The 143,563-nt window shown below is 37.7% G+C and overlaps 10 protein-coding genes and 3 long non-coding RNA genes across 20 annotated transcripts in view; 7 read left to right on the top strand and 6 right to left on the bottom strand.

Annotated features, from left to right (window-relative positions):
• Positions 1-1,173: 1,173 nt before the first annotated feature.
• Positions 1,174-19,756, top strand: drd4b (dopamine receptor D4b). The gene is made up of 4 exons (XM_049465722.1): positions 1,174-1,902; positions 4,632-4,744; positions 6,675-7,261; positions 19,532-19,756. Exons 1-4 carry the CDS (start codon positions 1,675-1,677, stop codon positions 19,732-19,734), a joined length of 1,131 nt encoding a protein of 376 aa, XP_049321679.1. The 5' UTR covers positions 1,174-1,674; the 3' UTR covers positions 19,735-19,756.
• An 8,368-nt stretch (positions 19,757-28,124) lies between these two features.
• sirt3 (sirtuin 3) lies at positions 28,125-38,035 on the bottom strand. 3 transcript variants are annotated; one of them, XM_007231817.3, is made up of 8 exons: positions 37,791-38,035; positions 37,602-37,659; positions 37,325-37,498; positions 34,195-34,427; positions 33,458-33,558; positions 33,149-33,310; positions 31,770-31,982; positions 28,125-30,389 (listed from the first exon to the last, which is right to left on the bottom strand). In XM_007231817.3, exons 1-8 carry the CDS (start codon positions 37,885-37,887, stop codon positions 30,366-30,368), a joined length of 1,062 nt encoding a protein of 353 aa, XP_007231879.2. In that variant the 5' UTR covers positions 37,888-38,035; the 3' UTR covers positions 28,125-30,365. The 3 variants fall into 3 exon arrangements, with proteins under 3 accessions (XP_007231879.2, XP_007231880.2, XP_049321680.1); XM_007231818.4 differs by having other exon boundaries at positions 37,325-37,495; XM_049465723.1 differs by lacking the exon at positions 37,791-38,035 and having other exon boundaries at positions 37,598-37,659.
• A 598-nt stretch (positions 38,036-38,633) lies between these two features.
• LOC103045150 (26S proteasome non-ATPase regulatory subunit 13) lies at positions 38,634-48,539 on the top strand. Its single transcript, XM_007231819.4, has 13 exons — positions 38,634-38,838; positions 40,181-40,259; positions 40,354-40,388; positions 40,757-40,812; positions 41,306-41,349; positions 41,429-41,515; positions 42,564-42,735; positions 43,884-43,963; positions 44,083-44,208; positions 45,123-45,185; positions 45,289-45,369; positions 45,553-45,669; positions 46,656-48,539. The coding sequence occupies exons 1-13, from the start codon at positions 38,738-38,740 to the stop codon at positions 46,749-46,751; spliced, it is 1,137 nt and encodes a 378-aa protein (XP_007231881.3). The 5' UTR covers positions 38,634-38,737; the 3' UTR covers positions 46,752-48,539.
• A 3,038-nt stretch (positions 48,540-51,577) lies between these two features.
• Positions 51,578-55,965, bottom strand: LOC125782239 (uncharacterized). Its single transcript, XR_007424850.1, has 2 exons — positions 55,896-55,965; positions 51,578-51,950 (listed from the first exon to the last, which is right to left on the bottom strand). It is a non-coding gene; the product is annotated as an uncharacterized LOC125782239 (long non-coding RNA).
• jph3a (junctophilin 3a) lies at positions 51,944-63,940 on the top strand. Its single transcript, XM_007231820.4, has 5 exons — positions 51,944-52,965; positions 58,955-59,717; positions 60,041-60,165; positions 60,780-62,113; positions 62,229-63,940. Exons 1-5 carry the CDS (start codon positions 52,584-52,586, stop codon positions 62,307-62,309), a joined length of 2,685 nt encoding a protein of 894 aa, XP_007231882.2. The 5' UTR covers positions 51,944-52,583; the 3' UTR covers positions 62,310-63,940.
• Positions 63,941-65,459: 1,519 nt separating this feature from the next.
• LOC103045764 (zinc finger protein 319) lies at positions 65,460-71,183 on the top strand. Its single transcript, XM_007231821.4, has 2 exons — positions 65,460-65,844; positions 66,789-71,183. Exon 2 carries the CDS (start codon positions 66,981-66,983, stop codon positions 68,751-68,753), a length of 1,773 nt encoding a protein of 590 aa, XP_007231883.1. The 5' UTR covers positions 65,460-65,844; positions 66,789-66,980; the 3' UTR covers positions 68,754-71,183.
• A 2,436-nt stretch (positions 71,184-73,619) lies between these two features.
• Positions 73,620-78,634, top strand: csnk2a2a (casein kinase 2, alpha prime polypeptide a). 2 transcript variants are annotated; one of them, XM_022669987.2, is made up of 13 exons: positions 73,620-73,778; positions 74,495-74,841; positions 75,322-75,433; positions 75,695-75,796; positions 75,937-75,987; positions 76,243-76,302; positions 76,397-76,480; positions 76,579-76,689; positions 76,823-76,924; positions 77,047-77,147; positions 77,243-77,391; positions 77,598-77,685; positions 78,108-78,634. In XM_022669987.2, the coding sequence occupies exons 1-12, from the start codon at positions 73,638-73,640 to the stop codon at positions 77,669-77,671; spliced, it is 1,434 nt and encodes a 477-aa protein (XP_022525708.1). In that variant the 5' UTR covers positions 73,620-73,637; the 3' UTR covers positions 77,672-77,685; positions 78,108-78,634. The 2 variants fall into 2 exon arrangements, with proteins under 2 accessions (XP_022525708.1, XP_022525709.1); XM_022669988.2 differs by having other exon boundaries at positions 73,665-73,991.
• A 1,473-nt stretch (positions 78,635-80,107) lies between these two features.
• kiaa0895l lies at positions 80,108-98,039 on the bottom strand. Its single transcript, XM_007231824.4, has 7 exons — positions 97,812-98,039; positions 91,679-92,504; positions 89,606-89,749; positions 89,341-89,473; positions 85,692-85,997; positions 83,740-83,837; positions 80,108-83,652 (listed from the first exon to the last, which is right to left on the bottom strand). Exons 2-7 carry the CDS (start codon positions 92,426-92,428, stop codon positions 83,491-83,493), a joined length of 1,593 nt encoding a protein of 530 aa, XP_007231886.3. The 5' UTR covers positions 92,429-92,504; positions 97,812-98,039; the 3' UTR covers positions 80,108-83,490.
• Positions 98,040-101,788: 3,749 nt separating this feature from the next.
• LOC103046897 (NAD(P)H dehydrogenase [quinone] 1) lies at positions 101,789-107,222 on the bottom strand. The gene is made up of 6 exons (XM_007231825.4): positions 106,901-107,222; positions 105,368-105,535; positions 104,738-104,868; positions 103,718-103,831; positions 103,322-103,423; positions 101,789-102,337 (listed from the first exon to the last, which is right to left on the bottom strand). Exons 1-6 carry the CDS (start codon positions 106,902-106,904, stop codon positions 101,987-101,989), a joined length of 870 nt encoding a protein of 289 aa, XP_007231887.1. The 5' UTR covers positions 106,905-107,222; the 3' UTR covers positions 101,789-101,986.
• Positions 107,223-113,744: 6,522 nt separating this feature from the next.
• On the bottom strand, positions 113,745-133,680 carry LOC103047199 (NAD(P)H dehydrogenase [quinone] 1). 5 transcript variants are annotated; one of them, XM_049465725.1, is made up of 7 exons: positions 133,663-133,680; positions 122,849-122,899; positions 118,620-118,787; positions 117,523-117,653; positions 116,512-116,625; positions 114,473-114,574; positions 113,745-114,381 (listed from the first exon to the last, which is right to left on the bottom strand). In XM_049465725.1, the coding sequence occupies exons 2-7, from the start codon at positions 122,850-122,852 to the stop codon at positions 114,070-114,072; spliced, it is 831 nt and encodes a 276-aa protein (XP_049321682.1). In that variant the 5' UTR covers positions 122,853-122,899; positions 133,663-133,680; the 3' UTR covers positions 113,745-114,069. The 5 variants fall into 5 exon arrangements, with proteins under 5 accessions (XP_049321682.1, XP_022517970.1, XP_022517973.1 ...); XM_022662249.2 differs by lacking the exon at positions 133,663-133,680 and adding an exon at positions 123,184-123,251; XM_022662252.2 differs by lacking the exon at positions 133,663-133,680 and adding an exon at positions 122,987-123,005.
• LOC111188484 (NAD(P)H dehydrogenase [quinone] 1-like) lies at positions 128,840-133,603 on the bottom strand. Its single transcript, XM_022662253.2, has 6 exons — positions 133,518-133,603; positions 132,217-132,384; positions 130,797-130,927; positions 129,786-129,899; positions 129,474-129,575; positions 128,840-129,382 (listed from the first exon to the last, which is right to left on the bottom strand). Exons 1-6 carry the CDS (start codon positions 133,519-133,521, stop codon positions 129,071-129,073), a joined length of 831 nt encoding a protein of 276 aa, XP_022517974.2. The 5' UTR covers positions 133,522-133,603; the 3' UTR covers positions 128,840-129,070.
• Positions 133,681-136,998: 3,318 nt separating the features above from the next.
• On the top strand, positions 136,999-137,820 carry LOC111190436 (uncharacterized). The gene is made up of 2 exons (XR_007424849.1): positions 136,999-137,145; positions 137,730-137,820. It is a non-coding gene; the product is annotated as an uncharacterized LOC111190436 (long non-coding RNA).
• Positions 137,821-138,766: 946 nt separating this feature from the next.
• The window catches only part of LOC111188485 (uncharacterized), a 14,365-nt gene continuing 9,568 nt past the window's right edge, over positions 138,767-143,563 (top strand). The window contains exons 1-2 of the long non-coding RNA XR_002648517.2: positions 138,767-138,889; positions 139,136-139,193. This is a non-coding gene — a long non-coding RNA (uncharacterized LOC111188485). The remainder of the gene's footprint in view (positions 138,890-139,135; positions 139,194-143,563) is intronic.

Genomic DNA, 143,563 nt, shown 5'->3' with positions numbered 1-143,563 from the left:
TTAGATTCTTTTTAATACCACATTTACTTCTGGCAATGTAAATAAATAAATTGGTAACACTTTACTTGGATAGTCTGTTTGATGGCCTCATTGATGCTAAACTGACATTCAACTGACATTCAAAGTTGAAAGTCTAATAAATGCAATTAAACTGAAAAGTGAAAGTAAATGATTCTCTATTGAATGTAACTGTACATCTAACTCTGACCCAAACTCAAATCTTAACATTTTAGATTTAAAGTTTAGGTGAAGGGATAGGGTTAGATTTTAGGGTTGATTAATGATTAAGGTTAGGGTTAGGTTCTATTTTGAATAATTTACATTCAACATAGGGTTAAAGGAGAACTCTGGTGTAAAATGGACTTTTGGTGTAGTAAAACATAATAAAAAGTACTTACCTTTAAAGAATAGCACACCTCTGTTCTTCCACAGTGTTCCGAGATCCAATATTTTTTATATGGGGCATAACTCGCTTTTTCCACTGTTATCCAGACTCAAAGTAGCTTCACACCTCCTTGCTAGAATCCGAAGAGCCCTGACACTTAAAACAAGGCATTAATAACTGCAAAAAAAGTGCACAAGACGCTTATTAAAAAATATATATATATATATATATATATATATATATATGTCTACCGGATTCTAGCAAGGAGGTGTGGAGCTACTTTGAGCATGGATAAAAGTGGAAAAAACGATTTATCAGCGCAAATTATGCCCTGTGTCACCCAGTCTGAAGGATATCTGGACAAACTTCTAAAATTTCTGGATCTCGGAACGCTGTGGGAGAATTCATCAAAGTGTGCTATTCATCAAAGGTAAGTACTTTTTATCATGTTTTACTACACCAGTCCATTTTACACCAGAGTTCTCCTTTAAGTTGCATTTAATAGACATTCAGTTGAATGTTAGTTGAATATTAGTTGAGCATCAATGAGGCCATAAAATAGACCACCCCAGTACAGTGTTCCCAATAAATTAAATAAAGAAATAAATAATGACATTGAAAGAGAAGGTGTGTGCAACCATTTGACAGGTACTGTAGTTATATTCACTCCTCCACTGCCAAAGTCCTTATCATCAACGTCACTCTCTCTAGGTTCATTAAATTATTAAAATATTATTACATAAAAAAAAAAACACCATGTCCAGAGACGGTCCACCTTCAGCCACCTGAGAGCAGTGTGGGGTGAGTGTAAGGGCAGGGCTCCCCCCTCAGAGAGAGGCAGGAGCTGGAGAGAGAGGAGCTAAAGCCTCAGAGTAAAGCCTTCAGCCTGCAGATCAGCTGACAGACTGGCACTGAGAATACTGTAACGTTAAGCTCCGTATCTGGAGTTTTATATCAGATATATCAGCTTTTATATCTATCTAGAGCTGGGTCTACAGGATCACCAGAGTATACCGTTACTTTAAACTTGGTGAAATTAGAAGGAGATGGGCTGCAGGTCCGAGGTGGCAGGTCTTTCTCCGTGCTGACAGAGATGGAGAGAGTTTTAATGCTGTTTTATAAGAAACACAGCCCTCGGCTGGGAGTTAAACATACCTCGCTGCTGCGGATCTAGCAGGGGACCATGCTGAAGTTTGGATGAAGAATCGGCGCGGAGAGGAGCAGGAGAGAGACAGAGAGAGAGAGAGAGAGAGGAGGCTGCCGGCTGAGAGAGAACTTCCCCCACAGCCATGTCCTCCAACAGCAGCGACTCCAGCCCCAGCCCTGAGCACAACTTCCCCGCTCTCATCTTCGGCATCCTGCTGATCACAGCCATCATATGCGGGAACCTGCTGGTCTGTCTCAGCGTGTATCAGGAGAAAGCCCTGAAGACCACCACCAACTACTTCATCGTCAGCCTGGCTGTGGCGGACCTGCTGCTCGCGGTGCTGGTCCTGCCGCTGTTCGTCTACGCGGAGGTACAACGACGAGAGTTAAGAACATGGAGTTAACTAGCTACAGTGAGTCCAAGAAGTATTTGATCCCTTGCTGATTTTCTTTGTTTGCCCACTAATACAGACACTATCCTTCTGCACTTTTAATGGTAGATATATTCTAACATGGAGAGACAGAATATCAAGACAAAAATCCAGAATATAATTTTAAAGAATATATTTTAATTAATTTGTATTTCAATGAGGAAAATAAGTATTTGATCCCGCTTGCCAAACACACTCAATACTTAGTGGCAAAGCCTTTGTTTGCAAGCACAGCGGTGAGACGTTTGTTGTAGTTAACCACAAGTTTAGCACACACACCAGGGGGAATTTTGGCCCACTCTTCTTTGCAGATCCTCTCTAAATCATGAAGGTTGGTGGGCTGTCGCTTGGCAACTCTGACCTTCAGCTCCCTCCATAGATTTTCGATCGGATTGAGGTCTGGCGACTGGCTGGGCCACTCCATGACCTTAATGTGATTTTTCTTGAGCCAATCCTTTGCTGTATGTTTAGGGTCGTTATCATGTTGGAAGACCCAACCACGGCCCATTTTCAGATCCCTGGCAGAGGGGAGGAGGTTGTCCCTCAGGATTGTGCGGTACATGGCTCCATCCATCTTCCCAGTGATGCGGTGAAGTAGCCCTGTACCCTTGGCAGAGAAACACCCCCAAAACATTATGCTTCCACCTCCATGCTTGACGGTGGGCACAGTGTTCTTGGGGTCATAGGCAGCATTTTTCTTCCTCCACACATGGCGGGTGGAGTTGAGGCCAAAAAGTTCAATTTTGATCTCGTCTAACCACAAAACCTTCTCCCAATAACTTGGTTCATCTTTCAAATGATCATTGGCATACTTGAGGCGCGCCTCCACATGTGCTCTCTTCAGCAGGGGTACCTTTCGGGCACTGCAGGATGTGAATCCATTGTTGCGCAAATTGTTGCCAATTGTTTCCTTGCAAACTGTGGTCCCAGCTGCCTTCAGGTCATTTGCTAACTCCTGCCGAGTGGTTGCAGGACGATTTCTGACCGTTCTCAGCATCATTGCCACCCCACGAGGCGAAATCTTCTTTGGAGCACCGGGCCGAGGTCTGTTGATTGTCATGTTATACTCTTTAAACTTTCTGATAATTGCACCAATAGTTGTTACTTTCACATCCAACACCTTACTAATCTTTTTGTAGCCCATTCCAGCTTTGTGAAGGTCAACAATTCTGACTCTGAGGTCCTGTGACAGCTCTTTGGTTTTACCCATGTTGGAGACTTGAAATCTGTGTGATCTGTCTGATTCTGTGGACAGGTGTTTTTCACACAAGTGATTAGTGAGAACAGGTGGCTTCAGGTCAGGTAACAAGTTGATTGGGAGTGTCTAACTGGTCTGTAAAAGCCAGAACTGCTAATGAATACTAAGGGATCAAATACTTATTTCACTCCATGAAATACAAATCAATTAATATATATTCCTTAGATTTATTTTCTGGATTTTCTTTTTAATATTCTGTCTCTCCATGTAAGAATACATCTACCATTAAAAGTATAGAATGATCATGTCTTTATTAGTGGGCCAACGAAGAAAATCAAGAAGGGATCAAATACTTCTTGGACTCACTGTATGTGTGAAAGGTCCCATCATTAAATAACTTAAATCAAGTTACTGTGAGATACTAAATTGTTATTTTAAGGTAATAGGTGATTGTACAGAAGCTATTTATGTTTTGGGCTTAGTTACCTGGGTAAATTCCAAAAACAAACAAACAAACAAACAAAAAAACATATTTAGATAATGAGATAGTATCTCAAAATAATGTGAGCATCTCATAATAATGACTTAGCTAGTATCTCAAAATAATTACTTAGCATCCTAAAATAATCACTTAGTATCTCAATATAATGATATAAAGTTAGTATTTCAAAATAGAGATGACATCTCGTTTTTCCAGCATAATTTAGGTATGCTTTTGGACTAAACATGGCACTAGAGCGACTAGCTACTTCAGGATAATGTGTTATGAATTTTGTGTGAAATAAGGACACACATGGACAATTCGACTATTGTTTTGGATGTTATTTAGCTTGCTAGATAGCTAATTAACCACATGACTATGTCTTAATGCCCAATACAGTCATAGGTAGCTACTTCAGGCTACTAATACGTTTGTATAATTTTGTATATTAAGTTATAACAGCTTTTAATTAAAGAAGAAATATAGCTGTATGCATGACATTTGAAAGTAAAAAACAGCCAAAAAATGTCTGGAAAGTCAGCAAACGTTTGGATCCTCCTGTCTGTAATCAGTCCTCCTGAATTAGGCCACTTATCCGATCCTGTTAGCCTCAAGTTACCACCACGGGTTTAATCTGTCCAGCTTGTTGGCCATCAGCACTGTCTAATGGTGCTTGAAAGGGGCTGAAGGTCTCAGGGTCTGAATGTCAACTTCAGGTTGGAGGTTTAGGATGCAGAGATGGCTAAAGGTTCCCTTCAGACCGCTGCTTTTACATGTTCTGCTGGTTAGGACTTTGCAAGGAGTTTGCAGGGAACACTGTAGGAAGTCTCAGAAATAGGGCATGGATAAGCCGATTGACCTTCAGCCCGTTTGTGGTGTGCTGTGCTGTGCTTCATTCCTCTGAAAGGCTGGGTGGTGCTGGCAGTAAATGAAGGCGTGAATAAGTTTGTGGGACATGAAAATATTTATGTCACATTGTGCTCTGTCTAGTTTCAGGGTGGTGTCTGGTCCTTGAATATGGTTGTCTGTGATTGGCTGATGGCTATGGATGTGATGCTTTGTACAGCGTCCATATTCAATCTGTGTGCAATCAGCATTGACAGGTTTGTATGTGGAATTTAATTTGTCTGTTAGAAGTTACCATTGTTTTTTTTTCTTTGAAAAATATTATAGTATTATTGCATGATTAATATGGTAATATTGTTAATTAGGCCTGTCACAATATTTACTTTATAGACTTATTGTACAATAGATGGATGTAACTCAATACATTTTGCTGACCACAATTTTATTACCCATTGCCATGCCTGTATTGCATAATAATGGTGCTCTTCAAGTATAACCCCAACACATACACACTTGGCTTACAAAGTGCTAGCAAGACAAAAACACCAGCCACCAGCAGCATTGTTAAAATTAAAGACATAAAAGACTGCAAAAAGTAATTATATTTGACATTAGTGCACTTATTATATTTCAATAGTTACTGCAGTTAACACAAATATACACTATGCACAATAAAGTCCAAATGAAAGCTAACTGCTGTAGATATTACACTAAACACAGACACAGTGGGTTTAAATCACAGCTGTACTGTTTTAAGGAATCTAGGATATATTGTGTGGCTTAGGACACAAAATTACAATAAGATTGTGTCCAATCACTTCAATAATTAAGAGCAAACCAAAGTAAATGTTTCTTTACAAATACATATGTTAAATCATATTTACAAATTCTATAAATAGACCTTTCACTTAAAAAAATACAAAAATACCTGGAGGATCATTACATACAAATATAGTAATTTGTAAAGAATTACATATAATCTAATAATCTAATAATGTTTTTGTCTACCTATTAGTATTGCTACTGTAATGCTACAATTTCTGTCTGTGTGCGGTAAAATGAATTAAATTCATGAACTAAATATCAGAGCCCAGTTTTCACTTTCCAGAAAATGATATTAAAAAAATAAAATGCATTGTGTTCAAATCTAAACATCTGTCTTATGTAACTGTCTGTCAGTGTTATTATCAGACTGCAGAACTGAGATGTTAATTCATTAGAACGTTTATTAGGCACTCAGGGTTGCACAAAACTGAATATGTTTTTGGTCACATGACTCTTTTAATATGCCTGCACAGTAAAATTAAAAAAGTTGAGAAAACTCAAAATTTCAAGGCAATTTATTGCACTAAATTCTTCCGGGTTTTGAGGCTAACTCAAACTTTTAAGTTTTGAAGAAAACCACATGGTTTGCCAACTAGAAATCTTTAGCCGAGATAATTATTTTTTATATGTATTGAAATTTCAAATATTAACTCTCACCAACTTAAACATTTAATTTGTGTTTTTAGTCGGCCTGATTTAAGTTTTACAAAATGTGCATTGTATAAGTTTTGCTGACTATCCTTTAGGGTCAACTAAAAAAATTAAGTTGTGCCAATGAAAAGGTGTACATTAATTTAATCATCTAGTGGGTGCAACACTATATTTTGGTTAGTTTAACAAAGCAACTGGTGACGTACTATTTCATACCTCCCTTATGGTCAATCATATAAGATTGCAAATAATGCAAATGTTACCAGCTGGACTCAGCCAGCTAATAGCCTTCAACACTGAGGCCAGGCTGTTAAACGTATATAATATATATGCAAATTCCATGAGAAGGCAGTCTGTGAAAACCCCTGCTGAATTGCTCCGTAGATCCCGTTCAACTAAAAGGTCAATCTGAGCATGTGCAGTAGAGCAGAGTTGTTGGCCTGGCCTCAACTAGAGTTCAACTACAATTTGTAAATTTTGCAAACACAAATAATTTAGTTCGGCCAATTTTTAACAAGAAATTTAATAATGTTAGTTGAGGCAACTAATTTGATATAAATTAAGACTACAATTTATTATTTTATTTATTTTTTGTTCAGCTGACTTAAAAATCACCTGAAGAAGAACAATTTTAAGTTTTGTTTTTTTACAATGTCCCCACATAGCCCTTGTTTGGTACTGTGCTTTTTTTCTGCCTCCCCTTTTCGACAGGTTCATAGCTGTGTCCATACCGCTCAACTACAACCGAAAACATGTTGATCAACGGCAGATCATCCTGCTCTCTGCCACCTGGCTCCTGGCCCTAGCCGTGGCCTCCCCTGTTATCTTCGGAATAAACAACGTCCCGCACAGGGACCCGACGGAGTGCAAGCTGGAGGACGACAACTACATTGTGTACTCGTCCGTCTGCTCCTTCTTCATCCCCTGTCCCATCATGCTCCTGCTGTACTGTGGAATGTTCCATGGCCTCCGCAGGTGGGAGGAGGCCCGAAAGGCCAAACTGAGGAACAGCATCCAGGCCTGCCGTAAGCTGCAGCACGCCGCCGCAGCCGCTGCCCTGCCGCCTCTGGCCCTGCCGGCCGCGCTGCCCCGAGTCATTCAGCAGGACCTGGCCCAGTCCAGCGTGGACGACCTGGACGACGACATGCAGCCGAGCTGCCCTTTACCGCCGGAATACAATAACAGCCCCATTCAGACTGTGGCCTACACAGAGTTTCAGAACACAGGGCAGAGGAAGAAGAGAGCCAAGATCAATGGCAGAGAGAGGAAAGCTATGAGGGTCCTACCTGTTGTTGTGGGTGAGTGTTTACATCTATACTACATTATAAGCAAACAATTGATATGAAATGCAACCTACCACAAGGTAGCAGTACAGTCTTATGCATTCATTATCAAAGAAATAGTTTAAAAAATGTTTGCATTCAGAAAGAAGTGTTGGATTACAGTGCTTTTGGAAGAAAAATAAAGTTTACCAGACACAGTTAACTTTAGTAGGTTCAAACTTTAGATATGGGCAGTATTTATTAACAAGTCTCAGCATGGAGTTTAAAGAGCACTTACTCTCCTTACACCTCTAACAACCTAATTTCCTCCTCTATCCCACTATTTCCCCTTGGCCTCCTTTAGGCCCTGTCAATTTTTTCTTTAGAGAACTTTATGTCCTCTATTGCTTATGCACATCATTATTTGTAAGTCACTTTGGATAAAAGTGTCCACTAAATGGAATGCAATGTAATGTAAGGAGTTGTAGAGATTTGTAATGGTGTCTTGCGATACTTCACCCCATGCAACATTGTGAGTGTTGATAACTTGAGTGTTAATATCGCTCGTCCAATAGCATACCACACTTTTTTAAATAGGGGACAGGTCTGGCAATACAGCTGGCCATGGCATAGTATCTGCTTTTTTGAGGCAAGCTCTTGAGGGGTAGCAGTATGTGGACCAGCATTGAATGTGCATTCAAAAAGGTAGGGCCACTGTTCGCAAAAACATATTAACATAACAATGGGGATGTCAAAGAGCCTGTAATAAAGACCAAGGGCCCTATATTAGCTAGCTCTATCTAGGGCGAACTTTCAAAAATGCACCACACAGCTTGATTTAGGATGTGCAAGTGTGTGTGTTTTATTATCGTGCAAAAGGCATTGTACTAATTATCTTAATTAATCATCATGGGTGTGTTTTGGGTGAAACGTGAAATAAACCAATCAGCATGTCACTTGCCGTTCCCTTTAAGAAACAGGTGAGCTCTTACTTTGGCAGCTTGGTACTATAATGGCGCAGCACTTCTGCGCTTCTCAGAGGACACTATCCTGCGTGTTCATGCTATGAAGGTGTGCGTGCAGGATATTTACAGAAACAGCATTGTTTTTGTATTTATTTTTTTTATTGTTGAAAGTTGGATTTGCGCACTGCGGCAAGTCTGTATATTTGTATATATATGAGCTGGGGTGTACATGCGCTCAGCGCACAATGCTCCTGCATAGCTAAAATAGAAATGGAAGTCTGACGGTTGAATGTTCTCAGGGTTTTAATCAGTCAGTGGCGCGCTTTCGTTTTCTGCCACCAAGATAGCAATACAGCAACACATTAACCTAAACTCACCTCACCACGCACATTAGCATACATATATTTATAAGCTTGGTATTTTAAGATGCAGGTGCAAGCCATGAAAATAGACTGTTCCTTGGGTGTAAGATAGCAACGACCATTATGACGCACCTTGTGCAGGGTGTAAGAGAGGGCCCTAAGTGTGATCCAGCATCATTCAAATGGCCGTCTGGATGAAGCAGAACTTGATACTGTATATGATCCGCTGCCATTCTGAATTACTCCATGACTGTGTGGCACAACTGCAAACCAAGTTTCATTCCTGACGGTTGATGTCTTTCGTGATGTATACACGACCAGTCATGTGAAAAATTGAGTACACCTCATGTAAAACTTTTTAGCTATTTAAACATTTGTACATTTAGACACTTGCTCCTTATTTGGACAGTGTTAAAATATAGAGGTAATATACCTATTTGCATAAAACTGAAGAAAAGTCTTTTACAAATAGTAAATTGTACTTGAACCGACAATGTCAAAAGTCATGATGTAGCAGTAATTAAATTGTACAGTCATGGCCAAAAGTATTGGTACCCCTGAAAAATGTCCAGAAAATTAAGAATTTCTGGCAGAAGATTTTTCCAATTTTACAGTTTGTTATGCACATATTTATTCCCTTTGTGGGAATTGGAAGAACATAAAATAGTAGAGAAAATGCTAATTTAACATAATTACAGGCAAATCTCTAAAATAGACTAGACAAAATTATTGCCACCTTTTCAAAATTGTGGATAAAATCACATCTAAAACCTGTCTTGTGCACAGATGAGACCAAGATGGAGCTTTTTAATAAAGCACATTATTCTGGAGCCAATCAAGCCTAACCAGTAACACCTGTGCACTGGTGTATTTGTCAGTATTTGCTTTGTCTTGTGTGTTAATGAGTGTATGTGGGAACAGCCAGTGGCTGTTATCTGTTCTTTTCTTGAGTTTCTTGAGCTTTTTTCTCTCTCTCTCAATTTAGCAATAAAAAAACAACCTAAAAAAAGAAACACATTTTTTCCCGCCAAAACTCCAAATAAGGTGTGCTCTTTAATTTCACACCTGCTTTCAAGACCCACAGTTTTAGAGTTGGTAGAGCACTTGTAGTTACTTACCATTTGTTATTAGTATAAATCAATCTGCTCTCATTCTTTTCTACTCTGTTACCTCTCTGTGTGAGCCCTTACACTGGGTGCCTTGACTGTGTGCAAGGCATCATGAAATGGGTCTTCCATCAGGACAATGACCACAAACATACTTTAAAAAGCTCTCAAAGATGGATAAAAACAATGGAATGGAGAGTTCTGAAGTGGTCAGCAGTAAGTCTGTATCTAAATCCCATTAAACACCTGTAAAGAGAGATCGTAAAATTGCTGTTGGGGAAGGCACCCTTCACCCTTTTTCTACGTTTTTTGTGTTGATTCAATACACACAAAGAAAATAAACACATATATAACAAAATGTGTAATTACAATAGTTTTCTTGGAGAAATACTTCATTTTCTGGAACAATTTCAGGGGTTCCAACACTTTTATCCATGACTCTATGTAAAAAGTATTACCCAGGGTACAGCTTGTAAACACCTACACCTGTATAAGTTTTGAGGTGTTATCTTGTAAGTGAGGTCTAACACTGGCAACCTGAATTATTGCAGTTCGAGTAAAGCCTTAGAGTGGGTGCCAGACAGATGGGATGTACCGTTTCCAAAACTGGGCGGGCAGGTTACATTTCTCTATCCACAGTGTCACATGTGTTCTGAGAACATATCAAAGAAAACATTACAATGCACATTTGACTGGCATATCCCACAGGTTAGTGCAGTGTTGTCAGCTTCCACAGGATATGACAAAGATCATGGGGCACGAAACTAGTCCCTGTCCCATGACATGTGGCATGTCAGTGTATTAGAAATGCTGAAATTCTTGTGAGGAACAAATTTGGAAACCCCCACATTTATTACTATTTTAAATGTGTAGTCATCTGCGCTTGATCAGCTGCAAATGATTAAAACGTGGATAAACAGAACATTGGAGGAGGCTGTCTTATTTAAACCTCAGGCATTACTTTGGTTGCTCTGATCTTAGGAGTGAGTGGATCACCATGGCTGGATCCAATGAGCTCTTTGAGGCCTCCAGAAACCAGGCTGTAGATGTAGATGAGTCTTTAAAAAGATCTTAAACCAAATCAGGAAAATAATTTACAAATGGTGAACATTAAATATCATATTTTTTTACTACAGGTAGCTCCTGCCACAGTTGATGTACACATATATCATCTAAAAATACTGAAATACTCTTCAGTGTCTGAGTTTAATGGTTGGGCGATGCACAGAGCCCAGATAGTGGCTTCACTCACCCGGCGTTGCCTCCCAAAACATGCCAGCTCCTGCCTTAGATAAACACAACACACAACTTTATTGTCACAGAAAATCATGTCATAAAACATTATTTTAGTATTGCTAACAATATTTTGTTCTCTTTTTCTCAATGTTGTACTACTAACTAAGGATGATCATATCAAAGTGAACAACAGTGTTGCCATGTGTTCCTGAAGTAATCAATGTACGGATGCCCACACAGGACAAATGTGAGGTCATTGTACACCACTGGGAGCCGCTGGATCCTATAGGCACAGTGCAGAAACTCCAATAGGCGACGCCATGTACCACAAAACCAGAATTCATTCATAAGGTGCACCAGATTATAAGGTGCACTATCAATTTTTGAGCCTAGACAGTGGCGTAACTCACCTGGCGAGTTAAAAGGAACACTTTAACTTTATTTTCACAAAAAATCACATCCTAAAACATTATTGTAGTATCGCTAACAATGCATCTTATTTTCGTAGCGCGGTGGCTATTTCTATTCATTTTGATGTTGTACACTACTAAAGATGCCTACATTGAAGTGAACAAGGGTGTTGCCATGTTTTCCTAAAGTAATCAGTGTATGGATGCCCACACAGGACAAATGTGAGGTCATTGTACACCACTGGGAGCCGCTGGATCCCATAGGCACAGTGCAGAAACTCCAATAGGCGACGCCATGTACCACAAAACCAGAATTCATTCATAAGGTGCACCGGATTATAAGGAGCATTGTCAATTTTTAAGAGAATTAAAGGATTTTAAGTGCCTTATAGTTCAAAAAATATGGTATATTTAAACAGACAACTGTTTTCCGGGGGTGTCCAAATTTACAGCAGCAACAATTAGAAATGGAGACTCAGTGTGTTCAAAAAAGTTGAGGAGAACATTAAAGTGTTAAATATTGTGAATAGTTTGCTATATTGTTAAGCAGCTACTTAACTACTTAGTTAATTTGGAAATCGCCAAAAAAATACAGTAAAAAAATGTTTCCTTATTTAGTTTATTTTCTACATTGTACAACAATTAAGGAACACATACTGAATTTTGCAGTAAACAGTAAAAAAAAAATTGTCCCCCATAAACCCCTGACCTAAGCCCAACTGAGATGAGTGATTATATTAATTCAGCATGTGTTCCTATATAGCTTTAATTTCTTCAATATTTAATATTGAAACATTTTTCATTAAATTTTACAAATTTAAAATCATAAAATGAAAATGTTCTGGCAAGTGTGCAAATTTCCTCTTGCTGTGAAATGTACAACACCTCTGCCTGATAAGAACCTGCACGAAGAGTGTCTTTTACAAAGAGCATTTAATAGCAGTTTATACTGGGCGGCATGTATTTCCCACCAGTATTTAATTTAGCTCAATTATAATCCAAAAAGTTATAAAACAAGAAAGAATTAGTCATTAGACGAGAACTGCTGCCAATGTTCGGATTAACCCAGAAACCTAAAAGCAGATTGGTACAAGTTTGACCAGACCCTACATTTTCGAAAATATTCTTCACTGCCCCATTACTTACTACAATGTTCCAAAATATAATATGAAAATATAATTAAATCACTGATTATTACCCAGGTTTATTAAAAGACAGCCTGTTGTAAATATGTGCACCATTCAGAAAGATGTTCTATATCATTAGTACATGAAATTCAGAACAGGTGTGCTGCTACTGACGATAATAAACATATGCAGATGTCATAATGGCGTCTGCTGAGCGATAAAGCTGCCACATGACTATCTGCACTATTCCTCATGTGCGCACTGTTAATGACTAACTGAGCTAAATCCTTAAATCCAATTGCTATGTAATGTTTTCATGGTGTCTTAAGCTGATTTCAGCCCTTATTAACACACAGACATTCAGAGGCGGGTTAACGTGCTGTGGCGTCAGTGCTGCAATACATGTTCACTGAAAAGCAAAATGACTGTTGTGAATGAGAAGGACATGCTGTATTTTCAGGTAAATTAAATTCATGAAAGCCTGGAGCTGTTGAGATGTCTTATGGTGCACTTAAAAAGAGAAGCAGTTCATTCTTAGTGCATTTTTTTTTTTAAATTTAGATGTAATATGTAAGTCTGTCATGATAATTACATTATCAACCTATTGTACAATAAATGGACATGACTTCAATAATATTTGAAAATGGGGATATGGTCTATTGTGTTTATTTGTATGTTTGTTCACATATATAACAGTGAACAGTATTTTAGCCAGTCAGGCAAAACCAGACCAATACTTCAATAACTGTCTCTCTATTCACACAGTGATAACTGCAGGAGGTGAAGAAAAAGGCATATATTTTCCAATCAATGATTAATTAAAATAGGTTTTATTTAAAAAGATATGAATGTTTTTATGATACTCTATTATTATTATGTTATGCATTATGCATTTATCAGTTTTAAAATGAAAATTATTTATCACTTTCATTTCTGGGATAATATATCCTCCACAATTCTTTTTCGTGACAGGCCTAGTAATATGTGTATAAAGTAATAAAAAACAGTTTTTCTAAGATTTTAAGTGAAAATAAATAAAATAAATTAACATATGCTCTAGAGCACAATTTGTATTTATTTGCAGAATCGTACAAGTAAACCCAATATATTAAACTTTCTAACCTTGACGAATCTGTATAAAAATCTTTGCCATTTTTTTAGTTAACATAAAATGTCCAATGTGCTCTCCAATGTGAATTTATTAGTCATCCAGCTAGCTAAAATTAATGTAGTAAAGTGTGCTGAACTCTAGTTTGTACTCAGTTTAAAACATTTTCTTTATTTAATCGTCACCACTGCATGCTGACTCTCTTGTAGAAGCTCTGGAGTTAAACTGTACTTCAGAATCTTTGGGTCATCTGAGCTCCAGTTCTGTAATTTTATGGAAACTTACACTGTCAAAACTGTTACTGGACAGATTGGTTATACAGGGGTAAAATCATCTTAGCTTCTTTCCCTTTAGGCTTGGCAGTAAACGTAATAATACCGCCAACAATCTATGTTCACTCCATGTGACTACATTGTTTAAATAGCAACAGTGTTTACCAATGTATGTACGCTGATGGGCAGAAGTGAGGTGTGTTTAAGTCGATTTCTGGTGTATTGCTATCTTGGCAACGGAAAACACAGGTAATGCCACTGACTGAAAAAAGCCTAGACAACAGTCAGATGTTCATTGCTACAAGGACATGCAGCAGACCCAACTTTTACATCAACAATGAACAGAATACTAAATAAAATAACATTGCTGTTCATATAAATAACCTGCTCACGCAAACCTTCACAGTGTGAATGCACAGGTAAGGTTCCTGCTGAGGAGTGCAGAAGTGCTGCACAGTTAAAACATCAATCTGCCAAAGTAAGAGTGCACCTGGTTTTGAAAAGGAATGAAAGGCTACACTCTGATTGGTTTTATTTTTAGAATTAGTACATGCATTTTGCATATTTTGCAAAATATTGTTACAATAGCAATAAATATCAGTGTGCGATTGAGAAATAGATCGCTAAAACAAGGAACAATAAGAAAGAAGGTGGGTCTTCCAAATAAACAGGCGAGCCTGCCTCCACCTCTACTTGACAGTGTGACAGACCGTTATGGCTTTATTTCTGGAGAATGGATTGAAACCTTGTTGTCCATGCTTATATACAATCGTTGGCCTGACCCATCAATGTATGAACTCTATAAGAACTCTGAATGTGTCCTGTGGTATCTTTAAGCCCTGTAAAGTTGTGAGTTTTTTATGTGCTTTGGGCACCCATGACCCTGTTGGTAGTTCACTGGTAGCATTTTTCCATCTGTAACGTTTGTTTGCGGTGGGAATCAAAGAATACTAAGTTCTTCAGCACGAACCATGTCCGTTTCTGTTCACTACCGCTGTGCAACACCCTCTGTTGATGACAAATGATGTGACGCTTTGATGATTTCACAAAAAACTGATGGAAACACGGATTGGTTTGCTGAAAAGCACCACAGTTTGTTTAAGCCCGAACTGGTTCAAGAACCAGAGTTCTTTTGCATGAAGCACATTCATCACTGCAGCATTACATTTACTGTGTGGGGAACAGCCCACAGACCTGCCTAATGTTTTGGCAATGTTCTTATTGAGTCATCTAGCCATCACTATTTTGCCCTGGTCAAAGTGTCTTAGATTATTATTGTAACTGCTTCCATCACATCAACTTTAAAAACTGACTTTTCACTTGCTGCCTAATATATATTTCACAGCCCTGGACATGTGTCATTGTAACTAAGTAATCATAGAGTTATTCTTTTTATTTCACCTCATCTTTTAATTTTATGGTTAAATTGTGTATATTCACCTACAAATCCGCAAAGCATGTCATGTAATTTGACCAGACCAGGAATCTAGAAGGTTTCTACGTCTTCATACAACAGATTTACGCGTTTCCTAATGCCATACAAGTTACAGCCAGCCATGCAAGGGTTAAAATTCAGAACGCTGAAACCGTTCAAGCCAGCCATGCGAGGGTTAATATTCAGAACGCTGACACCATTCAAAAGGCACAACTTCATGTCATAACCTTGAGTAATATTCAGAAAACTTTAAAGCCCGTTACGCTTTCTCCCCCAGAGTGCACTCCAGAGGATATTTATAGAAATCTCATCTTCATTTTCTGAATTATTCAGGACGCCATAGATAAAACACATTCATAAAATGTCTGCATTCAGACAGTTAATGCAGTCGGCTAATGGTTTTCATTACGTTATTTGTGTTGGCAGTCTAACGTCAATTTCACAATAGACTTATATGCGCGGGGTTACATAATACAGAATTAATGAGTGTGACGCCAGTGGCATTACTGAATTATCCAAGGCTTTCTGTGCAAACTGGCCACCTTGCTGTAATTCTGGCTAATTCATCAGCCACCTCGTCTTTTATAAGAAGGGGAGGGAGGGCACTCTTCGACCAGAGCACTCTGCCCTGAGTAATACAGTAAGTCATTCTTGTCCTCATATAAAACTATAGCAATTTCCAATTTTATTAATATTATCATATTTCTGATGCTTTACACAAAAGGTCTGTCTGTTAGATTTTTTTTCAACTGAAACTTAATAAAACTCCTCAATATAAGGACATTTTTGCTCTGGTTCAAGTTAGATAACAAGTTTGTAAATTTGTAACTTTTTCCCCTTAGTTTACTTGGTCTTTAGACCTGCCCAAATTAACAGTGAAAACAAACCAAAAGCCCTATCCGGGATTAGTTTCTCAGGGGGACGTCTGTGAAAAATATTTCACACTTCTACTCAGTGATAAAACTCTTGCATCCGGACTGCGATTGAAAAAACAGGAAAACACATGCCCAAAGTGTAATTACAGTGTGGTGCAGTGGACAAATAGCTATTTTATTAAACACAAGGTGACGAAATTCACAGAGATGTGCATCCAGATGGGACTAAAATGATCAGCAAAAAACAGTAGGTAATTCAGCCTGTAATTTACTCAGAGGACGTCTGAGAAAAACACATACATGGTCGTTCCGGACGGGATTAAAATCACAGAGGACCCCCCATAAAAAAGAAAATTACCCTAGGACCCCCTGAGAAACTAATCCTGTTTAGATAGGGCTAAAGTCTAATTTAACTACAGTAAAAATGCAGGTGGGAAAACAACCTTAAATATTCTAGTCATGGGTGGATGGCTAGTCATGGATACAGTAAAATTATATCATGATATTTAAATAAATTTTAATTCTACAAATGTTTCTTGTGATCTTTACTTCACAGGCAAAATGCACCATTAGCGGTGGATTTTATTTGTCGCTGTCCAAATACTGTTCTGTACTAAGTACAAATAATAATACTACTTACGTATTTGTAATGAAAGGGCAGGTGGTCACTGTTCTTTAAACAGTGCCAGTTATTTCTGTATTCTCAGAAAATACATACAATACATAGAGAATGAAGATATGAAACAACATTTTCATATTACCTACCTCCAATTTTATTAAGTTTCTATGCACTCTCTTCTGTACAGTCATATTAACCCGTGTGTGGTGTTCATATTTTTGTTACTCGTTTACTTTGTTACTCGTGTTTAATTCAGCAATATTAAGCAATTTTACATTAAAATGCTTTACACAAGCTTGCTTCACCTAAATTGCAAGCAATATAAACAGCTTACATGGTTAATATTTGCCCTTTACCTTTCTTATGTTACATTTCTTTCAAAAAGTGCTACTCTTTTTTTATTAGTTTTTTTAATAAAATGTAAAAGAAAATGAATTAAACTCAAGATATGAGTAGAAAATTTGTTTAGTTTCAAATTTACAAATGAAGCAATGTTTATTAGCCCTTGGCCAAACATACTGTATGTAATATAAATGTGTGTGGGGGGTGGGGGGGTTGTGGTTTGATATATGTTTTCCACAAAAAATGAGCCAATGCCAATGAGTTTGAGTTAGAAAAAATATTTTTTTAGTATCATTTGATGAAAAATGAAAACGGGTCCCACAGATCCGAACACCACACAAGGGTTAATAGGGAGTTTTATTCTGTACTCTTCTGGAAAGATTTTTTTAGGTATTGGAACATTGCTGTGAGGATTTAAGTGCTTTTAACTATAAAAGCATTAGTGTTGTCAGTATATGATATGATTGGTGATTAGTTCTGGATCACAAGCAGAACTTATCCCAAAGATTTCGGATAGAGCATAGCCTAGTACCTGGGAGGCTTTTGTACATAAGCCTGAAAAATAAGATTTTTTTTTTTTTATATACAGTACCTGTCAAAAGTTTGGACACACCTCTTCTCTTCTCTGTTTTCTTTCTTTTTATGATTTTTTTACATTGTAAATGTATTATTGAAGACTATATTAAAGCTATACAGGAGTTATTCTGTAAACAAAAAGCATTCAACAAACCAGAATATGTTTTATTCTTTAAATTAAGTAAATTAAGTAGCACATGCATCTTTGAGGACAGATCTGCACACTCTTGGTATTTTAATCTCAGTATCTTCATCCCAGACCACCTCAAATCACCATCTCAGTTCATCCGGTTTAGATCAGGGGATTTTGGAGGAAGACTCTTCACTGGCAATTTACTTAGTATTCAAATAATATAAATTATTTTACATTTTACAAACTTTAACATGTTCACCTCCTGTTCAAATTCACCCTTGTAAAAAGGAAGCATACTTAAGAGCATTAAAAGTATGTTGAAATTGCATTTTTAATTTAATATACTTTATTAAAATACACATTAAACATACTTTCTCTGTGTTCCCATAAAATGTATTTTTAGGTAATATGCTTAAAAATAGAAAAATATGTATAGTGGCAGTAAATACTGCTTAAAGTGCACTTTAGTGTATTTTTTCCAGTATGTGCATCAGTACGCAAAGTAGTACATTTACAATATACTTCATGTGTTTTAAAAAACACACACAAATCTACTTTGCAGAAGTTTGCAGAAGAAAACACTCAAAAGCACAATGTAAATGTAGCTTAATATAAATGTTAACTGAAATATACTTAAGTTGCAATAAGTTGTTCCAAAATCCATATTTTTGTTCCATATTTAAATGTTTAAAAGTATGTACTTTTTTAATGTTAAGTATACTTTTAAAAATATAATGCATTTTTCTTATACAAGGGATGCAACAAGAAAATAATTTTGTTAGGTACCGTACTGGATGCGGTGTACTGAGAGCACCTCTACAGGACATGCTGCTCTAGAGATGTTTTGACCTAGTCAGTTTCCTGGTGCCACAGCTGTCAAAGGTTTTGCTCTATGATTGAAAGTTTTAATCCTAGTAATGTCATGACTCAAAGTCCATAACACTGCAACACTTCCTTCTGGACATAGTGACCTTCATGTGCAGCTGTGCCACAGCTTCTCATTCTTTTAGCAATGTTTTTCTGTATACAGACAGAGAATACATGTACTGAACAGATACAGTATTTTAGTACTTAAGTACAGTAGTGTAGTAAAAGTAATACTCCAATAGATACATATACAGTATTTTAGTACTTAAATACAGTAGTGTAGTAAAAATAATACTCCAGTAGATACAGATACAGCGTTTTAGTATTTTAAGTACAGTAGTGAAGTAAAAATAATACTCCTGTAGATACAGATACAGTATTTTAGTACTTAAATACAGTAGTGTAGTAAAAGTAATACTCCTGTAGATACAGATACAGTATTTTAGTACTTAAATACAGTAGTGTAGTAAAAGTAATACTCCAGTAGATACAGATACAGTATTTTAGTACTCAAGTACAGTACTGAAGTAAAAATAATACTCCAGTAGATACAGATACAGTATTTTAGTATTTTAAGTACAGTAGATAAGTAAAAATAATACTCCAGTAGATACAGATACAGTATTTTAGTACTTAAGTACAGTAGATAAGTAAAAATAATACTCCAGTAGATACAGATACAGTATTTTAGTACTTAAGTACAGTAGATAAGTAAAAATAATCTCTGACCACCACCCAAATAATATCTCCTCTGTGGTGGTCCTGTGTGGTCTTGATTATTGAAGAACAAGGTGAAAGGAGGGCAATAAAGTATCCAACACAGCTGAAAACTAGGCTGAAATCCTTTTCTGAAACTCTTTTCTGTGATTGCAGGTACTTTCCTCTTCTGCTGGACTCCATTCTTTGTGGTTCACACAACACGGGCCCTGTGTGAGTCATGTGACATTTCCCCCCACTTAATGAGCACGGTGACTTGGCTGGGTTATGTGAACAGTGCGCTGAACCCTATCATCTACACTGTCTTCAACACAGAGTTCCGCAAGTTCTTCCGCAAGTTTCTGCACAGCTGCTGCTGACACCTACCCCCACCCCCCCCCCCCCCCCTGCCCACCCAGCCGGACGAACACACAATGCCATAAGTGATTGTGAAGATCGAGCACATAGTGATATGTTCATTTACAGTATGTTGTCGCTGTCACACAAAACCTTGTATCCCTATTAGGGCTGCACGATATATCGTTTAAGCAGGATGTACGATGTCACTTAAGGCCATTTAATTTAAACACGTCAGGTTGCATTGTTTTGATTTTTGACACAAAAAGTAGATACACAGCGCTGTCTCTGTGTCTGTTTGAGTGACAGGCTGCTGCTGCCTGAGAAGCGTGTGGGGGAGGGGGAGCGTGAGTGAGGGGCAGGAGTAATCACGAGGCACACATGGCCTCCATCCACATGGTTGGGCATGTCCTCGTAAACACATGTGTCAAATGCTGTGCACCTCAGTCCAGCACATTTTTGCCATATTTCCAGTTCACGCTTTTAATCCCAGACCAATGCTCTTATTTACCTTTTAAAAAGCCATTTAAATGCCTGATTAAAGCGCCGATTACTGTTGTTTTACTGTTTTCCTAGGGTTTTGAGTGCTCGGTGCTGACTCAACTCTTGATCGGTCCGGACGTAACGGGTACGGGTGGGGACAGGGCTGGTGACATCATGCATTGTTTAATATTGCGATATATATTGGCGAAAAAAGAACATTTGCAATGTACATTTTTTTCAATATCGTGCAGCCCTAATCTCTGTTATTGCTGTTTTTCACATATTGTAGTCTTGGGGTGGCTCTTTACAGATTTCATGATGAATGGACCAATACAAATGGTGGAATCAATCCTTTGCGCGTTAGCTAGGTTTCCATTTGCAAAACATTTTGCAAAAGTTATGTTCAATTATATAATTTTCCTGTATTTACCTTAACTACAGCAGGCTTCTTTAGTTCTGGTCCTGGTACCCCGCTTGGTATGGAATTTTCTTCTCCCAACACATTTGATTCAATCAATACGCTCATTTACAAGCCCTTTCAGAGCTGCTGTTGTGTTTGATGTGTCTCCATCTCCAACTCAAGGACTGAAGAACACGGCACAATGCTAAAAGTTAGGCAAAGAAAATTTAGATGATCAAGGCTCCACAAAAACAAACAAACAAGCAGAACAGAGAATCATAATTTATCTTCAGAATCATCTTTCCAGCCATTTGTAGTATGTTTATACCTATTCTGTTACTTGTAGTTCAGAGATCCAAGAAAGGATGAGCAGTGGTCCACCCAATGAAGTCTGAAACCTCTGTGCCACCTTAACAACGTCTACTAAACAAGTGGGAGCGCAAACACACCAGACACTTCTGAGAGAATAGTGCAAAGCCATTTTTCAGATGAGTAAAGCAAACTTTGGAAAGCTGTGTGTCTGTAGGGCCTGTCGTTTCAACTCACCAGTCACCTGTCCTGAATGATTATAGGATTACCATTGCTTTATGCAGGCTGAGCTCTTTTTGTGGGGTATTGGGTAGGATAGGATAGTGTAGCGTGATGTAGGGGAGTATAGAGAATACAGAGTAGTACAGGGTAGTGTAGAGTACTGTGTATATAGAGTATAGAGTAGTGTGTAGGATAGTGATGTTACAGTACTGTAACAGCAATAGGGGTACTTTTTATTCTCATCTGAAAATTTTGCAGACCTCAGTGCAAAGCCTTCTACAGAAAGCTAAGGAGATTTTTTTCCTTCTTTTGTAATTTTACCATTTTGGGGATACAAAGGTTTTTGCATGACAGCGACGATATGAAACATTTGTATGTGCAACCTTGTAACTATTGTTTTTTTTTTTTGTTTTGTTTTACACTTGTTTTGACGATTGCCAATACTTTATATGCCTGCGACAGCAAAATGTATGTTTGGCAATTGATTGTGCCTAGCGTTTACTATGTCCACGTTTTATGTGGAGAACGTTTTAAGTAAAGGTCATTGATTGGTGATACTCAATGATGCTTACGATGCACTTGTTAACGGTTCCATTTAAAGCACTCTATATTTGCTAAAGTATATTTAATTGGATGTATCTGTATGTTTCTTCCACCCGTACTGGAGTAATACATCAACTGCTGTAGTGAGCCATATCCTGATTAGAACATTTCTCCTGCTCCTGCCTTGTTCGCAGAGTTCATGTGGTATCTAGGGCATGCTTTGCTGAGTGGGCAGACTATACTCTCTTATAACAGAACAGTTTTGCAATTATTAGACAATAACCTCGGCTTACGTTTGTGATTGTGCCGCAAGGCGAAATTGATTCCTTTACATTCTGCTCATATTATTCCATTATTAACCTTAAGACTTAGAGTCCTGGGAGTTTAAGGTTAAATTACAGTATAAATACACAGATTTCACAGGTTTTATGAAACACGAAAATGCCTGAAACCAAATCGAATGCTTTAACTTCATCTTTAACTTTTTTTAAACATTCAGGATCTCAAGACTGGGACATGTGCAAGCTCTAAGCTTGAAAAAAAGGGAATATTCTTACTGCACCTGAATAGCAGGGTTTTCTTTAATCAGCACGGCAATAAAGTTACTGTAAAAGGCTCTGTAACTTAATGAAGGTTTGAAATTGGGGCTCTTATAGCACGGGAGAAGGCAAAACATACATTATGGAGGCACCATAACATCAGACTCTGTCTAATTAACTACCTTCAAAGCCCCTGAGGGTTTTTGTCCACCAGATTTTTAAGTCTTGACAGAATCCCTGCGGAATACATTAGATGGCACACCATATTCTCATCTGAGCGCTGTACGAGTGTCAGTAAAGGAATGGGCACCTGTGCAGAAGCCCCACTTTTTCTTTTCTTGTTGAATAATAGATAAAATGTCTGCATGATCAAGTGAACCCCTGCCAGTCTGCTGAACCGAGGCATTTCTCAGGGAATCGTGGAGAAATTTTGACCTTGAGTCTTGTTTCACAGCTCCCTGTGAAGTGAGGGGCTGGCGTTCATATTATCAGACCCTAAACAAAACAAAAGATGATACATTTCCTGTCTTTTCGAGAGCAGAAGCACATTTCAAACTGACTTGTTAAGGTTATAATGTTATGAGTTATAATTATGTGTCTGTTGCCTTATTCCTGGAAATGATGCAACACTTATTTACACTTGCGCTTAGTTATAACCAGTAAACTATCACAATGCTGCTAAATGTTGAGCAAAGCCATAGCTAATACATTTATAATTGGGTTTCCAAATACTTAAGCCTTGTAGTAGACTCTATTTCCTTTCAAAGGAGAATCTTCCTGTGTCTTAATCAAAGGGCCATGTATTAGTGCACCTCAAAACATTTGAATGTGATTGAAAAGTTACTTTATTTCCGTAATTCAGTTCAAAATGTGAAATTTATGTATTAGATAGATGTATTACACACAAAGTGATTTATTTTAAGAGTTTTTTTCTTTTATTGTTGATGAAAATGATGTTGTTGAAAATTATATAAGACCAATTGGTACTTCTGGCAGTGTGGGCATTGTGCCAAGTCCTGCTGGAAAATGAAATCCACATCTCCATAGAAGTTAGAAGTCAGAAGAGGGAAGTATGAAGTGCTGTAAGATTTTTTGAACTTGATATAGCACAGTGGACCAACACCAGCAGATGACATGGCTCTCCAAACCATCACTGATTGTGTGGAAATTTACTGATGATCAGTGGTGGTTTGGAGAGCCATGTCATCTGCTGGTGTTGGTCCACTGTGTTTTATTATCAAGTCTAAAGTCGGTGCAGTTTTGTTTTCCCACAAAATCTTACAGCACTTCATGCTTACCTCTGCTACTGACAACTTTTATAGAGATGCAGATTTTATTTTCCAGCAGGACTTATCACACTGACCACACTGCCGAAAGTACCAATTGGTCTTAATAGAAAAAAAGTTCTAGCAAGGCACTGCCAATCATGATCATTACCACCCACTGCACTGTACACTCTGGATGGTAATGTCTTCTGTGATGGATTTTCACTACATCATACATGTCTCTTTGGGTTGAGGAATGTTAAATGACCACACAACTTTCTAAATAGAATCTCCCATTCATCAGTCCTCGCTTGGACTGAATAATTCATGTTGCTTGCCATGAGCATGCTGGCCAGTGTTCAGCCTCGCTCACAATATAAAACCTCACAACTTAATACCAATACCAGTGTGGGAAATCCCAAGGCATCCCCTGATGAAACACTTCATGATCAGTTTACGTGCTGCTGTCCCAGGTTTGCTTTGTGTATGCTCCTTCCCATTCCTTCCATTCATTAATCATGAAAAGCATCTCAGAGCGTCTGAGCTTCAAAAAGACTCTCAGCTCTCAAAGTGAGAAGAAAGCAAGTCATGCTGTTGTTGCTTATTAAAACCAGACGTTTTTTTTTAGATCATGTTATTTAACAGTAGTGAGCACACTGTTCTCACTCCTCAACTCTCCTGCTGTTGTTACCTATAACACCCAAAATAAAACTACATAAGAATTACGATAATAAACAGCTCACAAAGCATCTGGGCCATGAAGTCCTTAAAATAAAGAAGAGATAAATTAATGAGACAAAATGATTAAACATGGTCATTTATTAATTGAAAAAAAAAATCTGATAATACATACATTTGTGAGTGGTTAAAGAATGTGAACCTTTGCTTTCAGTATCTGGAGACCACCTTTTTTTAGCAGCAATAACTACAACTACATGTTTCTATTAACTGTTAATTAGTCTTGAACACCGGCTGTAGCCCATTCCTCTATATGAAGAAAAAAAAAACAGTTTCAGCTCTGTTATGTGGTGGGTTTCCTCACATCAACTGCTCACTTCACTCATTCCATTACATTTCTACTACATTAAGCTCAAAACTTTGACTTGGCCATTCCAAAATATTCACTTATTTTTCCTTAACCGTTCTTTGGTAAGTCTGGAAAGATTCTATGTGTGTTTAGGGTCATTGTCATGCTGCATGATCCACCTTCTCTTGAGATTCAAATCACAAACAGATGTTCTAATATTTTGCTTCAGAATTTTATAGTACAATTAAGATTAATTGTTCCATCAATGTTGGTAAGTCACCCTGCCCCAGATGCAGCAAGAAGACTTTGTGATACTACCACCACCATGTTTTACAGGTTGTTATGCTGGAATGCAGCGTTTCCCTTTCTCCAAATACAAAACTCTTGGGAGAACATTGTCTTTCTGCTTGCATCCTGGCCGTGCACACAGCTGTTGTTCAGTGTTCTCCTGATGGTGGACTCATGCCTCTGAGGATAATTACATTTTTTATTTTTTTTTAGGATTAGTTGAGTAGTTCGTTCCATAATATGGAGTAGAACATTTCTCAAATAGGGCTATGCACTGTATCTCAAACACATTAAGAGGACAAGAAATTCAGGTGCATCTCAAAAAATAAGAATATAATTGACAAGTTATTTAATTTCAGTAATTCAGTTCAAAATATAATTACTGATTTCACACAGAGTGATCTATTTTAAGTGTTTATTTCTGTTATTGTTGATGATTATGGCTTACAGCCAATGAAAACCCAAAAACCACTGTCTCAGACAATAAGAATATTATATAAGACCATTTTTGGCAGTGTGCCAAGTCCTGTTGGAAAATGAAAGAAGAGGGAAGCATGAAGTGCTGTAAGATTTTCCGGGAAAACACTGCACTGACCAACACCAGCAGATAACATGTCTCTCAAAACCATCACTGCCAAAAGTACCAACTGGTCTTATTTATTATTCAAATTTTCTGAGATAATGACTTTTGGGTTTTCATTGGCTGTAAGCCATAATCATCAACAATAAAATAAACAAACACTTAAAATAGATCACTCTGTGTGTAAAACATCTATATATTATATAAGTTTCACATTTTAAACTAAAATTTTAATGATATTACATTTTTTTGAGAGATACAACTGTAATTGACTCTTGACGAGTTCAGCACAGCTGACTGGAAAAATACAAAAATGTGTTACTTTAAAGAATCTAAAATATAAAACATATTGTGTTTTTTTAACACTTTTTTTGCTAAATAATTTCATGTTTTTCGTCCTAGTTTAGTTTAGTTTATTACTTTAGTAATAATCTATAATGCCACTGAAAAAAACACTGAATTTAAGGTGTGTCCAAACTTTTAACTGGCACTGTCCTTCATAAAACAGTTAAATGAATGCTGCTAACACTGACTCGTGGAGTACAGGAGTGAGTTGCTGGCTGTTGTGGAGATGTTATGACAGCAGACAGTAAATTGTCAGCGAGCAGGAAGACGCTCCTCGTGCTCTGTAGAGATCGTCTCTCTGGAATAATGAGCTGCTGGATGACTTTGCAGAGCAATTTGACCAGCGAGAAGCACTTTTCTCTAAAGGCTGACAGACGCAGCGCTCCTCACGTCTTACACTGCTTTCTCCTGACTCTTATCCTGCTCATGTCTAGACAGCAGCAGCAACAGTAGTACTCCTCCAGACAAGTGTTCTTATACAGGGGCTCTCAACTGGTCTCAGCCCGGGACCCACATTTTCTCATGGTCATTAAGTCGTGACCCACTTTTATAGAACACAAACCAAACAAACACATTATAGAAAAATAGCTTCAAAAACCCACTTACATATACATATGCATGCAAATTACTACTCAACTGTATAAAATTACTACAATATAATTAAATATTAAAATTGCACAAAATAAAAAAGGCCACAAAATGAGATATTTCACTTCTCTGCATATCTTTGCATTCAGAGAACATTAGTAAGAAACTCTGTTTCTTTTTTTCAAATATAAAAGATGAGTGCAAAACCAGATGAGAATAAATATTTTATTTTTTAAAGGTATTTAAAGTATCTTTTTTTTTTTTTTTTTACACACTTTCCATGACCCACAATTGCGTTCCAACCCACCAGTTGAGAATCACTCTTATAGATATTTTCTCCAGAAGAGAGTAAAGGGATGATGGATGAATAAAACTCATTTTCCCCTTCTAGAAGAAATCAATGATTTTTTTTTTTTTTGTTATTTCAACAATTTCTTCACATTAAGAAAGTAAAATGTGTTTTATTTAGAGGTAAATGTTATGCAATTTACAGATGGAATTTTTACATAATTTTTTGTACGCAAATTGGCTACAAATTTCACCAGGTTTGGAACCAGCCTGGTGACATATTATTTTATTTAGCCATATAAAAACAGCATCACTGTTACTGTTGTGCTGAAATATCGATTAAATCTCATAACTAACACTTACCACCCCAAAACACACACACACACACACACACAAAACAAACAGTTGTTTGTCCAAGTGGTTAAAGGTGGAATACAGAGCTGATGCTAAAGCTCTCTGTTAAACTTCTACTCAGCAGATTAAATTATTCTTAACTTTAAAAGCATCTTAACTACATCTAAAATATCTCTAGTTAACTACCTACACAATAATTTCTGTCTCACTCCAAAAATTACAGGGGAATACTAGCATTTATAATTATATTCAGAATATATAATAATAGTAATACTATTACCACTAGTATAAATATAATTCTATTTTGCCAATCTTAAATTAATTTTATTTACTTTGAAATATCCACTATTAAGTTATTGAGTCTTATAGAGAGAAAAACGTGTGATTAAGCACAGAATATTGTTATTAATTAATCTTCAGTCATTTTCTTTGCATGATGCTACCAGAGTTTAAACAGCTCTGGTCATGTTTTTTTTTTTTTTTGGTCAACATTTGGTGAAAATGCACTGAATCCTCATTCAGTAACATTTTGAAGTCTTTAACTGAAAAAGTTTTTTATGATCAGTATTGTGACCGACTGGAATTAAATGGGTTAAAAAAAAATACAATTAATGTATGTATATCTTACTTTTTTAATTTAATTTACATTAAAATATACACTATTAAAATCTTATTAAAAAGACTTAAGAAGGAAAAAAGGTACGATTATTCTTGATTATTTACAGAATATTGTTATTAATTATTGACTTTAATCAATTTGCACCACTAATTAATATTTGTTAATTTAAAACAATTATGCTTCTTTTTGCAATAAATAAATAAATTACAATAGTATAAAAAATGTATTTCTACCAAAGCTTATTTTGTGGGGCACAAATATAAAAAAAGAGTCCTGTTGAGATTCTTTATACCCTAATAAAAGTGTGCGACCAAAACACAGCAGTGTAAATTGGGAGAAAAAAAAAAACAGCATGTGATTAATGCCTCCCCGTTGCACCCCATTTGCCCCACGTCACTTTATTACATTGCTCAGCTCCATCTACTGACAGAAGTAGCTCGTGTTGGTTTATTTTGGTTTTTAGGCCAGGACTGGAAGTTTTGCTGTTGTCCAGCTTCTTTTATTAGTCCAACCTAAATATGGGCACAGAACATGACATGAAAACAAAAGTACAAGAAGCGAAATGATGACGACAAAGTTCCATTCCTTTATTATTGAGCTTCAATTTTGCAGAACATCTTGTTTAAATAGTTGTTTTTGGCTCAGTTGTGTATTGCTATTATGTGAAAGAACTACAGGAAGAGGGGTGTATAAGAAACTTCACCAAGATAGCAGCAATTTTGTCCAATATTAAAAGACTATTATAATATATTATAAATATGGGGTCAGTTTCCAAGACAAGGATTTATCCTAGTCATTTTCCTTTCAATGGTAAATCCCTCATCATAACACTGTGTAAGTCCAATACTAGTCTTAAACCATGTCTTAAAATGTCTATTTTTGCATGGTCTGGTTGATAGACACCCATCAGCCATAACATTAACACAACTAGCCATTTAAATTTACTATTACAATTACAGACTGTAGACTGTAGTGTATCCGTTTCACTGCATTCTTTATTATCCTCCTTTTACCCTGTTCCTCAAGGGTAAGGACCCCACAGGATAGACCACCACAGAGCAGCTATTATTTGGGTGCAGCAGTGCTGTTGGAGTGTTTAAACACCTCAGTGTCTCTGTTAGACTGAGAATAGTCCACCAACCTGAAATATATCCATCCAACAGCGTCCTGTGTGTAGTGTCTTGTTTCAAGAATACACTAATGCAACAAAATGAAAAAAAAAATATAAGAATTTGATCAGCTATGTAACAGAAGTCAATGTCATGATACTAATAATGCTAATAATGCACTCTAAATATCTCCATGTATCCAGGATTGAAGTAAAATAAGTGATACTGGACAGATATAATCTGTCTCTAGTAGATATACAAAAGGAAATGAGAACAGTGTGATTTTTTCTTTTGCTAAAAACAGCAAAACAGTCGTACCCTGATGTGATAATTAGAGGTGAGTGATATGGCACAATGTTTCAGGGTATAATATTGTTCACGATATTCAAAAATGTTGGCGATATTATTGCATACAATACGATATGGCACACTTCTCTTCTAGGTAGGAGTCCATAATAGAGAACATTAGTTTAAAAACTCCAGCAGCACTGCTGTGTATGATTCACCTGTACTAGTGCAACACACACTACTAAAACACACCACCACCATGCCAGTACAATCACTGCAGTGCTACAAAAAAATTACCCTAACCCACCCAAATAATATCTGCTCTGTGGTGGTTCTCCTGCAAAAATATATATATATATACAGCTCTGGGAAAAAAAAGAGACCAATTAGAAATGATGAGTTTCTTTGATTTCACCAAATTGAAAACCTCTGGAATATAATCAAGAGGAAGATGGATGATCACAAGCCATCAAACTAAGCTGCACTGCTTACATTTTTACACCAGGAGTAAAGGCATACATTTATCCAAAAGCAGTGTGTAAGACTGGTGGAGGAGAACATGCCAAGATGCATTAAAAAACTGTGATTAAAAAAACAGGGTATTTTCACACGGTATTATTGATTTCTGAACTCTTAAACTTTATGAATATGAACTTGTTTTCTTTGCATTATTTGAGGTCTAAAAGCTCTGCTTCTTTTTATTATTTCAGACATTTCTCATTTTCTGCAAATAAATGCTCTAAATGACAATGTTTTTATTTGGAATTTGGGAGAAATGTTGTTCGTAGTTCTAGAATAAAACAACAATGTTCATTTTACTCAAACATAAACCTATAAATAGCAAAATCATTGAAACTGATTCAGAAACTGAATTTTCCAGAGCTGTATATAGAACAAAGTACTCCTATGTGCTCAGTGCACCTGACCTGAGTTTACTGCTAGAAAACAAAATATTTTTTTGCATGAACCAGACCATAGAAAAATGTTAATTTATATAATTTATAATTTAAAGTAAAACTACATTTTAAATCTTTAACACATGACTGTGAAATTCTTGGTAAAATGTCCTATAATTCAAGAAAACCCACCGTTAAAGGCTCTACAGCCAAAACAACACAAGTGTAACTTGCTAATTACACCTGCTAATTATGCATTAACCAAGAATTCCTTAACTACATCAAGACTGGAACACAGCCACAACAGCAGCAAAACGAGTGTAACGCAGGGAGCACCATAGAATCAGAGTCCCCAGAGTACAGTGCAGTCTAGCAGCTACATACTGCCCATTACACAGCCTTGAGTGCTGTAGCCGAGCTCTGCTGTGATTGAGCCCCAACATCACAAGGTCTCTGACCAAATGACTCGGGGGGATGCAGGAAACGAAGCCCGTCTCTCATGTGCGACCAGTCATTCCTCTCTCATCTCTGAAGCCTGCGGAAGGAACAGAAAACACTGCATTCTCTCTGATGTGACCCTCTGATTTCCCTCCTTTTTTGACTGTAAGAACAAAGATGTTCTTGCGAGGATTCATCCTGAGCCTCACAACTTTGAGGGCTGGACTATAACACACTCACTCTACATTATAAATGAATACTGAATGCATATAGACAATGAAGGAACACATAAAGAATCAGGTAGTAACTTAAAAGCATTTAGGTGCTCTTATCTGGGGAGCTGTTAACATGTGGCTTCTGAGGCTGGTAACTCTGATTATTTATCCTGTACAACAGAGGAAACTCTTGATCTTCCTTTCCTCAGGCGACCCTGATGAGAGCCAGTTTCATCATAAGCTATGTTCACATTACAAGCAACATTGCTCAAATCCGTTTTTTTTGCACAGATTGGATTTGGCTATCTTGATGGTTCACATTCACAAATGTAAGTGGGCTGTATCTGTGTGTAATGTGAATAAATCTGTCCCTGAAACACATGTCCCTCACATGTGCACACTGATATATGTGTGTAAACGTCGCCTTCTTCACAAACTACAAAAAAGTGCCATATTTGAGAGATGACTTGTAGCTTTATAAAGGGAAATGGATAGATTAGCAGCTTATATGTGAAGTGCTTTTGCTGGAGTAGAGCGTAAACAGCTGGTCTGAAGTTTATACTCAGGTCGAGGAGCAGAAAAAAAAGGCCAGGTGGTTTGCTTTTGCTGTTTTTCCTTGCAGCTATAGCTGCACAGCTGCACCAAGAGGTGTGTGGGTACAAGAGAGAAGCCTGTAGCACATTTGTAAAAGCAAAAAGACGCATGAATTCAGATTCAACTGTTGCATGTCCATGGATCGGATACGTATCTGGTTTAGAACCACATATGAAAGTGACTCAAATCTGATATGAAAATATGGATATGGCATGTTACTACAGCCATGAAACAATCAGATCTGAGCCACATTGAGCAAAAAAACAGATTTGCGTCACTTCAGCCTGGTAATGTGAACATAGCCATAGCGTTTTTGGAACGCCAAGAGTTACCTCTGTTGCACAGGATAGATACCAGCCTTAGAATCTGCAAGTTAAAATCGCCCTGAATCCAAGAGACACCTAAATGCTTCACATAGTATTCTGGTTTGTTTAACATTTTTAAGTTACTACATGATTCCTTATGTGTTCCTTCATAGACTTCTGTATTAAAACATGTATTATGAGGTGTGTTCAAACTTTTGAATGATACTGTATATGGCATCAATGAATGCATTTAATTAATACCCAGAATAAAAAACTGTTTCTTATATTATGTAAATACAAACTGCTGAATCATATATAGACATATTATTTGTATATATATTTCTAATATGGCTCATCACTAACCTTCTTAGCATCAGCAGACATAAGAGCCTCTAGTTCAGGCATCCAGCCCAAAGCCTCTGCCAGCCTCCTCACCCCGCTCACCACATCACCCAGCTCTGCCACGTCATTGTGTCGTGGAGACCCCCAGGCGAAGGGTCCCACCAGATCACGGTTTATAAGGAGCCGGGACACAGAACCTCGCACAGCTCCAGCCAAGCTGGCAAAGGGCTCCACCTACAGACGAGCACACAGAAAAAAATATCAGCATTAGGAACTGACTCAAGGGTGGCATCTGTTGGTAAAACTGAAATTTACACTTAAACACTCGTGTCTGCAGATTCCTGAGATTTCTGACATTTAGTCAGATCTTTAGGTCTAAACCAATCAGAAGACATGCTGTGTTGGTATAACTCCATTATAAAGATAATTGTGTCTAAAATAATCATAAACTCTATTACAACCCCAAATCAGAAAAAGTTAAGACAATATGTTAAATGCAAAATAATATATATATATATATATATATATATATATATATATATATATATATATATATATATAATTTTTTTATTTTACTTTAATTTTAATGTAGACAGTATGAAGCAATGTATATGTATATACATCCATGCAACAAATTCCATAAAACGTTAGGAAGAAGATCTCCAGTTTGTAACAAATGCATGAGATAAAAAGAATTAAAAATGGTTTATGTTCCTCAAAGAAAAATTTGAATTGATTTGCATATTTGCATAGATATACTACTTCCACTTTTACTTCACTACATATTTTCCATGAGTTCAATGCATTTACTTTGATCATTTTTTATGTGCTGCATCTTTACTCATTACAATTACTACAATCGCTGCTCCTTTTCTGCCTTTCACTCTGCAAACTTTCAACTGCTTTCTGTAAAAACTACACTAATAACACAGGACTTTACTTTTACTTTCAGTACTTCACTACTACATTTTACTGTAAACTACTCTAGCAATACCTAAGTACAAAATTTGTTGCATACTATAGTACTTCCACTAAAGTGTGGAGTTTAAAGAACACTTTTTTTGAAAGAGCACTTAAAGTACCTTTACTCTTTTGTGGGTCTCTAATATTTTATACATGTCTGGTTACAGGCCTAAAATGCAGTAATGCATGTACATAACCAAATTAAACTGTTTGTCTTTCATTTATCACGGTTCTATGTAGAATTACCACTGAGAATTTCTATTTCTAAAAACGCTTGTGCAAAACTAAATAACTGAAAGGTGTGTAATACGTTTTTTTTATGATGATACATCAAATTAACAAAGACAATAAGAGAAGGTATCTTACATTAAATCACAGTTAATTGATGTAAAGAATGTGTAGCATGCTTCATGTGACTGCATATGCTTGTCTCTCACCTCTAAAGATGTTCCCATTACAATTACCAGGTCTGCGATTGGGAAGTCTGTGAGGTATAGGAAGAAGTGCTGAGGCAGCTCTTCGCCAAAGAACACAATGTCAGGCTTAATTACTCCTTTACAGTGAGGGCAATTAGGCACCGTTCCTGCCATTATATCATTCTAGGAAAGAGGGGAAAAATAATAAGTAATAAGTCTTCGATCGTTTCACACAGCTTGACTCAGCATGAAATAAGCATCTTCAGCTCAAGCTAATTTACTTTTTTCATATAATCACACTTTCTGAAAAGCGTGGCTACAGAGACTCACACGCAGCTCTTCACCCTTATAGTCCCTGCGGCACACGGTGCAGGTGGCCGTGGCAAACGTTCCATGTGCCTCCACCAACATCTTAGGTGGGATTCCTGCCACTGGAATAACAAATAATAACAAAACACCAATTAGAAAAAAGGCAGAAACAACTAGTAAAAATGAACCCTAAAATCAGATAAGAAGAACCAAATCTAACAAATAAATAATTAAACACAGTCATTCATTTATGTCGATTCAAAAACGATTCAAAATATGTGAACTTTTAGGATTAGCAGATTTAAACATTTGAAAGTAAAATTAGTTAATATTTCAATCAGTGGCATAATAATTAGATGCAAGTGTTTTATTTATATCTGTGAAACATGCTGGGGGTAGTATCAAGGTTTAAGCCTGTTTTGCTCCATCTGGGCCAGGATGGTTTGGCACCATTGATGGATCAATTAATTCTGAATTACACCAGTAAATGTACAGATATCTGTCTGTGAACTAAACCTTAAGCAAATGTGGGTCATGTAGCAAGACAATGAATCTAAGCACACTAGTCGTTCTACCAAAAGAATATAAAATAAAAATAAATAAAAATATTGTGGGAGGAGCTAAAGCAGCAGAATGGTCTAAAATTCATTCAAATTACCACAGTTAAGTTAAAGTTACATCAGATCCTCAATAAATAAAACCCAATCTGAATATATTTTAGTGTTTAAAACATCGATTTACATTAAACAGAGACTCACTTCTCTCCAGTCCATCAATATTCTGAGTGTACATCCGGAGCAGCTGACCCTTGTCGTGAAGCAGCCGGATGAAGTAGTGTGTCAGATTGGGCTGATAATTACCAGGATACAGCTCTTTTGCTAATGCGAAGAAAGGCTTTGGGTTGTGATGAAAATAGTTGATTTCAAAAATGGCCTCTGCATAGGGCAGGTTGTACTGCTGGAGGTTGTCATAAAGCCCACTGCCAGGTGATCTGTAACAGAACAGAGAATAAAGGCAGGTGAGATTCAGAGGCAAACTGACTGTTAGAGATACACTATACAATAGACCTGGGTGATATTGTAAAAATATTATATCATGATATTTAAAGATTTGCATTAGTAGAGGCAAATTCTGTTTTTAAGCATTTATGAAATTCACAATACACTTAGAAATGCATTATTTGTCACAATAACAAATTTATCACAATACAATAAAATAGTCATATTGCCCAGCTCTACTATATAGTGTATGGATTCAGAAGGTTCAGTTCGTCCATATCTGTACTTAGCATTGAGCATAAATGTAGAAACATGAATAGAATTCAGTTTATCTACCTGATATATGATCAGTTTCAAAATGATCAGTTTTTTCTGATTTTAGGAATATGTTTGAGTACAGTGAACATTGTTGTTTTAATCAATTACTGAACTCTTAAATCATTAGTATTGTTGTTTCTAAATTAATTTAGAACTTGTTTTCTTTGAATTATTTGAGGTCTAAAAGCACTGTATCTTTTTTTTCTCTAAATAAATGCTCTAAATTATAATTAACTGTTAACATCTACAGCTCTGGAAAAAATAAGAGACCACTTAAAACATTACGAGGTTCATTGATTGTACCAAATTAAAAACCTCTGGAATATAATGAAGAGAAAGCTGGATGATCACAAGCCATCAAACCAAAGTTATCCAAAATCAGTGTGTAAGACTGGTATAGATAGATAGATAGATAGATAGATAGATAGATAGATAGATAGATAGATAGATAGATAGATAGATAGATAGATAGATAGATAGATAGATAGATAGATAGATAGATAGATAGATAGATAGATAGATAGATAGATAGATAGATAGATAGATAGATAGATAGATAGATAGATAGATAGATAGATAGATAGATAGATAGATAGATAGATAGATAGATAGATAGATAGATAGATAGATAGATAGATAGATAGATAGATAGATAGATAGATAGATAGATAGATAGATAGATAGATAGATAGATAGATAGATAGATAGATAGATAGATAGATAGATAGATAGATAGATAGATAGATAGATAGATAGATAGATAGATAGATAGATAGATAGATAGATAGATAGATAGATAGATAGATAGATAGATAGATAGATAGATAGATAGATAGATAGATAGATAGATAGATAGATAGATAGATAGATAGATAGATAGATACTTTATTGATCCCCGAGGGGAAATTCTTGACATCCAGCAGCAGGTGTGTATAGTACACAAAGTTACAAAAACATAAAAAAAATATAAATGATACATATAAATACAACAAAATAAAAAATAAAATGAAATTATAAAAGTACAGTCTTTAGTGTGTGTGTGTGTGATGTAAAATGGAGGTAGTGCAGTTGAACACAATAGACAGCGAACACCAGTTGATGTGCATAAAGTAAGTATAAGGATAACTGATGTCCGCCATACAGAAAGTGCAAATACAGTTATATAATAATTTAAATTTAGCAGTGCAAATGATACGTAAACAGTAGATGAATGAACTAGTGAATGAACTACTAGTGCAAAATAGGGTAGAACTATAAAAATAGTGTTATGGGCATCAGCAAGATAGTGTGACCATAGATGGGGGTATGTCCATGGTGTGGCCAGAATTGCTGGAAAGAAAAGGTGTCACAGAGTCTTCAGTTTGCTGTGCTGAGAGGAGTTGAACAGTCTTATGGCCTGAGGGACAAAAGACTTTCGAAGTCTGTCTGTGGAGCAGGACTGGGACAGCAGTCTGCCGCTGAATGAGCTCCTCTGCCTGGTGATGGTGCTGTGCAGAGGGTGGTGAACATTGTCCATGATGTTCAGCAGCTTGCTGAGGGCTCTCCTCTCTGCCAGTGGTGTTAAGGACTCCAGCTCTAATCCCAGCACAGAACCAGCTTTCCTCACCAGCCTGTCCAGTCGTCCAGCATCCCTCTTGCTGATGCTGCCTCCCCAACACACAACAGTGTAAAAGAGGACGCTGGCTACCACAGACTGGTAGAACATCAGCAGGAGTTTCTGGCAGATGTTAAAGGACCCAAGCCTTCTGAGGAAGTACAGTCTGCTCTGGGCCTTCCTGTAGAGGGAGTCAGTGTTCACTGACCAGTCCAGCCTATCGTCCAGGTGCACACCAAGGTATCTGTAGGACTTGACCACTTCCACATTGACCCCCTCGATGGAGATTGGCTGCTGAGCAGAGGGCCTGGACCTTCTGAAGTCTATGCACATCTCCTTGGTTTTGGAGATGTTCAGCTGTAGATGGTTCGTTTTGCACCACACCACAAAATCCTCAACCAGGGTTCTGTACTCCCTCTCATCACCATTACGCACACACCCCACGATTGCAGTGTCGTCAGAGAACTTCTGCATGTGGCATGACTCCGAGTGGTATTTGAAGTCTGATGTGTACAGTGTGAACAGGACTGGAGAGAGAACAGTCCCCTGTGGTGCTCCTGTGCTGCTGATCACTGTGTCAGAGGAGCAGTCCCTGATCCTGACATGTTGTGGTCTCCCAGTAAGGTAGTCAGTGATCCAGGTGACCAGGTGCATGTCCACCTCCATCTTCATCAGCTTGTCTCTCAGCAGTAGGGGCTGTATGGTGTTGAAGGCACTGGAGAAGTCGAAGAACATGACCCTCACAGCACCTCCCCCCTTGTCCAGATGAGAGTGAGCTCTGTGCAGAAGATAGAGGATGGCATCTTCCACTCCCACCTTTTCACGGTGGTGTAGGAGGTTTAAAAGCTCTGCATCTTTTTTGGTAATTTTAGTCTCATTCTCTGCCTATAAATTGCTATTTATTACCTATAAATAGCAAAATCAGAGAAACTGATTCATAAACTGAAGTATAGGATCCTTCTAAAGGCTTTTACTTACCTGAAATCTGGAATTCCGCTGGGTGTACTGATCCCTGCTCCAGCCATCACCACTATTCTTTTATACTCTCTGTCTCTGATTCCTTTTGCAATATCCTCTAAAGTCTGCTGCTGGGAACTGCCACCGCCTCCACCGAACAGTCCTCTATCTGCACAACAACTGTGAAAAAATCTGCTGTAATACAAACAGCAGCAGTTTAGAAAATATTCATGACTTTGTACCAAATATCAGAGAGAAAACTGATATTCATGGAAAGCAGATAAGTAATGTTACCCACAGCTTCTGAGGACGTGCACAGACCTTCTGGTGATTGATATTAAATGTCCTTGAAAAACCTGCAAAGAGTTTAGTTATGTTTAGAGTATGACCCAACGGAAACATATTAAAAATCTCTTATTATTAATACAGATTAAGAGTATTAATAGTTTTTCAAACTTACAATAAACAGATAACAAATCACACTTACCTTCTTCCTGCAGTAACGTTAAAGTTACACCACTAATAGCTTTATTTTTCACATTTACAGTAAAGTAACGTCTCGATAAAACCCGCAGAGAGGCCATGTTATCTATCTATAGAGATAAACCGCCTGGTCTGCTCTGAAAAGCATTAAATAGTGTTAAAACTCTGATTTAGTAATACATTAGCTCTCCCGGCTTCAGGAGGCAGTGTAAATATAAACAATGCGCTCCCACGTTATTAAGGTTACAGTTCACTCAGTGACGCGCCGTGCAACAGCTACCGTAATACACTTAATATAAAAGTCAATAAAATTTATATACACTTTATATGAAATAAAAAAAACAACTTTTTGTAGTTTAATATAATATTCTTAATAAAATTTTATCTGACACGGTTTCTAGAACAATGTGGTAAAAATTACAGTTACGAAATTATATTAATTATGTTACAGAATTAAGGTTAAAATCTTAATCTCAATATAAGAATAATAAAAAAAAATAAAACAAGAATTACATTTTTTTTATTAAGTTGTCCGATTTAATTTGGGTGGATTTTGTAACAATAATCAGAACTGGGTCTGGGCTCTTAAGGGTTAATCATTTATCTGACTAAAAGGTTTAAAATATTATTTTTATTTTAAATATTTTTATACTCATAATACGTGTTTTACTGTATTTTTTAATAGTTTGTGAAAGTGGGTACATTTATTTTTTAGGCAAAGTTGGGATTGTAGTACACTAAATATAAGTTATTACTATATTTTATTATGTTAATTTTGACCTTAGTAACTCTTTATTTGAAGTGGAAATAAATTTATTTGAGGGACTTTTATTCTGTAATTTTCTGTCGGTACATTACAGGAACCGAAGCTATAGTAGTGCGGGTGCGCTGTTGAGCGGTAGAAGTGGCCGGTTCTGTCCCGCTGCGGAGATCCACTCAGCCCGGTTCAGGATGAAGGACGTGGCCGGTTATCTGTCCCTCCAGCAGAGCCAGAGCTCCAGCCCCGAGCTGGCGGCGGAGTGGCACGGTCTGGAGGAGCTTTACAACAAGAAGTGAGTGAGGAGAGAACCATGCTGCTGCTGCTGGCCTGCTAATAACAGCCAATCACATCATCTAACCATCAGAACTCCCAGATAAGTTTAGATTTACACCAGAAATCTGACTTAGTAAAATATAAACTGCTGTTTAAATCATACCAGCAACAGAGGACACAGTAACTACTGTAAATCTCTCTCATACAGGAGCTGTTGAAACTAACACTGCTGAAACATGACAAAGCAAAAGTGTTGGGAGACTCTGATAGATACTTCAATAAATATAAATAAAATACTATTTATATGTTAAAAATATCCCCACAGTTTACAAAATAATTCCTTTGATAAAACAAATTCCTTAAGTTTAACAAAGTGTTACCTTAGCTTTAATTAATCATTCACTCTTTCTTAATTTAATAAATCATTCACTCTTCCTTTAATTGAAAAAAATCATTCTTTAATTTTGATATAGCAGTGCCTTAGTTTAATAAAACGTTTCATCAGTGGTGACAATTTAGTAAATGTATTAACGTAGGGGTATGACTTATTAAACTGATAGTACAGTTCATTAAACAAAAGGGACTAATATATCAAAATTAGAGAATGATTTAGAACTTATTATTGAGGAAACACTTTATTAAAAGTTTAATGATTTATTCATCTAATTGTAACAAAATTCTATTCTCATTTAAATGTATAATTCTCAGTTTAATAAATAATTTACTTTGTTAATTAATTTACATTGCCCCCTCATAAATCATTCCCTTTGTTTAATAAATTGTTTCTTCAGTTTTATATACAATTTAATATTTTACTTTCTCAAAATGTAATAAATTGTTTACTAATTTCAACAAATTGAACAAAATAAAGCTTTTTGTTTTTAAATTGAGGGAGTGAATTCTTAATCCAAAAGAGCCCATGATGATGTATGAGTATTACAGACCATTTAAAATCTGTGTAAAATTCCTTACAGCTCTCTGTCTGTCACTTAAACTCACTTACTTAAGTCACTACAGGACAATGTTTGAATGTGTTTGTTCATCTGACCTTATTTACACTAGCACCTTTTAAACGTGTATTATTACTACATTTTAGTAATAGTTATGGAATTGTTGTTGTGGCATTCATGTTGTATTAGGAATTTAACCTTAAAATATTTACAGTCAACAAATATTGTCTTATCGTTTTACAAACATGAGCTGCTCACTGAATTGATCTAATTACATTTTAAACCATTTAGAATTGTGTCTGGGTTAATTAAGGCTATAATGAATTCAAATGAGGGAACTTTGTTTTTCTTTATTGTTACTTGAATTATTTTTTTATTATTCTGATTGTATATTTTTTGTTTAATTCTCAGGTTGTGGCACCAGTTGACTCTGAAGCTGTCAGAGTTTGTCAAGGATCCTTATTTTAAAACTGGAGATAGTCTCATACAGGTAAGTTTAAACCACAGATTACCACAGAGCACATGCTGTAAATGATGTGGGAGTTCTAACTCAAACCTCATCTGTTTTTAATTTTCTTCTCCAGCTCTATGAAAACTTCATCAGTGATTTTGAGCACAGGTAGGCCCAACGTTTCTTAAATTAAATGTTCTGACAAACTTGGAAGTAATAGTCTATGATCATTTTTCCTCTTTCCTAAAACAGCTACTAAGATCAGGCATATTTATTGTTGAAAGTTGCCTCTTTTATTCAATTAAAAAAATAATAGACATTTATGTAAAGTAAAATAATTTGGTTTAAATAGACTTGCATTGTTTGCTATGTTATCCTTGTAGCTCTAGTGTAAAAACCAAAGAAGCAAACCATGAACAATAAACATTTAACTAATCATTTGTTTAACTCTTTAGAAAAAGTTAAACCTTAAAAATACTGTTTATATTTATTTGGTTTATATCATTACATTGATGATCATTTTACAATGTTTCCAGAATCAACCCTCTTTCCCTAGTGGAAATTGTTCTCTATGTTATCAGACAAATCACAGGTAAAAGAGAATTTTTTATAATTTATTATTTGTTATTATTATTTTTTAACCCAGAATGATTAGCCAGCCACAACATGGTTAATGTTCTTTAAAAGTGTAAAAATGCAAGATAAATTGTCAGATTGCTTTAATGTAGTAAATTGTGTCAAACTAAATGGAGGTAGCACTTATACTGACATGCCAAATGTCCTGGGACATTGGACATGTATTGGACTAGTATTGTGTCCCATGACTTTTGCCAAGTCCCCTGTAAGCTAAAGAATGATATTGAACGATATGGCAATGCTTTGGAATAAACATATATACTATTGTTATAATGTTACTGGTTGCAATAACAGCAATGATAATAATTGTTGATTTGATTAATTCTTTTTGTATATTGTGTATATATATATATTGGGGATATAAACGTCACCCACTTCCTTTAAATTTATAACAGTAACAGCATTAATAATAATCGAGTCCTCACTCAGTACCCTTCATCCTCTGGCAGATCCCAATGATTCCATCACTTTCCTTGAGAAGACTAAAGAAAAGGTGAGTGACTCACTGATCAATTACAAAACTGAAGACGTCCAAAAGCATTTATAATTCATAAATGAATATGTGTAAACAGGTGAAGAGCAATGATGAGGCCGTCATTTTGTGCAAAACGGTCATCGGGAGTCTGAAGCTGGAGATCAGTGACCTCACTGCTACAAAGGTAAATCATAATAAAAGTGTACCAATTGTTCACAATGGGACAACACAAAAATGGACAGCAGGCATTTTGTACCCTCTGGGTTCTGTTTTGTGTTCAAAGCAAGGACATACTGCTTCATTATCATTCTATCCTGGGGGCTTTTGAGTTTTTTGTTTTAGCCACAAGCACTTGATACTTTTTATTAAAGAAGGAAAAGGAAAAGGTGGTATTAATGCTTATGATATAAATGTATTAATGCCACTATGGGTGTAACTGCACACTAAAGTCACAGTTTGGGTAGAACTTTGGTTTGGATCTCACCGTTTGATACCAGTACAACACATTTGTATAATTTGTATAAAACAGAACCCTCAAGGTCGTAATGCATACAAACATGAAGTGGGTTAATTAAGAAGTATTAAAGTGAAAACCTTAGCATGTTTAGTGTGTTTTCACAGATAGACAAACACAGCTTATTGTCCAGTCCACCATGATTTCATGAGAATATCATGTTACAGCTAAGATTCAATACTTTGATTATTTTTTTAGTCGGGAGCGGCAGAGGCAGAAATGACCACAATAAAAGCGTTTTTATTAAGGGTTAGGATATTTTTAAAAAATATATTAAATAAACAGGACTGTTGTGGTTTTATTACTTCAAAGTAACACATTTCAGCTCCTTATGTAAAAAAAAATATGGTTTAGGGTTTAGTGGCTCTTTAATGTGGAAGCAGGTAACTGCTGTTGCCATGGTTACAGACAGACGTCTTTCGCACCTGGCATTATGGTTAAAGGTATGCTAGGTATGCACTGTGATAATTCTGTAGAAAAACACCTTCCATACCTAAGATATGTGATTAGAGAATTTTCGTTGTACTGTACAAATACATAAGTGTAATGACAATAAAGATACTTTTACTTCTTTAAAAATATTAGTTTGGATATTAGTACATTTACAAGAGGGCCCACTGAATTACATGTGTAAACACAGCCTCTCAAATAACTGCTGATTACTTCTTCCAGTTAGAGACAAATTCAGAGTGTTGATATATCTGCTTTTTTTTTTTAGAAATTAATAGAGGAGAGTGAGGAGATGCTGAATAATCTGCCGGGTGTGACTTTAGTCCACGGGCGCTTCTATGATCTATCTAGCAAGTATTACCGCTTTGTGGGGAACCATGCCATGTACTACAAGGATGCCCTCCGCTTTCTCGGCTGTGTAGATGTGAAAGATTTGTCAGGTATGTAAAAAAAAAATAATAATAATATATATATATATATATATATATATATATATATATATATATATATATATATATATATATATATATATATATATATATATATATATATATATATATATATATATATTTCTTCTATGCTTTTACAGATTATGTACAGATTAGTGTTTGATTTGTTTTAGTTTTTATCACTTGGGGCTGAACAGGTATTAAAGATAGATATATATTGGAATACCTTTGTTTCAATAATGGTCACCTGATATTCAAACAAATTTTAGATTTTTTCAGTATCGATTAGAAGCAGTTTGAGGCTCACATTAAACAATTACATACAAGTGATCAGAGTTTCAAAAATTAATACTAGAGTAATATACAGATACATAATTACATAATTATCATAGCAAACAGTAAAAAACAAACTCTAATCTAGTGCAAGTGGAAAAACATCATCGTAGCTAACCTGTTTATTGTTGCAGAAGTTGGCTCTTAGCATTGCGGCTAACCCAATCTAGTACTGCAGAGGCTGTCTGCTATATCTGTTAGCATTACACCTTTCTGAGTCTGGTTGTTAGCATTGTGGCTAACAAGGTTTTGTCAGTATTCTAGGTTTTATACAAAAATTTAAGTCTTCTGGCAGGATAGTATTATTGAATAGATAAATAACAAATATTAAAGGACACCCAGGAGTTTGGCACTATTTTTGTGTTTTATTTTGACTTTACTACGTAAACCTTACATTAAAAATATATTTTATTAGGATCTCCTTAAAATAACATCTGGCATGTGTGACAGTGCGACACTGCTTGTAACTTCTGGGCACATATATATATATATCTCAAACTATAAAAACGTTGCTATTAGTTTACTGCATTCATGCCGAGGAGAAATGGAAGAGCATAGTAGGGTTTTGCAGCCTGGAAATATCAGTGTATGATAATGTACACCATAGGCAGTGGTTTTATTTTGATCATATTGATTGAATTGTATCATATTGACTGAAATTAAAAAAAATATATCACAATATAATATACTTATCTTATCGTCCAGCCCTACGATTGCTAATTTCTCAATATAAAATCCAGTAATCTAACTTTACTGTGCTCTGGTTCAGCCAGGTAGTTTATAGTATTTTGTTTTCTCATTGCTAGAAACTGAGAAACAGGAGAGAGCATTCACACTGGGTCTTGCGGGACTTCTGGGAGAGGGAGTTTACAATTTTGGAGAACTGGTAAGTCTCTTGGGGCTTATCACTATCCCTCTATTCCACAGAGGATGATCATTATCACTGCTTTTTGTTATATGAGTGTGTAATGAAGGCCTGATTCTTTGCATCTGTTTCTTTATTAGCTGATGCACCCTGTTTTGGAGTCTTTGAGAAATACAGACAAGCAGTGGCTTATAGATACCCTGTACGCTTTCAACAGCGGCAATGTCGTCAAATTCCAGGCTTTGAAATCAGCTTGGGGTCAGCAGGTAAAGCTCTGTGCCTTTGATAGATCTACAGTAGATATTAATAGCAGATGTATAGACAAACACCAAACAATACGGGTGCACAATAGAGAAAAAACTATGTATTGTTCTTATACAGGGGGTGAACAATGACACTGAAACACCTGGTTTTAGACCACAATAATTTATTGTCTCGACGGACAGTTCTGGTGGAAACAGGAGAGTTGAGGTGCACATTGGTTTTATGTTTTTTGGATACAATCCGGGTTAGCACCCTAACATCCCTTTCAGACAGCTTCCTCTTACAGCGTCCACAGTTAATCCTGTTGGATGTGATTCGTTTTTTTTGGTGGTATGCTGACATTACCCTGGATACCCTGGAGCTTGTCTAGTACAGGGTACAGACATATTGCCAATAGATTAGAACTCTTTCAGGCAGATAAACATGAATCTGTTAACACCACACCTAATGGCATGTGTGTGCTAGAGGGGTATAAAGCCCCCCAGCATGGATCTGTAGAACAGTGGAACTGTGTTCTCTGCAGTGATGGCAATGTGTCCGTTAAGGACACATCTTAAATAGTGGTGTCAATCATTTAAAAAAAAAATTTAATTGATCACAATAAAATTCTGATAATACCTATATTTTGACCACAAAAGATTTGTTTGCACACTTACTGTGCAAATACTTTTGCACTTAACTAAAACCCGTTTTAAATAGTAATGTTAATCGATTCATGTTAAATCATGTTAATCACAATAGAATTCTGATAATGGGTATTTAAATGTGAATAAAATAATTAACACTGAGATTTTGGGCACAAAGGATTTGTTTGCATGCTTACTGTACAAATACTATATCACTTACCTGAAACCGTCCCATGTCATCAATGTATTTTCCAGGATAATTAATATGGTGTTTTTTCTGCTCATTATAGCCAGATCTTGCAGCCCATGAACCAAAACTGATGCAGAAGATACAGCTTCTGTGTGTGATGGAGGTGAGTTTAAGTGATTTTATCTGTTTGTTTTTATTATTTTATGTTTTAATATACTCTGTGTGCACATTAACAACTTGCCTAATTTGATTTCTATTTCTTCTAGATGACTTTTACTCGACCCACCAATAACAGGCAGATGACATTTCAAGAAATAGCGCAGAGTGCCCAAATCCAAGAGAATGAGGTGATTAGCGCGAACGTCACTAATGGCTTTAACAGCACTGGAAATATTAGATCTGTAAAACATTATTCTCACTGTATAAACCTTTGTATAACAACATCTGCTTTGGGGTGTTTGATTGTAAGTGGTTAGCCTGTCTCTGGTGCTCTAACATACAGTGTTTGTATTGTGTTCGTTCTTGCTCAGGTGGAGCTGCTCGTGATGAAGGCCCTCTCTGTTGGGTTGATAAAAGGCAGCATTGATGAAGTGGATCAGACAGTTCAGATGACATGGGTTCAACCGAGAGTCCTGGATTTACACCAGGTATAAATGAACATTTTTACGTTTAGACTGTTGTGATGTACAGTATTTATGATTTTAAGGCTAAGTTCATAAAACAGGTAAAGTGACCCAAAATCAATTTATTTGTGCTGGTTTTCTTTTAAATGTGATTTATGTCTGACACTCGTCTTAACAGTTTATACGCCTAAACTGACGCTAATGCACAAAAGTGCAAAACTACACATTAAATTAATTTTTATTTTGTCAGCATTACAGGATCTATCAAGGAGTTCTAGTGTCTGACAACTGAAAGTACCACAGAGAATTTATTTTTAAGCTTCCTCTAAAAATGTTAAAACATGTTTTTTGTCAATGACCTTCTTCAGTTTGCAGCTTTGAGTTCTTAAAACCTCACTTTTTTTATTTATTTTTTTATTTTCTTTTCATGCTACAGCAATTCCCTTCTATGGCCATGTTCAACCATTTCTTAAGATTTTTTGCTTTTATTTAGTATGAATGCGGACGTCACCATCAATATATGTGAGGTCTGCAAACCTCACTCACTGCTGTCATCCATTTTTACTTCTCTCCAGAGAATGTTGAGATAGATTGAAGAAAATGAATTCTGATCTGGCTGTTCAGGTTGAGGGGCAGTGCATTGCCACATAAGAAATTAACCCAAATCTGAAATTAAGATCTTAGAATTAGTGTTTATTTTGCCATTTGCACTGCACACAGATAACTCACTATGATCGGATTTGAACCATTTTTCCATGCTGTGTGAACCTAACCTAAGGTGCAATTCAGTTATAATGATTAGGGTCACAATGCATTGCACCATTAAACCAGTTTTTTATTATTATTATTTTAATGAATTTTGTTTTTAAACCACAATATTTGAATTGGTGTATTGTTACATACATGCTTTTATTAAACTCTTATTAATCTGTGATTTGTTTAAAAAAGAGAAATATACCTGCTGAAATGTTGGTATGAAGTCACTGAGCTGATTTTTCTGTTTTGTTCAGATTAAGGGGATGAACGATCGACTGGAGCTGTGGTGTAAAGATGTGAAGGAAATGGCAGTGTTAGTGGAGCAGCAGGCCCAGGACATCCTCACTTAATGCAGCTTCAGAGCACCTCTGCACTCGACACCATTCCATTATTCCGTCTCTGTTTAGCTATTGAAACTGATATTTCATTTGCCGTTTCCTGTTTACATTTGCTTGGTGGAATTATCTGTTGATTCGGAGTTGTGCCAGGTATATGTGATTACCTGTGCTCTTTGTTCTTTTGTGTTTTTTTGTGGATTTTCTTTAAAAGTGTAAATTATAAATCTATTGAGTTGCTTGAATATAATATAAAAGGTGTCCTTTTATTTTGGTTACATATTTATTGGATTGGGCAAGAAGGTACAGTAGTATATTTATATTTTTTAGAGAAAATGACCAGTGCAGTAGAATAAAAATAACTTATATGCGTCAGAATATAACACACTATATATCCTCACTATAAGGACAAAAACAAATCTGCCACTTAGAATTCTCAGCAGTGAACTTGGTTTATTCATGCATAGGCATTCCCAAGTATATAGTTCACTCTATAGTAAACATTATATAGTGAATATTGTAATTGATAAATATTTCAAAATGGCTCATATGTCTGCCATATCTCTGAATTATTTTACCTTTACTGAGTAAAAACTATGTAAAAGGTTGTATTTCAACTCAGATTTTGAATAGTTTGTACTGGCCCATTCCCAAGTGGCGCAACAGCCTAAGCGTTTGCCCCGTCATCATGAGATTTGCCAGTTTAGTTCCTAGTTATGCAATAGCCAACCATGGCCATTAGTCCCAGCGAGCACAATTACCCATAATCCCAAATGGTGCACTAAGCTCTGTGGTCCTCTGTGAGGCCGCACTCAGGTGACGTGAGCAATATATACACCTGAAGTGTGAGTTCTCGAGAGTACCAGGTTTTAAAAGCATTCAAGTGGGATAGAATAATGTATTTTTTGTTTAAGTAGTTATTAATACTATTATTATTTGTATTTTATGATAGGTATCTATAAATAATTGTTTAGGAAGTGCTTAAAAATGTCATTAAAAGGGAACAAATTGTGGGTAACAGGGTCCTAATAAATCCACTCTGTAGCAGTCTTCACTGAAGGGCTTCATTAAATAAAAATGCATGGAGGGCGCTGGTGAACATGCTTTAGGTCAGGAAAGCAAGTGTGCCATTTAGGACTGGGTTTTACTGGGTTTCACACTTTCTCTGGGTGGATAAGTTGGTGTTTTGCTTTCTCCAGTCCCTCAGCACAGTGCTAGTCTCTGCTTCTGTCTGTTAGCTGATGCACAGTAACTATATGGGCAGTTAATGTTCTCCTGCAAGCGTGTTGAGCCAACAATGTTGCATCAGGGCAGTGTGGAAATATGTGCTGGCTTGCTACACATTCCTCACAAGTAGCTCATGCTGGCTCTCATCCTCCGAGCACTGGTAGCACTGTTGGGAAATGGAGTTGACTAGAAATTAGAGAAAAAGGAAGTGCTTAAATAAGTTAAATGTTCTAATCAACCAAAAACAATACATGTCCTAAGGCTGGCTAAGGGAAGCATATCGATACAGTTTAATCCTATATCAAGAGTTATTGCATCTCTCTTGCTCTTTGAAACCTGTGATAAATGAAGGATTTATTTGTCTCAATCACTGAGTGAAGGGTCCAAAGTCGATATGTTGATACCAATACATTAATTATACCAATACACTGCTAGCTTTATGTACACCTATGAGTAAATATGCTGCATTAAGGACATAAACAAACAATGAATTGATGAGTGTGGCTTTAATTGTTGATTAATTCACTGTAAATGGTCTATACAAGAATTATATTAATAAAAGCTATTGGCACCATGCATTATCTGTTTATGAAGAACCTTAATTACTGTATGTTTTCTGCTATGATTCTGTACTGAATTTGCATTGTGTGAATATATTTGAGATAAGAGCCCTACATGACTGTTTAAACGGAATATATTATGCAAAACTCACTATTTTCGTGCTTTGGTATTTCTACTGGGGTCAAAAAAAGCTATAAAAAAAAATCCATCCATCCATCTGTTTTCTGTAAATCAGCTGAAAGACTTTGGTGTCAGGAGCCATTTGAATGCTTCCTTATTGTGATGTTACAATAAGGAATTGAATAGAAACCTGCAGAGAAACACTCTGGCTCCACCCGTCAACCCCCACCTGAGCCCCACCCACTAGATCAGTTAGAGAAACAGCATTTTCTGTCTGTTGGCTGAGAACCCAGACAGTACACAGCAGGATTACCCACAGGTTGATCTCCTCATTAATAGATAGATAAAGAGCTTAGTAATCTCACATGTTTCCTTTAGAGGTTTGGTATAGTTCTTAATGAAGTCTCTTAGTTTGTTCAGATTTGACACAATAAAAAAACAATTATTTGATAAAGACAGGAGTTTCAGCATAAACTTACCCATTTCTCATGCGAAGACTAAGAGCCTATCTAGTTTTGATGCTGCATACATACAGTGCCAGGAAAACGTATGTGAAACCCTTTGGAATTTCATGGTTTTCTGCATAGATTTGTCACAAATGTGATCTGATCTTCATCATCATCTGTACGGCTCTTCTGCCACTCCAAAAGGCTGATTTTGGGTCATTGTCCTGTGGCATAACCCAAATTCTAAAGAGTTTCAGCTGACGTACAGACAAGCTCACATCAGTCTACTGTGGTTATTTGTGATACTCTTGGGAAATCATCTTCCCCTTTAATGATTGTAAGCTGGCTGGGCCCTAATGCAACAAAGCAGGTCCAAATCATGATGTTGCCTCCACAATACTTTTGGGTAATGATAGAAAATAAAGGATTATGTTTTCACAGTGATGTGCAGTGCCTTTTTAGACCAAATGTAGTGTAGAAGTAGTCCGCAAAAGTTCAATCTTAAGTGTTATCTGTCCACAAACATTTTGCCAGTACCATTATGAAGTGTCACTGTGCTTTTTCACAAACTTCAGGAATGCAGCAATGCTCTTTTAGTAAGCAGAGGCTTCCTTTGGGGTGTCCTTCCATGGACACCCTGCTTATTGAAGATTTTACGGACAGCAGACTCATCAGCACAGTTGTTAGACATTGCCAATGATGCCTTTAAATCTTTGGAAGTCACTCTGGGTTGTTTCTTTATCACATTGATAAATCTCCATTGTGCTCTAGGGTTCACTTTGACTGGGCCCCCACTTCCCCACTTGGCAGAGTAGCCAAGATCCCCAATTTGTAGAGTGTTTGTCTTTCTGTGGAATGTTGAATTTATACCCTCTTTGAAATCACTTTGTAAAACTTTCAAGTTTCATATATATAAAAAGAAATGTATCGTTGATCCTCAGAAAGCTCTTTTTGGCCTGATATGGCTCACATATGCAAATCCTTCTTGTGCAGAGCAAACTCAAAAAGTGTGAATGTTTTTTATCAGCCAGATTAGCTCTAGTCCACACCTTCAAACTAGCAAGACTCCAGATGACAAAAGGCAAAACTGATTGGACAGTTGTTTTTGTTACAATAATTGAATGTGTTCGAATGTCTTAGATTTACAAAGCTTTAGTTCTTAACTGAATGATATTGCTAGTTTTTGGGCAGTGGTGGCTCAGGGCGTAGAGCACTGGGTCATTGATGAAAAGGTTGGTGGGCTGCCAATAGACCTTCCCAGGTCTCATATGTGTCTAAAAACTGATGCTTTCATGCCTTTAAAGTACCTTATGTCTTATTTTTGTCTAATGCTATTTTTGTGAACAATTTTAGAAGAAACATCTGTAACTAAAGCCCTATCTAGACGAGATTATTGTCTTAGAGGGATGTCTGTGAAAAATATCTCACGCTTGAGTTTTTTGGCTTTTTCGCTCACACGACATTGCATTCAGTAGCTCCTCCATTTCCACTCGCTGTTGTGTTTACGGGGATCTCTGTGGAAATGCACGCCCGAAGTGTAGGTACAGTGTGTGGCCATGGACAAATAGCTATTTTAATGAATGGAGGTGATGAAACTCAAGGTATGTGACTCTGAACAGGACTAAAATTATCGGATGACCACGGAGTTCGGCGCAAAACAGTAGGTAATACAGCCTGTAATTTTCTCAGAGGGTGTTTGAGAAAATCATATACATGGTCATTCCAAACGGAAATAAAATCACAGAGGACCCCCCCATAAAAGAGAAAAATACCCCAGGACCCCCTGAGAAACTAATCCTGTCCGGATAGGGCTTAAGTGTAAACCATAATAACACTCCTAAGAAATCAAAGATCCACATTTGAGCAATAACATTTTCTCTGTGGAGGAAACTTTACATTGCTAAGGAAAACTGACACAATGTGAGGGTTGTAGGTTGTAGTTCTCCATAGTCACACATCTCTATTATAAACATTGTTCCTAAATGTAGCAGAACAACTGAAGCATCTTTATTTTTAAGAGTGTATGTGTAATATAAAAAATCAATGGTGGTCTTTGACTAATAATTCAATTTTATACCCATTACTCACAAGTAGCTATTTTAATACATACTAAGAATAACTGTCAAACAGTATCAGTATAATAGAGACACAACACTAGTAAGCAGACAAGCAATTTTGTTTTATTTTTATTAATTCAAATTACATTTTTGTTGTACAATGGTCCATACGTTCCCAGTTACGCCACTGGTAAAGATGCTGGCTGTTTTCTCAGCCTCTATCCCTTTAAGAACAAGGACAAGAGGAGCATGAGGTGGGGGAGGGGTACTGGCTGGGGTGGAACAGTCCAGTAATGAGCACATTCTGAGCATCATATGGCTTAAGACCCTATAAGATCAATTTTCCTTGGACGCTGAATTTGAAGCCTAAAGAAGAGGTGGGTGGGGAGGGAGCGGGATTGTTTGGATTATTCCTCGTTATTTTTTTACATCTCTTTTTTTTACCAGTCTTCCAGGGAAGGAGCTTCACCTCTACATCACAGCAGGCGCACGGAAAGGGAACAGGGAGAGAGAGGGAGAGAGATAGAGAGAGAGGAAGAGAGAGAGAGAGGCAGGAGCAGGAGCAATGGTAGAATCGCTGTGCCAAATAGGTCTGATTAGGTGCATGACTGGAGAAATGCTGCATTTTTGTATTTAGGGCAGGATTTAGAAGGGAGGCCTGGATCTCTTCCATATTTTTTTCTGTTCTATGCCGATGATCTACTATTCCTCTCCATCCATTTCTGTGTGCCGGTGCGGCGCATTTGTAGGGGGGAGACAGCGATGTAATGTCTGATTGAGCGTATCAATGCTGCTGTGTGGATCTGTGGGAGAGAAAAAACAGGCCTTGTTTGTATCCTGATCTTCACGTAGAGGAAAACAGAGCGCCGATGTGAGCGTATGACCAGCAGGGCCGTGCGGGGAGCGAAGGCGAAGCACACCATCTGCATGCCCATGGGAAGAAGCACGCATAATAAAGGCGTCCATTACTCCAGGCCCAGCGCAGATACCGAGGAGCTATAGCACTGGGACGGGAACTTGACAAGTTTGGCCTTATTGCCTGTTCAGTTTGTGCTCTTTCTGCCTTTTTTGGTGATGCATTGATGAGATACTTTCAGTCGGGAAGGTTATGTTGCTTGAGAATTTTCTAACGGGTCTTTTTTCCACCTGTATTTTCTCACCGACAAGCTAAACCTACAGTCTGGGAGGTAACAGTTCTGTCTTCCTGTAACGGGCCTTTTTGCTCTCTTTCTTAATACGCTGCCGACAAGCTACAGTTGAAAGCTAGGAGGTGGTGAAACTGCTTTAACGCTCTTCTCCCTTTACACCAACAAGCTTAACCTGAAGTCCAGGAGATAGGAGTCATAAAGAATACCTTTAACATTTGCCTATATCATTAATCTCAGTCTTCCTTTCCTTCCTTGACATTCTTGGATTTGCCAAAACCTGTTTCATGCATGTCCACTGGAGGCAGGTTTGACTTTGATGATGGGGGGTCGTACTGTGGAGGGTGGGAGCAGGGCAAGGCCCACGGCCAAGGGGTCTGCACGGGCCCCCAGGGCCAGGGGGAATACGCAGGGGCCTGGAGCCACGGATTCGAGGTTCTGGGAGCGTACACCTGGCCCAGCGGAAACAGTTACCAGGGGACGTGGGCACAGGGCAAGAGGCATGGCATCGGTGTGGAGACCAAAGGCAGGTGGGAGTACAAGGGGGAGTGGACACAAGGGTTCAAGGGCCGCTACGGGCGGCTGGAGAGCACTGGCAGTGGGGCGCGGTACGAGGGCACCTGGAGCAATGGCCTGCAGGATGGATATGGGTCTGAGACCTACTCTGATGGAGGTAAGGGTGTCGTTAGAGTGCCTCCAAAAAGTCAATTTGTTTAGATAGTGCTATGTAGGCTATTTATATTTAAATAAAGGGAGTTGAATCAGTGTGTAGGATTTGGGAACTTATCTAAACATGAAATGAGCAACTGTAGTTCTTTGTATCATTATTAATTGTGCTATTATTATTTTGTTGTGATATGCTAGCCAAACAAACCCGCCAAACTCCTTTTTTAAGGGTCTAACAACTAGAAATGCACTGAAACAAATTTCAGTTTGGCCAAAGACTAACAAACAAATAACGTCTGTGTATTTTCTGTCCGTTTTTTGCCACTTTCTGCATTGTTAATTTTCAAATGTTCAATATGATTTTTTTTCAGAGTCATTTATTCTACGTTCTTATGTATTTGGACAAACACCAAAAGCTTGTTTGGCATTTTCGATCCAAAAAAAATCAGTTGCCGAATATTTTGTGCATCCCTAGTAAGAAACCTTAGAGATTTAATTGGGACAAGGCCAACAGTTAACCAGTCAGTCATTGGATTATTTAACACAGTATGTAGGGCTAGAACACATGTGTGTATGTGTTGGTGGAGTAAGGTAGTAAAAAGAGCTCAAGGCAATTATGTAACACTGCAGTCTGAACTCGTATCCTACACTATCCTACACACTCCCTGCATTTGCTTTACCAGTGTGAGATGTACTGTCTCTTGTTTTTTATTTGTATCCTGAGAAAAATGCCAGCATCACCACCATCACTATCATCAATCCACCATCTCAGCCTACTTCCCATCCATCTACCCCACACACGCCTCTCTCCGTACAGTGAATGGCCATGATTAAAAAAACAAAGATAGCTGGTCGTTGTGGCACCACGAGACCCTATTTTGTTCTCACACCTGATTGGATGGCACTAATTGTTATTTATTTTTGTGATTGGCTACAACGTCTATCTGTCAATAAAGGCATCGGAAAATAAGCAGAATACTACAGCCTGGGTTACAGCCTGGGTTACACACCAGTGAGCCATAAAACCATAAAAATGCCCAAACTGAAGCAATCTGTCTGTACTCCCACCCGTTCAGAGAAATCAATCGGCTGGAATCGCACGTATCGCACGTGTGGACAGTATCGTTTAAGCGCGTCGCTGTATATGGAGTATATGGTGCTGATGTTGAGGCTCTTCAGCACCCTGGACAGCAGTGATCCTCCGCCGCGCGGATTTTAACACGGGACCGCCTTTGTTTTATAAAGAGCGTCGTTTCTCTGGGAGGCTCTCTGTGCCGATATATCGACTCGAGACAGATGGAGAACCAAAGGCAGGGGTCGAAAAAATCAATATGCTGAAAAGAAGACGATTGATTCATAAAGCTCATCATTTTCCCTCAAATCAGCTTCACAGCTTTTGATTCCAGACGCGTTTACACACACCAGTTACCAGTTGAACCAGTTAGCGCTTGATTATTAAACTGAGAAGATTGTAGTGGGGCTGCGCCGAATATTCGGCATATTAAAAGAATATTCGGCCGGAAAAAAAGCAATTTCGGCCAAATTACCAGCATTTAATGAACACTAAAAAAAAAAAACACTGTTCGAATTACAATTTATTTTCACGCTACACACTCAAAAACAGAGGTACGTTGTACACTTTTTATAATTGTATAACATAATTGTATAATATTGGTCTTTACAGTGTCAGGTCTGTTACTTCTTAGTACAAACTACAGATTAGTACAATTCAACCAGCCAAAAGGTACATTTAGTATTCTGTATCACTGTACTAATAAGCAATATATATATTAATTATAATAATAATTTTCATTTGAAAGCCAGACAATTTTAGATAATCAAGTTCTTGACACATATTCAATTGATAATATTTGTTTATAATCATTATAATTTTTACTGGTACAAAAAACATGGGTATCAAAAAAAACAACTTTCACTGAAAGATACTATTTTAAGTACAAATCTGTATTTATGTTTGTTAGTGTGTATCAGTGTTTATTTAATCTGTAAAAGTGCTTTTTAGTGAAAAGACCGAATATTTAATATGGAACAACTATTTATGTATTAAAAGTTATATTGTGGTTTGTTGGAATCTAACGTCTACTTGGATGTTAAATATTGTTGCTGTCCAACGAAAAACAAGTATCTCCATTTTTGTTCATTTTTAGTGTACTACATAATTTGAACACAGAGACCGTCACTTACCTGAAAATATTTATTTTCACATTAAAAAAGATTTAAATTTGAATTTAGCCAGGTCATTTTACGCAATTCTACACAGCCAGTTTGCTAGTGTTACACTGTTATTGTTCCATTAACCCTAATAATGTGATACATAATATGGCTTCTTTTTTCACCAGTTTCTTAGAGTAATTCGCTATTTTACGTTAAATGTTACTATCGCTCCATTTAAGGTGGAACCACTTAAGGTGGAACAAAATGTTAAACGCTATTTTAACATAAATGATCCACTTTCATTCACTATAGGTTACTAGGTATCTAACACTTGTTGGAAAGTAGCCCATATAGCAAAAACAAACTAAATTTACGTTTATTAAACATTCTATTTCCCATTCTGTTCCGTTTAAAGTGGAACCATTTAAGGTGGAACAGAAAGTCATTCAGAAAATCAGTCATAAAATCACCCATTTTCACTCACAGTAGATTTATAGCTAGCTAACACTTGTTGGTAAGTAAACCAATTATCAAATAAACTCTGAAATAATGCTGATTCAGCTCTCATTGCTATCTGAGTAGGTCTCTGACAGAAATGCTAGCTAGCTAATTAGCTTGTGGCCTCCAACATTTAGCAGCGAAATGAACATAGTTAATCACTGCAAAAACACCCAACAAACACACATACCCTAAAAAACACCAATGTGGGTCATAGTAAATGTTTGTAAGACGCATAGACACATATATGGTAAGTAAACATACCTGGCTTTAGACAAAAACAGTATTTATGTGTTTTGAGAAGGTGTCCAGGTGTGTGCAGGCGATTTCCTAATGGGAAGAATAAAAGTCCTCCAACTTAAAGTGACAGAATTACATTTTGTTCTTTATTATACAATTAAATATTTCAAGCTGGGGTTAATAATGATAGTCTGTTGAAACAACAATATTAAGTTGTGTTCTAAGAGCTACAAATATTAATTTTAAATAAAACCAATATCACATAACTGTTTTTTTTATTCTATAGCTGTGCATATGTTTAGGTTTTGTCTAAAGACAATTTGAATTACTTACTGTGTTTAACATTTTACTCATAGCTAAACACATATATATATATATACATATATGTAGTAAATATAAAGAGTTTATTGTGCTACTCTTAAAACATAACTTTATCTTTTTTTGCAAATTAACTGTTCATACGCATCTTAGTAATACATGAGGTTCCATAAGCATGTTAAATATATAATAAAAATATATGCCCCATATTTGAATAAGCCCATCATCCACAGACATGTGACATATATTTCATTATGTGACAAATAAGTGTTGGATATAAGGAATATAGTGCTGTATATTACTTTGTATATAGCTTTCGTGTGGGGAAGTTAATTTAAAGTTAATTAAAAACTTCAAGATCAGGAATAGATCAAGATACAGTCAATAGTGTCTGTTCATTCTGGTCTGGTTCTGGAACTGATTTAGCAGGTCACAAACCAGAGTACCAGTTTTCAAGATGCTGGTCTATGATGGTTCTTTTAGAAAATAATTGCATTATATATTCTAAAAACCTAACATACTATAATCATATTATTGAATTAGAAAGTATATACAATTTTTAAGCAGCAGTCTGAAATGCCTGAATTGAGTTAACTTGTATGCTCATTTTTAAAGCTAGTCTTATTTATGTGTATTTATATTTGTGTGTTCAGTGACATATGTGGATGTATGTAGAACTGTCAAAAATGACCCACCACCATGTTTAACAGCAAGTAAAACACTGCTGGGCCCTTTCTACACACTAAGAAAAATAAGTACAGATTTGTACCTAAAAGAGTATAAAGCCTATATAAAACCTTATACTGAGGTACAAAAAAGTAAGTGAATCTATGAACCCAAAAGTCTGTGTAAAGTTCCTTACAGCACTTTCTCATAAGTTTCTCACTTTAACTCATGAAGTCTCTCAGTACATCCTGAGAGCATCTCTACAGGACAGTGTGTGAATGTGTGTTTATGAGCTCATTTATAGACTGTAGCTCCAGTAGATAAAACTAGATCATTTAAAATCTGTTTTTGCATCTACAGCTCTGTTTAAACTATAATTTAACTATTCAGATGTTTTATGACCTGATTTCTAGAGCAAAATTTTAAATGAGAAATATGTATAGTCACACACCTACAATAATAATAATATACATTAAATCATATATAAATATATTTCACTTTCAAACATTAACAATATTACTCAAGTGGTTATTAAACGTTTCATTTCATATAAGTGTATAGTTAATAATTCAAGGGAACTGATGAAAAAGCATTTACATTTACACCCTTTACATTTTAGTCGACTAAATTTACTGTAATTTTAGTCGACTATATTCTTATGACATTAAGTCGCCTAAACATTTCAGATGACTAAATTGTGACTTAAACTAAATGCTATTTTCGTCACAAGACTATGACTAAGACTAAATCAAAAATTGTTGTCAAAATTAACACTGGTGGCAAACCTGCAAATAGATAGCTTACAGTTGTTGTTACATTGTTTGGTTTTAAATGGTTTTATCATCAATTTATAGATGTGTTTCATAAAATTGTTTGATAATGTTTTCTTAAGTATTTTTATGAAGTGATTGAAGAGGCTTTTTTAATTGTTTATCTATTTGTTGACTGGAAAGAAAAATAAAAGAATAATATGCAATATGTGGTTGCTACATTCATTCAGGCTTAAAATAATGACAATATTTTAAGTAATCCAAAGTAATCAGATTACGTTACTCACTTGAAGTAATGTAACTGATTACGTTGCAAATTACATTTTGAGTGATGTAATCAGTAATCTGTAAGGGATTACATTTTAAAAGTAACCTTCCCAATACTGCTAGCAGTTGGTTAAAAGCTTCTGCATCCTCATTTGAATAGTCTACCAGCCATCATATGGAAAAGCCATGTTTTTCTAAAGGCACTGTCCAATAAACATTGAGTTGTTTTTTTTTCTGTACAAAATGCACCCACCTATGCTATTAAAGCCCTTCATTTAGGCGGGACTCAAAATAATGTTTTAAAAGTACATGGTTCCAGTAAACTGTTTGCAGGCCTTCTTGGTCATCATCTTTAGAAGAGGCTGCTTTCTAGGATGACAGCCATGCTGAACAAGTTAATACTATGTGCACCATATGGTCTGAGCATTGACTAGCTGTGCCCTCACCCAAAACACACACACACACACACACACACACACACACAGACATATTTAACCTCTGCAGCAATGCTGGCAGCACTCGTACATGTATTTTCAAAAGCCATCCTCTGGATATGACTGGATATGGGTTTAATCTGCCACCTGTTCTGTTAGACCACTGTATTGTTCTGGCCACCATGCTGCAGCTCAGTTTCAGGGTGTTATCAATCTTTTTATAGCCTAGGCCATCTTTATGTACTCATAGAGTTCTTTGCCATGAGGTGCCATATTGAACTTTCAATGACCAGTATGAGAGAGTGTGAGAACATCAAATTTAACACCAGATTTACCACAACTGCTCCCGATTCACACCTGAGACCTTGTAACACTAATGACTCATATGGCACCAGGGAGGGAAATGGCTAATTGGGCATAATTTGGCCATTTCCACTTAGGGGTTTACTCACTTTTGTTGCCAGAGGTTTAGACATGCTGTACATTGACTGCTTTATATTGTACTAAAGTGTCAAATCTTCAGTGATGTCCCACAAAAAGGTATAATACAATATTTACAAAATTGTGGTACTCACTTTTGTAAGATACTGTGGCACTGTTGATTAACTCAATTCTGCCTTCCTTTAAGGTACATTCCAGGGACAGTGGCTGAGCGGCATGCGTCATGGCTATGGGGTGCGGCAGAGTGTGCCTTATGGCATGGCCGCCGTCATCTTTTCCCCTCTGCGCACTTCCATAAACTCCCTGCGCTCTGAACACAGCGAAGGAGCCCCAAAACCTGATGATGGTTCCGCTGTGAGTGGGGTGGCTGGGAGCCCGGTTGGCCGTGGAGGTTTTGTGCTTTGCGCTCAGAGTGATGCAGAGAGGCAGAGAAAAAGAAAAGGACGCTTCCGGCAGTCCATCCTAAGTGGCCTGAAGTTGCGGCGGTCCGAGTCCAAGAGCTCTCTGGCCAGCCAGCTAAGCAAGCAGAGCTCCTTCTGCAGCGAGGCCGGCATGAGCACAGTCAGCTCAGCTGCATCGGACATCAACTCCAACGTCAGCCTGGGCGATGTCGAGATGGGAGGAAGCGTGGATGCCACTGTCACTGAGACATATGTGGGGGAATGGAGGAACGACATGCGAACAGGTTGGGGTATCAGCCATCGCTCAGATGGCCTGCGCTACGAGGGTGAGTGGTTCGGGAACAAGCGACACGGTTATGGCTGCACCACCTTTCCTGATGGGACCAAGGAGGAAGGCAAGTACAAGCAGAATGTTCTGGTGAGTGGCAAGCGAAAGAACCTGATACCACTGCGCACCAGCAAAATCCGGGAGAAGGTGGACCGTGCAGTAGAGGCCGCTGAGAAGGCTGCAGAAATTGCCAAGCAGAAGTCGGAGATTGCACTGTCAAGGTAGGGTGTATAGGGTCCAGATTATCTTGTTTCACTCTTCTCCCACAACCCTTGTCCCACTCTTTACCCTGTCTATCATACATAAGGCATCATCAGGGTGCCTTAGAGATTCCTTGGGTAAATGCCACAGAAGAATCAATGTTGGTTCTTTGATGAACATTTAAAACCTTTTGGTTAATGAGATGTGTGCATTCATACATACACAGGAGCTAGTATTTTTAATAGCAAGCTAATTGTATGTTTAATGCCTGTGTTTTTTAATTTATGTTCAGTTAAAATTAACACTGCATGGAAAATGTTCTTCTTATTGCCATCTGCTGCAGAACGAGTCATGCCCGAGGAAAAGCCGAGGCTGCTGAGGGAGTTGCACAGAGGGCCCTGGAGGAGTGTCGTCTGGCCCGGATTATTGCCAAAGAACTCTCCCCTTCCTTCCATCATTATGGAAATGGTCAGTCACAAAAAGAGTCTTCCTTGAAAGCATGTTTTTATCTTTGTCTAGGACAGTATGTAGCATTTGTAAAGTGCACACAAATGTACTCAGGAAATGTCTAGAGAATCAGGACCCATTCGCAGCTGTAGAGTCAGCAGAACATTTATGTGTCAGACCCATTTACAGTGCAGAAAATGTTTCACATGGTTTAGGCAAGAGGCGGTGCCTGTGTAGCACATGCAGGAGGCATGGCATAACGTAACATTTACAGTGCACTCCAACTGCTTCTACATCAACAACAAACCTGCTGTGAGTTATCCAGGAAGGTAACTGCTCTGTTCACATATGGGCTTACTTTAACATTACCCAGACTTTGTACTAGGGGGCTGGCAGAATACCGTTTGCATGTCTAAAAGGGGCATAAGTAATTTAATGCAAGGAAAAAGTCTCACTTGACGTTTGAACTTAAAACAGAGATTTTGAATTCTGCTTCTGGTAGAGGTTTCTCATCTACAAAACAAGCTTGACTACTTGTGTTATTAAATGAAAGATACCGAATTGTGTAGATCAGGGGTTCTTCTCGGTCATATTTTTATCAAAAGGACTAAAATATATTTCTTACCCTCCCCCAGGACTGGAGTGCCAGAGACCAAAGCGTCAAGACAGAAAAGAGAAAGACATGGAAGTGATTTCCACAGGGACCGACAGCCCAGAGCTCTGCACGCCAGACACAACTCCCCCAGTCCAGACCCCAGACATCAGCCCAGTCCTGAGCAGCCCCTCCTCACCTCCCTGTACCCCACCATCTCACCGTGCCAGGAGCGCCTGCTTCATGCGCCAGAGTGCCGTGGACGAACAGGGAGGGGCAGAGATTCAGGTTCTGGTGGAAGGAAGAGGCATGGACAAAGGACGGGGTGGAGCCAACAGTTGGACTGCCGACATGTACCCCAACCGACGGGGCAGCAAAGGAGACAGTAGCCGCTCCACTACCCCATCCCTACTGGAGGAGGAGATCGGTCATATCAATGGACATGAGCAAAACTCTCAACACTCGACTCATCACACCTGGGAGAACGGCTCTTCCAATCACAAGACCATTGAGCATGTCTCCTCAGAGAAAGTGTGGGATCACGTGTCCTCCAACCAAAAGCCCTGGAAGCATGCATCCTCCAACCACAAGTCCAGGGAATATGCAATCTCCAATCATAGAGAATGGGAGCATATTCCGCCCAGTCACAACTCTGTGGACCACAAATCTTCCAAGCTCAAACCACAGGTGCACACGTATTCCAATCACAAGGCCTTGGGTCATAACTTGTCCAATCACAAAACCCACGAGCATTCGTCCTCCAATCACAAACCAAAGGAGCATATCTCCACACATGCAAAACCCCAAGACCGCATATCCTCCCATTACAACCCCCGAGAGCATGTATCTTCCTATCGCAAACCACATGAGCATGTCCACTCCAATCACAAACCAAGCCAGTCCTTCAACAACCACACAGTTGGTGAGTCTAGCTTGAATGACTACCAGCCACCAGAGCGTGGAGCCAGCAGCTCCTCTCTGGGATGGACTGTTGAGAACTCTTCCCAGTGGATCCCCTGCCACTCACAGCTGCCAGAGAAAGAGGAAGAAAAGCTGGACGACTATCGGGTGGAAATGAGGTTCCAGCCTATAGACTCCATTTCCCAGCAGCACTTCGGCTCAGGCACGGAATGTCAGAGTCTCCAAGGGCACAATTCGCAGAGACTGCGTCAGCGCAACCAGGACGGTAAAGAGTGGAGCGACATGGCCAGGGAAGGGTCTGTGGACTCTGTGCAGATGCTGGACAGCCTGAATGTTGGGGTAGAACTGGAGGAATGGCCATTGCACAGAGATGTCACCCTGTCTCCCCCTTTAACATCCTCTCCAATCACACTGGAACATGACGGAGAGCATCTGAACCTGGTCAAAACCAACTCAGTAAGTACAAGTACATGACCAATTGGGACTGAATTGCAATTGATATTTGTTAATTTAGTATTAGCATATTTTCTCCTGTGGCTAATTCAAATTTCCCCCCTTCTTCTTTCTGCAGGGCTCCAGCTCTGTCCTGGTGATCATGGTGATTTTACTCAACATCGGTGTAGCCATTTTGTTCATTCATTTCTTTATTTAAACATAATGGCCTAGAGAATGTTAATAACAGCACTTACTATTATCAAAAAGTAAGATATGCACATGATGCACATTTAGCACCACTTCGTTATGTAAGGAACCCAGAATTTACATTAGTCAAGTCCATGTATGTTGGACAGGTCCATTGTAAATTGTAAGTTTATTTTGTGGTTCCATTAATGATATATTTCCATTATTATCCATTATTAGGTATATTTGCTTATGTTTTCCTTATCCATAATATACGTAAAGGCCCATCCACAGTATTCTTTAGGACTGAAAATATTGCACACGTTTAGGTTTTCAAAGATACAGTATTGCCTGATATAATTTATCATATCATACCTTTAATCTCTTTTTACAGAGTGGTTTCTTTCTTTTTAATGGCACATCAGGCCCGTTTTTTCCTGAGCAGTAAGACTGTATAGTTTAGTGAGACGGTCTTTTTGTGGTTTTGTGTACAAAAAAATGTTGTAGCGCATGTGAGGTGGTTAAGTGCTTAAAAGAAGGCACTGATATGTAACTAGCCAGTCAAAGACCACACACACTCCACTCCACACTCACTGATATCCCAGGGTACAGCCCTATAGGACCGCTGCAACCACTCATGCATACGTTCATGCATCTCCATACCCAGATATTGCGATCTCTGTCTGAGGTAAGAGCTATCTTAAAGGGCTTCATCATGATCTGTTTTATTTTTTCTTCATTTATATCCAAACACACACACAAACACGCAAACACACCCATACACTCATACATATATAGCGAACGGGGTAAGCCCGCAGCGTTCTTCCTTCTTCCACTGATACGAGCCCATTTAGCATCGTCACTGAATGTCAGCACAATTCAGTCAGTCAGTCAGTCAGTCGCTTTGTTGTTTGTTTTACTTCACATTAAACACACATTCACTGGCTATACACGACTATGCTGAACTCGCTACTAAAGAAAATAAGTTGTTTCTTTGTAAAACACATCATTACTTGCTATATGACATGAACCACAACAGAGGTGCATCAGTGGTTGAGTATTCTGGCTCATGCTCTGTAAAGTTTGAGACTGTTACCTTTTGACCACTGCTTTCAATATATATTCTATATTACTGAACAGTTAGTCTCTTTTAACAGTTTGCAAGATATCATTGATAATGCTGAGTGCCTTTTTAATTGAGAAAAAAAATCATCCCAGCAAGCAGGCTTTGTATAGGTGATGACACATAACGAGGCATGGAACGGTCTATCTGTGTCTATCCCGACCCACGTCCGAACTGAATAAGTTGGCTTTAGAACACTCGAGCCTGTGGAGATTTTTACAGCATGTTTGTTGGCCTGTTTTCTTCTGCTGTTATTCTGTGTGAATTTCTGCCTGTCTCTCTGTCCAGCAACTTTAGGTGACAATAGGGACTTGAAAGCAGTGTAAAAAAAAAATGCCAGCTTATGTTTCTCAGTGGGACCTGACTGAAAAATCATCTAAATTAATGAATGATAACTGCTACTGTATATTTTATACTACTCATCCAGTGACATCATCATGTTGTGAAATCATTGCATGCCCAAGCATGCCCTTTCTTACGCAATGATTTATGAGATTGTTTCCAAGTTATGTGGAAAATTAATAAAATGTTTGAGGTTATGATGCTGTCTGCAGTCTTTACTGGATCAATGGGAAAATGCATGCACAACGAAAAAAGGATTTGGGCCAGTGTTAAATCTATCCAGCCAATCCAGCCATTTTTTTACCTGGAGGAAACCCACACACTAGAAGAAACAACAATTAAACTCAGTTCAATTAAAATGTATTGATATTGCGCTGTATACAACACATGTTGCCCAAAGCAACTTTACACAGATATGGATCTAAGCTTTTTATGAGTAAGCACCAGAATGAAAGTGGCAATATGAAAAACTCACTAATACTAAGAAGAAGAAACTTTGGGAGGAACCAGCTATTATTTACATATGGAGAAAACATAGAACATTTGAAAACCTTCCCAGGAGTGACACGCCTACTGAAACTACTAAAAAAAGGGCATGGACAACTTATGGGTCAGAAAGAAACCCAGAAAATAAAAACAAATAATTTTTTTTTAAGTGGCCTAGTCAAAGTCTGATTGTGATGTGTGAAATGCATGCCTTTAAGAAGGTTTTACATGCTCAAAAACCCTGACTACAAAAATTGTAAAGAAAAAAAGACCAAAAGTTATTGCAAATGTTTGATTGTAGTTGTTGCCGCCAAGGGGAGCACAACCAAAAGTATTAGGTAGTTTAGAGGACAAATACTTTGTCACATAGGGCCAGGTTGGTTTTAATAGATTTTTGTTCCATTAATAAATTATATTTACTCAGGTCATCTTTCTTGATATTAAAGTTTCACAAAAGAAAGAGACAAAAGAAATCTGTAAAGATATAAAGAAAATATATAAAGAACATGTGGATAATATATAGTACCACAATGAAACATTTGATCAAATACAAATGCATATATGAGCAGCAGGAGCAGATACATATATATATATATATATATGTGTGGAAAAATATGTATTTTTTTTATTTTACCAAATTGAAAACTTCTGGAATATGATCAAGAGGAAGATGGATGATCACAAGCCATAAAACCAAGCTGAACTGCTTGAATTTTTGGCATAAAGTTATCCAAAAGCAGTGTGTAAGACTGGTGGAGGAGAACATGCCAAAATGCATGCATACAACTATGATTAAAAACCAGGGTTCTTCCACCAAATATTGATTTCTAAACACTTGAAACTTTATGAATACAATGAATGTTTTCTTCTATTTCAGCCATTTCTCATGTTATGCAGATAAATGCTCTAAATGACAATATTTTTATTTGGAATTTGCGAGAAATTAAGTTTATAGAATAAAACAACAATACTCATTTTACTTAAACATATACATATAGCAAAATCAAAGAAACTGATTCAGAAACTGGTCTCATATATATATATATATATACACACACACACACACACACACACATATATATATATATATATATATATATATATATATATATATATATATATATATATATATATATATATATATATATAAAACCAATCTTGTGTATATGTTTCTTCAGCCGATAATGTGAATTTTATCCGTAATTTAATCTGAATGTTGTGTCTACCGAGTGCGGACTGCAGTTCTCTGGTTATAGCCATGTCATTAAACCGGCTCAGTTCTCCGTTTCCCCGGGTGTCTTATTTTGACAGGTTTAATGTAATATTTCAGACTTGATAAAGCTTTATTCGGCTTCGGGAAGCTTTCTAAAGCGGGTTTTGGGGAAATGGGGGAATCGGGAGAAGGCTCCGTGCTATTTTTTGGGAAATCGGATCCCTTCGCTTTGAATCCGCCCATATGATTTGGGTGGCAGCCTTGCTCAGGGGGGGCTGCACACCGAGGTCCGATGCGTCACATTTATTTGGGCCTTCTGTACCGGCAGCGGCTCATCGCCTGATTTCCTTTTCCTTCTGAATCAACGCCGTCCTGAATTCGCTGGATCACCGAAAAAATAAGGTAGTGAATCGAGGATTCGGGGAGAAAAACAGCGAGATAGCGACATGTCGGGGAGCGCAGCGGCGGCGGCTAGGCTGCTGTAGCGTTAGCTAGCCGCGGTGTAGGCTCACAGCGGAGGGACGGAGCCGTGGCTGTGGCCGGTGGTGTTGTGTGAACGAACGCCTTTGTGTGCAGAGGCTTTGTGATCCTTACAGTTAGATTACTGGTTTTCTGCTCCTCTCCTTGCTCGTTTTTTGCAGTTTGCCGAGGTTAGCGGAGCTCCAGACGGCGAGAGGAAGGGCATTAGCCGAGCTAGCGGCTCCTGCTGATCGAAGCTAGCAGGCTAGCTAAAGTTGGCGTCTGAAAACTGCGAAAAAATAACGAAATATTGGCGTTAATCTGTAGTTTCGCGACTAATGCACGCATGTCCTGCACTGTTAGCTGCATAGACATTGCTTTTATTATTTTGTGTAACATCTGAGGGCTATATTTTGCATAGAAAACCCAAAAAATTGATTTTACCTTTTTTTTCTAGTCGGCTAAAGATGCTAAAAAGCTAGCTAGCAGGCAATTTAACACCGTGTTTAACCCTATATTTCCAATACTATTTCTCCACTATTTTTACTTTTTCTTGCATTATGTGTGATGTTTTTGATGTATTTAGTTAGTTATGTTTTGCAGAAGAACATTTAGTTAGCTAGAAGCTTGCTAGGTTAGTTAACTAGTTATTTAGCTAGCTGGCTCTTATTACCTTGAACCATTTGCCATTGATTGTGTGTGTGTATTTGTGTGTGTATGATGTTAGCTTTTTAGCTAGGTTAGGTATCTTAGATTAATATACTGTAAATAGCTAGGTTTACTTTCTGCAACAGATAATAAAGACAAAGGCACAGTACTGTAAAAAAAAAAAACAACAATAACATAACATTAAAAATAATTTTGTGCTGTTTTTTTTCTCTTGGCAGGTGCACCACAGCATTACACATGGTGTGTGTATATTATACCCACTCTGGGACAATTTTACATTTCAAATAATGTAACTGGAGTGATTCTCCATCCAAAAACAACAACGCCACGCCCACAATATATCTCTGGTGAACTTTCCACAGCGCCTGTCCACATCAGTCCCGTTGTGTTCCCCTTGAGTGAGTCCATACATGTACAGCGGAAGGATGACCGAGGCATGGCAGCAGCAGCATGCAGTGGCCCCCCCTCCTGTTGCGCATCCCCTTCTTCAAGGGGCTGAGAACCCCCTGGGCAGCGCTGTGTACGGCATCGTCCTGCCGGCCGATCCAGCTTTGCAGCAGTCCCAACACAGCCAGCATACTCAACAGCACCCGGTGCCAGCCCAGCAGCCCTCTCTGCAAGTCGGGAGCGAGGGTGGGCACAAGTGCGGGGCCTGCGGCCATGATATATCCCACCTTGCAAACCCTCATGAGCATCAGTGCATGGTGAGCCAAGACCGCTCGTTTCAGTGCACCCAGTGCATGAAGATCTTCAATCAGGCCACTGACCTGCTGGAGCATCAGTGCGTCCAGGTGGAGCAAAAACCCTTTGTGTGCGGCGTGTGCAAGATGGGATTTTCGCTTCTCACCTCTTTAGCTCAACATCACAATGAGCATCAGAACGGCAACAACCCCATGAAATGCTCCATATGTGAGAAGACCTACAGGCCGGGTTCTGCCTCCTCAAACCCCCAGCAGGCTTCCACGGGAGAGTCCTCCAGTAGTGGAGCAGCTATGGGCTCCTCTTCTTCTACTGCCTTCCAGGGTTCTGACAGGCCCTACAAGTGCTCTGTGTGCTCCAAGGCTTTCCGTCACCTGTCCGAACTGTCTCGTCACGAGCGTGTGCACACTGGTGAAAAACCCTATAAGTGCAACACCTGTGATAAGAGCTTTAGCCAGGCATCCCACCTGGCTCATCACCAGCGCACTCACAGCGCCGACCGCCCTTACAAGTGTGCCGTCTGCGAGAAGACGTTCAAGCATCGTCAGCACCTTGTGCGGCACATGTATGCCCACTCTGGTGAGCACCTGTTCAAGTGCAACCTGTGTGAGCTCCACTTCAAGGAGTCGTCCGAACTGCTGCACCACCAGTGCCAGCCGGCAGGTGAGCGGCCTTTCCGCTGTGCCACGTGCGGCAAGAGCTTCAAGCGTCCGTCAGACCTCCGGCAGCACGAGCGCACCCACTCCGAGGACAGGCCCTTCCAATGTGAGGAGTGCCAGATGAGTTTCAAGCAGCAGTATGCGCTTGTACGCCACCGTCGCACACACAAGAATCCTGCAGACCGGCCCTTTAAGTGTAACCAGTGTGACAAGGGATTCCTCCAGCCTTCTCATCTTCTGTACCACCAACACGTCCATGGCATTGAGAGCCTGTTCAAATGTGCTGCTTGCCAGAAAGGTTTCCGACAGTCTGGGGAGCTGCTTAGGCACAAATGTGGGGAAGCTAGCTCCAGTTCCAATGCCGTCGAGAAGCCGTACAAGTGCGACGTGTGCGGAAAGGGCTACAAGAAGTCATCAACGCTCCAGAGGCACCAGAACTCGCACTGCACAGAGAAGCCCCTAAAATGCTCCTTATGTGGCCGCCGCTTCCAGTCCTCATCTGATTTCGTGCAGCATCGCTGTGATCCGGCACGTGAGAAACCCATGAAGTGCTCAGACTGCGAGAGACGCTTCAAGTATTCGTCCGAGCTCCAGAGACATCGTCGCGTCCACACAGGGGAGAAACCGTTTAAGTGCCCTACCTGTGACAAGGGGTTTAAGCAGCGGGAGCATCTGGCCAAACACGGCATTGTTCATTCACGTGAAGCTCAATTTAAGTGTGTCTGGTGCGGCGAGTGCTTCGGGGAGCTTGGTGCTCTGCAGGAACACACTGTTCAACACACCGCAGAAGGAGGGGGCTATCCAGTAGCTCCATGCATACAGTAGTACCTCAAAACCCTGTGTACAACTAGCTTCTCGCCCTGTCAAGGAAGCCACGAATACATAGTGCTTACTTTAGAAACATGACACTCTTGCTAGTATGCTAGTTTTGCTATGATGTATCGAGTTTCATTTGACATAAGTGCAAAACACGAGAACTGTGATGACTTTGTTTTTTCAGCTCACCTGTTTCACAGTACAACCAGTATTCCCTCTTCCAGCCAGGCCTTAAAGCTTAAACTGGATAGGAAAAGAACTACAAAAGCTGCAGCACATGAATGTTCAAGTCATCATTATGGTTTGAACAAAGGTGTTTTTCTACGTTTGTTGATGTGTATCCTTACATGCTAAGGAAGTTCACCTCTCCTCGCGTCATGATCATTGCACACTTAGGTGTAATACAGAAAAAGAAAAAAAAAGTGTTCATTAGATGATGATTCTAGGTCATGCATTCAAAAAAGGTCAGAAAGAAAGACTGATTCCCCTTCAGTGTCTGAAATTTAAATATGTTTTGAAATTCAAGAGGAGGACATTTGTGCTGTTGTTACAAGTTCAGTTCTCACTGTTTCAAGATTGCTGATCTTAATTCCCTCAATCTGTCAGGCTTTAAAATGTTGAGGCCAGACTTGGCCCACCTCCAAGGCCGACATAAATAAAAAATCATAAAGTACACAATTTTTCAAATTGGATTTCACTGGCTGGAATAAATGACTGGGGGCCTGTTATGGACAAACTGGTTGCCTTTTGACCCTGTGCAGCGTATGTACAACCTCATGCTTCTTACCAGCCATAGTTCTTGTAAATACGGCCGATCTGCTCAGTATAGTGACTATGTATTTGTAACGTATAACTCCCAACGCCTAACCCATAATGTAACAGGGTGTGTGCATGCATGAATAACCTACTATTTGTATGTTAATACTTTATGTTGTAAACTGTCACTGGTGCATATTTGTATGTTCTCTTATAGGCGATGTACGGTCGGATGCAAGAGTATGGACAACCATGGTCAAATTATGTTTTTTGTTTTAGTGGAAAACAAGTGCACAAATCCTTTTTCAGGAAACTTAAATCTGGCATTTTTACTAATTTTAGAGTTTAAATTAACATGTTAGGAAAAACAATGTTAAATAGGCCATAAAATGTTTTAGTTTTTTTTCCCCTGCTAATCACCATTAATTTAAATGCCAGAAGCACGTTCTCTGTAGAGGATGTGCACTTATATCATTTGACCTCGGGTGCCCAAGCTCTGGCATATGACTGCTACAAGCAGTTAGCTCCTCTGGAAGTGTTGGAATTGTATGTGATCAGCATAAGTGGTGATATCATCCCTGTAGTTATCATGGGAGTTTAAACAATTACCAGTAAGTAACACTAATGCACTGGTATGCATACAGTTTACAGTAATACAGTGACTTACATTTGCTTTGAAGCTGCCCAGTAACGGCATGTCGGTCACAACCATTAAGTAGTCTCCTTCAAAGAAAAGAAAACAAGGTGTTGTTACTGCTCATCAACGCTCTAATACCTGCAATACTCTTCAGAAATGGATGTTTTGTAATGCTATGACTTGAGTACAGTGGTAGAATTTAGTGTCCGTGTATCTGCACCATACTGTAAACTGTGTGTTAGTGGTCATTCCTGTCAGAGGGCAGGTATTACTCCGTTACAGTGACTCTAGTATAATTATTTCCTTTTTATAAGAAATGCTGTTCATTTTCTTTGCCATGTATATCTTCTTATTTGTTTTGCGTCCTAATTTCAAATGAGTCCGTGATTCACCAGGCCTTTGAAAAGTGGTTGGTGGGAAACATTCCATAACTGTTTAATTTGCATCTCTTTATAAAAACGGTCAACAAATATTCAAATGCACTTTGGTTGTGTTAATTAGGTAATACAACAGAGTCATTTGTTTTAGGAGAAAAAATGCCTCAATTTCTACAAATTTGCACCTTAACACGGTCAGCATAGATGATGTACTGACCGTGCTCATTTGGACTGTGTACGCCAAAAGGAGACGACCAATCTGTAGAGAATACTAAGAATAATAATATAAATCTTTGAACATAATTTTATATGAATTGTGACATGTGTTGACTCCCACAAAACAAGATATTATATTTTCACTATTCATTGGAAAACCCTTATCATTAAATCTCTTAACATAGTCCATTGCTAGTTTAAGTAATTTGAATGTAATGGATAACCAAAGGGGACACCGACCTTACCCTCACTAAAACAGTTTTACCCTCCTCCTTTCCCCTGCTCACCTGCTCCCTTAAGACGTAAGTGTGTAGAAGATGGTGAAGAAACTGAAGTATGTATATATATCCCTGTATGTCAATAATTTGTCATATCCATGCACAAAAAAGCTTCACTCATTTGTATCATGACCTTAGGCTACATGGCATTAACCAATAAATGTTTCAAAAGACAGATGGTGATTGTAATTTTCTGGCTGACTGATTGTAAATCACAAATATTAATAATGTGGTTTAATATATTATGGTTTAATATATTATGTGGTTGGACTGTTTTAGGGCTGTTTAACTTTACTTTTGACAACTGAAATTGTGCTTAAACATCATAAATTAACATAAATTTTTCAAGATTGTTTTCCCAAGTGTTAGAGTAATGTTGTAAAATAATTTTTGTAGTTAAAAAAAAAAAAAAAAAAATATATATATATATATATATATATATATATATATACACACACGTGTAAAGCCGGTATGCAAGGTGAAAGAGAATTTCCGCGATTTAGTGAATTGCTTTGTTGACTAAAAATATATTTAACAATTTAATAAATATATCTTTAAAAAATGATTGGAAAAAAACTAATAATTCTTACTGTCCTGAATTAGGAATATATTATGATATGAAGTATCAAGGAAATAAAAGAATATTTAAAGACTTAAAGTTTTGCCTTAATTTTATAACTTGATGTAAAAATGAATGGTTTATGGTTTATTAGATTAAAAAGACAATGCTTCATTAGATCCAGGGAACATTTTGTGTCTTTAGATGTTATTTTTTATTTTTCAATGAATTCTTCCTGTTCTGAATGAAAAATATGTTTTGGTAAAAAGCCTATTTTAATTAATTTATATTGAATTATTAGGAAGTTGGTTAGTTTTAAGTATTTGATTATTAAAAATATAAAAGTATTTCAGGATTAAAAGTCAAAACGCCCTATCTTAAATTTAGCCACGCTTTTCCTTTGGAAATCTGCCCAATACAGGATCAAAGTAAAATAAAATCAAAATAAAATATTTCAAGATTTAAACATCACCATGATTTTATATTTTTCCTTCAACTTAATAGATTTATTTATTTAATTTATTTAATAGATCATTTCCTTGATTTAACTAAAGTATCAGTTCCCTAATTTAACAAATAATTTATTAACTGTATATTATTTTTCTACTATGATATATATATTACGTGGCCCTTAAAATTTAATTTTGGGAACACCTATGTATCCTTACTGCATCTTTTTGTTTATAGATACTGAAATATTAAGACAGTAGTAAGAAGTATTGGATTAAAGCCAATACTCCATGTATGATATACAGTGTATGAGGCTCATAAAAAATGGGAAAATCTATTAGTCCTGAATCATTAAGAAATTAGTAAGAAGTAGAATTAGATTGTAGCCAAAATGATATTTTAATACAATACTCTTTTCTTCTCTGATATGTCAAGATGTTTTGTTTTACTAAGTATTGTAGGTGTAAGATTTAGTAGGTGTTATTTTACTTGTTTCAGGAATAATTGTTTCAATCAGTTGTAGAATGTTCACCTCATTTATCAGTTATTTTTGCTTGATTTGGGTCTTTATTCATTTTAAAACTTTGTGATTGTGTGTTTTAAGAAATCTTACTAAGATTAATTTGTTTACCTCATTGGCAGATTTTTATTTTTGATATAAGCATGTATGTCTCAGTTCATATATAATTTTTGTTGTGAGGCTTTTCAAATTTTTGGTAAAATCTGTTAATCCTGAATCATTAAGAAATGAATTAGTAAGTATTGGATTAAAGGCAAAGCGATGTTTTAATACAATACTTCATGCTTTTCCTTTAAAATTTTGCCTCATACAATATAAGGAATAAAAATAAAAATTAGAAATGTAAAACATCACCTTAATTTAATATTTTCTTCCTACTTATTTCATGTTTATCTGATTTAACTGAAGTTAAGAAGTTTTAATTACACCATGCGTTTCCTTAGGAAATCTTGCTCATACAGTATTGAGGTAGAAATTATTAAGTAAAACATCTTGATTTTTTTCCCTTAACTTAATAGATGTATGCTTTAGTTAAGAATCAGTTTTGTGTTTATTAACTGTGTTTATTCTTTTTCTGCTATGATATTTAGTGTATGAGGCTCTTAAAATTTAATTTTGGAAAAAATCTACTAATCCTGAATAATTAAGAAATTAGTTAATTAGTGAGAGGTGTAGGATTAAAGCCAGATCAGCATTTTAATACTTATACAGTATCAATATCATTTTAGCTAACTCAACTATTTTTTTACTATGATATGTACTTTATGAGGCTCCAAAAATGTATTCTGTAAAGTCTATTCATCCTGAATAATTAATAAATTAGTTCGTATTGGATTAAAGCCAGAACAGCATTTAATACTGTTTTAATACGATTTCAATACAATCCCCTGACTTAGATATGTGCTATATTAAATACTGTATATATTATTTTTTATGATATATAGTTTATAAGGCTCTTAAAATTAATTTGGGAAAATCTATTAATCCTGTATAATTAAGAAATTAGTTATTTAGTTAGTAAGTATTGGATTAAAGCCAGGTCAGTGTTTTAATACAGTACTCCATGCTTTTTCTTTGTAAATCGGGCGCTCTGGAACTGTATGCAGTGTTTCCGCCGGTCAGCACTGTGTCCAGCAGCGGAGGCTGGCGGTGCTGCTGCAGCGGAACAGGAGGAGGCTAGCTGGCTAAGTTGCTGCACGGCAGCTCGGGGGAGCCCTGCGGCCCTTGGGTGGATTTGTGGGGTAATTCCCCGGCGGTTTGGGGCTGGTTTACTGGTTGGGGAATATCGTGATAATGTGTATTTTGAGTTAGTTGGCGAGGAGAGTCTGAGTGGAAGCTTAGGAGTGGACGCCCTCTCTGGAAAATAGCTAGCGTTAGTTTTTTTTTTGCTTAGCTTAGCTTAGCTTAGCTAACCTGGGTTAGCACCTTGGAAACGGCGCTTGGAGACGAATCTGGTAAAATAGCTAAGCTAACGCTAACTAAATAAATAGCGTAGGTTAGCTGCTGTGAATAGAATCGTTATTTTAGTGCGTTAAATGTGGCTAAAACGTCGAAAAAACTGAGGAAACGGCTTGGATTGTAGCTAAATAAATGTGTCTGTCTGTGTTTGTAGTAACGGTAGGTAGTACGCCATTACATATAACTAACTAGTTAGCTTTAACGTTAATATTAACGAATACTGAGCATAACGTTAGCTACGCTAACTAGCTACTATATATTTAATAATAGCTAGTATATTATCTAGTTAGCTAAAAAAATAAGCCAGGCAGATGTTTCATTTATCCATATCCACGTAAATAACTAGTTACTACTAACCTGGCGTATCCAGCTAAGCTCTGTAGCGTTAATTTAACGTTCGTTTTCAACGTTTATGTCGCCTTACACTGACGTTAAATTTACCAGGTAACCTAGCTTAACTAACGCTAGATAGCTAAATAAACTGGCGTTGTGTCAGCAGGCGAACAGGTTGCTGTCATCAATCAAATTCCTGCGCTGCGAGGGGTCATGGTCCAGGCTGCTGCACCGCGGCCGGCTTTTACTGCACAACCCCCCCGAGAAGCCCTGCTCTAAACCGGCCAGCTGCAGCAGCAAACCCCCCGAGAGCCGCCGCCACCACCGCCGCTGCTCAGCTCTGCAGGTCTGCATTAGTAGTGCTGTTCTCGCTGGGGGGAAGAAGGCGGCAGCTCCATCGCCCATGCCCGCCATGCCTGGTCCGGCGGCCAGCAAAGCACGGGTGTATGCTGATGTCAACACTTTGAAGAGCAAGGATTACTGGGATTATGAAGCACATGTGCCTAGTTGGAGGTGTGTATGTGCATAGTCATATTTATAGTAGTATAAATGCGTGTATATTCAGCTCTCGAAAAAATTAAGAGACCACTTCAGTTTCTGAATCAGATTCTCTGATTTTGCTAATTATAGGTTTATGTTGGAGTAAAAGGAACGTTGTTGTTGTATTCTATAAACTACGGACAACATTTACCCCAAATTCCACATAAAATTATTGTGATTAGAGCAATTATTTGCAGAAAATGAGAATGGCTGAAACATCAAAAAGATGCAGAGCTTCCAGACCTCAAATAATGCAAAGAAAACGAGTTTATATCCATAAAGTTTTAAGAGTTACTATATATAATATCTATATTTGGTAAGCATAGATTTGTGTAAAGTACCTAAACTAGAAATATACCTAAACTAGTTAGTCTAGTTAGCTGGTCTAGGTAACCAGCAGACTGACAGTTTCTCCCCTTCACATGTATTTACTATGTATATATACACTTTCAGCAATCAAGATGACTATCAGCTGGTGCGCAAGCTTGGAAGAGGCAAATACAGCGAAGTGTTTGAAGCCATCAACATCAACAGCAACGACAGAGTCGTAGTTAAAATACTTAAGGTGAGGATGTGGGGTCTGTGGCCTTTCACACATATGCATATTGAAAGTTGTTTGTGGCTTAGTTGTGGGTGGGCGTATGGTAAACAATATATTGTAGCGGAACATTTGAAAACGTTTTCACAGTGCACAATATGTAGCAAAATATTTTCATTGCATTAGTTGCAGCATTTTCTTAGAAATGTATTGTGATGCAATACAACATTGCCTGCCTCTAATGTAGATCCTCTTTTTTCCAACATGTTCTCACTTGTGTTTCTGCAGCCTGTGAAGAAAAAGAAGATTAAGCGTGAAATCAAAATCCTGGAAAACCTGAGGGGAGGAACCAACATAATTCGCCTTGTGGACACTGTGAAGGATCCTGTGGTAGGTCTGATAGAGATTAGCCATCCCTGTCTGTATTAAAATGCTCAAATCCCTTGATTGTTTTTTTTGTTTTTATTGAAATGAGCTGTTTAATTGGTGTCCATGTTGTATGTAAATTCTTTTTTTCTTATTTGTTACAGTCCAGAACACCAGCCCTTGTCTTTGAGTGCATCAATAACACAGATTTCAAGGTACAAGCATGGCTATTAGATTATTAGTTACTAATTGACCTATTTTAAGGGTTAAAAATACATTTTAGGCATTTGACTTTTCTGCTGGCATTAGTTAGTGTAATAAACATGGGAATGAAAAATGACCAACTTTGATTACACAAAAACAATGTTAAATAATTTGTAGTTAAATAAAAGATTGTATTTATGGAGGGTTAGGGATTTATATAGAGTGTTGTTTTGTTTTTGACATGCCTTTTTAACTTCTGTTTATAGGATCTATACCAGAGATTAACAGATTTTGATATTCGCTTCTACTTGTACGAGCTTCTAAAGGTGAGATTTGTTAGCCAATGCAAATATAATCTTTCACAATTGCTGTGTTTGAAGCTTATTTTTCGTTACTTTTCTCTGCTTGATTTCTCTACAGGCTCTTGATTACTCTCATAGCATGGGGATCATGCATCGAGATGTGAAGCCACATAATGTCATGATAGATCACCAAATGAGAAAGGTAAGTGATGATCACAACGATAATTATCATTTCAAAGTTTTCAACCACCTGGTTGTAAAAATGTCGTCCATGCCCAAATCATTTTCTTTGTGTTTTAGTTGCGCCTCATCGACTGGGGCCTTGCTGAGTTCTATCACCCTTCACAGGAGTACAATGTAAGGGTGGCCTCAAGATCATACAAGGGACCAGAGCTGCTGGTTGATTATCAGGTGTGGTTTCTACTTTATTGTACAAAAATTAATCCTTTAATTTGATATTATTGTTGTATTTTATGCTTCTGTAAAAATGCTGTCATACCACAATGATTACATTCGAATTTTAATAATTTGAATTGTTTTTCAGATGTATGACTATAGTTTAGACATGTGGAGCTTGGGCTGCATGCTGGCAAGTATGATCTTCCAGAAGGAGCCCTTTTTTCATGGCCAGGACAATTATGACCAGGTAACAGCCAGATAAAAATGGCTTTTGGGCCACAACATTTCTATAAACTATTCCTTTGCTCATTTTTGTGTTGAATTTGTAGGTATGTAGCGATTAAATAGTTTTTTTTTTTTTTTTTGCAGCTTGTCCGTATTGCTAAGGTTCTTGGGACCGAAGAGCTTTACAGCTACCTTAATAAATACCACATTGAACTGGATACACGTTTCAAAGACCTGCTTGGACAGTAAGTTTTAGTTAAATTGTTTATGTGCATAATTTGACTTATGACTTTTCAGCTGTATTGGTTTGACACCCATTTTCACTGTAAAACCTCTTCAGGCAAACACGAAAGCGCTGGGAGCACTTTGTTCAGCCAGAGAATCAGCACTTGGTGAGTCCTGAGGCTCTGGACCTGCTGGACAAGCTGCTGCGTTATGACCATCAGCAGAGACTGACTGCCCAGGAGGCTATGGAACACCCTTACTTCTGTAAGCCACAGGGTGGTGTTTGCTATTTTCTGTTTAATTATTTTCTGCATTGTGTTGTATTAAGCTTTTGGAGTTTATGTAGTTCCAGGGCAAGAATCTGAACAGAATAGAGTTTTCCAGAAGCTTTGGTATCTTCATGTTGTGCTCTGTGTGCGTGTCTGACATGCTGAGTCCATTTAAAGGCAATTGCATATATCTCTCTGCAGATCCTGTGCTGAAAGGACAGTCTCTCTCAAACTCAGATGGCACTCTGGCAATAAGCAGCTCGACTGCAACATGATGAGCTAAAGACAGGTATTAAGATGTAGGCCTGTTGTATTTTCTTCGCATTATAGAAATAATTGCAATAAACAATGTTATTGTGATATAATGAAGAAATAAAAGTAGAATAATGCATTTACACACTTTTCTAGACCAATGAATTGATGGGAGTTTAAGAATAGTTTTCCCCCCAATTTATACAGCCTGTTAAACGTATCTGACAGAGAGTGAGAGGACAAAATAGGGTGACTGGCTAAAATGTTGGATTTTTATATTAAAAAAACATGCAAGTAAGCACAATGAGCGATATTATTTAGGTTATAACCATATATTGTGTGAATAGTTAATAATGTAGTTAATGTGACGGGACTAATAAGGTGTTAACAGCACATTAATGTTGGCTATAAATTGTCAGTGTGTTCTTTATTATTAATGCCGCCTATTTTCCTTCCCAGGAAAACCTTTTTACCTCAGTGTTTGGCAGAGACCCTGCGTTTCAGGTGTAAAGCTTCACTTTACTGGAGCAAGAAGTCATAAAGAAACAAAAGACATGTACAGAACGGACACAACAACGGGCTGGCCGATTCCCTCTCCTTCATTCACTTTGTATTAGTGCTGCTTGCCACAGTTACCCAGATACCAGAAACTGGTATTCTGTATGCCCCCCTTCTCCCCTCTTTTAAGTTGAACATCTCTCTCTAAAAAAGAAAAAGAAAAAAAATGAACCTGAAATATAAGTTATATGATATATTGTGGTCGGGAAAGAATGCCTGCTCTTTCCCTGTGACTCTCAGGCTCTATATGACTGATATGACTGATGTGGGCTCAGGATCCAGGTTGCATTATGTGGAAGATTGTGCTGGTCAGTGACTTGCCCTGCTGTATTGAGCGCAGATTCTAAATTATAGTATTATTGGGTATGGAGGCTTTTCTGCAATCTATTGAAAGTATGATATATTAAACAAGAGATGATAATTTTTAACCAGTTTGGTATGTGAGTGTGTATTTTTAAACACTTCAGGTTATTGGTGGTGTTACGGATGTTTTTAATAGTGTAAGTATTTTTGTCAGGGGAATCAAAATGGGATTTTATGTAAAGATGGTTAAGATGATTCTTAAGGGAAATTATTTAGATGATCATGTACAGTACTGTTTATTTTTAGAAACACTTTAAATGCCCTACGTGTGTGGATAAAATATAAGTTGTGTAGTAGTATATAAATATATATGTAGTAGACAGTGTGTAACAACAGTATCATCCAGTACCATCCTGAGGTTCTACTTACTTCATCAAAGAATTGGGTGCTTGATTCTTCATAAATTGATGGATCTGACCTGTCAAGTCTAGGATGGTGGGGGTGGTACAGTGATGGGAATACTGTCTTGGGATATTTTGAGCCTGTTTATATCAATGAATTATCATTTGAAAGCTGCAGCCTATTTGATCTTATTTGTTCCAAACCATGAACATCACTTAATGAATTACTTAATTCAGAATTACCCATTTTGCAATGGTCACTTTTTTTTAACAATATGTCACAAAGCAAATGGAGATGATAAGTTATTTTCTGTGCCCTTCAAAGATCTGACTCTAATATAAAAATCTGTGGGAATGGTTTGATTTAATCACATTAACATGGACCAAACAGACGTGTTTCCCACATCTTGTGGAATCCACAGTACAAATAATTGAAGCTACTTTAAGAGCAAAAGGAGGTTTTACGTAGTATTACTATACTGTTCCTAACAAACTGTATGTCAGATTATTGTCAGTAATAGTAATATGGCAGGTCTAAAGGTCTGGGGTTTTATGTTCTGCAGTGTAGCCTGAGTCACTTATTTTGATCAAATGCATGAATGCATAACTTTGAAATTTCTAATCTTACACACACACACATGCCAATTTCTACATTTTATAAATGCTTAAAGCAAGAGCAAGTACACTGTATGTCCAAATATCTATGATCTGCAGACACCCCTTCTAATGAATGCATTCAGCTACTTAAGTTGTATCTGTTGCAGACACAGATGTGCAAATGCTTTTTAAAAAACTGTATATAATACCTGTATGATGTATTGACACCATGCCGTATGCTAGGTGTGGACTAAAGTGGTATAAAGCCTCCACTAGAACTGTGTTTTCTGGCATGGCTGTCCTCCATCCAGTACATAACATAGATCTTCCTCTTTTCACTAATTTCTATCAGCCATGCTTTAAAATTGATCAGAAAGCCTTTCCTGGACACTAGATACATTTGCTCCTATTAAAAGCAGGATAAGATATTTTTAATACCTTTAGTTTCAGAAGAAACAAAAGGGTGTGTGATAAAAAATGGGCAAAAATACTTATACTGGTTCATCCCTCATTCTAAACGATTTCAACATTTCAAAACCTTCGTTGTTAAATGGCCAGTTTTGTGATCACAACATCAAACAAATAAACAGACAGCTGTGGTGAATTCAGTGTACAGTTGTAATAACTGAAGATTCCTGTTTATTCGAGGAACATGAAAATGTGCAATATTCGTGCAGCCTACTAGAGAGTTGGATATGTGATTTCAAGCACTTTACAAATAAATAGCCACTACAGATGAGTCCTGAACACATCTAAGGCACATCCACATCAACTCCCATATCTCTTCCTGAGTCCATCACACTCCCACGTCAAACGTACGACACTGAGGGAGGCTGCAGGCGACTGACTGGCCAGTTTCGGCTGTGCTGTACAGGCGTAGAGAGCAGAGGTTGCAGTGGTAACTGGCCTACACGGGCGGCGGTCACGTCACATTAGCGCGGTGATAGAATTCTGCCCATAACAAATTATACTTTAATTCTTTCACCCTCTCCTATTATACTTTAACTCTTTCACCCTCTCCTACTCCCCCAATTGTGGCTCCATCATGTCTGCTACAAAACTTGAGGTGTCAATCCTCCACTATCTCTGACCATTCATCTCTGCAGGGACCCAAACTGATAACTGACCACTTGCCTCTGCAGGGACCCTCATCGGTTATATGCTAATTTGAAACCCCCATTAAAGTGACCACCCTGCAGTGTTCAAAGCAGGATCCAATGTATATAATGTCCCCTCAAAATATCCCTAGTCAGATTGGTTCTGATCGACTGTGAGCTGTACCCATACTCTCTGTGTGTGTCAATAAACTCAAGTCAACTCCCGTCTCCTGACTCCTGAATCGGACACCTGGTTCCTGAAGGCAGAATTTCTAACAGCGGGTAATGAAGTCCACCAAGGGTGCTCCAAAAAGAACAGTCTCGTCATCTCTAACTAGAACTAATGGCCTTTTATAACTACGCCCTGACGTGATATAAAACAGTGTCTCTTAATAAGGTCAAAAGTCAATTGCACTTGGTGTTTGTTCTTTACGTTTATCTGAACAATCATGTTTCCAAACACGGTCACCTGGACACTTAACTTCCCTTGGGGCTTTTTGTTGAACATCCTTGGTGTCCTTTTGTAAATACTAAGGCGTACACCGACGTACTCCGCTAATGGAGCTTTATAAAGCTAAAACCAAGAACATTCAGTTTTCATTATGAATACGCGAGGTAAATAAATAAGAATAAATACTTGCATAAATACTTGTCATGTACGTACAGTGGTTTAAAAAGCACTAGCAGTGAACTAACTAAAACAGCATCACAGGAACTACACTCAACGCGGTGCTCTTTTGGCGGTGAACACAGAGGGTAAAGAAGTGTTTATACAAGTTACAGTGTGGCCAGAGTGTTACGTAAATATATGAATCAGTGCTTAAATACTTTTGGCATATTTGTGACACTTCTTACTTGATCATTATGAAGTAAAAGGGAAATACAAAAAGCAAAGCCTTGAAAAAGCAGTTAAGATACCTTCTGTTAGCCTCTAGAAATTAGGCTCCTGTGTGTTTATACTGTTATTTTTCATTTTATGCAAATACGGTCTGCATGATCCGTATTTGAACTTGAGGATCCACAATATTTAGTTTTTGAGAAATTGCTGGTAATCTCTCGAATTGTAAACATACTTGCATTATACTGGCACTTAAAAAGCTTTAACAAAGACTGTTAACACTTACGTGGTTGATATTAACATAATAAAACTGCTGCAATGATCTTTGCTGGACAAGACCAGCAGGAGTGTAGTGATATGCTCTGGTACGGGCATGGATCCTTTCATATTGTCGTTGTCACACAAAAACCTTATCATCTTATTTGCTGGTCCAATCAAGCAGATTCTGTTTGAGATCAAATAAAGGTTGTGAGCTCTTCAATTCTTGCTCTTCTTGCTGTGGAGGGAGGAACTGCTCCAGCTGCTGATATGATGAGCTGGAGAGTCACTGCATACGACAGCCAGTCACTCCTAGTAGTGAAAAGAGGGACACTGACAGCTTAGTGATATGTGCAGGACATCCTGGGGCTGTGTGTTACCTCTTATAGCAGGGCTTTTAACTGGGCCCAGCTGCAATATCTGTGGACAAATGCCATCTAGAACCTGTATGCTTAGTTGGGGCGTTTTCACACCAGAACTATTTGATTTGGATACATTGGATTCATTAATTTGCATCCTTTGTGAGGTTCATTTGGTCGGGTGTGAAAACAGTAATCACACTCGTGTGCGGACTAAAACAACCGTACCTAGACCCACCGGTCTAGGAGGTGGTCTGGTGATCCGGTCTCAATCTGACCCAACTGTCCAATATACTACTCACGTTTGAGCTACATTGCAGTTCAGGTGCAGTTTAACCTGATTTAGTACCCAGATAATTACTACAGTTGCTAAATAATGCCAGCTCTGCTTGCAGATTGCTCTATGCAGATTAGATCTGCTTGCAGATGCTAATCTGTTTCACACTGAACGCAGTGTGTGCGACGCTCGCCGTTCACACCACTCAGTTCCAATGCATGGAAATGCATGGAACTCCACATGAACAAACTCGTCAACTGATTCGAACCAGACAAAATTAAGTAAGGGCTGCTTCACAGTTCCCAACTAAATACGCTGCTCTGTAACACATGACCTTCTTGCCATATTTACTTTCTTGTTGCGTAAAGGTTTGTGCCTGTGTGAAAACAAACCAAACCAAGGAGTAAAAAGCTCCATGTAAACAAACTCATCAACTGAATCAGACCAGACAAAACAAACTACGGGTGTGAAAACGCCCTTAGAGGTGGATACAAGAATATTTTTTGTCAATGAGTGGGTTCTGGGCATTCCACTGGGTTTTAACCCTATTAGTTTGATAAACCTTTAATGGGAGGCAACCAGAGGGGCATTTTTTTCAGTTACCTGAACAACCCCAGCTGGCTCCACTCGATGCAAAAGAGCAAGGGTTCTACTCAGAACCTTAAAAAAGCTTCCTTAAATAAGCTCCTCACTCTATTACAAAGAGTGAGCACACTCACCCACCAGAGAGAACATATATTTTGGCCGCTTATAATTGAGAGCGTATTCTTTTGGCCAGTAATCACAGTTCCTGACCATAGGTGAGCATCTATTTTTCACTTTTAGACATTTTGAGTGAATTAAGTGAATCTAGTATCTGTTCTTTGCACTGACTGGCATTTTCATAATGTACCAATAGAAATGCCCCATAATTACTCCCATTTTAGGCATGGAACATTATTCTTTCCCATGTAAAGCTACTGTTTTTGAGGGACAGCGAAGATATGTTATACTTGACAGATATGTTGACACATCCAGGCATGAAACAGCCTGTTTTTTGCTTTCTTGCTTGTAGTGGTTCGACTCATTTGGGATGAATGGGTTTACCAAAGCAAATACAATGTAAGGAATGTCCAAATCCATGCAAATCTTCAGAATATCAGCAACCTGAAGATTCACGGGATCAGTTCTTGCAGCTCAGCGTCGCTCAGTTCGTTTACAGTAACAATGTGGTCAAGCTGCTGCAGGTAACGTTCTTGGTCTTGCATGAAATGAGGGATCTTTGTCCTGTGGAGAACTGCACGAGGACGGAGTCTCTCCACGTCTTCATAGGACACCTACACAAGATCATTTCTTTAGTGTTATGTATCATTTGCATGTCCTGCTACATGGTTATAATGAATAAAATGATAAATAAGACCTACCTTTCCTAGTGAGGTCAACATCTTGAAATCAATGTTTCTCCGGTGGCGTAAAATCCTAAGGATCCCATCGAGGTAAACCTGATCTTTACTGAAACAGCCTGAAGGAAACAGTACCGAGATTACACAAGATTAGGACACAATCAAGGCAAGGCCTGATAGTGGGTGATTGTGACTGGCAACATCTGTCTAGAACTGTCCACCTGAACAGACAAGCAACTGAGAGAGAATTCACATCCATTTTTATTGCAGGAGCTCCTCACATAATAGTGCATCTTAAAAATGTGAATATCATTGAAAATGTACTTTTTTTCAATAATTTACTTCAAAATGTGAAACTCATATGTGATATAGATGTATTACACACACAGTGATCTATTTTATTTTTGATGATTATGGCTTACATACTGGCCAATACTTTAGACTTGATAATAAAACACAGTGGATCAACACCAGCAGATGACATGTCTCTCCAAACCATCACTGATTGTGGAAACTTCACACTAGACATCAAGCAGCTTGGACTGTGTGTCTCTCCACTCACTGGCTGTAAGTCATAATCATCAACAATAACAGAAATAAATTAACTCTTAAAATAGATCACTCTTTGCGTAATATATCATCTATATAATACATGAATTTCACATTTTAACTAATTTTTCAATGATATTTACATTTTTTGAGATGCACTAGTATATGATGTCACACGCAGGCCAGTGTAGCATATTTACATATTTTCTATTTATCTTATACAGTTCTATGTGCATATTTGTATTTTTCTTGTTTATATTCTTGCTCTCTTTGTATTAAGTGAGATATTTTTGTCTATAGATGACGGTCTTATTTATATTGATTATATTGTAATTTATAGTTATGGTTTATTCATGCCTTGTAATAAGTGAGATATAGGTATCTATAGTGACTGTAACATATATATATATATATATATATATATATATATATATATATATATATATATATATATATATAATAATTTTGCTGTGTCTGTTCTCAATCTTTTATACTGTGTCACTCTTATTATTGTATTGTATCACTGTGCTGTATCAGTATCTAACATACAGTAAATTTGATTTGACATGGCAACAGTACTAGTTCCTGTCCCATAATTTTTGGCATGACAGTTTATAAATGTTTAAAATATCTTAATAATTACTCTAATAATCAATGAAATTCTTATACTGGTCTCTGTTATACGTACTTTGAATAATATATAATATAAAGCCTAAACTAATATATATATATATTTGGTTCCACAGTCTTTTATGTATCATTATGGTCATGCAAAAACATTGCATCTCCTACATAGCTTTCAATGGAAGTCAGTTTTTAAAGATTTTATTCCAAGTAATTTTGGAGGTTTTCTATTGGTCCTTTCATCATGAAATTCTGAATCAATGTAAATAACAACCTTTAGATTCGCAATATGTCAAAAAGTAAAAGAAATATATAAAAATGGAGATAAAAGGTTTTTGCCTAACATAAATTATACTATATAGTTATACAATAAAGGCTGGACAATATGGCCAATTTTTCCCAAACAATATGGACAGTATATATTTTTTTATTTTGGTCAATATGAACAATATAATAGATTTTGAATCTATCTAACTAACCAAAATTGAACTAGTCGTTTCATGTAATTCACCCTGCAATGAATGTTGGTCAGTAATAAATGCTGTAAATAATGTATATTAAATGATTTGAAATCATGAAAATCATATCACTGTTATTAAAACTATTTCTAATGTAAAATATACTGATATTAGATGGTGTCCAGCTCTATATACAGTACTGTTCAGAATTCAGAGACTACCCTTATTTTTTAGTCAGAATGGTCATTAACATTAATATTAGCATTAAATAATCTGTTTTCTTTCCTTGTGTATCAAAATGTCCCCAGTGTTTATAGAGCACTGTATTCCTGATGGGTGTACCTGGTTTAGAAGTATCTGTTTGTCCTCGTTTGGCACGGAGGCAGTACTCCCAGCGTACAGCGGGGTCCTGGACAAAGCGGGCGATATGGCTGAAGAGTTGGCTGAAGCTCATGCTGGCCGCATGGTACACAGTATAATACAGAAGAGCGGCTCGCCACAAGAATGGCTGTTTCCGCAGCAGCACGCTGTGAAGGCTGGCCAGTCCCTCCTCCGTAGGATTGGCTGGCTTCAGTCCAAACTGCTTTCTTCCAACAGAAGTGGCCCAGGGCTGCATGCTGTTATTCACACCCCGTAAATAATGTGTACCTGGGAGAAGAAGTTACAACAGATCAGCAAGAACCCTGCATATTAGCCTGAGGAATTTTAACTGGGTCGCTGCTTTTAACCGTAGGACAAATTATAATGAAATATGTTTAAATTAAATTGCCAAAGCACTTGGATTTTTAATAAAATTATATTTAATCGGATTTTTCCCCTCCCTGAATGCAGACAACTAAATAAAGCAAAATACAAGAGTATATAACAGTGTTCATTTTGACAGGTGATTTTGATATAGTTTTAGTCTGTATGTATAATACTTTTAGTTACATTTAATCTTTCGGATATTATTAGTTTCAGTCGATGAAAACAAACACTTTTGTCTAATTTTAGTCTAATAAATTTTGATCATATAAAAAGTATGTTTTACATATGTTTTACTGTTTTTCTATTTCATATTTGTTGCTATTTTGTGATTATTTACTGCTAATGTTATATTAAAATAATAGCTTTTAAGTTTATATTATGAAATACTAATATCAGCTTTGTATTTTATATAACACAATATTTTAGTCTAATTTGTCATTTCCCTGAACCATATTTTTTCCATTAATAGCAGAAATGTGCTTAAATTTTATCAACATTATTCTGATCTTTAAAAAATACTTTTAGTGTGGTAATTTCTACCTCTGCAGGGCATTCTCAGGTTCAACTACTCTATAGGCATGGATGATGTGTCCGTATACAATAGGCAGATGAGTCAATCAATAATACCGCCCCCTGCTGATGTCCAATCATCTTGGTCTCTGCTATCAGAGGCACACTCTGCTCAGCTAATCAGCTCTCCTGTCTGCCCCACCTCTAAACCCATACATCACCCAGTGCCGTTCCCAAACTACCCCTCCTATTTTTGTAGCCTTTTTCAAATTTGAGCTGAGGGTCGACTCAGCAAAAATCAGTGAGTTTAGTGCCCCTTTAAAACAGATCACAGTTAAAAATCCACACTCGCTTTTCACACGCGCTTTTCCATCAAAAGAACTCGGTTCGGGTTATAAGAAGCGTGGTACTTTTTAGGTACTTTTCTAGTGAAACCGTCAAAACATCACATTATACGTCATAAACAGAGGTTATTACACAGCGGCAGTGCTCCTGCACAAACAGACACGCCCACAAATGTCGTCACGGTTCGTGCTAAAGAACCTAGTTTTTAGCTGTAAACGGATGTTCCAGGTTCTAGAACCTACTTTTGTTGGTGGAAATGTGGAAAATCGGTTCAAAATTAGCTTAGCGAACCAGAACGGTGCCGGTTCCATGATGGTGGAAAAGTGCTATATGAGGCAATTTCCTCAAACACGGATTAAGTCTAATTCTTGACTAAGTTTTTCTTTGAAAGGAAAATCAATATTCAGAACACTGTGTCGTCTACCACTAGACTGCCCCAGTACTGTATGTCTGAATGTTTGTGTACACCTCGTCTAATAAATGTATTCAGTTGCACCCACTGCTGACACAGACACGCAGCTTGACCAATCCCTGTAGAGAAGTACTAATTTACCTTCGCTAAAACATTACTATTCTAGCCCTGTACAGCTCATATATTTCAGCTGGAAAACAGTCAGTTTGTGAAGACCCAGTAAACCGAGTAAACTGATACCAAGCTTCCTAAATGATGCTGAATGCTTCATTTCATGTAATTTGTGCAAATGCAGAGTAAAAATACTGTTTATGTCTTGTATGCAAAAAAAATATTGATGAAACACTACTGGTCCAATTTTACGTTACAAAATGCATTGTAAAAAAAAATCTACCTCTGTGGACAACACACTTTATTCACAGGGTCAACACTGTAACTCCGCCTGAGCCCCTGCATGTGCTCATAGAGGTGTTTGACACAAACATTCGAGACAAACTTACTTTAAACAAGATCAGATTAAGCTAATTGACTAAGCTCTTGACAAAGAGTTATTTTCAACTGAGAAATTGAGCGCTTAATCTCGTTCCAGGTCGTTTGGTTAGCCATCTGCTGTTTAAAACACATGAAGATGAAGAGGAAGGTACAAACCAAGAGATGAAGAAGTATTGTTTTTAAAATAGATCATTTCTGTTCTGAACATTTAACCTATTAACATGGCTTGAGCCATATACGGGCTACAGGTGTAGGTGATACAAAACCCTTATTCTCTGCAGTAAAATTATTTATTTACACTCTGAAAATTTGAGGGCTTTGAACTTGGAAAAGCTGCCTGTTTTCGCTCTACTCCACTTAATAATTCCAGATCAGTAACAGGAATCCCTACCCAATTTCTGCTTGTTTGAAAATAGACTTAAAAACTAGACAAACATTTTGAAACTAAAGGTTTGGAGGACATGAACTGTTTGATTTGAATTTAGGAAAATATTGATTTAAAATAAAGTTTAGGAAAAAGCCAATTTTACGATTTTATTCATTATATTTTGACATTTGTAGATTTACTTGAATATTTTTATATTCTATTACAATTATAATTATGATTTTCAGTTTCTTTTCAATCATGAATGCTTTTTATGTAATTTATGTAATAATATTTGAATAGAAATCTTCGAAATTTAGGGGTGTAATGTCTGGCCTGTTAATGGGTATATGTTCAAAGCCAATATAAAACACTTGATAAACACCTACAGCAGGACAACACAACACCTGATTCCACTAATTAATTGGTCAATCATCAAGCAACTGATCAGATGTGCTTTTGCCTGGCTAAAATAAAAAAACACTGGCCCAGTGTGGAACAGACTGAACACACCTGGGCCTACATTAATTGTAATTCTGTGTTGATGCAATAATTTCTTTACAAAATAATGTGACACAATAATGTGCACAAGTGCCCAGATCAGGGGATTGTGGAGGACTAACACTAACACTTTTTACTGTTTTTTACTGTTTACTACATAATTCCATATGTGTCCCTTAATTGTTTTTTAGTCATTAACATTAATTCACGATGTAGAAAATATATTAAGTAAATAAATAAAGAAAAAAAATGAATGAGACTTGTACTGTATGTTGTGAAGTCTGTAAATTTCTCTACTGAGTTAGATCCACTATTTGTGCGCCTTTATATGCTGTTTTGTACCTCTTAGATGCTACAATGAGTCTGTTTTTGCTTTTTGCAGAAAATAACAATTCTCATTTAATTCTATTTAATATGCTCTTGCTTTGCAGATAGTAGATATTTTATCGAATTAATTAATTAATTATTGCATGTAATATATTGGAAATAAAATAATGTATTGCTGCTTTGTTAAGTAAAGTAAATAAAGAGTAGTTGTGCATTAAAATGTGTAGAGAAGTCAATGGGCTTGCCCAAACGTCATTTAGACGTAATTTTAAAGAAAATATTTTGGGTCATACCAATCTCATGCCTCAGCATCCCTTCCAGCCAGTGCTGCCTCGCTCCAGACAGGTTGATTGTCAGAGTGGGTCTACAGCTCTCCACCATCATCACAGCCTGAGACAGCAGCTCATCAGAGAGACACACCACCACCTTCAGAAACAGACCAACAACACTTTAAACACAGTAAAACACACACACATTACTATATTTATATACATGATGAAATATGTATTTATTATACTAAATGTATGTATACATGTTACAGAAAGAGAATACACATACCTCCCCCACACAGCCCTCCTTCTGTAAGTACTTGCGGGCTGTTGCCCACACTCGACTTTTGGGTAGAACACTTCCTCCGGTCACTTCTTCAAAATTCTCATAGGTGCCAAACTTCCTCAACACACACTCCATAATACCAACTGCCTGCAGGAGCAAACAGGGAGAGATTTTAGAGACTAAATTACCATTCATTTTTCTCTACACAGTCATGGTGGAAAGTGTTGGCAACCCTGAAATTTTGTCATACACATTTTTTTTCCTTTATGTGAATTAGAACAACAAAAAAAGAGAGAAAAAAGTGTTTTTTCCGTTTTTGGAATGGAAATAAACATGTGTATAACAAAACATGTAACTGCAATATTTATCTGGGAGGAATCCTTCATTTTCAACAAAGATTTCAGGGATGCCAACACTTTCAGGCATGACTGTATATCAATACTGATCTGATATAAGCTATATGAAGAAAATTGTTGGGACACCCGCTCATTCATTGTTTCTTAAGAATTTAAGGCATAGACTGTATATAAAGATGGACGCTGTGTCGCCGTTCCCATTCATTCAATGAAAATGAAGCCAAAATCTTCCGCCATTTTGGCGATTCTGAGACCAGAGTCTGCGCAGTAGAGACCAGAGGAGGGAGAAAGACTGTGGAGAGCTCCTACTCATTTAAATAACTCCGCCCCTGAGGGCTGCCTCGCGGTCACAGGCTGCAGAGCGAAGCGGAGCGGAGCTGACGGTCTGTTATTGGTCCCGCCCATAACCAGCCCTTTTACCATAACCACACCTTTTTTGAATAGAGCTGAATAACGTTTTAAAAAACGAATTCTGTGAGAATATAAAAAATTGACAATATAAGGAGAGGTTACACTAGCTGCTGCATTTAAATAATGGAGGTAGAATTACAGTATATTAGAAAAAAACGTGATTAAAAGTTGTCTGTTTTGCCATTGAAACCTATGGGGATGGGTGGAGTTACACAGCTTTCTGCAGCCGAACAGCAGGGGGCGCCCGACCTGTGGTGGCTTCACTTTTGAGAGACGATGCTCTGTCCAGCTATATACAGTCTATGATTTAAGGGAATTAAAACAGGGTTTATTTCTTTCCAGAGATGGTTTTCTACTATATTTTGTAACATTGCTGTAAAGATTTGATTGCATTCAGCAATAAGAGCATTGTTGAGGTCAGTATGTTCACCACTTCCCAGGATGGATCTTTATCATTCCTGAGAACACAGTTTCACAGCTCCACAGCTCAGTGCAATAGTTGAGATAATATAATTTATTGCAAGTTCAATATTCATGCAGCGCTTAAATTCTTTTAGCTGAGTATAATATATAAGAGCTTAATCAAATGGACCGTAGTGTTGCTCAGATTATCGTTGCTCTGCTCCTGTGTGATCGTGTTCGTTCTTATGTTATGGGGCATGCATGCACACTCTGACTGCTCAAGTGTGACAGCGGATTTTTTATGTTGTAAGATATATTCTATTTTGAAGTTATTTATGTAGTAATTTTGTAGTATTTATTTTGCGTGTAGGCATTAAATTTCGCTAACCAGTAACTTGCTTTAAAATAGAAGCCAGTGTTCTGTCCAATTGTGCTATCCATTGATTAGTGTCTCTTTTAGACCTTATTTCCTTATCAACAAGCTGTATTCCAAGATTTTTCTATAGAATTATGTTTTAAATGTATATAGCAATATAGCATGGGATGCCTCCATATATTTTCTTTTTTTTTTACAATCAAAGTGGCTGATGGACATTTTTATGCTGTTTTTTATTAGAACAACCTTTTGCCTAAAGAGTACATTGGAAGTATCTCTACTTACCAAAAACAAATTTATTTGCTCTGCCAAATTGGTATTTTTTCAATTAAAATTAATTAAAAATTATAAAATATCAAAAAAACACAATGAAAAAAAAGCCAATTACATTACAAATCTGCTATTAACTGCCGTAATTTCTGACTGCTTGTGTGTAACAGAAATAAACTGGCAGGTTCCTACTGTGCACTCCTATTATATGGCAACAAAATTTATAACTTTATAACATTAGAGTGTCTTTAGTGTGTGTACCTGGTTGAGAAAGAGACCTGAGCCTTCTCTATATTTCTCCAGGACACTGCTGGGCTCTGGGTTCATGTACTCGAACTGAGGCTCATATTTATAATCTGACTGAAAAAAGGCCTGACGCTCCTGCTCGAGATTGATGGGACGCAGAGCCACTAGCAGGCAAGGCCCGCGTGGGGTGGAAGGTGTGGGTAGTGGTGTGGTACCCATCCCCCTGGTGATGTGTGGTAAAGATGTAGCAGGTCTCATATGTCCCCGCCCTGCTCTGGGGGGCACTGTAGAGTTCATGGTGCAGGTGCTCTCGCTGCGGCGCATCCAGCCCCCGGGGCCCAGGCTGGGGCTGGTCAGGCTCCGTACGGGAGGAGAGGGAGCGCCGCATCTCCACGGAGGCTGCAGGACCTTTCTCTCTGGCTGATGCTGGCTGGATCTGAGGCGCTGGGGTTTGATCTCCAGGCTCAGGGGCCTTCGGGGCTCCGTCCTCCTCACGGCTCCATCTGACGGTTCGGTTCCTCTGCTGCTCCCGCCCACCGCACACCTCTGCCTTTGCTCCGGCTGCGCACTGCCAGTGCAGGGCTGAGCCTGAGGTCCATTGTGCAGCAGTCTCTCCCTCTGGGTGATGCTGCTGGTTCTGGCTCTGGCCCGAACTGGTTTGGGTTTCTCTGGTTTAGGTTCTGCCTCTGGAACATCTAGGCCAGTAGCAGCCATGCCCTCCCCATTAGCCCGCTCCATACAGTCCTCCCCTAGATCCAGCACCATCGCAGCAAGCCCACCTCAGTCAAACCCTGCTGCAAACATGCCCGCCAGAGAACAGATGCTGTGCCAGTTTTGAAATCTGATGGGAAAAAAATGACACACAGGATACATTAGAACTGATACCAACTTTTTTTAATATTTATCCTAGTATCCTAGTAGGCCAATTACCCAACCCAGTAATGCCCCAACACCAGGAAGGTCAGCCACAAGCTGCTGCAGATGCCACATTGATGAGTAGCATCACAGCAATAACGCTCGGAGGAAAGCGCAGCGACTCAGTTCTGATACACCAGCTCACAGAAGCCATGTGCTGATCAATGCCACCCATTGTAGTGAGAGTGCCATCTACCCCCCCAGAGAGAGCAAAGACAATTGTGCTCTCTCAGGGCTCTGGCAGCTGATGCCAAACTACATGACCAGGATTTGAACCGGCGATCTCCTAATCATGGTGGCAGCGCTTAGCCCGCATAAGGCATAAACCAGCATAAAGCCTAAACTGTGGTTAAATGAAAAGGGAATTTTGTGCACCAATATGTCATACTTAAAGTAATGGAAAACTGGGTATTAAGTGTTAAAGAGTTAACTCAGGTAATGGCTTAGGAACACCCAAACCTATGAGGTGTTATCTTGTGAGTGACGTCACGGAAAGTCAACGTGAATTATAAGAGTGAGTCAGCTAAAAGAGTTTGGTCTCAAGACTCATGTGCTTCTATGCGCTGTTCTGATGCTCCCTTGTTGCGATGTCACAATACGAAAACCTGCATAGAACCACCCTGGCGCCACCCTCACCTGTCTCCCCTCACCAAAGCAGACTTTGTCTGATGGAGGGATCCTAGCATTTTCAAATAAAGATTTTTTTTCTACTATCACAGTTAAGCACAAGCTAGCTTGTTCCTGTTTTGCCATTAGGGTTGCAACGGTATGAGATTTTCACGGTATGATAACCGTCTCGGAAAATACCGCGGTATCACGGTTATCACGGTATCACAGTTTGTTACATATATTATTAAACTGACCCTTAAAGAAATTACAACAAAGTTTTTTTGTTCAATTAACTATTTATTGTAGAAACTACACCATCAGGTGAAGGAAACCATGTTTTCCCACTACTCTTAAAGGGGACATGAAACACTTCAAGTATTTCGTTTAATTCACAAGATGTATTTTCACTCTAACAAATTTTATAAGTTTAACAGTTGTCAGTGAAGCGGAATTAAAATAATAAGCAATCTAAATGTCATTTTTTTAAGTAAGGGCAGCGCCATCTTGTCCCAGCGCTGAAAGTGACGTCACGAGGTTGGTTCTCGCACGCCTCACTACTATGATCTATGAGAATACTGTAATTTAGCTCCTCAATAAATAATAAAATCCAAACCAAAACTCAATGCAGAGCGGGGGGGCACTTTTGTATTGCCCCTGTGTGTAGTAATACTGGGAGTAGTGAATTTTAATAGGGTGAGGAATGAGAAATATTTACTTTCACTTTCATACCTTCAGCGGGGCTCGCAGCGCTGAAGCGTGAGAATCCTCCGGTTAGCTGCTAGGGGTTAGTGGCGAGCACTTTCTAGACCAGGACTATGTGAAGGAGAGGGGTTTGAGTCAGGAGCATTAGAGCCGGATAAATAAGCTGAAGTCCGAGGCTTTTTTCCACCGTTTTTTATTTTTCCTCTGATCAGCTGGAATGTACAGACCGTCCGACTGATGGTAAAGTTACTATGAGAGCAGCAGCTGTGAGCCGCACCAGCCAAACAACACGCCCACCCAGCAGAGCAGCGAGAGGTACCGTTACCGAAAATCTAGATAAAATGACAATTTAAAGATAACATAGCTAGCGTTAGCTACTTAGCTAGCTATCTTATTCTAGCTAGCCAACGCTAGCTAACTAGCTAACACTAACTAGATGAAGCTAAGTAACCCAGTAAGCTTTCTAACTTCTAAACTGAACGGTTTATCAACCAAACAGCGCCTGGATGTTTCAATATCCACTTAAATCATGTTCGTTTCATTCAGTCTTAATAGACTCTGGACTTTGCATGTTAAATAGCTAAATGTATATAAAATAGCTGGTTAACTGGATGGTAGTACCTGCTGTGGACGCGCTGCAGGGTTCTGCACGGCTCCACGTAGAGAGAGAATAAACACTCCCAAAACGTCTCGCTCTCAGAAAAGCATCTGAAAAGTTCTGCTCAGGTTTATACAGGAAAGATCTCTGAGCAAATGCTCCATGTTAGCCTAGTTCAGCTTCGTCTTCATCCATAATCTCGACAAACAATAAGCTCTTTTCCTCTAGTTATATGCCTGGGATCTTAAACCAACCAACCTCGTGACGTCACCAGTGCTGCACGGGCAACATGGCGGCGCCCTAGCTCAAACATAACAAACATAAATATATTATAATTTAGTGTGTAAACATTTTATATAAAAAAATCCCCCCCAAGTAAATTCCATTATATTTAATACCTTAGAAAACTTGTACAAACTGAAATGTTTCATGTCCCCTTTAAGGGCATTAAGAGTGTATATATATATAAAAAAAGTTGGTATATAACCAGATACTGCAGAAAGAGGGGATTTATTTCTGACATGATCCTCACAATAGAGATTTCTATTTTAAGGCTTTCACACCTTAAAACCTTCAACATATGAAAAACAGGCACGTCAGAATTTGAAAATTAACGCATGTAAATGAATGGCGTCTTTCACATCCAGTCCGGCCAGGACCTTTACACGGACACGTGAATCCATCGTAGCACGCACTTCACGCCTGTACCTGCGTGCCCAAATTTCGGATAACTAAATAAATTACCGCATGGGTTGTGCACGACTACAAAGAAGTTTTATTTAGGTTATTTAGGTAAAATTATAAACTGAACACATACTTTGCGCTGCACAGCGGGGTGGTGTTCTCGGAGATGGGAGAACAGGTTTGATGTATTTCCTCCTTTAGCTGTGACTACGGCCACATTGATTACAAGCTTGTTGATTACAAGATTACAAGTCTGTTTTCAGGCTGTTTGAATGAGCGAAATATGATCAGAATTATGTTAATTAACACTAACATAGAAGCATAGAACTATTATTTAATAAAAATGATTTTTAAGAACAGCTAAACACAGTGCGGAGAAGTTCACGTGCGAGAGAGAGAGACACAGAGAGAGAGAGAGAGAGAGAGATTTGCGTGTTCTGATGTGAGCTACTCACAGGTAAAGGTTCTCTTTTATCTCCTCGTGCTCATTTTAGTCCAATTCATAATTCTGCAGTTTCTCAGTGTTTTCTGTCGTATTTTGCGGCTAGCGCGAGCGCTTACAACTAACACCGCGGACCGCGAGGTGCAGCCGCGCTGCCGCTGTTATGCCGAATCCGACTCCCTGCTCAATCCGACTCCCGCTTCGCGGACAGAATCGGCACAACACCTCCCGCTGCAGAACTGCGGGAGTGAAAACAGCGCTTATAAATAGGTTAGTTAAGTTTCACTTTCAGTTTTCGTTATTTGGTTCGTTTTCATTAACAATAATAATTGGTTACTTAGCATTAACATTGTGATTATCACACCAGAGCTTTATTTAAAAATAAAATATATAATTAAAAAACAGATGCCTACATCTCAGACTATTTTCTGGAGCCCAACCCGACCCGGCCCGAGGAATGTGGTGGGAAATCTCGGCCCGAACGGACCTGATTTCGGGTCGGTCCTCGGGTCAGGTCTGGTTCGGGCAGAGAATCTAGGCTCTAGTCTGATGCACTTTCTGCCATTCTCACCGCTGTGTGCTGAGTAGCTGAAGCGGAGCAGAGTTGCGCATGCGCGGGTGACTTTCTCCGCTGGCTTGCGTTTTACCGGTAATAAGCAAACACACACGGTATGATAACCGTGCATTTTAATACCACGGTATACCGTGAAACCGGTTACCGCTGCAACCCTATTTGCCATTAAGCACAAGTTACCACTAACATACAGTAAACGCTCACCGTATACATGGCGTGGTCAGCTAAAGCTCATTTGCATAAAAGTGACAGGGCCCCTAAATGCCACGTTCTGAAAGGGACTAAAACTGGTAAGAATAGAGCCGGTGAGTTAGGATTAATTATAATGTAATGTAAAGTCTACAACCAAACATGAGCATGAAGAACCAGCATGAAAAACATTTTTAAAATGTTGCTTTCATTTCTAAACCAAAACATGTGGACGAGTTTCTCCACATGGGCTACTATTGTGTACTATTTTGTACAGAACTGTGTGAGTTTTCTGTAGGAAAAAGGACACGGTACAGTAGTACAGTGAATAGTAAAGTATAAATCAGTATGAATCAGTGTATGGTCTATAGTAATATATATATATATATATATAGTACAATATAAATCAGTGTATAGTGTTAATCAGTGTATAACCAGCAAGTATAAATGAGTAAATTGTACAGTATAAATCAGTGTGTAGTATATAAATAGAGTTTAATTAGTGTTTAATCAGTGTGTAGTGTAAATCTGTGTATAGTATGATATCAATCAGTGTAGTGTATAATCAGTATAGTGTAAATGGGTGTAAATGCAGTAAAAACAGTGTATAATTAGTGTATAATCAGTGTATAGTGTGAATTAGTTTATAGTGCAGTGTAAATCAGTGTACAACAGTGCATAGACAGCATATAAACAGTGTGCAGTGTACATTTAGTGTATATCCGTGTGTAGTGCAGTCTATAATCAGTGTAATTCAGTGTACAGTCTGTGTATGAGTGTACAACAGTGTATAAACAGTGTACAATGTATAGTCAGTACAAATCAGTGTATAGCATAAATCAGTGTACAGTCTGGATATGAGTGCAGAACAATGTATAAACAGTGTACAATGTATAATCAGTACAAATCAGTGTATAGCATAAATCAGTGTACAGTCTGGATATGACTGTATAACAGTGTATAAACAGTGTATAAACGGTGTACAATGTCTAATCAGTACAAATCAGTGTATAGTGTAAATCAGTGTACAGTCTGGATATGAGTGTATAACAGTGTATAAACAGTGTAGTGTATTATAAGTACAAATCATTGTATAGTGCAAATCAGTGTACAGTCTGGATATGAGTGTATAACAGTGTATAAACAGTGTACAATGTATAATCAGTACAAATCAGCGTATAGTGTAAATTAGTGTATAGTGTATAATCAGTGTATATTGTATAGTACAGTGTATAATCAGTGTAAAATCAGTGTATAATCAATGTAAATTAGCGTATAATGAGTGTATAATACAGTATAAATCAGTGTACAGTGTATAATCAGTGTAAATGAGTATATAGTGTATATTTAGTGTAAATCAGTGTAAATGAGTGTATAGTACAGAATAAATCAGTGTAAATGAGAGTACAGTAGAGTAAGGCAGTACAGTACTCACCATGCAGGGCTGTGTTTTGGGGTTTTCCTGCTGAAGCTGAAGGACAGACAGGGCTCTTTGTGTAGCTGCGGTTCGCAGCCCGCGGTTCCCCGGGTACAGAGCGGTACAGAGCGGTATAGCGGGGCGGGGATAGCGGTATAGCGGGTAGCGGATCTGCCGGGGGTTGGGAGGAGCGCTCCGCTCAGCGCGCCGGTGACTGCGCTGGAACAAATGACGCGCTGGCGCAGCCATGACACGCGGCGTAACCACGTTCCCGTGCGTGATCACGCACAGACATCCCCGCCCAGAACCCTCCTTTTCCCCCCCAACCCCAATCCATACCTCCCCATCCCTCATGCCCCCATCCTCACATTCTCCCTCTATCCCCTGCTCACTCCCCCATCTCTCTACTGTCATATCTGATAACTATCGCTAGAGGGAGCCCAAAATACATGGGAGTGAATGGAGCTAATCAGCTACAAACATAAATTAAAAATAGTAATTAACGTTTTAACCAGGATTTTACTTTACCGTGGAAAGTAAAGTATTTTATATATGATTTATATACGTTTTAAAGCTTTAAAACTCTATGTATAAGCCAATTTAAACTCTGTGTGCTCTGGCTGTAACTTTAGCATCAGCTCACCATACAGTCTCACAGCTCACAGTAGCAGTAATGCAGCACCTTTACTGCCTAAAACCCGTTTACTAGAGAAAAAGTAAAATATATATTTTGGTGTTAATGTCATATTTAGCTAAATATACCATTTAGCTTTATATAATTCAAACAATCAAGTGATCAAATGGATATTTAATTTAGCTCCATTCACCCCATTCATTTCCGACTCGCTCGCGGGCTCCCTCTAGCGGTTTCATATAAAGGGGGGAATATAAAGTGGGCAGTCTCTTTATTAACGGGCTCTGGTGGTCTCTCAGCTCCTGTGCTGTGATTGGCTGTGGAAGGTGTTTGTTACCTGTTACAAACATATCTTTGACATAGTGGCCATAAAATGCAATTTTCGCCTGTTTTAATGGTCCCTCTGTTCAGCTTAGAATATTAAAAAACTGTATCACTGTATCACTGTACACTGTATCCTGGTTTATGGCTCATGTGAAAGTAAATACTTGGTTTTAAATTCCATTCAAACACTGTCTAACAATACATTTCTCAACATTTACTCTGAATCAACACACATTTTCTAAATATAATTAAGTAATAACAAATACAATGTCCACAATGCTGCCTGGTTAAGTTTAATTATTATTTTTGATTGGTAAATAATTTTCTAATTGTATTTATACATTTAAATTTAAATTAAGGCATTGACATTTTTCATTAAAGTGAGTATTAATTTTTAATAGGCTATAAAGCTGGCGGAATATTTTCTTTAACTTATATATTTAACTTTATATTTAACTATTATATGATTATATGATTTAACTTTAACAATTTATGGTTTTGTTTTGTTGTGTTTCTGATATATATTTTGTTTCTGTGTACTTAATTTAAATATTTAACCTCAAATAGTTTTCCCCATTTTTATTTTTTTTTTATTTTTGTGCACCAAGCAATATTGTAAAACTTTATATTTAACAGTATTATATTATTTCATTTGAAGAATAGAAAGCTGTCAGACAATGTTTCCCATGAGAGGATGGTAAGCAGAGGGTAGATAGCCCTGTACTCATGAATAATTAAGTGCCAGGAGCCAATCAGACACCTCAACAGCACAAATTATAAATGAAGTGCAGAGTGAGGTTGAATATAGATGTTTAATTAAGTTTGCCTTTGTGTTACCCAATACATTACTTTAAAATTCTCTACATATTTAAATAGTTCAATATTTTGTTAAATAGCTAAATAAACATTTAAATGCCTAAATTGTGAAAAATATATCTAAAACTCGTTAGACTGCTTTTGTATAAAACAACTATGCTGTAAACACAAAAGTGTCAGAATAGGATATATTCAAAGTTATTGTCATTTTTTAGAGTACAGTTTCAGAGCCAATTAAATGCAATTAGCATCTTACCTGAAGTGCAATATACAATGATATTTACATATATGGTTTTCAGCTATTTAAGGGCTAATCAGCTTTTAATCGAACTTTGATTATATAACTGATCATGTTGAATCAAAAAGCATTCCCTCTCTGACAGGAATTTCAGAAAGTTATTTTGCTTTAGGAAATGTATAACAGTAGACCAGCTAGTCAGTAGACAAGCTAATCAGCTATTATGTTGTTCTCTCTCATTTACACTCTTCTACTGGAGTAATAAAAGGAATAAAAAATCTGCAGTATGTAAGAAAGCTGCATGTACCACCAGCCACCAGCAGAGGTCATGGACGCTGCAGTGGAAGAGCTGGTGGATCTGGGCCAAACAAAACTCCAAATCCCAGAATCCCCAGCGATAATCAGCACTGACCAGGCTCAGCTGTGGGACACAGTATGAAACCCCCAGTCAAACCCTAGTTCTCTGTCGCACATTTGTAGAGGGGTGACCAGTAACCGTGGGTAACAGAAAAAACAGAATATATTAAAAAAAGGAAAGAGAAAAAAGAAGAGAAAAAATACGAAAGAAAAGATTAAGAAAACAAAAGAAAGATAAACTATCAGGGCGAGTCTACTAAAGAGCTGGCCAATGCAAATAAAATATGAAAAGACAGACAGTTGTTTTGTGTTGATAAAGAGCTGAACTGCACAACTTTAAGTTGAGCTCACATGTTTAAAAGCCAGCAGTAAGCTCTGGAAAAAATAGAGATTTATATGTTTATGTTTGAGTGAAATGAACATTGTTGTTTTATTCTATAAAATAAGGACAACATTTCTTCCATATTCCAAATAAAAATATTGTAATTTAAAGCATTTATTTGCAAAAAACAAGAAATGGCTGAATCAACAGATAAGAGCGTTCAGACCTCAATTAATGCAAAGAAAACATTTTAATGCATCTTAGCATGTTCTCCTCCACCAGTCTTACACACTGCTTTTGAATAACTGTCACTCCTGGTGCAAAAAGTCAAGCAGTTCAGCTTGGTTTAATGGCGTGTGATCATTCATCTTGATTGTATTCCAGAGGTTTTCAATTAGGTAAAATCAAAGAAACTTATCATTGTTAAGTGGCCCTTTATTTTTTTCCAGAGCTTTATTTCTGTTAAGTGTAAAGTTCCAGTATTGTAGTTGTAGTTTTACGGCTTTCTTTTGTTTTAACACATAATCTTTGGCATTTCATTTGTTTGGCTTTCCCACCATTTTTAAGGCCCTATTTTCCACTGGTTTAAATCCCATCTGGGGCAGCACGAGCACTCCTTTACCATTAATAAGTAATAAATAAGTAACTGTATCTTTCTACTTGAACAATAGAAACAGACCTGAATATGACATAAAACCTGTGATCGCCTGAGCAGTTAGTAAACAGGGGGTAGATAGCCCTCTACACATGAATAATTAAGTGCAGGTTGCCATTAAGACACCTCAGCAGCACAAATAATGAATGAAGTGCAGAGTGAGGTCAGTGTAGATGTTTAATTAGGTTTGTCTTCAACTTTGAAAAATGGAAGGCACATTTACATAAAGCCATTGCATTAAAGAAATTGGACAGTTCTAGCCAGATAATGCTCTATAGTGCACTATAATCCAACCACAATCAGATTCACTCCATCCGGATGGAGAGATTGATATGGTTTTTATGGATTTTTGATAAAAAATCACAATGAAAACAGGCTGAAGTGAAATAGGAGTAGCAAGGCTATTTTTAAAATGTAAGGAGTAGAAGTTAAAGTCCACTAAGGTATTATTAATAATCTAGTAATTACTCTAATAAAGTTTAGATAACCAATATTTCTACTTAAGTAAGGAAACCAAAGCTTTATTACTTGACACCTCTGCAGAGGTAACATGATCAATTTATATACTGCTGTTCTATGACTTTTGGATAGTCAGTGTGTTTTAAAGTCATTATGTTTAGAAGATCTAAAAATTACATTGAACATTGAATATCACATCAAATCATTTATTTCTTTATTATCAGATCAGTGAGTAATGAACACAAATCTACATGATGCAAAACAAAACATTGTTGCAAAAAACAAACATATATATGGGTAATCACAACATAAAAGCACTACTGTTTTTAGTAATTAGCTCAAATTTATCTTTAAAAAATTACATTCAGTATCAGAAGTCGTCAGTGACTCAGACTTTCTTTTGTGAGTGTTTCGCTGATGCTGAGGGATCACATGCAGAAGAAGCCTTGGTCTGGTTGTCTGGGGGGAGGGGTTTGCCGAGGTGCTGCCCGGTGGTGAGGCCGTATGATTTAGAACGATACTCTTCCTTCACCTCAGGCCTCAGTTTAAACCCTGCTTGGAGGCTCAGGTCAAACAGCTTACCAGAAGCAAAGGCCACTTTCTTTTCCTCCAGCAGACCCTTCAGCCTCGCCTGCCAGGACTCCAGCATGGCTGCTCTGTCAGAGGGGGAGGCACGAGCAGGACCCCAGAAGATCTGAGGAGCCAGAACCTGAAACCCACAAAAGTGCAGAACTCCATTCTGCAAGATATGATTGTATTATTATTAAAATAATAGAAGAAAGAGAAATAAATAATATATCTTACATTTAAATTGACTCTTATTTGATTGGAACCAAATTGAAAACTTCTGGAAAATAATCAAGAGGAAGATGGATGATCACAAGACATAAAACCAAGCTGAACTGCTTGAATTTTTGCACCAGGAGTGAGCAGCATAAAGTTATCCAAAAGCATAAAGTGTGTAAGACTGGTGGAGGAGAACATGCCAAGATGCATGAAAACTATGATTAAAAACCAGGGTTATTCCACCAAATATTAATTTCTGAAATTTCTGTTTTGTATGGTCAACATTTTAGTAAATAATATACATCCATCCCTTAATTTCAGGTCTTCAATACATCTAGGACAAAAGTCAGGACCAAGCAATTAAGGACTATAACAATGTAAAATAACTAAATAATGAGGTAATATCAACATTTGTCTGAAATCATGATTTAGTATAAAAGCAGTATCCATGGGGCGCCGAGTGGTCCTGTAGTCTAAAGCACTGCCACTATGATCAGGAGATTACTGGTCCGAATCCCGGTCATGCAGCTTGCCATCAGCTGCAAGAGCCCTGAAAGAGCACAACTGGCCTTGCTCTCTCTGAGTGGCTATGAGTTTATACAGAGAATTTTAAAACAAAGAATACAGCAACTGTTAGCCACCTTAAGAATGTCATCTGAACCATTTTATTGCTTAGTAACCTCAGTGCCAAAAGTGTTGTGAGAAGGGATGGCAACATTACAAAGTTATAAATGTTTTACCAGCCCAATGTTTTTTTGGAATGTTTTGCAGGCCTGAAATGCAGGAATGGATGTCTATTAACAAGCAAAATTAAGTTAAGCAGACAAAACATGACATTTCTTGGTTTATAATGTCTGCAATGAACGCATTTTCCTTTTTGAGCCAACATTTTCTGTACATTTCTGTTGTTCTGTACTTATACAGTATAGGTTCTCACCTGTAAGGGCCATAGCATCACATTGACGTCTCCATTGATACCATCAGGTTCGTACTTGCATTCCGGTGCTCCAGTTGTGAATGAAAGCAAGGCTTTTTTATCCTACAGTGTGAATTAAGCAAAGTCTGGTTTTAACCAAATTTTTGTACAGTTTTACAATCTGACTTCATGATTATTTTGAAGCTTAATCGTTCTAAAAGGTCACCAACACTGATTCTGGAGCTTTGCCTTAATGCATATATCCATAATAGTATTTACTGCCTTCAGATGTATTCGATTAACTGAATTATTGTTTTATTTGTGCTGCAAGATAACAGATCTCCAGGCCCGAGAACAGGAGAGCACTGCTCTACAGTAGACAAATAATGATTGGCTGAGAAATGGAACAGCACGTACCTTACACAAGCCATTATCATACGTGTTCTGCAGAGTGTAGGCGAAGCCCCGGGTTAGCACTCGCTCTATCCAGCCTTTCATTATAGCAGGAAATGAGTACCAGTACAGAGGGAACTGCATAAGATATAAAAAAAATATATACATATATGTTTGAGAAAACACATCCGTTATCTTATGCCAGAATGAAAGACTAAACATACATTACAGATATTTTGTCTCTGGGTTTCATGTTGGGCCAGTATATGGATGGCAGTAATGGGCCCCAATAGGATTAGTGAATTTACCAGTAAGTAATATGGGTTCAGACATAGCTTTCTGTCTGTACTTTACTTTCATTTTGTTTGTATCTTTAAACAGTCTCTGTAAGTTCCATGACTTTTGGATTGTTAGGGTGTTTTTAATTTATTACGCTTAGTAGATCTAAACATTTTACATTGAGTATTACATCAAAAACATATTTCTTTATTCTTAGATTAGTGAACAATGAAAAAACAAACAAATATATCAGGTATCATAATGTAAAAACACATTATTGTTTTCAGTAATTAGCTCAAGTTTATATTCAGTAAGAATCAGAATCAGTCGTCAGTGGCTCAGACTTTCTTTCTTTTTTGATCTGTGAACAAAAAACATAGTTAAACTGCCCTCCGCTGGACGTACTGCTTAACATTAATGCCAAGTGAATGTGGCACAGCAGTATTTATTAAGAGCATGCTTTACACATGCATTTCTGGACAAGCTGAGCGATATAGAACTATCACTGAAAGTGAAATAAACATGTTATATGAGTAACAGCATAAGCCTTTACACAAATATGATGTCACATATAGTTATCACGAGTGTTTTCTTGACCGATTCACTAATGTTACACGATGCTTAAGTTGACGTGCCAGGTTGCTACTCTCTATTTTATATCAGAGTAGCATCTCAATGCTTATGAAGCTGCTCTGTTAAACTAAAAATGCTAGGAGAAGAAACAGTTAGAGAGATATGAATAGAAGATTAAGGCGAGAAGCGAACCTGAAAAATGATAAGATCAGCCTGCGCCACTTTGCGGTGTTCTGCTTTGATATCATCACTCAGTCTGTCCTCCTTCCAGCCGATGTAGGCCTCCTCAGCGTAGAGGAAGTGTTCTGGGTTCTTCAGGTTACCTGGACAGGTATAATAAAAGTGAGTGATAGGAAGTGATAGGAAAAGAATAGGAAAATGTGCTAAAAACTTCATTTACATTACCAGGCAGTTTTTTTTTGTCTTAATATGATTAAAATCTTTTGAAAAAAAAAAATGTGATTAAAACTGCAGTGTGAGTGTGGTCAGTTTTTTTATCAAGCTAAAGAGAGCCAGGTGAGGAGGAGGTCATAACTGGGTGCTACCAGACCATGCCAAGTGTAAACAGAGAAGACCCAGCAAAGACGGCAGCAGTATCTAACAGTATCTAACATCATGTCTGTGTTACAGTGGTATATTGGCTATGCTAAGCTATGCTACATGGCTCCTGTGAGCCTCTATATTGCTGTAAAGCAGCCAATCAAAGCAGAGCACACCTTTTTCCCCCCACAAGCCAACATCAATAGAAAAAACATGACAATAGGGTTGTAAATCAGTATTTACAAAAGTTATTTTTATTGCCCATAAAACCTTCATACAGACCTTTGATGTCCGCCGGTGAGACTGTTGGATGGAAGTTCATGGCGTAGAGATCAGACACAATGACTTTATAGCCCTGTGCAGTGAGCGTCTGCACAGCCACATCCTTCGCAGCCGCGTTAAACGATTTCGGGCTGTGATGGGCATAGATGATCAATACAGTCTTTTGTGCTGAAATGAATAAGAAACAAATAAAACAGTGAAGAGGGTAATGGGAAGAGTAATGTTTATTAACGGTTATATTATGCTTAAAAAATTAAATTATGAATTCACCAAAATTTGATTTTTTGGCCGAAAGTGAAACCAAACAAAATTTGAGAAACATTGCCACGTTTTCAACATTACATACAATAAAGAACCTAAACGTGCCTTTGTGTTAGTTGTTTAGTATAAGTTATTCAGTCTTTTTTCTCGTTTTTAGCTGCAATGTTGCTGAATATTTGGTGCATCCCTCATATTAATTATAAAATTGTGAGTAAACTCCAAATATATGATATTATCTGACTATTCAACACATCATATATTTTAAAATATAGTGCATTTTAATATTGACAAGACAAGTCAACATTGTGGCACTGGTGTGGGCATCAAAACAATTGGTTGTCACATTCATGCCACAGCATTGTCACAATGCAACCTAATTTGCTGAACTGGTCATATCAGGAGCACTAAAATCTAGGCTTACGATTGGCTGCTTTCTATCCTGCTGATGGTTCAGTAGGCTCACCTCCCTGCACACACAGGGGCGGCACGGTGGCGCAGTGGGTAGCACTTCCGCCTCACAGCAAGACGGCCTGGGTTCGATTCCCGGCTGGGGCGACCCGGGTCTTTCTGTGCGGAGTTTGCACGTCCTCCCCGTGTCTGCGTGGGTTTCTTCCGGGTTCTCCAGTTTCCCCCTTCCAAAGACGGCACTTTCAGGCTAATTGGAACTTGGTTGAAATTGCCCCTTAGGTGTGAGTGTGTGAGTGACTGTGTCTGTACTGTTACCGACCTACGAGTCCTCTTCTGAGGACGAGATCATAGAACCTTGTGAATAAACATTACCTATCCTGCCACGAAATAGCTGACGAGCTGATGTGGCGTTAAACTCGACTAACCTGACCTGACCTGACCCCTGCACACACCTGCTGTTAACCCCCCTAACATGCACATTTCAAATGTGCTGAGAGGGTGGAGCCCTGTAGATAAGGAGAGCGAATAAGTAGCTTTTTGGGGGGAAATTAAGTACATTTTAGAACAAGAAAAGAAAGCATTTCTTACCAAATGACTCTGATTTACTTGGATTATTTTCTAAGCATTAGTTATCATTAACTATCAGGACAGTTTTAAATGTTGGAGTTCCTCTTTAAGGTCAGAAATATGACAATACAATTGGTGCATATTGAAATGGTTAAAATATCACACACCAGCCTGTCTGGTGGTGTAGTTGAACTCATAAAAGTGCTATGAATTAGAATCCCGATTCTGATTGGTCTATTCAAAATGAAACAAAAATAACAGACGTCAAAGTTTCAAATGTTATGCAGGAAATCTTACCCATTTCCAAGTGTTCCAGAGGTCCAAGAGCTCTCCACTCTTCTAAATCACTCTTTTCAGGCTGAAGAACTGCAGTAAAATGCTCTTAGAACAGCTTCCTTCCTTGCTGTTTGTAAAAAGCACTGGTTGATTGTACCTGTAATGATGCTGTAATGAATCTGAGGCTACTGAATGGCTGGCTGTTACAGTTTCTCACATTTTTCCTCTCACACTAACAGCACACATCTGGTTATCTGGTTTCCACCTGAGAGTAAATAAAAAGACAACGTGCTGCTGCCTCACGTGTGCACTTAACAGCGGTGCTCAACATCCTGACAAATCTTGGACATGGTCCATCCAACAGAAGCACATGCTCAGGAGCTGGAGCTGGACTTTGTCCTGTTTCAGTTAACCTTCTATCATAATCCAGTTATAGTGAAGCTTCTTCAATTTGTATACTGAGGTTAACATAAAAGCTTGGGTTAAATGATTAAACTGAGGTAAATTCTGAAAATAATCATGCTGTGGTTTATTACAACCTTCCATTCCCATTAAAAATACTGATATAGCATTGATCTCTTGGATTATCAAGGTAGAGACAAAAAATGCATTGATTTAAAGTATGTAACTTTATTTAAAAAAACAGGTTTGTAGGTAAAATAAAAAAAGAGTCTTACCCCAGATTGCTGCAAAGAGGGAAAAGACTCTCAGGGTCTACATTTTAGTAGTGTACCTCTTGGTTAGAGCTCCTTGACTGCTAGACATTTCCCTACAGTGCACTCAATGATATTTTACCCAATTGAGAGACTCACTGGGTTCATCCATCTGCCAACCATTGTTGACCTAATTTGCAGTGATGTTATGAATCAGAAACCTGGACTGCCAAGGCCAAAAACGGCAATGTCTTCAGCAACCACTTCAGGTTCTGACAATGGTTGGGTTCCAGCATGGAGGCAACATACTTTCTCAACTGATGGTGTGATGATCCAGGGAGCCATTGCATGTGTCAGTCGGTCACTTCTAGCAATGTTAAGAGGGGCATTTTTCAGCAGGATAATGCTTTCTCACACAAGGCATGGGTTTCTCAGCAATGTTTGCCTGGTCACCAGATTTATTGCCAGGACCAGCTGGGACGCCAGGATCTACAGGCCCAGCAGCAACATCCATATGGAACCTGAATGCCTCTATGCTCAACCGTATCTCATCTTGTATTTATCTTGAATATTGCTCTCTAATATATAATCATTCCATTTCAACCATTTCTTCTTGGTGCATTATTTGTCAATGGGTGTTGAAGAAAACCACAAATAGACCATAAACCATTGACTGCGCTTGCAGTGTTTCGCAAAACTGTCAACAATGATAAAATAATACATCTTTTACAACTTTTAAATGTCAAAAACAGATTCAAGTTGTTATTTACTGCAGAAATATTAAGCAAGTGACATTGGATCAAACCATTTCTAATGTATAACCTTGTTATTTTGCCTCAGGGCTTGCTTGCAAGCTCTGCTTTTACTGGCTTGTTTACAAGAGACACAGAGACGGCAGTTACAGTAGCTGAGTTACAGTATCCAGCTTAGCCTAACCTAACATACTGTGGCGTCTGTGTTTGTGTGTGTGTGTGCCAGCTTTTAGTGTGCCTGTGGGGGCGGGTCATGGTAATCCGGGTTCAGCGGGGCATTATGGGGGTATGTTTTGGGTGGGTTTAAGGGGACCTACCATCTCTGTGCTGGATAGCTGGGTTGGTGGCCTCAGGGCTGTTTGTACTGTGTTAGCAGTTGGGTTTCGCTCTCCTAGCCTTGTTAAAGGCTATAAGTGAGTGGCAAGCCTGTTAATAAAGAGCTGTTGAGTACTTGCAATGAGTCTCACGAGTCCTCCTTCCTCTTCCACGCCACAATACCTTAGAGCACAATAATAAGAAACCAGCTTGTCCAGCTCAAGCTGATCAAGCTTGTCAAGATGGTTGACCAACTTGACCAACATGAAATGAGCTTGATGATCTTTGGTGGTTTTATTATGAATTGGTACCAGTGCAAACCTCAGAGCCTTAGAGCAACTGGTATTAGGGTCCTGATGGTCCAAACAGTCCAATTTATTATAATATAATATAAGATAATCACTGAAAAGAAAAGCACTTTATGTGTAGACAAGCCTACCAGGCACTGACAGGAACTAGATATTATGGTTAAAAGATTGAGGATAGACCTTTGAACAAAACAAAAGTCAATCATCATCATGATTCAGCTACAAATGTTCATATCTTCAGAAATGATTGGGTTGCCAGGTTTTCTTTTGTGTATCTGGCTCGGATGCAGACTGGTCACATGGTCCAGCCCTGGGCTGTTAAGTGGAGGGAGTGGACTGTAAAGGTTGAGAGGCACACACCTTTTCCACACATTGTTTGAGTTGGAAGAAAAAAAGTCACACCCGTTTGCCCCTGAATTAACTTTATGAATGTAAATGGCAGATTGTGTTGTCGATAATGGTGCACGAGAAAGCACTTTTCTGCATTGTCTAAAAGAGAGACAATGCATCACTTTGAAGCAGTGAATGTAAAAATGTAGATAAGAAAAAGAGCCCACAGCTTGGGTTGGTATATTGTACATGGAGATTTGGAGATTGCAATGAACTACACTGCCAGAAAATAAATTGTATTATTTTTATACATTTGTGTAGCTCTTTATAACTGTACTGTTTTTAAATAGAATAATATAAAAGGCTCCACGTGGTCCAACAGATTTGAGGCAATGGTAGTATAATCCAAGGATCACTGGGATGCAGACATCATGGGCTAAAATCACTATTACCAACTTTTAACTTTTACCACACATGGATATACTTTAGAGTAGTCTGATTCGAAATTAGTTTTAATGGAAGCCATGATGCTCCTTCTCTTACTGAACGCATCCCGTACAGGAGAGAAAAAACACTGCCCACCCAAACTAAAAATTGATTGGCTGACTCACTGACTATTTGCAGAGAAAAGGCCAATCAGAACCCTCTCTGTTTTGCATGCACTTCATGAATATGCACAGGAGGGGAGCGTTTTTTGGGGGATTTATCCCAGATCATGCTGATTCTCCATTAGCAGCTTCCACTACCAACTACATTTAAGTGTACATGTACTCTAATTAGCTATTTTTATAATTAAATATTAATTAGTATAATCGTTAAAGGGAAATTGATACAAGAAAGGTTTATGATGGAGGGAGAAGTCATACCATCTATATTGGAAAAGTCAGTTAAGAGTTTAGGTAGGTGGTATACTGCAGCACTGAATGATAAAGAGCAGGTGGAAGGGTTGAGGACAGAAATGGTGGAGGCCATTAATAGAATTGATTAGTCTTTTCTGCCAGGTAAATTAAAATTGTGGTGTCTGCAGTTTGGTTTGTTGCCTCGTCTAAGGTGGCCACTTACAGTTTATGATATTCCGATTTCTGAGGTTGAGAGGTTAGAAAGGGTTATGAGCAAGGCTATAAGGACATGGTTGGGAGTGCCGCGTTGCCTTAGTAGTGTGGCGTGGTGTGGGAGAGGGATGCTGGAACTGCCGTTGACGAGCTTGGTTGAGGAGTTCAAATGTGCTAAGGTAGGACGTGAAATGCAGTTGTTAGGGTCAAAAGACGGGCTGGTTAAAGCAACAGCACCAGTGACTAGGTCTGGGAGAAAGTGGAATGCTCGAGAAGCTACTCAAGCCGCAAGGAGGGCACTGGAGCACAGGGATGTTGTGGGGCAGGTGCAAAATGGGAGGGCAGGATTAGGTTTAGGTGATTCTTGGAAAGCATTCGGCAAGGCCACATCACCTGAGAAAAGGCGTATGGTTACAGGGTTTATTCGTGAGCAGGAGGAGGAAGCAAGGAGGGCAAAAGCAGCAGGGCAGAGAAAACAGGGGCAGTGGATGAGATGGGAAAGTGTAGAGAAGCGGAGAATCACCTGGCGAGAGTTATGGGGATTGGATACAGGCCGTATAAAGTTTCTTTTGGGAGCTACATATGATGTTCTGCCAACGCCACAAAACCTTGCTCAGTGGGTGGGTGAGGATCCAAGTTGTAAGCTATGTGCAGGAAGTGGCACGCTGAAGCACATTTTGTCGGCATGTAAGGTGAGTCTATCCCAGGGGCGCTACACATGGAGGCATAATCAGGTACTTAGATCTCTTGCAGGTGCACTTGATAAGAAACGGTTAGAAGTTAATAACATGCCCGTGGTAGGTTGCAGTAGGGTAATCACGTTTGTGCGTGAGGGGCAGCATAGTGGAGAAACAGCACAGTGCTTGAAAACTGCTGGTAAGTGGGCCAATGCACGAGATTGGAAGTTATTAGTGGATGTAGGTAGTAAACTGCAGATCCCAGAGTGCATTCTGGTTACAACCTTGAGGCCGGATGTAGTGTTGTACTCTGAAAGTAAGCGGATAGTGTATTTTATAGAGCTGACTGTTCCGTTTGAAGACGAGGTAGATGGAGCTTATGAAAGGAAAAGGCTGAAGTATACAGACTTGGTGGCTGAGGTGAGAGAGCGTGGGTGGCAAGCGTATATTAGACCGGTAGAGGTAGGTACTAGAGGCTTTGTTGCGAAGTCTGCCACAAGACTGCTGTCTGAATTCGGAATTAGAGGTCGTGTGCTAAGGACTGTAGTGAAGGAGTTGTCAGATGTAGCTGAAAGATCTAGTCAGTGGTTGTGGTTCAGAAGGGCTGAGGCTGTGTGGGGAAGGGAGTGAGTTTGTGCTTCTACAGCAAGCTTGGAGGGGGGTGGGTCTGGGACGCCAGACTTCACTGTTGAGCCTTCTGGAGGTGTCGTGGGCCTAATTCAGCGAAACACTGACGAAGGAAGGTGTATATTACTTACTAGTACTTCTTTTATTACTTTATCTGCTAACTGGCCTCCCGGCCTCTGTAGTAAAACCACTCCAAATGATCCAGAATGCAGCAGCACATCTGGTCTTCAACCAACCAGAACGGGCACATGTCACCCCGCAGCTCATTGAGCTCTATTGGCTACCAGTTGATGCTTGCATCAAATTCAAAGCTCTTACAATCGCCTACAAGGTGATGACAGAACAGCTCCTTCCTACCTGCACTCGCTCCTGAAGGCTTACGCTACCTCCCGGCCGCTGCGCTCCTCCAATGAACGTCGCCTCGCTTTACCAAACATTCACACAAAGCAATCCAGACTGTTCTCATACAGAGTTCCCCAATGGTGAAACAAACTACCTTCCACTACCAGATCAGGAGAATCTCTCACTATCTTTAAGAGACTCCTGAAGACAGAGCTCTTCAAAGAGCACTTACTCTCCTAACACCTCTAACTAACTACCTTCTACTACCAGATCAGGAGAATCTCTCACTATCTTTAAGAGACTCCTGAAGACAGAGCTCTTCAAAGAGCACTTACTCTCCTAAAGGCCCTGTCCCACTGCGATTGCGTCTAAATATCCACTAAAGTACGTCCAAATTTATCAGAAAACACTGCGTCCACTGAGTGAACGCGCTGCGTCCAAAATATAGACGCACTGCGTCCAAATGGACGCAGTGCGTCCAAATTACGTCCATATTCCGTCTAAATTGAAGTTGGACGTCGACTTCCACTCTTTGGACGTCGACTTCCACTTTTTGTTTTTTCTAGTGAATCATCATTTCTTCTTGAGCTACAAGAGAGAGCACATCTATTCTCTTCTACACAACCATGGACCACAGATTCCTTGCAGTGATGGTGCAGCAGCAGAACATACTCCTCCATGTGCTGGACCAGACCGGGAGGAGGAGGCGGCAGCAGGAGAGGACTGTATGGGTCAGGCCTTGGATTGTACGCCGGGTGGAGTTTGGACTGTATGACCGGCTGATGGTAAAGCGATGGACGCCAGAAAAATATTTTTATGGACGTCGATGTCCACCTGTACGTGCCGTCCAAATATCCACTAAAATACGTCCGTACTGCGTCTAAATATCCACTAAATTACGTCCATATTAGTTGCCGTCTATTCCGAAAATTTTGGGAGGTACCAAAACCACTTTTGCGTCTAAAGTGGACGGCAACGTCTAAACTACGTCCACTTGGACGGTGCCGTCCAAATATCCACTAAACTACGTCCAGATTGCGTCTAAATATCCACTAAATATCCACTAAACTGCGTCCACTGAAATTATCCCCTTTGACCTCCTCTAGGCCCTATAAAGATGTTTTTACCTACTTCTATTCTAAAAGTGCATTTTTAATTTATATACTTTATAAAAAAGCACAATTTAATGCTTTAATGTTGTGTTTAAATATAGCTTAATTACAACTGAAATATACTTAAGTTACCATAAGCTGTTTAACAATATTTCCTTTCATTATGTACTTTTTTGTTTAAAAAAAGTATGTACATGTTAGGCATGTATATACCGGTACTTAAATGGACTTAATACACTTTACTTTTACAAGAGTGTTGCTCACTGGGGGGATATACTGTAAATTGTATGTTTAGTTTGATTCTCTGTCCTGCTATCACATTTAATAAAAAAATGATACAAATACATTTTATTTCATGAAAATTGTTGTCTAGAGTTCGTACAATAGACAAAAGATTCTGCAAAATCTTTCTACTGCTTTTTAAAGTAAATCCTATCAACTGTTAAGCTTGGTGGAGGTAGTGTAATGACTTGGGAATACTTTACTGCTTTAAGACCTTTATGACCTAATGCTGTCAGTAAGGAATAACATCGATAAACCAATGCAATGTATAAAATGTTTGTCAAAATATTGTGGTTTTAGTTCTGTCAGATTGCCTTTTATGTGTTTAAAGGTTTGTGTTTGTTTATGATGTGATTCAATAATTCAGACATGAGGCAAACACTGTTTTTCAAAGCACAAAGTGTGAATAATAAAATCATGTTAGAATTTTGTTGCATATTCTTTAATCAGAGTTCTGTAAGCAGTGCATTAGAGTGTATTGGTTTGATGTTTTTACATTACTCTAAATAGAAATTAAATTTACAATTATTACAGAATGAATATATTAGATATTAGAAGTTATGGAAAATGTACAGTACTCCGACAATCACCTACACCCTGGTATTGGGTACAGTTTTTAAAATTATTATTCTTTATAGAAAATGAGATTTCACATCTGTACCAAAACAACTGCCGACCAGTTTTTCTACAGGTCAATTCATCAGCTAGGCTTTCTAATGAACTTCAGTCTCAGCTGCTGCTCAGTCCCGAGGTGCTGGCTTGGTCTGGTTGTCAGGAGGGAGCCGTTTCCCGAGATGGTGCCCTGGGGTGAGGCCGTAGGGCTGAACAGCACGTGCCTCTTTCACCTCGGGCCGCAGTCTGAACCCTCCCTGGAAGGTGAGGTCGAAAAGCTCCGTGGGAGCAAAGCTCAGAGGCTGCTCCTCCATTATACCCTTCAGTCTGGTCTGCCAGGCCTGTAACAGGGCTTTCCTGGCATCTGGAGGGGTGTGTGCCACACTCCAGAAGATCTGAGGAGCCAGAACCTGAAACCCACAGAAGTGCAGAACTCCACTCTGCACCAAGACACAGTTTATTAATATTCATTTCAAGTGATTATTTTATAATAAATAGGGAATTTCACAAATGCAAAACTGCTCATTTCACCTGTAAGGGATACAGCATAATATTGATGTCTCCATTAATGCCGTCAGGAAGGTACATAGACTCTGGGCCTCCAGTAGTGAATGATAGAAGAGCCTTTTTATCCTGTAAAGGACATTAAACAGAAAATTGATCAAACTACTGGTATTACAAATTAATTTCATGATTATTAATTTTAGATTTATCTCTATAGATCATTATCAGAATAATGCGCTTTTTGGACCTCAAAACAAATCAAAACCATGATTATTTATATAATTTTGAAATGTAATTTACTTCAGACTTTACTGCAGAAATTCTATTTTTCCAGCTGAATCACTTTTTTTTACTTTTTATTTCCTTTTTCATTGTCATGCATACGTCAAATTTGATTTTCTTTAATTATTTTAATTACCTTTATATTTCACCATGACATTGTGGAAGCTTAAGCTTTAGCTCAGCTAAATATGGAGACACTATGAGAAATATAAGGTGAAATTAATATTATTAATTGCTGAGCATGCAGCAAGGAACCTCTTCTAACCACCTCCAGCGTCCCAATAATTCCAACAGTTTGCAGTATGCATTTGTGTAGTTATTGATTTAAGTCATTGATTTTGACTTTCCTTTGTATGTAAGATACCTGGCATTCCCAGTTTGCTAGGTACCTTTAATTGTGTTATTAAGGTAAACATACATTTTAATGGCAACCCAGCAGACAAATGGCACATTCACTGATGAAATGTGTTAGAAATAATGTCATATGTAGCTTCAACGTTAAAAAATGTTAAAACAACGTTTGAAGTTTAATCTAATAAAATATTGTTTGATTATATATTAATTATATATATATATTTTAAGTGCTTAGGGTTCTATATAAAACCACTGTCTTTACAAAACTTAAAAGGAAACAGTATCTATATTATCTATAGTTTATTAAATGTTAAGTAAGGAAGAAAGGCTTTAAAATCAATGCCAGAAAATCAATCTTTAAAAAAAACGGAACATGATTTAACCTTAATTCAATTGTGATCTGTGACACTGATTCAAGCACAAATGTTATGTCATGTGATTGCATTGTATCATATAAATCAAGAACATAAGTATTTTTAGCAATAGTTAGGGTTCACTGCAGTGTTGGAATAGGCAGAGCATGCTCATTTCTTGTGAGCACCACATGTCAGACTACAAGATTACAAAAGCCAGTTTGAAACAGCATTCCTCAATAACGCATAAATCGTGCTGTAGAACTGTCAAGTCATCTTTAATTCTGTACAGTAAAAGGGACTGACCCATTTACACAGAGTATCCACTGGAATTCACTCAATGACCAAGCAAATTTTTTTTTGTTTTCCTTTTTTTTCTAATTAAAACGTTCAATTCAGTTCTCTTTGTGTTATGATTGATTGACTGAGTAGGTTTTTAACGCTGTGCGTTATGACTAGGGTCATTTTTACCGCAGTACTTAAGTCAGTCCTTCAAACTTGCCTCATTAAAAAAAAATATATACAAAAACAATTATAAAAGATGTTTTATATTTAAAAAAGTTAAAAATGTATAATTTTTCCAGGTGCTGCAGTTTTAAGCACATTTGGCATCTCACTTTCATTAAAAACCCCAGTCTTTGTGCAGTGCAGTGGTTTGCAGTCCATTAAAATGTGTTTTATAGTAAGTCTGTCTTTACAAAGATGACAGGTTGAAGCATCTTCTCTAGTTAGTAGATGTTGGTGCGTCAACCTGGAGTGTCCGATTCTACATTTTGTAAGGATGGTTTGGTGTATACGACTGTCCATTCTAGTGTAGGTTCGTCCAACTTTTTCCTCTATGTCATACAGTTTATCTTTGTGTTAAATTAGCAGATTACCTGGTTTCAGTTGGGTTGTATTTCAGTTCCAGATATATTTTTTTAGCTATATCAGCTGATTTGCATATCAGTATATCAGTTATTTTTCGAGTTTATTCACGTTTACCCACTCAATGATTTGGATGGGTTAGCAAATACTTTTGTCCTAATATTGTACCTTTATCTGAGTTTGTGTGTGCATGTGTTTATTGTTTCTGACCTTAAATATGCCATTGTCATACATGTTCTGCAGACTGAAGGCAAATCCTTGAGTTAGAACTCGGTCAATCCAGCCTTTCATTATACCTGGCACACTGAACCAGTACATCGGGAACTGCAGGAAACATAAAAACAGTAGTCAGTCATTTTAAGGTCAAAATACACTTGCAAGATATATATATATATATACTTTATTTCTTATTCTTTTTCTTCTTTTTATATTTTTCTTCTCAATTTAGCTGAGACAATTAACCCACCCACACACTCCACAACTCCAACTTTCGTCATTAGTATAAAAATATACATCTTGCAATAACGAAAAATGCCACAAAACTGACATATTAAGCTACGTAATAAAATAAGTACATACAGCATCTCTTATGATGAAATAAATATCTTATTTTTATAAGATATTATGTCATAAAAACCATGCGTTGTAATGATAAAATAAACATATCTTAATTATATGGTTCTCATAATAATAGGATTCTGTAATTATGTCACACAATTTCATAATAACAACAGACTTTATTATCATTTTTCTATAAATATTACTACATAAAGTGTAATTCTTACAACATAATGTCATTATTACAGTAATATTATTAAAATGGGGGTTCCAGGTGATCTAGTTGACTACGGCACTGCCTCTATGTTCAGGAGATTGCTGGTTCGAATCCTGGTCATGCAGCTTGCACAATTGGTTTGCTATCTCTCTCTCTATCCTCATCACTCCTAGGGTAGTGTAGATCAGCACAAGGCGTCTGTGAGCTGATGTATCAGAACCGAGTCGCTGCGCTTTCCTCTGAGTGCGCTGTGAGGCTACTCGGCAATGCTGCATCATTAGCAGTTAGAAAAGAGGCGGGTGCTGACTTCTTATTTGTCGGAAGAGGCATGTGCTAGTCTTCACCCTCCTGGTTGTGGCATCGCTAGTGATGAAGGAGTACAGCTGAGTGGGTGGGATAATCATATAAAATAATAAAATAATATATTTATTATTAAAATATGAAACCTGAAAGATGACAAGATCAGCCTCCAGCAGCTTGTTGTGTTCTTCTTTGATGTCATCACTCAGTCTCCCCTCCTTCCAGGCAGCACAGGCCTCGTCATTATAGACGAAGTGTTCAGGGTCCTTCAGATCACCTGGTCAGACATAACATAGAGGGCATAAAGGCTTAAAAAGTGCTTGAGTTATGCTGTAAAAAAGAAAAATAAAGGCAACAATAATAAAAATTGTTAGAGCCTGCTAGAGCACTGTGCTCTCATCCTTCACTAACTGCTTTATGTTGGCGGGCATGCAACTGACAATCCCAAAATAGTGCTGTACAGTCCTAACAGCATGTCATTTTCATTTAATGGTTTTAATTACATCACTGAGGATAGGACATTAACTCCTACGTTTTTCCTGGTGGTGAAGGGCTGAGGGCTGGTGATGGTAGTGGTGTAAACTAGTGTCATTATGACAGTATTATGACAGTAGTATCCTTATTTTCTTGTCTAATTTATTTGATTTTGTCTCTTGTATTCATGTTGATACAGGTCTACACACAGCCAGGCATGTAAACGCCTCAAAAACAATGTAAAATCAACTCCTATTATTTAGTTAAAGTATGTTAGAATTCTGTAGCACAACTGATTTATCTTTAGAACTGTCTGTGGCTTTTGTATGACCAATGTTTACTGTGTATAATAATGGCTTATCATCCTAATTTGATTGGCTAAACTGATAATTAATAGGTCAGAGGTTTCAAGTGAGAAATTCCAACTGAATTTCTACCAACAGACCTAATTCAGCACAATTTAAGTATATATATATTTTTTACAAGGGGTGTGATGAAATTTCCAGCACCAACATGGAACATATCATAAATAAGGGTTTTGGCTAAATATCCGACATAATCAAGGTAAAAAAGCATATAATGTATCAGCTTTATCTGCACTAATTAGGGTTATTGTAATATTTTATTTGGTTTAGAATTATTATGGAGCCATAATCAGTGTCCTGATTGTGATTTTATTATCTTTGCTATAAACCACTGCTGCTCATTACAATACAGTAAAACACTGATACCTGATTTTATACACACAGAGCGGAACCACATTACAGACCTTTGATATCTGCTGCTGTTGCTGAGGGCTGGAACTTCATGGTGTAGAGATCAGACACGAGGACTTTATAGCCCTGTGCAGTCAGCGTCTGCACAGCTGCATCCTTCGCAGCTGCATTAAACGAACTCGGACTCTGATGGGCGTAGACGATCAGTGCTGTCTTTCCAGCTGAAACAATAACGAAAGAAAGAGAAATAATGTTTTAAAGTATATACTTGCTGACTGATATAGAAAAAAATATATATTATGTATTTTTCAAAACATATATGTGATCACAATGGAAGTGGCCAAAAGGCCAATTTTATTCTAAAAAGACTAAGAATAGGTATTCATGCACTTTTGCAATATATTTTTTTATATTAGGTTTTATATTGTGTTACTGTGTTTTAGTAAATGGAACAATATCATGGATGCTATTTTTAACAATTGCTTTATGATTTTAAAGATATTTTTTTTTTCAAAGGGACAATCTGTAGGAAGTGGATGGAACTCCCGCAAAAGAAAATATATCTATTTTTTGTGAGATATTATGTTATAAAATGTTTAAATTATATTGTAATTTTGACATATATATCTCTGTCAAGATAATTATGCAATTATGTAATTTTGAAATTATGCAATTAATTGTATAGCCCTTTATAGCCCTGTGCAGTGAGCATCTGCAAAAAATGAAATCTCAATATTTTAGAATATTACGACAACAGCAATAAGCTTTTATATTGAACAAGATGGAAAAAAAACTCCTTATAATTCAGTTAAGGAAAAGTGCAGAATATAAAAATCACTTTCATGCAGGTTTCTGAAAGAAACAAAACAGATTCCTTCTGGCAGGTTCTATATGTAAATATATACTCAATTATTATTATTATTATTTTTAATGCTGCATAAAAACAATGATTTGAATTATTTTGAACAGACTTAATTTGAATAAGATACCCAGCACTACATTGCCCCCAGTTCCAGACTAAGCACTCTCTCTCTCCTTTTAAAGATGTTTTTAATGTTAGGATGCTTTTGGGAAACTGGGCCCAGAGCCGTTAACTTTACAGTAAGTACAGTATTTAAAACAGATGTTTCTCTTTTTTCTGTTGCATTTTTTTGCACATTCACAGACATAAAAATGGCTTCAGGGGGTTAAATCCTCATCACATGTCCACATCATTCCTCTCACATGAAACAGAGCATGAGCAGTCCCATGCTCCCCACACACCGGCTCTCTTTCCGTTCCCGAGCTCCCAGAGGTGAGGCACATGTTGTGCAGAGAGGGAACACCCATCCCACACAAAACAATAAGCAGCAGCAGCAGAAAAACTCAGCCTCCTTTCCACTCAGCTCAGTCTACAGCTACTCTGCACTTCACTGTTCTATCATTAGATCATTAACTCTATACTGACTGACAAAGACACGCAACAGTGTGAAATGAAACATGAAGATCTTATCTGTGAAATGTGAAGCATGTGGAACGGTAGGATAATCAGGTTGATCATCAGAAAATCTTTAATCAACCCTTTTAGGCACGCACACAATTTCTTATAAAATGTCAGATTTACTGATATGGACAGAACACAAAGCAGTAAACTAAATCAGATTTGGGTTGTAATGTTTAGAAAGGTCAAAAAAGTCAAAGGTCATTTCTGAAGTTGTTTTTCCAGAGAATCTCTAATGCCACATAAGGATACCCACTTAAGAATCTTCCCTCTTCTGGGTTTGTTAGAAGCCAGGTGCTCTTAAATAAGCCCAAAATAAATGTGTTCATATGAAGCAATTTGTAGTTTATATGTTTATAAATGTTTGATTATTTTAATACAGAAACATATTCTAACTGGAATACTAAAACACTTAAAATAAGCAAAATAAACCCACCACTGCTTTTAAACATGTCTCCACTAATTGAACATAATGTTGTGGGCAGGAACATTATTGAGTTTATGTCCAAATATTGCTTGATAGGCTGATAATGTAACAGGCTATAACTTTTGTGACAGCCCTGTGTTATGCAGCTAAACTTGTTCTATGGTTTGCTAGGTGGTTGCTATAGAGTAACTATGGTGGATGCCACTGCTTGCAAAGTGGTTTCTAGGTGATTATTATAATGGTCTATATGGTATGCCAGGTTAGTGTTGCTAAGTGTTTGCTATGGTATCCAAGGTGTTTTTAAGTGGTTGTTAGGGGGTAGCTAAAATAAGTAACTACAAATAATTACCAACTTAGAAAAAAATGATAAGCTGAAACTTCCATACCTACACAAAAGCCTGTTACACATTAGACTTCTGTAACTAGTAACGTTTGAGAAGTATGAGCAATGTGAAAAAAAACATTTATTTGACCTATTTCACATATTTTCTTTTCAAAACAACCAAAACCCTCATACAACAAAACTGGAAAAACTGGATCGGACTCAACCGGTTCTTAGACTGTGAGTTCTTAGAAAATTCATATATTATTCATTCTCCTTTATAATGAACGCACACTGTACATTCAGGGCAGAAGTTCATTTGTTGATGGGAGTTCAGTCATCTGAATTAAAATTCTCCTTTTTTTTAGTGTATAAGAGTTTAGAGTTTAATAAAAAACAACCAACGTCATATTGTTTTTAAATCAAGCCAATTAGCCATTGTTTTACAATATAGTCTAAAAAAAATGTCAACAAAACATAGATTTTAAACTTTTGTGCACAATGTGATCTCATTTGCATACTAATTCTGTAAATAATTACAATGATTTACATTTTAAGCCCCTGGTAACACATTTTGCTATATAGATTTTTTGTACAATACTAAATTGAGTGTAAAGTAAAGTATTTAGCAAACCTTAAATAAAACATAATTAAACACTAAGCATAAATAAGATTAGACACTCATAATAATCCACCAAAAAGAACTCTTAGAGAATGGAGTGGGCGTGATCCTAACACTTAACTGAATGTGCATGACTGACAGTGGTTGTGATTCACAGGTCTTTAGGGTTTAGTGAGGTTCTTTATGTGGCATATTCACACCTACTTTGTTTTAGTTTTGTCTAAACCAAACTAGCCATTGTGTTCAGACCAAAGGTGGTGGTCTCTGCATTGGTTAACTGAACCATAGCTCTGATCATTTGCAGCATGACTTGTGGATCAAGCACAGGAAATTGAGGCTATTATTACCCATTAAACAATAGAAGAAGAAAAAGAACTGGTGTTGTGCTGAAATTCGACTTCTGAAAAACGTATCCCAAAAGAGCATTTTACAGGAGAGAGAAAAAAACATTCTTAATTTTCAATGGAAGTCAATGTAAAAAGAGTTAATTTCAGGATATTTTAGAGAATTTCTATTGGCCCATTCATCAAGATAGTTGGACTGAGTGTAGGGGACAGTTTGTGTGTTTAAACTATGTAGTACACTAAAAATGAACAAAAAGACACTTGTTTTTCCGTGGACAGCAATGATATTTAGCCTGCAATATTACAATTGATAAAGCAATTATGTAAGAAAAAGTTCAATTATTAAATCTTAATTTAGCTGATATGTTTGAGCTTGCAGTTTATGTTAAAGCACTGCAAAACTACATAGCAATATAGCAAAAGAAGCTAAACTAGAGCAGTCCTAATAGGGCACCCAGAGTAACACAAACCCAAAGACTCAGCTTTAATAAATCTTTAAAGAAACACTCAGTAATAAAGGAGAGGGAGAGTGTGCAATGTCCAAAATGGCCATCTTGACTATGCAAAGTGGTAGCAAAGTGGTGATAAATTACCTAGCTTTGGTTAGCAAACATTTCTGAAGCTCAGTGATTACCTGTTCAGGAGAAAAATAGCCAGCCTGCCCATTTATTATGGTCTGCAGGACTTGTGTTTAATACCTGGCAACGGGACTAGGGGAATGGCAATGGGCAGTTTTGGAGACTTAAAGCACACAGATTACCATGACATACAAAACAGTTCAAATAAGAAAATACTGGCTCTGTAGCTCTGCTGTAAGAGCTTCCAGAGCTTGAGTGTTTTCTTAATATCTGATGATACATCCTGATCATGTTACAAGTTACTGCAAAAAAATATCATCCTTAAAAAATAATTATCAAAGTAGGTGGAAACAGATCACACAACTGTTAATACATCAATGTTCATACAACTTATTTAAATGCTATTAGTAATTAGTAAGTCAATGCTATTAGTAAGTCAATTGTGCTGTAAAATGCATTAAATGCTGTTATATTTATTTTAAAAAGTTCTAAAGTAAAGAGAATCTCACCCATGTCTCAGTGTATCAGTCTGGCCGGTCTCTGCACTGCTGAAACAGGATCTGCACACACAGAACAGCTCAGTGAACTTCCTGTATATCAGTACAGCTTCGTGACTGGGCTGAGAAACAGAGGTGCTGTTGCGTAACCGTCCAATCAGCAGCCGAGGATTCCGCGCTGCAGTGAACGCTGCACGGCCACGGGATTCCCACGCGATCAGTCTGAGATCAACACACACTACTTTCTAATCAACACGCGACACCTTTACTTACTGTTCATGTACGTATATAAACCTGTAACCCTGATTAATGCACGGAGATAAAGAAACAGATTAAAAATTACTAACTTATTAAACGCAGCAGCTCCTGGACACAACACCTGATCTCCCAGTCTGAGGGCGGAGCTGGCTCTTAGCCAACTCTTCCATACCGTGTTTTTATTGGTCGAGATGTCAGAGGGCGGAGCCAATTCCTTCCGGATCAATGACTGACTGTGGAATATATTATTTAATTTTCAGACAACACTAAAAATCTTATTTTCCTAGCTTAATCATGTTTTATTTTAACTTTCTATTATTTTTTTCAATATTTATTTATTTTATTCATCTGCACAACAGGGTGGAGAATTTTAACAAAATTAGAAATGTTATGAAAATTTGGCAAGCTTTTTCTGTTTCAAAGATACATTTTTTTGTAATTTGTTTATTGGGTATGTTAAAAATTATGCATTTTATTAATCAAAACAGTTTTCATTATTTTATTTTTAATGACAACAAGCAACTGGTTTAAAAGACTAAACAAATCCTGAATAATAATATTTTTCCATAAATAATTATTTATTTTTATTTTATTTATTACTTTTTATTTTTTAAGCTGCACAACTGGGTGGACAATTTTAGCAAAATTAGATTAAAATAATGATGAAAAATTGACCTAGAGTTCAGCGAATACTTTGAATTGTTCATGACAAGCTTGTTCTGTTTCGAAGATACATTTTATTTACTAAAAATATTTTAATTTTCTAAAAAATATATATTTATATTAAAATGACAACAAGCAACTAGTTTAATAAAATAAACAAATCCTGACTAATTTGTGCATAATCTTACAGTAATAAAACCATTTCAGCTGCTTTTAATCACATTAGTTTCTTCTGATACAATACAAAAAATATTTTCCCAGCCTAATCACTTTTTGGTTTTACTTTTTTAAATTTCCTGGTCTTGGTAAGCTGCTCAACAACACAGTGGTCAATTTTAGCAAAATTAGAGGTTTAATGAAAAATGTTTAAAAACACGGTTGACCTAGAGTTGTTCATAAGCTTGTTCTGTTTCAAAGATACATTATTATTTTCATAAATTATTTTAATTCTTTAAAAAATACTACTTTACCACGACAGTGTGGGTAGCTCATAAGCTTTACCTCGGCTCATCTTATGCAAAATATTAGATGATTTTTTTTTTTTAAGGAAATTAAATTTTATTATTATTTTTTGTTGAATATTCTTACATATTCTCACATTATCGTTAATAACATTATTGTAATTTTAGATCGGGTTTATTCTTTTAAAGTGGTTTATACATTATTCTATCTTTATTAATAAAGATAAATTAATTGAATATTTAAAAAAAATAAATGATAGTTATTAATAAATTATTAACTCGGGAGTGAGAGAAGAAGAGTGCGCGTGACAAATCCAGCATCCTGATTGGCCTTTCCTCATATTACACCAATAGGGCTTGTGTGTGGGTGGGACTTGCAGCGCGTGAGAGGGCGGGAAAGACACTGAAGCAGCAGTGCGTGTCCATTAAACACAGTCTAATATAAACACATTAAACAGCACACACTGCTCTACAGCCTGTTTCTGAATTAATGACAGTTTCGCCCGTTGCACAGTTTGAACACTAAAGTCTGTATTACCCGCAGCGGGTTAAATTACTGCAGAGAGCTGCTGAGGTGAGTTTAAACAGGGTTCACTCCTTCATTAACACTGATAATATTAGTATAACTAGCTGGATAAATACTTAGGTAGAAGTGTAGATACTAGGGTTTCAAATAATTCTGTAGTATCTGAAGTATCAACTCAAACTTACTACACAAGTAAAAGTGTAAAAGTACTGATTTCAAAACTATTTAAAGTCTAAAAGTAAAAGTAATGTAAAGTAAAAATAAAGCCGTTAAGGACAAAAGCTTAGGCCGAACCACAGAGTGCTATAGAACACTACCCACCCCCAAAACATTTTTCTAAAAGCCATAATGACTATAATACTATATTCAAATATTAATGTAGATAAATATGTGATGCACTAGGCTTGGTACACTACCCACACTGCCAAAAGTACCAATTGGTCTTATATGATATTCTAATTTTCAGAGATGTTATATTGTGTTATGTTGTCCTCCACAATCTTCTGACCTAAGCGAACAGCGTGAAGGAAAAGCAACAACTAGTGTTCAGCAGAGGAAAAATGGCAAACTCTACAGAAGCTGCTTTGCGTGTGTTGGTGTGAGGGAGAGAGGGAGAAATAAAGAAAAAGAGAGGGGAATGCAGAGAATATGCATAATCCATATTTTAATATAAATAAATAAATGTGTTTCTTACCATTAGTGACATCACTAAAACCTGCAAAGACAACTACTGTTCATTAACAATCCTTTTTGTGCTCTCTCTTTCAGCGGGAGTATGGTCCGGCCTATATTGGTGTCAGAAGTAAAATATGCCCCATAACCAATTAGGAGAGACCTTGCTAAAGAAGTAGAGGTCAAGGGTCCAGTGTTTCCTGTAAGGACTTTGATTTTACTCAAGGTTAGTTTGGCATTTCTAGCTAGTGCTGTAAATATTTATAAGAACTGGGATCCTCAACAACCTCTTCCACAGAATATATTGCAAAGGAATGCAATGTTTACTCAAGGAATCCTGGAAATATATTTGTTTTTTGAAATGGCAAAAAATAGCATTCCCTTGAAAACTTTAAAACAACCCGGAAATCCCAAATCACTATCAACACTAGGCAGACCTGGCCAAACTGGGCGCATGGCTAAATTAAATTAGCACCTAAAACGAATTAAATTGTTGTGTTGCAGTTCTAAACTATGTGAGACTAGGCTAGGCTTTTTTAATGCATTCTGTGGCACCTTTAAACAAAATTAAATCCCACATCAGGGTCAGGGATTGGACGAGGAGAGGTTAAACATGACCTGTGTCTGGGTTATACCCTGCATATGGGACCTGAATGGGACACAAATGATATTAAGGTGGGCTGTAACAGTGGAGCCCATTCAGGAAGCCCGACTGGGTCCTAGTAACAACATGTACAACCCCACTCAAATCCCATGCCCACCTGGAAATCAGTGCTAGCTGTTGCATAATTTAGCCACTAGATAGCAGCAGTGTTCATATGTTTGCAGTCTTATGAGACATTAGTTGATAGTAAATATAAAATACAAAAAGTGCAATTGTGAGATGAAAAGCAGTAGTGAATTTTTTTTTTGGATGAACCTGGAGAGTAGGCTACACACACATTTACACACAGATATTTGGACATGTCCCTAGATGTTAAGTATTAACACATTTTTGTACTAACTTTTTTCTCCCTCAGATGTTTATGGCCAGCTTTTGCAAAAAGCAAAAACATACCCTATATGGTAGAATAGTTGGTTTGCCAGCCCTAGACCACCATAGTGTATTTTGCATTTAATGTAGGTTATGCTGGTCAACCAGTGTGGTCTTGCTGGTCAGGGTTAGGTTATTCTGGTCAGCTGGCCAGTTTGTTGAACAGACAAGTGAAGTAAATATGTAATATGGGTAATATTATAAGATGTTACACAAATATGAGTTTATATATAGTTATCACGAGTGCTCTAGTTGAAGTGCCGAGTTGCTGTTCTCTATTTTATGTCAGAGGAGCATCTCAAATCTTATGAAGCTGCTCCGTTAAGCTTAAAATGTTACATAATGTTGCTTTAAACGTGATGAGAAACAGTTAGAGAGATATGAATGGAAGATTAAGGCAAGAAGTGAACCTGAAAGCTGATGAGATAAGCCTGCGCTATGCTATGCTACATGGCTCCTGTGAGCCTCCTTCATATTGCTGTAAAGCAGCCAATCAAAAAAGAGCTCATCTTTTTTTTTTTCCAGAAATATGATGTGAACTGTAAGAAAATCATACAAAAGGTGCATATTGAAATAATTCAAATATCACACACCAGCCTGTCTGGTGGTGTAGTCAGTTAAACTCATAAAAGTGCTATGAATTAGAAACCCAATTCTTATTGGTTTATTCAAAATGAAACAAGATTCACAGACGTCAAAGTTTTAAATGTTATGCAGGAAATCTTACCCCAAGAGCTCTCCACCCTTCTTAATCAGTCTTTTCAGGCTGAAGAACTGCAGTAAAATGCTCTTAGCACAGCTTCCTTCCTTGCTGTTTGTAAAAAGCACTGGTTGATTGTACCTGTAATGATGCTGTAATGAATCTGAGGCTACTGAATGGCTGGCTGTTACAGTTTCTCACACTTTTCCTCTCACACTAACAGCACACATCTGGTTATCTGGTTTCCACCTGAGAGTAAATAAAAAGACAACGTGCTGCTGCCTCACGTGTGCACTTAACAGCGGTGCTCAACATCCTGACAAATCTTGGACATGGTCCATCCAACAGAAGCACATGCTCAGGAGCTGGAGCTGGACTTTGTCTGGTTTCAGTTAACCTCCTATTATAATCCAGTTATAGTGAAGCTTTTAAACACTGCCTGCCCACAATAAAAACTGATTGGCTGACTCACAGACTTTTTGAAGAGAATAGGCCAATCAGAACCCTCACTGTTTTGCGTGCACTTTATGAACTCTCTACTGGCTGGTCTTCCACTACGAGCCACCAAACCACTACAATTAATTCAGAATGCGGCAGGAGTGACTCCTTTGCTGCGTTCCCTCCACTGGCTCCCTGTTGCTGCCCGCATCCGATTCAAAACCCTAACTCTGGCCTACAAGGAAAAAAACAGACCAGCTCCTTCATACTTGATGGCAATGGTCAAAGCCAGATCTGCACCAAGAGCTCTTAGAGCTTCCAGTACGGCTCGAACCTCCATCCCTCACAATGCACAGAAAACAGACATCCCGTCTCTTCTCTGTGCTGGCACCAAGGTGGTGGAATGAACTTCCACTGGTTGTCAGAACAGCAGAGTCAGCAGGTTCCTAGGGTTCTAAACATGATCAAGCTCTGTGTATCTCTTGATTCTTGTCTACAAACTAGTTTTGGATATTTGAAGTAACATCGAAGCACTGTTGTAAGTCGCTCTGGATAAGGGCGTCTGCTAAATACCTTAAATGTAAATGTAAATGTAAATTTGCACATGAGGGGAGCTTTTTTTTCTCCCTCTTACTCTCTTTTACACACGCAATTGAGTAAAAAAAAGGCTGTGTTGGCTGCGTGTGACTTGGGCCACTTGTTCTATATTCCGGAAGATTTGATCTGACTTGCGGGCATCAGGGAATTCTCAACATTGCTACCACATTTGAAACAAAAACACTACACAAATACATTTAATTTGGAGTAAATTGTAGTCTTGAGTTCGTTGAGAGCTCTAAAATAATGTACAATAGACAAACGATTTTGCTGAATCTTTCCACTGCTTTTAAAAAAGTAAGAACCTTTTATCAACTGTTAACCCTGGTGGAGGTAGTGTAATGGCTTGGGAATGCTCTATTGCTTCAAGACCGTTATGATCTAATGCTGTCATTAAGGAATGACATCGATAAACCAAATCAGTTTATTGTAATATATTTACAAGTATTGTAATAATAAATACAAAAAGCATTAGGGTGAAACCAGCCACTTAACTATCTGAATGTATAAAATATTTGTCAAAATATTGTGGTTTTAGTTTTGTCATATTGCCGTTTATGTGTTATAAGGTTTGTGTTTTTTATTATGTGATTCAGAAATTCAGACAGGAGGCAAACACTTTTTTCAAGGCACTGTAATGATAAAATGAAAATAATACAGTCATGTTAGAATTTTATTGCATATATATTATTAGATATTAGAAGTTATGGAAAATGTACAGTACTCCGACAATCGCCTACACCCTGGTATTGGGTACAGTTTTTAAAATTATTATTCTTTATATAAAATGAGATTTCACATATGTATCAAAACAACTGCCGACCAGTTTTTCTACAGGTCAATTCATCAGCTAGGCTTTCTAATGAACTTCAGTCTCAGCTGCTGCTCAGTCCCGAGGTGCTGGCTTGGTCTGGTTGTCAGGAGGGAGCCGTTTCCCGAGATGGTGCCCCGGGGTGAGGCCGTAGGGCTGAACAGCACGTGCCTCTTTCACCTCGGGCCGCAGTCTGAACCCTCCCTGGAAGGTGAGGTCGAAAAGCTCTGTTGGAGCAAAGCTCAGAGGCTGCTCCTCCATTATACCCTTCAGTCTGGTCTGCCAGGCCTGTAACAGGGCTTTCCTGGCATCTGGAGGGGTGTGTGCCACGTTCCAGAAGATCTGAGGAGCCAGAACCTGAAACCCACAGAAGTGCAGAACTCCACTCTGCACCAAGACACAGTTTATTAATATTCATTTCAAGTGATTATTTTATAATAAATAGGAAATTTTACATATGCAAAACTGCTCGTTTCACCTGTAAGGGATACAGCATAATATTGATGTCTCCCTTGATGCCGTCAGGAAGGTACATAGACTCTGGGCCTCCAGTAGTGAATGATAGAAGAGCCTTTTTATCCTGTTAAGGAAATTGAGCGGAACATTGATCAAACTATTACAAATTAATTTCATTATTATTAATTTTAGATTTATCTATATAGATCATTATCAGAATAATGCGCTTTTTGGACCTCAAAACAAATAAAAAGCATGACTATTTCTATCATTTCTAAAATTGTATCTCTTTAGGTATCGGAGTTTGTGTTTGCATGTGGTTGTGGTTTCTGACCCTAAATATGCCATTGTCATACATGTTCTGCAGACTGAAGGCAAATCCTTGAGTTAGCACTCGGTCAATCCAGCCTTTCATTATACCTGGCACACTGGACCAGTACATCGGGAACTGCAGGAAACATAAAAAGAGTAGTCAGTCATTTTCAAGGTCAAAATACAATCATGCCAGATATATATGTAATTTATTTCTTATTCTTTTCCTTCTTTTTATATTTTTCTTCTCAATTTAGCTGAGACAATTAACCCACCCAATCACTGACTCCCCATATCACACGCAATATATCCAACCACTAACACCTCATACTGAACAGTCAGTGTGTTCAGAGAAGGGCAAGACTCCCCTGCACTGATAACTTAGCCAATAGACACATCTCGTAATTATAAAATAAACATCTCGTCATTATTAAAATATCATAAAATAATGATCTTTTTCCTATGAGATATTATGTTATATATATCCTTATATAATTATAAGGAAAGATCTCATAATAATGAGATGCTGTAATTATATTCTAAATATAATAAAATTTATTACTACATAAAATTTAATTCTTACAACATAATGTTATTATTACAATAATATTATTAAAATGGGGTTCCAGGTTTTCTAGTGGACTACGGCCCTGCCTCTATTGTCAGGAGATTGCTGGTTTGAATCCTGGTCATGCAGCTTGCCATCAGCTCCAAGAGAGCGCTGGGTGGGTAGATTGCGCTCTCTACCCTCATCACTCCAAGTGGTGATGTATATCAGCACGAGGCGTCTGTGAGCTGATATATCAGAACTGAGTCGCTGCGCTTTCCTCCTAGTGCACTGTGATGCTACTCGGCAATGCTGCATCAGCAACAGCCTGAAAAGAGGCGGAGTCTGACTTCACATGTGTCGGTGGAGGCATGTGCTAGTCTTCACCCTCCTGGTTGTGGCATCGTGATAGGGGGAGTACAGCTGAGTGGGTGGGATAATCATATAAAATAATAAAATAATATATTTATTATTAAAATATGAAACCTGAAAGATGACAAGATCAGCCTCCAGCAGCTTGTTGTGTTCTTCTTTGATGTCATCACTCAGTCTCCCCTCCTTCCAGGCAGCACAGGCCTCGTCATTATAGACAAAGTGTTCAGGGTCCTTCAGATCACCTGGTCAGACATAACATAGAGGGCATAAAGGCTTAAAAAGTGCTTGAGTTATGCTGTAAAATAGTAAGAAAAAAAGGCAAGAATAATAAAAATTTTATAACAACATGTGAATGTTTTGTTTTTCATGGTACATTATTATATGGCCATGCAACTGACAATCCTACAATAATCCTGTTCAGCATTTCATTTCTATTTAATGGTTTTTAATTACATCACTGAGGATAGGACACTAGCTCCTACATTTTTCCTGCTGGTGAAGGGGTGGAAGGTGGTGGTGGTGTAGTCTAGTGTCATTATGTCAGTATCCTTATCTAATGTATTTGATTCTGTCTCTCGGAGTCATGTTAATTTAGGTTTACACACAGTCATAAATGTAGAAGCATCTATAATGTTGAACAACCTAAAATCAGCTTCCATTATTTAGTTAAGGTATTGTAAAATGTTACTGTACAACTGCTTTATTTTTAGAACTGTGTGGAGCTTTTGTTTATTGTGTTTAATAATGACTTATCACCCTAATGTGATTGGCTGAACAGATGATGGATTGGTCAGATTTTAGCAGAGGTTTGAAGTGATACATTTTAACTGAATTTCTACCATAATTCATGATGCTGTACTGCATATCATAGCATCAATAATACTAATAGTCTGTGGATATACAGCTCTAGAAAAAAAAGAAATCACTTAAAAATTAAGGGTTTCTTTGATTTTACCAGATTTAAAACCTCTGGAATATAATCAGGTGGAAGAAGGATGACCACATGTCATCAAACCAAGCTGAACTGCTTGAATTTTTGCACCAGGAGTGGCATAAAGTTTTCCAAAAGCAGTGTGTAAGACTGGTGGAGGAGAACATGTCAAGATGCATGAAAACTGTGATTAAAAACAGGGTTGTTCTACTAAATATTGATTTCTGAACTCTCAAAACTTTATGAATATGAACTTGTTTTCTTTGCATTATTTGAGGCCCTCTAAGCTCTTTTTTTTGTTGTTATTTCAGACATTTCTTATTTTCTGCAAATAAATGCTCTAAATTACAATAGTTTATTTGGAATGTGTCCTTAGTTAATAGAATAAAACAACAATGTTCATTTTACTCAAACATATATCTATAAATACCTATACATTATTGTATTATTTGACTATGGAGCCATAATCAGTGACCTGCCCCTGGTGAGTGTCCTGATTCTGATTTTATTATCTATGCCATAAACCACTGCTGCTCATTACAATACAGTAAAACACTGATACCTGATTTTATACACACAGAGCGGAACCACATTACAGACCTTTGATATCTGCTGCTGTTGCTGAGGGCTGGAACTTCATGGTGTAGAGATCAGACACGATGACTTTATAGCCCTGTGCAGTCAGCGTCTGCACAGCTGCATCCTTCGCAGCTGCATTAAACGAGCTTGGACTCTGATGGGCGTAGACGATCAGCGCTGTCTTTCCAGCTGACACAAGTTTTAAAGTATATACTTGCTGACTGGTATTGAAAAATATTATACTGCAAATTTTTCAAACATATATGCGATCACAATGGAAGTCGCCAATGGCCAATTTTATTCTAAAAAGACTAAGAATAGGTATTCATGCACTCTTGTATTAAATTTTGTATATTAAGTTTTATATTGTGTTATTGAGCTTTAGTAAATGGAACAATATCATGGATGCTATTTTTTACAATTGCTTTATCATTTTAAAGATACATTTTCTTTTGACAGGGACAATCTGTAGGAAGTGGATGGAACTTCCACAAAAGGAAATATCTCATTTTTGTGAGATATAATGTCATAAAATGTACATATTATATTGTAATTTTATATCTCTGTCAAAATAATTATGCAATTATGTAATTATGCAATTAATTATGCAATTACGACATGCTGAATATTTTATAGCCCTGTACAAAGGCAAATGGCAAAAGAAGCTAAACTAGAGTTATCCTATTAGGGCACCCTGAGTAACACAAACACAAAGACTCAGCTTTATTAAATCTTTAAAGAAACACTCAGTAATAAAGGAGAGGGAGAGTGTGCAATGTCCAAAACGCCCATCTTGACTATGCTACTACTGGTAGCAAAGTGGTGATAAATTACCTAGCTTTGGTTAGCAAACCTTACTGAAGCTCAGTGATTACCTGTTCATGGGAAAAATAGCCAGCTCACCCGTTTCCATGGTTTCAGGACTAGTGTTTAATACCTGGCAACTTTGGGTGTGAAAACAGGACTAGGGAAATGGCAATGGGCAGTTTTGGAGACTTAAAGCACACAGATTACCATGACATACAAAACAGTTCAAATAAGAAAATACTGGCTCTGTAACTTTGCTGTAAGAGCTTCCAGACCTTGAGTGTTTTCTTAATATCTGATGATACATCCTGATCATGTTACAAGTTACTGCAAAAAATATCATTCTTAAACAATAATCATCAAAGTAGGTGGACACAGATCACACACCTGTTAATACATCAATGTTCATACAACTTATTTAAATGCACTTCTATTAGTATGTCAATTGTGCTGTAAAATGCATTAAATGCTGTTATATTTATTTAAAAAAAGTTCTAAAGTAAAGAGAATCTCACCCATGTCTCAGTGTATCAGTCTGGCTGGTCTCTGCACTGCTGAAACAGGATCTGCACACACAGAACAGCTCAGTGAACTTCCTGTATATCAGTACAGTTTCGTGACTGGGCTGAGAAACAGCGGTGCTGTTGCGTAACAGCGCACCGTCCAATCAGCAGCCGAGGATTCCGCGCTGCAGTGAACGCTGCACGGCCACGGGATTCCCACGCAAACAGTCCAATCAACCCAGAGATAAACCCACACTACAAGACTGAGTCCGTTATTTACTGTCCCCTTTACATATCTATAAACATATAAACCCGCCTGATTAATGCACGGAGATAAAGAAACAGATAAAAATTCACTAATTTCTTAAACACAGCAGCTCCTGAAATCAACACCTGATCTCCCAGTCTGAGGGCGGAGCCCATTCATTCCAGGTCAATGATTGACTGTGGAATATATTATTTCAAATCTGTAATTCATAATTCCGACTACACTACAAACCTTACTTAAATTAATCACCTTTTTATTTTTATATATTTTAATTATGTATTATTTTTTTAGCTGCACAACAGAGTGGACAATTTTGATAAAAGGTTTAGCAAATATTTTAAAGCTTGTTCTGTTTCAAAGACACATTTTATTAATTAAAATTATTTTCATTATTATTTATTTTTTAATTATTTTATGATGTTTTGAAATGACTAAGCAAATCCTGAATAATTATATTTTCCCAGCATAATCACTTATTTTAATTTATTTTTTTACTGTTTCATTTTTTGAGATGCATAACTGGGTGGACAACTTTAGCAAAATTAAAAATATTTTCAGTGATTCATGACAAGCTTGTTTTGTTTCGAGGATACATTTTATTTACTAAAACGTTTTTAATTATTTAAAAATATATATATTTATAATAAAATAACAACAAGCAAATACTTTTTTCAATTTCCTGTTCTGGGTAAGCTGCACAACACAGTGGTCATTTTTAGCAAAATTTGAGGTTTTATGAAAATTTTATAAAAACATGATTGACCTACAGTTGTTCATAAGCTTGTTTTGTTCCAAAGATACATTATTATTTCAATAAATTATTTTAATTATTAAAAAAAAAAAATTACAACGACAGTGTGGGCAGCTTATAAGCTTTACCTTGGCTCATCTTATGAGAAACATTAGGTGAAATAATTTTTTTAATGAAGTTAAATATTATTATTTTTTGTTGAATATTCTCACATTACCGTAAACCACATTATTGTGATTTTAGAACAGGTTTATTTATTTTAAAGCAGTTTATACAATATTCTATCTTTATTAATATAGATAAATTATTTGATTATTAAATGAGCTTCCATTAAACACAGTCTAATATCTCTACAGCCTGGCTCTGAATCAATGACAGTTCTTCCCGCTGCACAGTTTGAACACTAAAGTCTGTATTACCCGCAGCGGGTTAAATTACTGCAGAGAGCTGCTGAGGTGAGTTTAAACAGGGTTCACTCCTTCATTAACACTGATAATACTAGTATAGCTAGATAAGTGTTAGAGACATTCAATACTCTGTAGGTAGAAGTGTAGATACTTGGGTTTAAAATACTCCTGTTTAAAATTAAAGTATCAACTCAAACTTTTTAAAGTGTAAAAGTACTGGTTTAAAACTACTTCAAGTTTAAATGTAAAAGTAATGTAAGGGGAAAAATGCCATTAAGGACAAAAGCTTAGGCCGAGCCACAGTGTGCTATAGTGCTCGAGGTTAGTTTGGCATTTCTAGCTAGTGAAAAGAGCCTGTGCTGTAAATATTTATAAGAACAGGGGTCCTCAACAACCTTTTTCACAGGCTATATTGCAAAGGAATGCAATGTTTACGCAAGGAAACCTGGAAATATATTTGTTTTTTAAAATGGCAAACAAGGGACAATATATTGTCAGAGAAATATTTGCAATAACACAATCACATTCTTATAAATCACATTAACCTTTTAATCATTTATAATATTTATATGGAAATATTCTATAACAAAAATAATAAATAAACATTAGAAAAATGCTTTTACAAAAAGTCAAACGCATTCACATTTAGGTGTATTGCAACATATACCCAGTTTACAGACTAGACTAGGCTAGGCTTTTTTAATGCATTCTGTGGCACCCTTAAACAAAATTAAATCCCACATCAGGGTCAGGGATTGGATGAGGAGGGGTTAAACAGGACCTGTAATTGGGTCATACCCTGCATATAGGACCTAAATGGGACCCATTCAAAAAGCCCAACTGGGTCCCAGTAACAACAAATCCCAGTAACTCAAATCCCATGCCCACCTGGAAAAGAGTGCTAGCTGTTGCATAATTTTGCCACTAGATAGCAGCAGTGTTCATATGTTTGCAGTTGATAGTCCATTGGAAATACAAAAAGTGCAATTGTGAGATGAAAAGCAGTAGTGATTTTTATTTTACATTTTTTTGGATGAACCTGGAGAGTAGGCTCCAGTAAATCTGGAATAGGTGATATGAAATGTAGGGTCTAAGCAAAAATGTTGAAATTATGTTAAAATGACAAACAATCTTATAAATTACAAGCTGGTAAGACTGTCGGCAACATTAAACAAATAAAACGTATCATTTATTAAAGAAATTAATTTCACTTCATGAAATTGAGAGCATTATTAATAGCGTTCTTCTTCAGGTTAGTAGAAATTGGTTTCTACACCAACAGCTACAGATACAGTTCTGGATGAATAATCATATTCATTTGTTTAATTAAATTATTGATTTAATTTGAATTAAATAATTGTAGATCTTTAGATACCGGCATGTGGCAGTGATATTCATATTTAACATGTTTTCTTTAGTATAAAAGCTGCTTGTAAGATAGAAGACAGCTTCTTGTTCGCCACAGAAAGAAGAGGCAAAATACCTCCAGGTCAATTCCGAAACCAAAGTATTTTTTTATATCGAAAAATTACCAATAATAGAACAAAAGGTATTCACAAAAGGAATCCCGTCTCACAGCAGAACAGGAAATTATTATTATTAATTTATTTTTTATTTTTTATTTTTTTATTTGAAGCCCAAGAGGCATCTCTGACTCAGTCAAAATGGCTTCCCTTTATAAACTGCCTCTACAGGTGTCTCTACCTAGTGATGGGTCTGACGACCCTGAAACCTCGGCGCATGCACCGAGCAAACAAGGCGAACCCCTGTGTCGGACCGCGTATCATTTTAAGGAAAACCACGTGATCGATGCAGTTCCTCGCACAGTTGCTTGCAATTACTTTTTAAGTCCAGCAGATGTCGCCATTAAGTGACACGTCGACACAGTTTGGGAAATGTGCCATACACCCAATGAGGCTTCATCTGCCCATCACCGTGGCTGCGTCCGAAATCGCGTACTTCCATACTAAACAGTATGCAAAAGCAGTATGCGAGATCGGGTAGTGTGTCCGAATGCGCAGTAGGCGAGTTTGAGTACGCGAAAAGTTCCCGGATGACGTACTGCACCGGGAGACATTTTTTAAGTATACAAGCCCAGCACACTTCACCCGCTAATATTTCCCACAATCCACCGGGAGCCGCGCTGAGCTGAGTGACCCGTCAGTGAGCGGCGGAGCGGCGGAGGAGAGGAGTGGAGAGAGAGAAGTTTATGAGGTGAGGAGATTCAGATATATAAACTGTTTTGGTTGTTTGTGATATCAGGCTGTAAATGAAAGATTTATGAGGGTTAGTTTAAGTTAAAGTAGCGAGTTATAGGGGTGTGGGTTTGTTATTAATGCTGTTGCAGACAGAACATCTTTATTTTCGTATCTGAACTGCTTTACTGAGCAGCGTTAGCCCTGTGCTACTGAGATCAGTTAGCTTAGCTAGAGCTATTAAACTTATCACAACTCTTTATTAATCTTCTGTTCTGCAGCACCAGCGTTTACTAACTCACTACAGCCCTGTATACTGCTGCAGTGGTGAGGAGCTGGGGCAGTTTTAACTTAATACTGATCAGTCTGTATAAACTCATCTGAGAAAAAAGGCTGCTGATATCAGAGAGGCTTTTCAACAGACAGACAGACTGGTTGCCAAAAATCACATTAATAAATTATAACCAAAATCTGACCATTTTATTTAGTTTTATTAAATAGCTAGCTAACCAGCCAGGATGGTAAGACTTTTATGTTGTTCAGAATTTATATTATATTTGTTTAATGACCAAGCTAAACTGTTTTAATCTGTGTGTGTTTCAGATTCAACTATCCTTCCTACTCGAGAGGATGAAGATGAAGAGAGGGAGAAAAATGAACAATGAATAAAAAAAATAAATAAAGCTACTTTAAAGACTTGTCATTCTTGTATTTTGTGAGAAATGTATTTGTGTAAATATGCAAGTGAGGGAAAAATTATATTAAATAAAATAACTAAAATATTTTTTTAATTTACATTTTATTGCCAAATATGATCCCCAGTTTTCCAGAAACTGACTGGTTCTAGCATATTTTATTTACATCAGTAATGCATATATGTTGCCTTTATGTTTAATGCAGTCAGTAAAAGATAATGTATAACAATAAGGATCATGTGTTTAAATATTTAGGCTAGAAAAGGAAATTCTGAGGTGAAATGGAAAGGCAGGAATTAATTAACATTTTGGTATTTATTTTTGAAACTTTTTGATAATTGTTTTGTTGCATAAGCAAGTATTATTAATATACTTCATGAATATTAAACAGTCTGTTCATATTTATTATTAAATATTTCATATTTGAGGAAATATTAATTTTAAGTTTTATTTACAGTCAGTGTTTATTAAATAGGACAGTTTGGGGGTTTATTTATTAATAAGAGCTGATTAATGAGGGGATTTTAATGAAATTAATTAGGGTAAAGCTCTGTAAAGTGTGCCGCTGGTTAGGAGGGGTGAGAGGTGAAAGGGCGTCAGAGGTAAGATGGTGGATGTAGTGCGTCCGAGGCTGCGTGCGTACTGCGGTCTGGCGTACTGAAAAAGCGTACTGCTTTGCTCGACAAGCAGTGCATACTCACCCCAATCCAGTACGTACTGCTTAAGTACGCGATTTCGGACGCAGCCCGTCTCTACCTGCCCTTTTATATCTGTAGCTCCGCCCCTTCCCCAATTGGGCCATTCCACTGCTACAGGGTAGGGGTATACAAGGTATACAAACGCCTATATACAAACACACACAAATGCATATGTTAATTATGCACATTATTTACACACATATTTACATACATGTTAAGTATTTACACATTTTTGTACTTCTCTCTCCCTCAGATGTTCCAGTAAGGACCCCCCTCCACTTGTAGCACATCCGGAGCTCCAAGGATACTACAAGAAGGGGAGTAAAGATGGCCGCCATTCCCCAGGAAGCCCCCCAAGGACAACAACCAGGTAAGTACTTTTTGTACATTTGCACACCTAAAATGTTTAATTAATGTTCTCAACAGTACTGGTGATGTGACCAGGCCTCTGCTATCATCACATACATGCATAGTGCTTTTAATGTGCTTTCGGTCTATTGTTATCCATATTTGCAGAAACCCCAGACAGTTACAATTACAAAATTAATATAGATCATTCGATTTTGATCTCTGTTTGTAGGTTCAGCTGTGTTTTATTCATTTCTCTACTTCACAGACTTCACGGCATCACAGGAAGCTACAGTTTGATATAGAAGGTCCTTCCTGTTCAACAAGTAAGTAAAAAAAAAAAGTCCCGTACACAATACACTGATAAATTCCAGACCTAAAGAGAAAGTTTGGTCAAACTCTGAAGAGTGTCCTGAAGAGTTTCCACAGTGAACAGATTCATATTTAAACAGGCTTTTTTTTAAGATGTTTTAAGCTTATTGAGAGAAATAAGGATTTCAGCAGGAAAGGAAGTTATAGAAACACAAAACCTTTGTTTTTTGTGATTTGGGGAAATGTATACATGATCGACTTCCATTAGAATCATTTAAGCCTTTATAAATGCAGGCCTGCTGTAAAACCCAGCTCAAGGCCAGCTTTTGCAATATGGTAGAATAGTTGGTTTGCCAGCCCTAGACCACCATAGTGTATTTTGCATTTAATGTAGGTTATGCTGGTCAACCAGTGTGGTCTTGCTGGTCAGGGTTAGGATATGCTGGCAAGTAGAGGTGTGCCAAAAAATCGATTCACATAAGAATCTTGAGTCTCATTTACTACGATTCAGAATCGATTTAAAATGTCCCAAAATCGATTCTGAGGGGCGGGTTTTAGACTGATTTTGGGCTGGGTATTTTTGTTGGACCTGGCAACCCTGGGGATAGCGCTTGTCCTTTCAAACGGAGATCTTCCAGACACACACAGAGCGTAGGTGTTTGAGAATCACCGGTAAGATGGCAGAACAAGCACTATATTACATTAGATTAACGTGTAGTTTCAATGTTTTATGGCAGAATGCTTCATAACAAGCATAAAAAAGATCGCTAGTAGTTAGTTTCAGTAACTGTTAGCTAGCTAACTAGCTAACTTTCCAGTTCCACCTTAAATAACGCTACAGGTGGCAGCGGGCTGCAGCATTTAAGGCGGAACGGAAAAATACAATAAGCTAATCAGAGCTAATTTCAGCTCCTCATCACAGAGGAATTAAGGAATGGACCATATGAATTAATTTCTCCACCTCCTGCCCCCTTTCTGAAGAAATACAACGACCTTAAATTAACTAGTTAATCAGCAGCTGCTCCTGAACTTTAGCGCTCCACTGCTATCATCACATCAGCCCAGCAGCGTCACCTACACACCACCGCTAGTAGCCTGGTAATAAAGCAGTGTTATTTATTATTTATTTATTGTTCATTAACGTCATTGTGATATCCCAGTGATTCCTCTGTCACTGAGGACCCACATTCCTGCACATTTTATTGTTTTTGTAACACATTACCTGCTCCAGGACCAGTGTATATTATGGAGGGTTTTTTTTCAATAAGATTCATAAGCCAGAAGCAGAAATTTTTATAATTCAAATCGTTTTGAATCAAAAATCGATTTTGAATCGAATCGTGGCCCCCAAAATCGGAATCGAATCGAATCGTGAGATAGTAAACGATTCCCACCCCTACTGGCAAGTTTGCTGATTAGCGAAACCAAGAAACACATCCTGAAAATAAACTCTACATTGGGGAAGAGCTAAATTGCTTAACCATCTTGACTATTTTGACTATGTTGGTGTAACAAGAATTTGTGGTATTTCCTGATTAAAAGCATGATTAAAATGTTTAAATGTTGGAATATTCCTGCAATGTAGTGAGTGAGAGAAATCAAAGCCTGGCAAGTAGACGTGTGTGTGTTTGTTTGTTTCTGTTTGTTTGTCTGTGTGTGTGTTTGTTTGTCTGTCTGTGTGTGTGTGTGTGTGTCTGTGTGATTGTGTGTGTGTGTGTGTCTGTGTGATTGTGTGTGTGATTGTGTGTGTGATTGTGTGTGTGATTGTGTGTGTGATTGTGTGTGTGATTGTGTGTGTGATTGTGTGTGTGATTGTGTGTGTGATTGTGTGTGTTTGTGTGCGTCTGTCTGTGTCTGTCTGTCTATGTCTGTGTGTGTGATTGTGTCTGTGTGTGTGATTGTGTGTGTGTGTGTCTGTGTGTGTGTGATTGTGTGTGTCTGTGCCTGTGATTGTGTGTGTCTGTGCCTGTGTGTGTGTGTGTCTGTGTGTGTGTGTCTGTGTGTGTGTGTCTGTGTGTGTGTCTGTGTGTGTGTCTGTGTGTGTGTCTGTGTGTGTGTCTGTGTGTGTGTGTGTGTGTGTGTCTGTCTGTGTGTGTGTCTGTCTGTGTGTGTGTCTGTCTGTCTGTGTGTGTGTCTGTCTGTCTGTCTGTCTGTCTGTCTGTGTCTGTGTGTGTCTGTCTATGTGTGTCTGTGTGTGTGTGTGTGTGTGTGTGTCTGTGTGTGTGTCTGTCTGTCTGTCTGTCTGTCTGTCTGTCTGTCTGTCTGTGTCTGTGTGTGTGTCTGTCTGTGTGTGTATGTGTGTCTGTCTGTGTGTTTCTGTCTGTGTGTGTCTGTCTGTGTCTGTGTGTGTGTGTGTGTCTGTCTGTGTGTGTCTGTGTGTGTGTCTGTCTGTCTGTCTGTCTGTGTGTCTGTCTGTCTGTCTGTCTCTGTCTGTGTGTGTCTGTCTGTCTGTGTGTGTCTGTCTGTCTGTGTGTGTCTGTCTGTGTGTGTCTGTCTGTGTGTGTCTGTCTGTGTGTGTCTGTCTGTCTGTGTGTCTGTCTGTGTGTGTGTGTCTGTCTGTGTGTGTCTGTCTGTGTGTGTGTGTCTGTCTGTGTGTGTCTGTCTGTGTGTGTCTGTCTGTGTGTGTCTGTCTGTGTGTGTCTGTCTGTCTGTGTCTGTCTGTCTGTGTGTGTTTCTTTCTGTGTGTGTGTGTTTCTTTCTGTGTGTGTGTGTTTCTTTCTGTGTGTGTGTGTTTATGTGTATGTGCAACAGCGACACATGTTTACCATCTAAATAAAAATTTGAATACATTACCAGGCTCTGTAAACTTGGACGTGTGATTAATATTTGTAGAAAAAAATTAAGGTCTTAAAATTTAACACTTAAAATTTAGTGTTAAAAGTTGACTTCACCCAGCCCTAGCCTATATAGAATTGTGCATCTTGTTCCACCAATGATAAAACAAATCCTTCAGTATATTTTTTATATTTATTTAAAGCTATACTATTGCTTACATCAACAGCAGAAGAAAGTGAAATCTGCTCTAAAGGAAACCCAATTTTAAAGCTTTTTAACTTGCAGTTACATGATGTTGGAGTTCATGAGAAACTGCAACTTTAAAGGCTATTTCAGGATGAACTCTTGTTGCTCTTGTCAAAAACAGGAAGTTGGCTCTATATCATTCAGTTCCTCTGTTTTTGATAAACTAACGTTTTTTGAGGAAACGCTTGGTTAAGTGTAAACTTCCCATTTTCAGAGGGTGAATATAGTTTTTAATTGATGGGCTTCGAGAACTATAGTTATAATCAAATAAGTGAAACATGAAGCACCACAAACAACGATCAGGTTATGTATCCTCTAGTAAAACATGCATTTTCTTTAGCAGTTTCCTTTGTGTTTTTCATTTTTCAAGGAAGCTAGCAATTATAAATAAATGACCTTATATTATATTCCTTTTAAATTTCATGGTCTTATTTATTTCAGATCATAAGTAATTATGGTTACCCCTGTTTTAATAAGTGTTTAAAAGTGTCTCACTTTCCTCCACTAGGTGGCAGACAGAGTTTATGTTGTGTATGGCCTACATATCACATGTCAAACCTGTAGCTTAACCCAGCCAGCAGGATCATGTGGGGCTCAGATGTGTGAAACGTGGGCTGGGTTGGTTTCAGGTGGGCGTGGGCTCATAGTGTTACTGGGATCTATTTGGGCATCTGAAAAGCAACCCATCATTATTACCCACCTTATTCTCACATGGGTCCCATGTAGGGTCACTTATATAGTGTACATCCCACATACAGCTCATATTTAACCCCTCACTGATCCTGATTGGGGCCAACATGGAACAGATGTACACTGGAAACCCACAGTTTGTTTGAACTCAAAACACCACTTAACTAATGTTTTATTTAATTCATGTGGGATATTTGAGTTTAATCAACTAATAAGAGTTAAGTTTAGTTTGTTATCAGTGTCAGGTTCTTGGTTATTGGCTACTGGCACCATCTATTTGCTTACTGGGTGTGTCTTCCAGTTTCTGATACTTACTTACTGTCAGTGTGTAGTCATTTCCCCCAGGCTATTTTCGTCATGTCACCCAGCCCTATAGTTCTAACCCCTTTGTCTATGAAAAAAATCTCACTATACAGTGTTGTGTATTAGGGCTGCATGATATAACTTTTAAGCATCGTCATTGTGATGTGTGCATGCACAATAGTCATATCACAGGATGTGTGATGTCACTTTAGGCAATTAAATCAAACACGTTAATGGACTGCTGTTTTAACCGAAAGTAATTTTTCCTTTATTTGTATATCTTTATATTACAATGTCCTTTCCAACAAAATGTTTTACATGTCCCTTATCATTTCCTGTCACTGCAGCATGACTTTCTCTTGCCACTACC

The sequence above is a fragment of the Astyanax mexicanus genome, chromosome 16 (assembly GCF_023375975.1).
Source record: "Astyanax mexicanus isolate ESR-SI-001 chromosome 16, AstMex3_surface, whole genome shotgun sequence".
Taxonomy (NCBI): domain Eukaryota; kingdom Metazoa; phylum Chordata; class Actinopteri; order Characiformes; family Acestrorhamphidae; genus Astyanax; species Astyanax mexicanus.
Note: the sequence above shows the minus strand (reverse complement) of the source record. Positions and strands in the feature narration are given on the sequence as shown.

Excerpts from the sequence above, each read along its gene's own strand:
- LOC103045150 (XM_007231819.4), top strand. The coding sequence starts at position 38,738 with ATGAAGGACGTGGCCGGTTATCTGTCCCTCCAGCAGAGCCAGAGCTCC. Across the intron at positions 42,736-43,883 it reads AGATGTGAAAGATTTGTCAG|AAACTGAGAAACAGGAGAGA; the intron begins GTATGTAAAAAA and ends TCTCATTGCTAG. Across the intron at positions 45,670-46,655 it reads GAGTCCTGGATTTACACCAG|ATTAAGGGGATGAACGATCG; the intron begins GTATAAATGAAC and ends TGTTTTGTTCAG.
- LOC103045764 (XM_007231821.4), top strand. The coding sequence starts at position 66,981 with ATGTACAGCGGAAGGATGACCGAGGCATGGCAGCAGCAGCATGCAGTG.
- LOC111188484 (XM_022662253.2), bottom strand. Across the intron at positions 130,928-132,216 it reads AACAGCAGCAGATATCAAAG|GTGATCTGAAGGACCCTGAA; the intron begins GTCTGTAATGTG and ends ATGTCTGACCAG. Across the intron at positions 129,383-129,473 it reads TTATGCTGTATCCCTTACAG|AGTGGAGTTCTGCACTTCTG; the intron begins GTGAAACGAGCA and ends GTCTTGGTGCAG.
- LOC103047199 (XM_049465725.1), bottom strand. Across the intron at positions 117,654-118,619 it reads AACAGCAGCAGATATCAAAG|GTGATCTGAAGGACCCTGAA; the intron begins GTCTGTAATGTG and ends ATGTCTGACCAG. Across the intron at positions 114,382-114,472 it reads TTATGCTGTATCCCTTACAG|AGTGGAGTTCTGCACTTCTG; the intron begins GTGAAATGAGCA and ends GTCTTGGTGCAG.
- kiaa0895l (XM_007231824.4), bottom strand. The coding sequence starts at position 92,428 with ATGGTGCTGGATCTAGGGGAGGACTGTATGGAGCGGGCTAATGGGGAG. Across the intron at positions 89,474-89,605 it reads AGGAGGGCTGTGTGGGGGAG|GTGGTGGTGTGTCTCTCTGA; the intron begins GTATGTGTATTC and ends CTGTTTCTGAAG. Across the intron at positions 83,653-83,739 it reads TGTTGACCTCACTAGGAAAG|GTGTCCTATGAAGACGTGGA; the intron begins GTAGGTCTTATT and ends GATCTTGTGTAG.
- sirt3 (XM_007231817.3), bottom strand. The coding sequence starts at position 37,887 with ATGGCCTCTCTGCGGGTTTTATCGAGACGTTACTTTACTGTAAATGTG. Across the intron at positions 37,499-37,601 it reads TGTGCACGTCCTCAGAAGCT|CAGATTTTTTCACAGTTGTT; the intron begins GTGGGTAACATT and ends TTTGTATTACAG. Across the intron at positions 34,428-37,324 it reads AGCGGAATTCCAGATTTCAG|ATCACCTGGCAGTGGGCTTT; the intron begins GTAAGTAAAAGC and ends GTTCTGTTACAG.
- csnk2a2a (XM_022669987.2), top strand. The coding sequence starts at position 73,638 with ATGCAGTGTTTCCGCCGGTCAGCACTGTGTCCAGCAGCGGAGGCTGGC. Across the intron at positions 76,303-76,396 it reads ACTTGTACGAGCTTCTAAAG|GCTCTTGATTACTCTCATAG; the intron begins GTGAGATTTGTT and ends ATTTCTCTACAG. Across the intron at positions 76,481-76,578 it reads TAGATCACCAAATGAGAAAG|TTGCGCCTCATCGACTGGGG; the intron begins GTAAGTGATGAT and ends TTTGTGTTTTAG.
- LOC103046897 (XM_007231825.4), bottom strand. Across the intron at positions 103,832-104,737 it reads CTGATCTTATCATTTTTCAG|TTCCCTCTGTACTGGTACTC; the intron begins GTTCGCTTCTCG and ends TATCTTATGCAG. Across the intron at positions 102,338-103,321 it reads TGATGCTATGGCCCTTACAG|AATGGAGTTCTGCACTTTTG; the intron begins GTGAGAACCTAT and ends CATATCTTGCAG.
- jph3a (XM_007231820.4), top strand. The coding sequence starts at position 52,584 with ATGTCCACTGGAGGCAGGTTTGACTTTGATGATGGGGGGTCGTACTGT. Across the intron at positions 52,966-58,954 it reads TGAGACCTACTCTGATGGAG|GTACATTCCAGGGACAGTGG; the intron begins GTAAGGGTGTCG and ends CCTTCCTTTAAG. Across the intron at positions 62,114-62,228 it reads ACCTGGTCAAAACCAACTCA|GGCTCCAGCTCTGTCCTGGT; the intron begins GTAAGTACAAGT and ends TTCTTTCTGCAG.
- drd4b (XM_049465722.1), top strand. The coding sequence starts at position 1,675 with ATGTCCTCCAACAGCAGCGACTCCAGCCCCAGCCCTGAGCACAACTTC. Across the intron at positions 1,903-4,631 it reads CGCTGTTCGTCTACGCGGAG|TTTCAGGGTGGTGTCTGGTC; the intron begins GTACAACGACGA and ends TGCTCTGTCTAG. Across the intron at positions 4,745-6,674 it reads TGTGCAATCAGCATTGACAG|GTTCATAGCTGTGTCCATAC; the intron begins GTTTGTATGTGG and ends CCTTTTCGACAG.